Below are 121,997 nucleotides of genomic sequence, written 5' to 3'. Positions count from 1 at the left end.
ACATCATCATCATCGTCATCATCATCATCATCGTCATCATCATCATCAACATCATCATCATCTTCATCATCTTCTTCATCATCATCTTCATCATCATCATCTTCATCATCATCATCCATCATCATCATCTTCTTCATCATCATCTTCATCATCATCATCATCATTATCTTCTTCATCATCTTCTTCATCATCATCTTTTCTTCTTTTCTTCTTCTTCCTTCTTGTCTCTCCTCCCCTTCCCTTCTTTCTCTTTTCCTTCCCTTTTTTTTTTTTAATTTATTTTTTTTTTCTTGTTCCTTGGCTTTCTCTCCAAGGAGAAATCCTTCCCTCTCTTTCACTCCTTCTGCCTTATGCTTCCCATCCCTCCCCTTTGTTCTTCTTTCTTCTGATTTAGAAGAAAATCAGGAATTTATCCCACAGAACTGTGAAATCAATAGTATTCATTTTGGAGAAGAAATTCAGTAAAAATTAAAAAGGGCAGGAAATTCAGAATTTTACTGAGTATTATATTTCTGAATATTGTGTACTGAATTATCTGTTTTGATAAAATGACCTAATTCAGATATTCTGTGCTAATCAAATACAAATTTTTTTTTGAATATGATACATGTTGTCACTGGCAGAAAAAAGAGTCATCTTTTGTCCAGGAAAGTGTAAATGCCAAAATAAAAGTTTAACAATTTTAAGTTGATTTTGGCTAAACAGGTAGGCAGCATTTTCCAGAAGATGGCACTCTCTTTCCACAAATGCAATGTTTGAGTTTCATGGCTTAAAGGGATGCTCTTCCCCAGACTATGTGAATAGTGTTTCTTAAAGCATAAAACTAACTTGAGTCTGCCTGTGCTTACTTTTTGCATTTATATGCCATTGCATTATAAAATTGCTTTATTTGCTCAGCTTTTCATTGCAAATTTGAATAATCATACATTATTTCTTTATTTTAAATTTAAGCAATGCATGTTAATGAGAATTAAAGTACTTAGTGCTTTAGTTTCCACTTACCATAACTTTTAAAAAAATCTCAGGTTCAGAAGCTTTTTTGTCTTTCTGGGGAAGAAAGCAGGGAAAAAAATGCAAGAAAAAAAGATTCAAGGAAAAAAAAATCCCAGGCTGCAATCTGCAATATATTAACAATTATATTTAGAAACTGGATTGTTGATGGTCTTTTAATTGGGTACTCAAACTATTTCTGTACTCTTGATTTATACACTTTTCTTGATACATTTTTCCCCCTAATTGTCACTGGCAGAGTGACTGACAAAATAAGTTATGCTGATGTTTTGAACGACTGAGAATGATGCCATTCCTTTTTTCTCATCCTGCCTTAGCAAAACTGTAAATAGGAAATCTATGTTGAAGCATAAATTATTTTTTTCCTGGCTTTTTCTCATATGAAAGTAAAAACAAGCAGGAAGAATCCCATTTATAAAACTGGCAACACAGCTCTGATTTGCTTTCCCAGTTGCAATCATTCCATTTGCTGAGGATAAATATACTAGGAAAGGCAACAAAAACGCCTTTTTCTTGACAACATATAGTTAAATGGTTGTTTGTGTATTAAAAACTGTTTTATAAAACCAATTAGGAACTATGTTTGTATGCTGACAGCTGAATTGTCTGTGTATAGATGAAAAGTATATGCAGTTTGTTGTGGGTTGGTGTGATGCAAGAGGCAAGCGACAGAAGGTGAATGTATTTCATGTGGAAAGGAACACTATGATTATTGTATTAGGGAGGAGCACCCCCATGAAGATCAATTAGATAAGCACACAGTTCTGGGTTTTTTCAGTAGATTGGAAATATATATGTAAAGTGAGCAGGGGATTAAAACAAAACTGAATGCACATTGCAAATAATTTCAAAATGTTATCTCCAAACTGAAGATAAGAAGCAGTCATCTGCCCATCTGCATTGGCATCCTGTGAGGAGTTGGTACCTTTTGCACCTCTGGGCTTTACACAGAGATCTGGCCTGTCTCTCATACTGTGAGACTGTGTTGTTCTGCACACCCTGTCAGGGACTTCCCTGAGCGTGTCATTCTAGATTCATAATGGGCTCTGACAAAACTCTTCCTAGGGGAAATAGTCAGCAGTTCTTGTGAGCCCTCAGTAGATTGTTTAGGCTGAAATTCTCCCCACAAATCTCCTTGGAGTTTCTTATGTTGGATATACCTGTGCCTTTTGTTTTGATCCTGGATACCTGTCCCTAGCTGTGTGCTGACAGGTGCAGACTGACCGGGCAGAGCAGAGGGGACCTCAGGGCTGACTGACATTTCTGGTTACCTCTGTTTCCACCTCAGCCATGGCCATTCTGGTCCCATTCCAATTCTGGGGAAATGCATTCTGATTTAGGTGATGCTATGGCAGAACCTGTGTTTCTAGACTTTGGGAAATAGAGCAGGGGATTGGTATTAATCACTCCCCATTTCCCTTGCCAGGACTTTGTCACTATAGAACATTATGTATTGCAACATGGGTGGGTTTCAGTCAGTTCATAGTTAGTGTACTGGCATGGAAGTGAACTAGAATAAATTCAATCACAGCCAAATGCAAGCCCATACTGGAACTGAGTAGAAGCATCTGTTTGGTTTGATTTCCTCATTCTAAATCTGCATAATTTCCTACTTTTCAATGTGTGAGTTTGCTCCCCAAACCCCATACTTGGTGAGCAAGATTAAAAAATTTAATGATTGGTCATAAGGCATATTAAATGCCAGAACCTGATGTTCAGACAACTGTATTTCTTTAAAGGTTCTTAGCTTGGTAACCTTTAGGTATTTTGAAATTTTGTATTATTTGAGATAACTTTTATCTTATGCAGTAGATTTTCTAAGCATTTACATTAATTTAATTTGAGAAGTTAATTTGGAAAGCACTATATGTCTTAATATATATTTTGTCATCTGTACAGTGCATACATATGCAAGAAACCCAGTGTTTATCCCACAATGTGTCTTGACAGGTATTATTCAGGTGCTGTTGTAAAAAGAAATAAAAATACAATTTCTTATCTTCTCAAAACAAGTAGAACTTTTTATGTGTTGCTGACAAAATTCTTTAAATTAGTTTTTAAAGGTATTCTCTGATCCTAAGAATACCTTTATTTAGATCACATTACTAGTTAGTGTTAGTACTGAAGTGTCAGCGTTGCCTACGTACAACTTTGCCATCTTAATACTTATATCTCCTATATATATTTTATATGCAAGGAAGGATAATTTTTGCATTGAATTGATAGATGATTACCGGTTAAAATGTGTGACTACGTTGTTGTCATAAAAGTACACTTTTAAAAATCTATCAAAATGTTTTAATTGTTTATGTTGCTTAATTAAATAACCCCGTTGAATAGCTAGTGTAAATTGATGTTGCTCCAACAGAAAGATGGAAGCTGTGCTATTTGATGAATTGACCCTGTTTTGAAATTACTTTCAGAAATAATAGTTCATTTTTTGAAAAATTTCATACAAACCTGCCTACCTACCTTCTTTTTTAGGGGCAGTCCTAATTAAACAATTCAGAAGTTTTTGCTGTGTTTTAACTCTCGCTGGGACTTCCACTCCCCAACCTCATTCAGGATTAAACTGAAAAATATATAACTTAATGTAAGTCCTTTTTATACTGAGTGGAATTAACTCTATGAGGATTCCTGCTGAAACGATCCTGTTAAATAATATAACCTTTGCTATAAGCAGAAGAACTGGGGTTTGAGTCCCAATACATAGCCTTGATAGTGTGCAGTGAATGCAGTGAAAAATAAGAACAAAAATGAAGAACAAAATGCTAGCTCAGTCACAGAGAAATATTCATACAGTACAATAAACAGGACGAGATCTTGTGAGGAACAAACTCTTAAAGGTGACTTTTTTATTTCATTACAATGTATTGTGTTAAGGTTGTGCTTGGTTGCTTTGCTCAAATTCCTTAATGTTTGCTATAGCTTGCTGGGAAGGTATAAATAACAGCATTTTATGTCCTGTAGTTGGATTACCAGCTAAAGAAAGAATTCATGTTTATCCTTACTAGTTTATATGTTACAGAGATTATAAATAAAATTTTACATCTTTAAAGAGATCTTCGATAAATACAGTGGTAAGTATCTTGTAGGGAGTAGTACACAAGAATTATTGTTAGGGATAAACTTTATCTAACTTAAAATGATCTTTCAAATAAATTGTTCAGAATTTCTTTATAAATTAGATATTCTTTGGTAGTATTGGCAAGAAAAAAAATTGTCTGAAGGTGTTTAATACTAGGGTTTTTTTCTCCCTTGAACAAGTGTTTTGAAGAATTGCAAGAGTAGAATTTAATGATGTATTAGATATTACATATATTAAAAGCAGCGAAGGGGAGATTGTGGAACTTATAAGGACAATTTCAACATGTGAAGCTAGAGGTCAAGCTGGCTGGTTGAATTTGAGACGGTTATGTTGAAATCTGTTTGCAAGTTAACAAGTCCTAATCTCTTAATTACTAGGCTAATGTCATTCAGTGTGGATTTCTTCAGTAAATATTAACATTTACTGGATTAACTTTTTATTCTTTGTATTCATCATGAACATAAAAAAATTAATTCAGTCTTTAAAATTATATAATTTTTTAAGTGCTGATGTAATTTGTTGCTACTTTTTCATGTGCACATTTTGATTCATTTGAGATTATTCTTGAATGGTACTAGAACCAGATTAATCATTCTATTATTAGAAAATACGCTCGAAGTTAGATATAAGTTTAAATAAGATGATGTGCAAAATTAAAAGCTCTGGGATTTTTCTGAAATGAATAAATGAAAAAAGGTTTCACTTAGGGAAAATAGGTGAATAGATGAAAAAAACCTTTCCGTCTAACTAAATTGTATTTGTATTTGTTTTTGATTTTCATTGTAGATGGAACTAGACAATTCAAAGTACTTGATGGCCAAAATCATTGTAGAACGTGTTGTGAAATCAGTTCTCAGACATTTGGTGTGATCACTGTGTTCATGTTAAGACATTTTGGGCTTTGTTGAGAGATGTCCTTGCAATGTCGGTATTATAGAGTTGAACTTGAGGCTGAATCTAGACACAAATTTATTTTTTATTCTCAGCAATCTAATCTAGATTAATTCTAAAGCTGAATATTGCCTGTTTTCACATGTAGTTATAGTGTTCTTTTTTCTGTCTAGATCATTGGGGATGCACTTGAGGCTTATCCAAAATCTCCATGTGTTGATAGGATAAGAGAGTGACCTGGACAAATAGTTTTTTGTGTATCCCAAACTTCCTGGACAACGCAAGTACAGATGGCTATTAGAAATAGTCAAGGGTAAAAATATTTTAAATTTAAATTTATGTCGAATTGATACAATGTAGTAGTAAATCAGAGCTTTGAGAATAACTTTTTTGGGTGAATAGTTGTTATATCAGTTGAAAGAAATTCTGCAGTATTGTATTTTCGGATTCTCCGTGTTCATATATAGCTGAGCTATACCACAAACACAAAGTTAAATCTAATCTAATCTTTAATCCATATATGGAGCAATATTTAAGGCTGTGTAACATTTTATGCCTATTCTCAAATTGAAGCAATGACTCCTGTTAATAGTGGTTTTTTTGAACAACTGCATTCTGACATGCAAGGAAAAAAAGCTTCTGAGTGTCTTGGAAGAGGGAATTAAAGGAAGAAGAGGACAATATCTGCCAATACAAGGAGTAAACCTTGCAACATGTCTAAAGATTTGAAAATATTTTCTTTTTCCAGTAATAAAGGAAACCCTCCATTTCCTGGGAAAAGAAATAAGGCTTGTACTTTCTGTACCATTTATCCTCAACTGGTGAAAGACTTTCAGGAAGGGAGACAGAAATTCTAATCTTACAGATTTTAGATTTTTTTAAAAAAATCAAAACCATACTCAGCTTCACAAGCCTGTAGTTAGTGACTAAAAAAGGAATTTAGCAAGGGTTAAATTAATTTGCTTTTGGGAATGTTTGTTAGAGAATTCTGAGTCTAGATAAAAGCTCTTGTGCTGGTCTATATCAAGCCTTTTCTGTACATGAGCAGGCAGGAAAACCTGTCCTTCCTGTAGCTCAGATTCTGTTGTAATGGGAATACTGCTCATCTGGCTTCAGGCCAAGAATCTTCATTCTGCAGTGGAAAGCAGCTTTTATGTAGTGAAGCAGTGGAGAGGTATTTGAATCTCCTGACAATCTGTCACAAATCTGGCAGGGAGAAGAGCTCTGTCTTCCAGCCTTCGATGTTCTTTCTCTTTTCCATTCCTATGTTGTAAATCAAAGACACATGATAGACAGTCAGTGATCATGTCAGAGGCCAAAAGTACTGCATCCTGCCTAAAGAACTTCAGTGTTTTCTGGGATAGGATGCCAGGATCATTTAAACCACTTGTTAATATGTTCACATATACATTCACATGCATACACACACATGCTGCCTTTCAACCATTTCTGAGTTGTTTCCAACAAATAGCTGTTGTACATAAATCAAAGGTGCAAGTTTCATTTCGCTGCTTTTGAATTCTCTGCTTACTACTTTATTCTCATAAATGAAAAGAATTCCCACTAAGCAGATGATTATCCAAATTTAATGTTTGAAAAGTAACTAGTTGAGGTGAGAGATCTCAAAAGCATTTAATAATCTATTAAGAGTTACCAGTGCCACTGTGTTTGGAGAGGAACAGCAGGCTAGCAGGGAGAAAAATCTACAGCAGGTCTAGATAAGTTTTTCTCCATTCAAATGGAAGCTATTTCTCCACAGAAACGTGCTTTGGTGTGAATGTATTAGCAAGGTTCATTCACACTTTTTGATTTCAATTCAGTAGGGTATTTCATCACATTTAAGGACTGTCATGATACAAGTGCTTTCCTTAATTGGGCCTTTCCTGTTTACCAGCAACTTATTATCATGAAAGGAACTATTAATTATTGTGTAAAAGAAATAACTAGGCTAACTGAACACAGACTATAGCCAAAAGTCAATACACTGAGAAATTATAGAAAAATGCATTTTCCTGTTAACTTTTTTGAATTGTAGGTTTGTTATTGTTTCTAACTGTTGTGGGACATAAAGCTGTTTTTCTACTGTGACAGTGACCCTTAACCAGAGAAAATATATTGCACACATATAACTAGACCTTTAAAACACAATGTGATATTTTCCTTTTCTTAATGTGAAATGATGTAAAAAGGTAAGGACTATTTCCTGTGTTGCAGGAATAAAGTAGTATATGTTGCTTTGTTTGCAGTTTTGTGTCATTGATGTTTTACATATGGCTTCGGAAAAGTAGGAAAAAAGCATCCCAAACACAAAACCCTACTGAGCTACCAGTGAATGAAGGACATTGTACTACTATTATACCGAGATGGAACTTTTTAATACAGAGAAATAAAAATAATATAATAAGAAGTATAAGAAAAAATAATCATGCCTTAGATCAGACATTCAACTTCTTAACTTCTAAAAATTTTTGCAGGCACTAGAGGATTTTCTGGAACAGAATAATAGGTTGAGGACATTGCCACCTTGGTGCGAGGAAAGCTGTCTAAGCAGAATCGAATGACTCCAGGAGCACTTGTTGTGCTTGATGTTCATGCTAGGAATGTTCTTGCGTCTCCAGTAAGCAAAAAAGTCAAAGACGAGAGTGACTTTGAATGGTTAAGTCAGCTTAGGTGCTACTGGAAGTTAAGTGATACCTCTCAATCCTATTAGAAGGTAATTTCTGCTCAGTTTTTCAATTTCTGCTTCCTTGCTCATGCAGAGAATGGTTACGCTACTGTGAGAATTTCTGCTGATAAGAGAATACCTGTAACAATCATTTCATGGATTGCTAACTAGAATGGCCGGTAGCCAGACATAAACAGTTTTTAATTAAAATTACTTTTTTTCATCACTGCTGAGTCTCAGTACATTTGCTGAATTTGCAGGGAGTGTTACAGGCAGAATTTTTTCTCTCAAAGACTGTATTTTGGCTTCGTGATTCTGCAGGATTAAGAATGTTATAGGGATGAAATTTTCAGTTAGAGATTTTAATCTGATTTACTGTCAGTAGTATTTTATTTGTGCATTATAGTTATTGGAAAAATAACAATATTTTTACTGGATAGTGGTAGGATACAATATTTTACAGCCATCAGGACAAGATTTCCCATAATACAAAAGACATTGCACATGAAATAAAAAAAATTAATTATGTGTAGGGCTCATACATTACCAGAGTAATCAGATAGACCATAACTACAGCTATTGGTCACTATTGCTTCTGTTTACCTTTTAGAAAGTCCATTAACTTTCTAAATTGCTAGACAAGACAGTTTTACTCAGCAATATGGTTAGTAGGATCTTTTTTAATTAACAGTTTAAAACTGGTCTTTCTGTTTGATACTTTAGTATCTATTAATCTGTATTTTTTTTTTTTTAATTTGGGTTGTATTGAAACAAGTGCCTCAGAGCAATCATGAGTCTGCCATGCAGTTGTTTCTAACAGCATTGGGCCTCTCAGAACTTGGGAAGTGGTATTGAGTTATGGGTGTGGATTTTTTTGGCAAATGGGTCATAGCCATGACCATTAATACATACTCACATAACTAAGTAAATATGTATTAAAAAAAAATTAAAATGCATTTGATTAAAGGGATCAATCTATCAGTGTAATTTTACACCAAAAGAGAGATGAAATTACTTCTTATTAGTGGTGTACTTGCACAAACAAGCAGTAACTAAGATTAATTCATAAAAGATACCTGATGTTAAGGTGTAGAGGCTGATTCTCAGTTCTGAATTTTTCTAAGAAGGCATGGAAGCAAAAATCTGTTCAGTTAGCAAATGAAGTTAATTTCTTTTTGGAGTGGTATACAAAATTGGGACATTATTTAAATGTCTTTGGAAGCTTCTGGTAGTCATATCAAGCCCAAAGGTACTTTTTGTTATGCATTGTGTTTGACAAACTGAAAAAGCGTGGTTACTTTTTATGTTGTTTCCTAATTTGAAACATCTGGAGCTCACATTCAGCAGTAAATCAGCACTGGGCAACTAAGGTCAGTGTGCCATTTGAGAACTGAATCATGGCAGGCAGCTACTCAGCTAAAAAATCAGTGTTTTGTTACTCAGCTAAAAAATTAGTAAATGCATATTTGGTAGACTTCTCAATTTCAGAACAACTATTAACATTACAAGTACCAACTGGTAAAAAATTGTTTAAAATGGTGGACTTTAAAGGAGATCTGCAACTCACATCAAAATGAGAGGGGATTAATGAATGATGAGGCTAATACTTGTCAAATTCTGTTTCAGTTGGGCATAGGGACATTCCAGCTTATTTTCATGCTTGTTTTTGGAAAGATGAACAATATGTTTTCAGTTACATGTGACTTCCAATATTCTCCTCGCACAAATATCTGTATAAAAGCGTGAAATCCTCAGAACTAGAAAATAGATCCTTGGATGTGAAAAGCTGCTAATTTTTCCTTTTATTTTGTGTACATAGTTGGCTGAATGTGTGTGTACAGTCTCTGTAAGTGTTACTTAATATCTATTATTATTTGTGTGTTTCTTATGGCACAAATCCATAATGGATTATAAACTATGATCAACCTAGACACAGTGTGGAAGCATAACCCTTCTTTGCTTTGAATCATTACTTGCTATTACAGTAAAAAATTGTAGAAACTGCATAAATCAGTCAATATCAACACAGAAACAAGTGATAAGGTAAAAACCAATTGTCTTCAGATGACAAGTTATGAAACGGAATATTGCATGAGCTACTGAGTTGCTGAGGTTTCCCTTCATCTTTCTTTGGTGTTTTTTTTTTCTAAAATAATAACCGTGGAGTGAAAGGTCTATCTTTCAGATGTTTAATTTATTCTTTGACTTTATCTAGAGTGACAAAAATGTTGCATCCAAAAAGCTAAAGTTGAATCAAGATGAAGGAAAATTAAAGATTGCTATTGATCTGAGAAAGAAAGAAGCAGACCTCATGGAGGTTCAAGATAAATTGCTGTACTCCAGCAAACACGGGAATCCAAGAAGAAAAGAGAAGGCTGACTTGGCAATCAGGTATATGATACAAAAGGTGAACTATTGTTCTACTGATACCCAGAAAAGTTATTGTAAAATTTATTTCTCTGTCAAATGGTATTTTCCCTTTAAACTGCCAATATGTGGAACAAGTCCTACTTTTAGATAACCATCTTTTTATTTTGGTGTAATGGTCCTAAAGTTGTAAGTGGGCAAAGCGTGAAAAATAAATGCTTTAGAGTAATAGAAAATGTATATGTTATTAATTTACCAACTGATGTCCCTCTCCTACATCCTCACTCATATCTGCTTTCTTGTGAGGAGATAAATTTTCAATGATTTTACTAAATGCTTGGATTCATCTATTAACTTGCAAGTTAGCACATTAAAAGATTTTCAAGTTTATTTACGCCTTCTGTGCTAATGCAATTTTGAGGTTGTTTTTGGTAAGCCCTGTTCCTGACTGGTAATTAGGTGCTTAAGTGTGCAAAAATTGGCAACATTTGGAAGAAGATTTTATTTTATTTTTTTTTTAAGATTTGCAGTACATCATCTTCAGCTTTCTTTAAATAAATAGAATTGGAATTTGAAATGGAGTCTTAAGTCTTGTCTGTAGTTAGTCAGCTCTTTGTGTGTTTCTTCTGCATTCTGATACAGTTTGGAAGTAGAGGGGAGGGATAAACTACACAGGCAGTTTGTTACTGTGGTGTAAATTGGCTGCTATGGTTACCAGAAGAGAGGATTGTAACCGCAGCAAGAGGTGTCATCATTTTCCTCCTATCCTATGTCTGAAATGTGTCTGTACTAGATAGTAAAGAATTCGAACAGAGATGGATTAAATTCCTGTTAAAATACATTTTTTGTTAGATTATAAACCTAACTGGAAAGATGGCTTGTTTAAAAACTGATGGCAAAAATGCCAGTTATGGATTCACAAGGATTTTTTTTGCAGAAAAGAATGTAACTACTTCCATGAGACAATGTTTTTGGGTTTTTTTTCCAAGTGTTTTTGTTTCTCTTAGAACATGTAGATAATTTCCTTGACTGTTAATATTTTCTGTATTGTATACAGAGCTATTTTGAATTGCATGTTTTTATTTCCTTTATTTATTGCACAGTTTTCTTCCTTTATTTGGATGACAATGTAACTGAATAGACTTTGCTGTGCTGGTCCTGATAATAGTTTTTGTTCTTTAAATGTTTCCATGTTTTCTTTTTATTTGATGAAATTACTTAAGAAAAACAAAGGAAAATAATCTTTGAATATTTTTATTATTTGTAAAACGTCTCTAAAGTGATCATATATATAATCAGAGTTTTTTTCCATTCTGAGGTTGACTTATGCAGCAAAAAACTACAATGAACAGAACAATTGATTGGTGGCCTTGGGGATGAGAAAACTCACTGGCATGAGACTGCTTTGGAGCTGGGAAGGCAGTACATCAATTTGACTGGACATACACTTATTTTATCAGGAATGGAACCTTACCTAGGAGCTCTTACATCCAGCTCTTACATCCACACAAGTGATTTTGTCCCCCTTTTTTTTTTTTTAATAATCTAAATTTCATTAATTTTTCTTCTAATATAATTTTTATATTTTTAAATTATGCTTGCACAGAATTCATAAGTGGAACTTTTCTTCCTTAAAGCAACAGTAGTTCAATAACAGCAAAAGCTCTGTTATTGCCCCACCCCTGTAAGTGTTCAAGGCCAGGCTGGATGTGGCTCTGAGCAACCTGGTCTGGTCAAAGGTGTCCCTACCCATGGCAGAGGGATTGGAACCAGATGATCTTTAAGGTCCCTTCTAACCCAAGCCTTTCTATGATTCTATGATTTGTGCCTGTAACTCTTAGTGAAATAAACAGAAATTCAGAATACAAAAAGATTTTTACATGGCAGATGATTTGATATGTAAGAAATTTTGGATGTCAAAATTACCCTGACTTTGAGCATTTTTGAACATCAAAACCTGCCACTGAATTCAGCTGAAGAATTTGATGTCCATTTATTTTGAAAATCGGGTCCAGGGTATCAAAAATTGCTAGAAAATGAGAGAGAAAAAAAATCAATGTCTGTCATTTCAACATAGAATTTAGATATTATCCTTATTTCCCTTTTTCCTTCAATATACTTATTTTGGCCATTTTTCTTTATTTTCTACTGTTCTTTCAAACAATTATTTTCTTAAAAATGTCCATGTTGGGATGTTATTATTTTAAAACTTTACAGACTGAGAGTTTACGGCAAGATTATTTATAGCGTAAGTAGATAGTCTGCAGTTCCAAATAGAATTCCAAAGTACATAATTTTCAGTGTTCTCTTTTATGGTCACAACCTGAATTGTGTACAACATTGTGCCTGGGCAGGCAGGAATACTTGTGGTGAAACATCTTAAAGGGAGCTGAACCGTATTCTGGGCAAGTGTAGCTACAGATGCAAATGATATCCATAGAGGGCAGAGACATCCACATGACTCTTCACAAAAAATGGATGCAGAGTAGTTTCACCTGAAAAGTTTAGTGTACTTTCATTCTCTCTGACTGTGTAGTTTGTTTCTCTGTGCAAGAGTAGGTATGGATTCCTGGTTGCTTTTCCTTACTCTCGTGATTGTGCACGCACGTACTACGTAGATATCTCCACCAGAATTTGTTGGATAGCATAAACACTTTTGTGCAGTTCTTTGTTTCATCTGCTGCTGTATTTCTTTTCCCCTGCAGTTTTCCTAAGAGAAAAAGTTATAATAGCTTTTGGAATATCAACTTGGTTTATGCAAACTGATGAATCCTTCATTAACCCCCTCTGTTGATGTCTCTAGACCACTTCCTTTGATGTTGCATTTTTGTCTCAGTTTTTGGTTTTTTTTGCTGTAAGGCTTTGACAGCTAAATTTTAGTTTAGAATACTACAGCATATTTCTCTGACCTTGTACATAGCTTTCATACAAGATTGTGCCTTTCATATCAATATGCTATTTCCATAAATTTTCCTTCTTTGGAAGCATTCTTCCTAGTGAAATATGCTTCTTGATTTACATATTTCAAGGTGTGTGTCTTCATTATTATTACATATCATACAAAACCTATAGTCTACACAACTGTAGTGAGTTAGATGATAAAGAGAATTACGAAAAGCTATTGAAATGTTTGTTGTTAAATTTGGTCAAGTCCTGACAAATGCAAATTATGTGTGTCCTGAGGGTTAAATAATGAAGCTATTTTTTTCCAATAGAACATATGCATTTGTCCTACACTGATTTCATAGCATAGAAGACTCCTGCTGAAAGGGTAAATAAAATCATGCCAAGGCTCTGAATAAATAAACTTATATTTCAAATATAGAAATTTATTTATATTTCAAATATAGAAATTTACTTATATTTCAAATATTGAAATATATTTCAAATATACAAAGGCATGTTTAGAGATTTAATACAGAAGAATGAGTTTCTTTTCATTTGGAGATTGTGATTTTCCCAACTGTTATGGGAAATGGGTTGAAAAATACATTTTAATTAGTTTGAAAGTTTTGTGAATAGACAGAACTTCATTTAATATTTGTTTTCTTCTTATTTAGATGCAAACTAGAGAATGAGTATTGCTGTGTAAAACAAAAGACATTCTTTGTTCTGACGATTTTTCCTGAACAAATAACCTGGGAGAATCAGTGGAGATCAGAGCTTGGAATACTGCTGGACTACCTTCTGACATGTTTCTATTGATAATGGCATCATTGTCTCATAAGTAAAAACAAACAAGAAAACAAACCCCCAATAAGTAATTTTTTTTATAGACAGTTTTCTACTGTATATCCAGTTTAATGACCAACATTATTAAATTACTGTAATGTTTAAATCTATAAGGAATACTAATAATACTTTTAAATTTTTAATGTAAAGTTTTTTTATCTGTGAATTCACTCCCTCCTTTCTAACTCCTACCAATTGCTATAATGATACTTTCCCCTGGCCCCTGCACTCCCCCACTCCCACTTTTTTTTTGTGTTTTTTTTGTGTTTGTTTTGTTTTGCTTTAACAAACATGCTGCATCCTGGATTCAGGTTAAGACAACTTAAAATGCTTCAGGAATAGAATTCTTAACACTATTCTTGATGTGTAATCAGTAGATATGGAAATAATTCTCCTTTCAAAATCTAAAGGCTTTTAAAGAAATATGCTGATGTCAGCTGCTACCATGAAGTATCTACAGATAATGTCCTGATTACTTCTCTTTAAATAGTTTTCCAGTTTATGTTGCCACCTGGTATGAGATTTAAACATTCTGGCTTGTAACATATTAAGTGTGCAAAGCCCTGACATTTTGGAAGTGTTGGTTTGTACACCGATGAGCTGAATCGTCATTTACTAGGGCATAGTAACAAAACAACAACAAAATACCCATGTGTATTAGTAAGGCATAAGGGAGGTGCTGAAAGCTAGAATGGAGAGAATTTCTAGTCTCTTTTCTTACAGAGGATGATCCCAACCATATGCTCTTGCCAGTTTTTTTCTCTTTTTCTTGTATTTTATTCTGTGTACTTGTAAACTGCATTAACAGGAAAAAGTGAGGTAGGCCTTTCCTGCAATAACCTCTGATTTCAGAAATGCATTGGTTTATCCATGTCACAATCAGTGCAAACATCAGTGATTTTTCTGACAATGTACAGCTTGGGAACTGACCATCTTAATGTTCTATCATCTAGAAATACCCACAGCTCAGCTGCAATTAGCCTTACATTAATACACCTACCGATGACTGAGATACAGACGGCACCGATAGCTTTGCTGGATACCAACCTAAAGGCTTGAGGAAGATTCTATCTCACATTTCAAAATTAAGTCCTGTCATTATTTAGTGTTAAAATGCTAAGCTTTGTGATCACACAGAAGCATTTGGACTTGTGTTTGTTATGACCATGAACAAAGAACCCCTCAGTTCTGTCCAGTGTGCTTGCCAATGTACTGCTACTGACTTCTAGCTTTTGTTCTTAGCACAGCTGAGGCAGAACTGACCATGGAACAGTGTTGCTTTAGCTGCTTTCCCTCTTGTGGTGGCTACCCATGTCCTTTACATCTATTCATTCTATTTCTTGCATAATGTATTCTTATAATTGTTTTCCATAACTAGGTTAATGGTCATCAAGTCTATGATAAGATGTACCTACCATTTATGAATCGTTTTACAGTATGCTACTGCATATGCTACAGAATACTACTGCACAAACTTACCAATAGAAATCTTCAATTTTCGCTACTGTTTACATGAAAATTCTCCTCACAGTTTGAGGAGCCTGTGACTGAATACCTCTTTTACTCTAGAGTGAATGGTAGGTTTCACATATAACCAAAATCGTATATTACAGTTTAACATTTGGAAGTAGAGATGTGTGAATAACACTTCAGCTCTGGCAACCGGATAGGTGACAAAGTGCAAAATTAAACAGGTAAGACAAAAATAAGGCCCTAGCTAAAAAGCCTCAATGTATGTTCATTTGACATTCAAAATTAGCATTGACTGTGCTTCTGGAAGCAAAATGGCTTATTGAAGTTAGAGGATATATGCTGGGATTATGACTGTATATGTAACTTTTTTCAAGTAATTACTGTATTAACAATTCAATCACTCTGGCTGAACAGTCAACAAGTGTTAATGAATTCAACACTTGTACAGTACATCCTACCATTTAACTTTTATAAAGCTTTGATCAAAATTCTTTTTGAACTAATGGAAGGATGATTAGCATTTTAAAACTAAATAATGAAAGCTCTTAATTTTGAAAGGTGAGATAGAATCTACCTCAAATTGATGTTGCATATTATGCCTGTAGTTACGAGTTTAAGGCTAGATATTAGGACCATAGGAATCATACAGAATGCAACTCAAGCTTTTTGTAACAACAAATTTTCTAAAAAGCACAATTAGTGAGCAATCCAAGGATAATTTGCAAACATACACAGGGACTGCTTATGCAATGCCATCAATGAAGAAGAATTTTATAGAGATGAAAGCTGTGTGCGTTTGGCTGTTATTAGAGAACTATAATTATTCAATTTTAAGTATTTCATGTCTCTTACACAGTATGTCTCAAGTGGGATATGCTGAAAATAACATGTGACTGACACTTTGAAGTAATTGGAGAAAGAAATACTGCAGGTTTTAGCTGAGGTCTTTTCAAATGTTAAATTCCTGTTTTAAAATAAGAGCAAGCAAAATTATTATGAAAAACTACATAAATATAGTCTGGTTTAGACTCTGCTTAACACATAAGTTTAATATGTTCAGTTTACAGTTTGCAATTGCTGCATTGCCTTGTATCATCCTATGCTTAAAAACACCTGGCCATATATCCCTTGGGTCTCCCTTTGGATCCTCATAAGTGACTGAACCACCTAGAAATCCAGCAATTCTTTCAGTACACTTTTGATCCATTGATGAACACTTACCTACTGTGAGATTTTCTTTCTAGTACTGCTGATGCTACTGCCTCATCTGACAGACACTCAGGTTTTGGATGCTCCGTTTGCTTCTCTAGAACTACTGCGTTACCATATTTTCCCTTATCTGTGTGTATCAAATTATTCAAAATATTTTTAACTTTACAAAGCCCACACTTTTAACTTTCTTCATATCTGCTTTGGCATCATGCTGTCCTGGTAGATTACAAATGTATTTCCTGAGTCTCTCCATGCATTTTACCCATGAAAGCTTTCTTCCATAGTGGGTAAGATGGACAGGACCCCTTTCAGACGACCTGTTTTCCTAAATCATTCTACAATGGGGAAGAAAGCCATCCTTCTTCAGGTGGTGAATGGTCATTCCCATGTACAGGTTCTGATCCATAACGGAGAAGGAACTAGTATCCTGTGTATAATCTCAGGCTACTGCCACTCATGGTGCATTTCTCTTCCAAAACTTCTTCTGCTAAATTTGTGCTGTTTTTCTTCCACAATATCCATTTTCATTAGTGGAAAATTCCATTTGTTTTCACTTGAAAATGCTCACTTATGCATATGACTGTATTAAAGCTGTTCAAAGTTTCAAAACTTATTATTATTTTGAAAGTTATAAAATTAAATGTGATTAAACTCTCTAGGAAGTAAGTCTTATTCTAGGTACAGTCTTTGAAAGAGGAAGATTGGTTTTGGTAAACAAAGAACTTAAGGATTCATCTACCTCCTCTTAAATTCATCAAGGATTATAGTGAATATGTGCCTGCTATGATTTCACACTGACACGCTTTTGTTGTAATGACAAAAAGGAATAAATTGCCTTAAGAAGTACTTTGAGGTAAACATTTGAAAAGCTTATATTTCAATTTTGAAAGTCTGTATTTTTCCCTTCAGCAATGCAAGAAATGCCCTCTGATGATAGATCCTTAGAATAAATGAATAAAGGATATGGAAAAAGCTAATAGTTTGCATATAATCAAACTCAGTGACCCTCAGTTTATTACAACACTGGAAAACTGATTCAGTTTGGCAACCCTGGAGGGTTAATGACTCAAAGTGTAAATTACAGAAGGACCTGGAGGGGGCACAATTAGCTAAAAAATGAAACTGTTGAATATCAAATGTTATAGTTAAGGAAAACAGAATTTTTTTCCCCCTTCTTTTGAATGAAATGAGTACTATAGCAATTGAAGCCCTCACCCCAGGTTATAAGATACTTCTTAGCACAACATAATACCCAGTTTAATTTATTTCTTTTAATTGCTTTATGAGAATTGCCATTTCTTTGTTTTCAGGTTGGAATAATATTATTTCTAGAAAGTAATGTTATTTTTTCTTTTCAAGAGTATAAATACCAGATTGCTAGGCTGTGACCATTAATGATTTTCATGTTCTCTGTAGCATCTTTATTGCAAGTACTCTTATTACCTCAAAGAGAAATAAAGTAATGAAACACATAGTTACAATTCAACCTATTTTTCAAAGGCTAACTGGACTTCAAGTAGAGATGGATTGTTTATTTTCCATTATTTCCTTCTTGATTTTGACATTCTCATATGCTTATGGTGAAAACTGAAGCAGACTTAATCACCCAAAATGATTTCTTTGGCATTTAGTTTGGTGTTATTTTGCTTTTTAGAAATGGTAGCCCTAAACTACTGTTCTAAGCCATTGGCAGCAGTAACAGTGATAGCATTTTAGTTGCTTTCTTGCAAATTTATACCATATTACAGAAAGAAATTAAAAGTAAATTTCTTTGATTAATTTTTCAATCACCTGAATACTCTCCTTATCTCTAGATATTGCTCAGTTAATATTTTTATTGTTTGCACACCGTAAATAAACATTGTTCATATGTTTTGTAAAGAACAATCAATCAGTAATATAAAAGCCAAGAAAGTCCTACTAATTCTTATGTTATTTTGAAGTGCTACTGGAAAATATTGGAGAAGAACTTGATCCTATCCTAAAGCCACTTTTACTCAGACATTTAAGTAGTCAGGGAGCCTTTGCCTTGGAGAATGCACCTTTGAGTGTGCTCCTGAATTCCACTTTATATTACAACTAAGCTGGGAAATCCACATTCTCTTCCTGAAACATCTGTTAAGGTGCGAATTTTGAAAATAAATGTGCAACTTGTTAAAACAACGTTAACAATGTTAAAACAACATTTTAATTTTAAAATGGTTCCTTGGCTAAAACCAGGGAAGAGTTTCTGGCATTTGTTCTTTCCTCATTCCTTGCCAACGCTTTTTTTTACACTGCTGGATAACTGGTATCATCTTAAAAGTGTTGACGTTTCTTATATCAAAATCCTTCACCTTGCAATACTGTCATTCTTTCATATAGTCAGGAATTTAATTAATTAATTAATTTTATCATCTTTCCCAGTCTGGATCTCCTGATGCTATTTAGTCACCTTTTATTATGACAATATTTACAAGACTTAACATAATAATCACCTTAAATGCAAAATCTACATAAGCTTTTTTATCTGTGGTATAGTTAGGGTCAGAGGCAAGGTCTGGGCAATCCAAGTTTAGCATAACTGTTAAATTAAAGCTACTGCTAGTAATCATTTAAGTCAGATCTTAATATTGTGGTATCATATTTGAACGTACCTTTGAGGTAGCTTTTACCAACAGGGCAATCGGTGTTTTATAAACTTAGCTCTTTGACTTTAAATCTTACTATTTTATATCTCAAAAAACCCCTATATGCCTGTGTGCCTAAATTAAAGTAAGCAATAAATAAAATAATCTCATTTTGATTCAGACCCTTTCTGTCAGCAGAAATATGAAGATACAGGACTTGAATCCCAGCTGACAACACGCATTCCCAGAGAATGATTGGTTTAAGCCCATTTTGATAATTTTGCCCTCACAGAAAATTCTCTGTGAATTAATGATTCACATAAGACTGTTTGTCTTGGGCTATCTTCACTAGTCAGACTTGTTTTACAACAGGCTTTGTGCTGAGATTTTTTCCTTTTAATCATTCTTGTCTCATGGAAACCACGTTACTTCTGTAACTTGAAAAAAGTTTACATTTTGTCCCTCAGTCATCTTTGTGTCCGTATTTTGTGCATAAATAGTATGTATATCCATTTAACTGATGAGGAACCAGTAACTTTGAAAGGACTTAATGCTAATAAAAACCAGGAGTATTTATATATTAAAAATGATCTATTTCTTGTTAGCTGAATGGAAGAAGAAAATAGATTGAACACAAGACTGAGAAGGAGACACAGATCAAACAACATAGTGTGCTCTTGTTCTTGATCTTCTGAGAAAAACTTTCCCCTTTTTAGCTATTATAAATCATATTTAGGTTTCAGAATTATCACCATGCCTGAAATACAGGAATAGTCCTCCAAGTAGCTCTCTGCCAAGGGACTGGTGACCTTGGTAACTGGGAAAAAGCCATAGCGCTTCTTCACACCTTTGTTCCTACCTTGAAAAAAGTATTTGAAGTAGTTGTGCAAATTCTTACTGAGGTATTCAAGGTATTGAAACTTAAACCTTTATAAAAAAATAGATGGCCTCTTGCTTTGAATATTTTTGTATTATAGTGGATTAAGAAAAATACTCTGTAGAGTGGGAAACATATTTCAGGTAACCTTTGGAGATGGACTCTTGATTTTGGCCCTGGTATTCATAATGAATTTTAAAATTGCTGCTCTTTTCTGTCCCTCTCAAGAGGGAAGCCTCACTTCCTCTGAAAATCATGTACTACCAAGATGTAACTGCACTTAAATGGCTTTTTTTACATTATTTTGCTCACAAAATGGTACGTGCATTTAATGATTGCTTTGGGGTAACTGACCAGAGAGTTTATTAGAAAAAAGGAGATCTAAATGAGTCTTAATAGGTCTTCAGAGTGCACACTCTTTAAAGTGATATTAATGGAAGGTTGTTTTTTTTTGACACCTGTAGGCTGAAGATTCTCAAGGATCATTTTATCTACTTGCTTTATGTCAATGTCTGTTGTTCTCTCTTTGAGAAGGACAGGCTGCTCTTCTCTTTTCGTCTAACAGTGAATCTCCTGAAATATGTAAGATTAGTCAATAATTAAAAATAATATCAAATGAAATATACAAACTGTCAATAATAGGAACATGCAGGATAAGAATAGAAAAATTAGTTTATATATAACTATAGTACTTATGCCTAATTTTTTCTGTTTTATTTTAATTTTAATAAGCAATTATAAGCATAGAAAAAGATTCTGTAGAATAAAATAAATACATAACTAACACGTATGGCAAAACTGAGCTAGATGATAACAATTTTTCTAAACATTTTTTTCCTAAACATCATTTAAACCAAAACAGTACTTACAGTTGCTTGGAGTTGTTCCTTTTGGTGTAATATGGAAAGATTTAAAATTTTAGAAACTTTGGAAATTTTTATATTGGAGAACACATTTCTTTCAAGAATTGACAGTAATAATTGTGGGACACCGTTCTCCCGTTCCCAGGGACCTGATTAAAAAATTCAAGCCACTAAAGAAACTTAGAGAGAAGAAAGAGACATTTAATAGGCTGATATTTCTTTTTCATATTTAGATATGCATTATAGGAACAGGTTGAAAAATGCATGGTTCACTGAAATACATCCAGGTTTTTTCCTTCAACATTTTTAGATTTCAAGAATTGGTCTAAAAATCTCATTGGTTAAAACTGTTCATTTCCCAAGTCAGGAATGCAGTCTTTAAATTGACTCGTATATTATTTTTTTTGATTCCTTAAATTCGTGTTTAACTGAAAAACAGACACTGAATACTTTAGAAATAAGCTTTTAGTAGTTGTCTAGAAGCTCTCTGAACTAATGCAAGAATTCAGATAAATGTATTGATTTACTATATATTGTACTAAACCCGTTAGATTTTATTTATTTAGTCCTGAGAGCAGTATTTTCAACTTTGCTTTAATGAGAATTACTGGAAATTTCTGTTGACTTGAGGCATAGGTTTGGACAATCTTTTTCCTAATCCATGTACCCGGCTTCCTCCAAAATCACGGGATGAAATTCGTGACCCAGGACTTCTTAGATCCTTTAAAAAAATATCGTGTGTTTTATTCATTGCATTGTAAATATCAAGGCTTTAGAAATCCTTTCTGTTTAAAAAAATGGGCTTAAAGTATGCAGAGAGAATAGAATGGATTTTTGGTTGGAAATACTCATAAGTCTACGAGACACATTAAAGGAACTAAGCAGTTGTAGCTCCTTACTTGTCCAGATTGCAGGAAATGGGCAAATAGCCAAGATAAAGCTTTCTTTGGGCATTTACAAAAAAGATACAGCAAGCTGAGGGCTTTAGTTCTTCTTTGGGAAACAGTCACTTGGAAAATGGACACACGAATGATGGCATTTGAAAGAGCTTGAGGGAGGGAACTACTTCATTATGCATCCTGGGATTATAGCTTTTTTTAAGCAATACCTAAAATAATTGAAAAGTGCTGACTTTCAGAAGTAAGGAATGGAGGTGCGTGCAATAGCTATGTGTGCATTGAAACAGACAAAATGAAGTTAATAGAAAGTCCTTCATTTAAGTGCCATTCAATAAGATCTATAGAATCATGTAATCAGTTAACTGATAAAGACTCAAACAGTAACACTGAAGCTAAGAACAGTTACTAGACCTTCCTGATGTAGAAGATTTGCTATGCCTTTTGCTATGTGAAAGCATTTTCATTATATATCTAGCTTTAATACTACCACTTACACATGGATACAACTAGAATTTTCAGAAATGCTAGTTAACAGGTCTTGGGGAAGATGCCTTTTTCACAGTTGAATTATTTCTTTTTTATACTTGTATAGTTTCTCTCCAGTAATATGCAACCAGCTCTTTTTCCTGTCTTGTGAGTGATGCAAAAATTTAAATAAAGGGCAGTTTCATGGATGTTTACATGTCTGAGAGAGGGCACAAAATCAGAGTTACTTGAGCCACTTTATCATCATCAGCCATATAATGAATATGAATGTTTTTCAAAGAAACACATATCCTTCTCTTCTTGTAAGACAGCTGCTTCAAAAAGGAGGGGAGTCCTGACTTCAACTCCCTGCTTCGAGGATTCTGTGTATTTTATTTAAAGTTGCATTGCATATCTTGGAGCAGGGACTGCAAACTCAGTTCTCCTCAGCCTGGCTGACTTAATCCCAAAGCTACTGATCCATCTCTCCTCATGGAGAAGTGCACAGTTTTTGGCACAGTGGCACAACTCAAGGGAGTCTTCAGTGCAAACTTCACTCCTCAGGGTTTCCTGATTCACTCCTCAGTGCTTCCTAATTCACCCTATTTTCTATAAAGCTTGCAAATTTTTAGCTAAACTCTTCAACAGCTGTTCCAGATGTAAGTCTGAGGTACCTATTTTCCCCCATATCTTAATATAAAAAGAATGCAGCATTTTGGATTTGAATCTGAAACTAAGTGCCTAGAAACAGGGGAAGGAGGATCCTAGGCAGAAAATGAGCTCCTTCATAACTTGTTAAATCAAAATTACTCAGAATGAAGCCTGTGCAAGTCTGTCTGCATAGCTCTGTGCCCAACCCTCTACAGGCAAGCTCAAGAAGCTCACCAGCAGAGCTGCAGTACCAGTTTCTAGAAAGGCATACTTAGCTGGGACTGTACTTAAGGCAAATAATGCCACACAACAACTGCTGTTCCCAATCTGATAATTGCAATAACAATGTAACAGCTGGATTGTTCACAGGCCATTTACAAACCAAGTTCTCCGGTGCATTGTTGAACTTTAATTTTCTGATTCTTAATTTCCTGCCATCATTTTCTGCATTCAGCTGCAACTCAACACGTAGTTACCATGTAATACTGTGATGTGTTTGTCATTGATTATGTGGTTATCATCATGATATTAAAGACTGACACTAGAATACAGTTCTAACAGAAAGAGGGAAGTAAATGCATGTTCAGATTTCCCCCACAACATTTCTTCACTTTCTGGATCAGAACTTTGAGTTATTATTGTTTGAAGACTTAAAAATTATTCTAACTTCTCTAAGAGAAGTTTCTTAGATAAACCTATAATTAAAGTTGTTTTTTTTTTTTAAAAAAGATTTAAGCATGCAAGCCTCATTGCTGTAACTGAAAACACTTCATGGAATGATGCGTCAAGTTAAAAGATAATTTACTCTCACTACAGGTAATTCACAAATGCTTTAAAGAACATTGAAATACATGTTTTTAAGATCCCCAGCATTTAGGATTTTCCTACAGAGTGGCAAGACAAGTCGGGGGAGTTCCAAAGGATGCTTATTGTTCACCACCTAAGACCTGACAAACCATGTACAAAACTTTCACCTTATTGAGAAAGGTCTGTCCATCTTAAAAACCAAAAGTATTTGCAAGTATGTATTTCAACTCTGTTGTCTACAACCATTCTACAATAGCCTCTCATAAAGGAAAATAGGAATTAATAAGATTTAAAAAAAAACCAGTGAGTTTGAAATTATAACAAGAAAAACTTTTCAAAACAGAATAGTAGGCCTTTAGCTTTTGTTAAGTTTCAGTGTACACACCAAAATCCCAAGAGCTCTTCCTTATGACTGTCTAACAAACCTTGCATCTTCCCTTATTCAGTACACCTGCTATTTTTGCGGGATGTCACTATCTGTGACAATTTTGTCTGATCTCGAAAGTAATGGTAAGCAGGAGCAGATAGTAGATAAAGTAGGTACTTAAAGAAGATAAAGTAGTTACTTAAAGCAGAGGGATCCATTTTGTTCTGTGGGCAGTGTTTTGAAGCAGAACTGTTCTGATTTGAGTATGTCTTGGTATAAGCCTTTAACAGATATCACAAAAGGTACTCAGAGTTCTGAATCTTTATTCCAAAAAAAAAAAAAAAAATCAGTCTGCTAAAAACCACAATAATATAAGTATTTGCTTAGACATTTTTCACATATTCACAGGTTAGTGGGACTACTATTAGTCCACACTTAAGCATAACAACAAAGCATATTATGTAAGACAGGAGTTAGTATAAACAGCTTTGACCTCTGTTCCAGAGACCCTATGAAAGGAATTCTCTACATACACTTCCTCACACAACTGTTTAGCTTTATATTCATACTCAGATAAAGATATGACTGTACCACATAAAGAAGAGAAACTTTTAGAACCGGACTTGACACTTCACTTCTCCTGGTCTTATTTTGACTGGCAGTGTGAGCCTTCTGAGCTCTGAGTGGATGGATCATCACTGAGAGGCAGTGGCAGTGGTGGTGTGTACTGATGCTTGGAGACAAAGTAATCCACAAGATGCTTCCTAGTTGTGGCGACTTCTTCTTCAAAAGAGTTTATTATGCGTCTGCCAAATTTGCACTTAAAGCAAAGCAAAAATTGAGACTTTCAATTGAGCAATTTAACTGTCCAGTTCAACTAGATTCAAACCTTAGATCCTCAAAACCTCACTGATCTGCCACAAATTCTAGCTTAGAAGTCTGCTTTTGTCTGTGGCTGTTGGAATGGTGCAGAGCAGTTTGGCAGATGTGGCATATGCATTCCCTCATTTGATTCAGAAACTCCTCCACCAGCCTCGTCAGTAGGGCTCAGTTCAGTGACCACTTCTGGCTATGTACAGTATACCTTTTTCTTTTAAAGTAAAAGGTGACCCTACTGTTTAGCTGTATTTTACACCACATCAGGGAGGGAGACTTAACTTTGATCTTCTGTGTGAAGAGGCATGATCTCACTCCTCAGGACACATTAGGATATCAGTGCTTCAAGAGGGCAAACAGGCCTAGTGGATTGCCCTCCAAGCTATTGGTGACAGGATTCTTGGGCACAAATTGTTCCCTCTTGAAGCTGCTGCTTCAAGTTTTCTATATACTCTACTTAGAAATAAAGTAATATTATGACCAAGACCCTTTTTGTACCTTGAAACACTGCTCTAAAACATTCACAGTTCAGGTTGGATAACGTCAGTGTTTCACTCTTAATACACCTTTTAAGCTATCAGACTGCTCCCACTGCACCATGTGATCCTATTCTTATGTATTTTAATCTGTTGCTTAGGGACCTTAAATACTTAACCTTGATGTTCACCAGGTATGTATTTAATACAGAATATTATTAGCAAAGCAAAGACCTTATTCGTGCAAACCCACCAAGAAGTACGATGCAGAACCTTTACTGCACCTTATCAGGGAGCTTGAGTCATTTGATTCTTAGTATCCATGGGAGTAGGGCTCATATATCAAAGATCAGCTGATCTTGATTAACAGAGCAGCTCAGTTTTATGTCCTTTTTTACATGCCACCAGTGTGGCACAAAACCCTGGGATCAAGAAGGAGTAAAACTGGTGAACTGTAAAACATTTGAGATGGGCTTTAAAGTTTAAAAGATTAATTAGGCTGATTTATATGTCAAACTGGACATGTGAAGCAATGATCTGGCCAAATTTTGTCTTTTCACATGTGTTGTTCATCCCTCCTGAAGAGCTGCTCATTGTTGAGCTTCCTGGATTGATTATTGTACCCAATATATTTTTTTTTGCTGTAATAAGTTGCTGGTTTTCTCTAAAGGAAACAGGTTTGCATTCAAAAGCCAGACAACAGACTACAGTGAGAAGTGTCTGGGTGCAGATTTCTTAGCCAACAATGCATGTAAATCATTACTTCAGTATAAGTCATGTTCTAACCTTATACCATCACTCCTGGCTGATGCTTGGAAATCTTAAGAGATAGAGGTTCTTGTTTACGTTCTTGCTTTGAATCTTATACGAAGATTATTTGGTTAACACTTACAATGAATGTTCTCAGCCGTGTCATCTCCAGCATGTAGTACTCCTCCATTGTAAGGTCTTCAAAGTTCTTAGGAAGAGATAAAAAGTCACAGGTGTGACGTTTGGTGTGTTCCTCCCTGCAAAATAAACCCAGAATAAGAACATATATTAAACCCATAAAAGTTACATTTCAAGAGATGAAGATCTGAAGCGACGGGTCTCTTCAGTACTTCTACTGTCTATCAGCAGAAGAAGTATCATACAGAAAACACAAGAAATAGATCTAGTGGATCTCAGACAAAAGCTACTTGAACTATTTCAAGGTTATTAGGTAAGATAAACTTCAGTTTTGTGAACCGTCATGGAGGAAATTGGTAACTTTATATTGACTAAGAGAATGTTGTCAAAGAAGTTTGGAGAAATACTTCCAGAATTTTGTTGCATCTGTGCTTACCATGGATCATCATTTTGCTCCCAGCCTTCCAGTTCTAACAAGCAAAAGAAACATTTTGCCACATCAGGTTCATTTACATTTGGACAGTGGATGAATCCTGCCTTTGCCATCTGCAAGGGACAATTTAGAAGTTTAAAGCCTTATCCCACACATTTGCTCATGTTTACGTGAGCAGACTTAATTCTGAAGAGCTTGCAAACAACACCTTTCCTCACAATGTCTATCAGCACAGACCAGGCTGAAAAAGAAATTTTAAGTGTGAGGACTGCAAGCAGGTAAATAAGCAATTAGTAAAGGAACAAGGAATAGGCTACAAGTAGTGAAAAGGTTTCTGCATAGCTGTGGTATCTGCAGGCAACTGGAATAGCTTTGTTGTACCAGGTAACAACCAGTAAATGCCACAATACACAGGTATTTCTGTAGCAGTGCATGAGATCTGCCATAATCAGGACTTTAAAGAATATTTTCAGAAAAAAAAAAGTCTTGGACATAGAGAACATTTATATATAAATTATGTGAGTAAAATGCTACATCTTGGACTTCTATGTTTTCCTGTCACTTTAGAATCATGTCTGATCAGAACACTAAAAATTAAGTTTATTTCAGTTATCCAAACCTTCTCAGATAACTATCTGAGATCCAGCTTGAAGGTTTCACATGTGTGCCTATTTAGAAGTCAGGTAGATTTTTTTTTTTTTAATGCTCAAGTCAAAGCCTGCAGGGACAGAAACATTAAGTTTTCTAAAGTTTATATATTTCCATTTTTGAATTTTAAGTAGCCATCATTCTGCTACCTCATCCTTCCTGCTGGATGTGTACTTCTCTAGTCTAATGTAGGTTGCTTGGCCATAAATAGAAATTTGCAATCAGAAAAACTACATAATACTAGAAATCAACTTTTCAGTGACAAGAACAAAAAAAAGTAACTATATTAAGTTCTGCAGCTAGACTAGTGGACTGAACATGGAAAAGCCAGTCATCCTACTACAGTATTTCTGAGGAGCAAACAGAGCAAAGTTGGAGTATTTAACTTTTCATCTTCATCAAGTTTAATGGGCTCTTCTTGAGCATGAATATACTTAACAGTGACTTCACATTTAGGCACAGTATATAAAAAATAAGGCATAGGACAAATAACCATTTTTCAGACTTACATTCTCCGGAGTGCACTTGCAGTTCTCTTGGAAAGGCCACTTTGTGAAGGTTTTTAAACGGTTCTCATACTCATACATCTCCTTAAAATCAGTCAAGAGCTTGGAAGCTGAACTAAGCTCTTTCAAGAGTGTCTCCATCTATAAAGCCCACAGTTAACAGAGCCCAGAACCTCTCTCCTGCTCTTAAATTTAAGGCATTATACTAATTGGTGACACATTGCACCTGTAAAGCAGGGTAAGTTTTTAAAGAAAGCAAAAACACAGGTGAGTTTATGAGCAGGATAGTCAAGAGAATGAAGCTACTGGAACTTTTTCCCCCTCTGGTCACAACAAGGATAATATTTTTAAGGATATTTTAAGAATATTTTAAGGATAAAATTTTATATTTGAAGTTGCTGTATTTGTAACTAGAATTTTTAACATGAAGTTTTTAACATTTCAATTATAAAATCTGCAATTAGCACAGGTGCTTTCAGGGAAAAAATACATAGTGTGACCAAGTATACAGAATGTGACAGAGGGGTTGAATTAACATTGCTATTTGACTCCTTTAGTGTTTCTTAGACTTCACTTTCAGATATTAAATCTTAGGATTCTCTTTGCAAATACTATTGCATTTCTTTAAAGAGGAGGTGGTTATTTTATAATATTCTAAATATTCTATTAGATTTTAAAATATTTTAGAGTATGTCCAGAGATAGAATCAATTATAATATTTTGAAGAATTACATCTGTAAGGGTTTACAGGATGAAAGTATTAATCTGTTGCTTTATAAATTGTCTTTTATTTTGGTACAGAGCCCAGTTAACTTCAGCAGGAATTTTAAACACCAGTGTGTTCAAGTCTGCTGTATGCAGCAGCTTTCTAAGCCAAGATCTTAACACCTTTGAAAGGTGTTGCATTATGAGACTGGAAAAATTTAAATCCTCTCCATAATACAGATGGAGTAAGTGCAGAAAAAACCCAGCATGTCAGTCTGTCCAGATGTGGTGACAGAAATGAGATTAGGGAACATTTGCATAGGATTTTTAATTTCAGCTCTATTAGAGCATCTTTTTTTGCCTAGATTTACACATGCTAAATCATTGATTCCTCTGGGACTGTACTTGTATCTAATTTTATATGCAGGGATACTGTCCTTGAAATTGATATTCAGATGTTTAGAGTAGTATGTGTTACCCAAAATAGGGCAATTTAATTCTATTTTTCCTTTTTCTTTTAGATGATACAAATGGTACAAGAATTCAAAGCCTGAGCTGTGCAACCACTGATATTTATACTTTCTCCTGGTGCTGACTCCATGACAGCCCTTCTGTAGTTTGCTGATGATCAAGTATTTTAATATCTCCAGACTTTTTGAACATAGTTGATATCTGTGTGTGTATATGTGTACACAGGTGTATATTTGTGTGAAGCAAGGAACTTTATTTAAGTAAAAGTTGAAATGCCAAAGTTTTTAACTGCCCAAATCGATCTTCTGATTCTCTTTAACAAAAGGCACTAAATAATGCAGAGGACTTTTTTCAGGAATGAATAATTTGCCTACTGTTTAAAGAAAATGGTAGGTAAAATATTTTTGGCATATTTTATCATCTTGTGAAGTCATGATCTATTTAACTAATTTGTTTGTGTAATGTCAAATATAAAATGCAAAAAAGAAAAAAACTGTAATGGTTTAAATGTTTATTGTAAGCAATCTTGTCTGAAAATGCTAATTTTTTTCTAATATGCGTTAATTGTAATATAATACTTAATTAAAAAATCATAGTAATATAGGACCTTAGAATCTTGGGTGACATTTACACATTAGAATTGCAGAACTGAAGTATGGATTTTTTTCACTTTGACTGTCGTTATTATGGCATTTAAAACAACAACAACAAAAAATTCCCCAACAGCCCAAATCAGTTTTTATGTAACAGAGTACTGTTAGAATAATAGAAAGTTTCTGGTTTTGGGTAAGATGTATTTCTTGCATTTCCTGACTATTATTCTGTCAGAATTCCATGCTGTTGAGAATGACAAACATACTTTAAGTCTCCAGCCACCAAACTGCAAAGGTATCTTGCATTTTATAGTAGATTGTCTACATCCTTCAAGAGCAAGATCATATTGTTTTCAGGAGTATTTTTAAACTGTCAGAATCTTATAGTTCCAGATGAAATGGATGTGTAGTTGGAGCATTTCAATGGGAGATAGATAAGAGGTTTTAGTGAAGTGGAATGGCACGAAAAAAAGATTTAAACTGTATTTTAAACTATACCATACATTAAATATCATATATTCAATATCTGATCCTGACTTTTCCAACAGCTGCAGAAAGCCTGTTAGTAATGTTACAACTCTGTGATTCAGTTAAAGCAGACCCTGATGACTGTGTATATACGATCTGGGGGGAAAAAACCCTCACAAATTAAATAGGTGCTTTCCACTGAAAGGAAACTAGTTTTGATAACTGGCAATAACGCAGTAAATTTAATTTTTATTTTATTGCTCATCTCCTACTTCTTCAATTGAAATTAGTGGTATGGTATCAATAAGACAGCTCTCTAGTTAAAAAAAACCCTAAGACTGGGAAAATCTTCACCACTCTTTTTATAACTAGATGTCTGTTTGCAAGCATACTTTACATGATTTTACATTATTTTTCTATAATTAATGTAGATCATCTAACTGAGATCTATATTTTGCTAAACTGTCTCAATTGAAAACCAAACCAAAAGTTCCTACACAATGTTTTTGTGTAAAGGCCATAAATCTACCTTGATAAGGAGAAAAAAGAAAGCATAAATATTGTTTGAGCAATGTTTTATAATACAGTGGTGTAAAAAAATTGCATAGCTGCATGTCATGTATAATAATTAGATATAATGAATGTATAACTTCAAAAATAAAATCACTTTGAGGGTTTAAGAGAATATTTTGAAGTGGAGCTCATGACAGTTTAATGACCCTGCTGAAGGCCTTTGTGTGTCAAGAAGTTACCCCTGACTCACAAACAGTCAGTCAGTGACCAGAGCAGGAGGCACTGGGCTTTGAGTGACTCAAAGACAGCACCACTGTGGAGGACACAAGAAAAAAAAATGGTTTAACCAGTCATGAATTATTAGCAGTATTTCACTTGGTTTTAAGGTTGCGTTCAAGACATTGCTGCGAGGCCTCTGCTTTTTCCACGCTCTGGTGCAAGAAAGGTGGAATTTTGGGCCGTTGGGTTGAACATTCCATAGAGCTCCAATGTGACTGACCTGCACAGCAGCTGCACACCTTCCTTGACCAGTACAAGGTACAGGAACTGCTCACAAGGGTCACCAGCCCTTGCTTGCATTTTGTAGGACTATGTGTGAATGTACCAATGCAGGCTGGGTTGCTGCCACAGCTTAGCAGGGACAGTGAACTGGAAGCCAAGGTCTACTTGCACTAGTGCTCACCACATTCATTTCGTGGTTAGAGTACCATGATTGGTACATAACAGATCTGAGAAACTTTCAAATTACAATTCAGAAGTTCTGCCATGCAAAACAGAGCACCATTTGTTTCCCACAGTTGCCTTATTCATTGGAATTGTAACCTGTCTCCAGGCAGAAACTGTGGATTCCGTTCCTGGCGATGTTACTGCGAAGTGTAAAACATCATGCTAAGACAATTAATGGCCCTCTGTGATTTATTCAATGACAGGGAGAATACCAGATCCTCAACTGTTTCAGATGAAAGAGAACCTCGACCTATTTGTGTAAGTTTGGCAGAAGGCATTTCCTTCCCTGTTTGCAGAGTTAGGCGTATTTCATAGAAGCCCCTCTGGAATCTGCTAGCAATACATGGCACTTCTTCATGCTCCAGCTTCCTAAGCAGACAAAATCTGTTAAAGTTAGGGATGGGGCAGGAAGGGGGCGGGTGTGTGTGTGTTACTTTCAAACAACTGTCAGCCTGGAGTTATTTTGGTTATCAGTGTGGTCAATGGGCAAATTCAAGCAATAATGTGGCTAATGGGCAAGTGATTCAAGCAGCTTCATGGAATTGTGTGTTTCCTTTCTGAAGGAGAGGGTGGGAAGGGGGAGGGTTCTTAGGGAAGTGTCCTACGACCAGAGCTTAGGAGCAAACATACTTCCTACCAGTGAGGAAGGCTTTTTTTTTCCTTCTCTTGAAGATAACTTGTATGTAGTAAATATTTCTTGGTACCTTTTTCGACCGGTTTTCCTCATCCCAGTTCTCAGTGTATCACCCACTCTTGCCTTGACTTTCTGTAAATAATTTATCTGTTATCAGTCATAATTTGTTCCTTTTATGCACCTAAGAGGAGTCCAGTTTCTCTTAACCTCAAGACTTTAAGCATGTTTGACTTTATTTTCTAAAAAAAAAAACAAAACTATGAGCATAGCTATGGCCCTGTGACAGCATACACTTATTTTAGGAATATGCCAAACAAGTAGAGAAAATTTTGGAAGATTTTTCCATAAACTTGTACTCAGGGGAGTTCTAGCTGCATTACTATGGAAACTTTTGGTGCTATCGTTCTTCAAAAGCAGCAATGCTGGATGACTTGATGGATGATTATTTGAAGATCTGCAGATCAAATGGTTCAAGCATGAATTAACAGTTTTTAAACTTTCCAGTGAGAATTCTGGTTGACTTCCAAGTAAATTACAGTGGTAAGGATATGCTGCCCAGAGAATTGCTCAGCTGCTGCTCAGATCATTTGCTTTCTTTTAAGAGGTGCTAGCTGATGTTCTTCACTGTAGGACTGGAGAATGCAATTATGGTGGCAGCATCACTGATGACTGGGATTGGCTCTGTAAGTGGCTAAACATGTTGAAATAGAAATTAGTGTCTGAGAATCCTCTGCTAATAATAATAACAATGGGAAGTTTGGTGTCGTGTATCTTGGGAGCGGAAGCAATCTGCTAAGAAAGAGGAAACAAGAAAGAAGTTTTCAGAGCTATCTGTTAAAAAGCAAACAAAAAACCCTGCAAACAATGTAAAAATACTTTGGCCAATCCAAGGCTGTCTCAGATGAAAAGGACTACCTTGTTCTTTGCTGCAGACACGGCTGAAGCCATGTAAGAGAGTAGACATTCCACAGTGACCAAGTTACCCGGCCTCAGTGTACAAGACCAGTGAGAGAAGAGGGATCCTGTCAACTACAGGCCATTCCACCAACTTTGTGGTTGTCACGACTCCCCCTTCAGACAAACCACAAGAACACCGGGTCAGAAAGGGTGTGGTGTTATTATATCAGCTTAACTCATAAAACTATTGCAGTTTTGGGAGGTAGGGGCATTTTCCAGATCACTTAGAAGGAGTGCATATCAGTCCCGAAATGCCATGTAAAAAGAGAAATCAAAATGAGTTTTTTTGCAATGTTGCATTTGTGCCTTTCACGAGATTTGAAACAGAATACTAAAATACAGAAGTACACAACAAAACCTTACAAAAGCCAACAAAAATATCTGCTCCTTGAATAGGTTTTATTTTCTGAAGGCTCCTTACGTATAAGGAACATACATAAAATGAACACAACACTGTTGACAATGAACAAAACAGCATTTGATCACTTCCAGCTTTATAAAATCTTAAAAAATGATCTAGTTATAACAAAAAGACCAATAGCTCAGCAAGTTATCTTATTGGACCATAATCACATTTTAAACCATAGACTCAGTTGTTAATGGGGAAAGGAAAGAAAAATAAAAAAAATAAAAAAAAAATCACACTGCATCTAGCAACTACAACATTTTCTAAGCATAATCACAGAGGATTGAGTGCAATGTGATTTACATCAAAATTCTTATGGGATGTCACACAGTGACAGCATTGTAATATACAAGTAACATTTATGCCCTCCAACAAATACAAGTTAAATGAGACTCTGGATTCAAGCAAAATGGAATGTTGAAGCCAAGTAGAAATGTAGTGGAATTCAGATTGTCTGTAACAGAAGTGTACATCGGAATCTTTTGGAATTCAATACTGGCGGAAACACATAGAAGAAGTCACAGCTGTTACACTGCTCTGTTACATTTGCAATAAATATTAGAAAATAAAAGTAAACAACCTATATTCCATGAAAAATACAGTACCTACCTTCAATGACCACGTTTTTCCCTTGTCTGAAGATGGTCTTGGAAGGAAGTTAACTATTTTCCTACAGAGGCAGTGTATTAAGCTATAACCATATTCCAACTAATAAAGAAGTAAATATACTACCTGAAATACAGAAATCTTCATTTGAAAAGAATTAAGAGAAATAAGCCTTAAAAAATGATTTGACAAAACATCAGTTCAGCTGCATAATGACCCCCTTATACTTGACAGAATTAACAGAAAAGAAAAACTAAGTCAGTTTAATACATAAGAAACACAGATTTTTTAAACTTAGATCCTCAGAAGGTATCCAGTGAGTTAAGTCTCTTTGAAAACGGTACTCAGTGACCAAACATGAACACTATGCTAAAATGTCACCCAGGAGCTTTACACTGCAGAAATTCAGGAATCTGAAGCTAACAACAGTGTGTTTGCTAATTAGGGTCCAACAGTAAACATGTTTAAAGAGCAAAAAATAAAACCTGAGTTCAGAACATGAAATGGCTGCCTGCCTGAACTCTGGGCTTTTGGCTTCTTCACTGAAGAAACTGCACCCTTCTTTGAAATGGACCCTTAATACTGTTTCCTGATACTGAATTAGGAAGAAATACTGGCGACCGACCGATTACTTTAAAATACATGAGCTGCTCTCAGTAAAAGCTGACCTGACCAATGAAGTTTCAAAAGCAAAGGGCCACAGGAAACACATTAATTTGAAATGGAATGAAGATACCAACTGGCTCTCATTAAAGGCGTTAGGATCAGTGTTCTTAGCAGCTACACTGGCACCAAGCAGACCGAAACAAAACTTACGGCACATAGTCAAAATACAGCTTTTACCTGGCATACACATAAAATAGACAAACTGCATGTTTTAAAAAAAGCTACTTCCATGCTTAGGACTGATACTACAGAATCAACTTGCACTCCTCACAAACTCACAATTTTTTTTTAAGGAGATGGGTACAAGAAGAACTAACTCATGTCTGGCAATATACGCGTATCAGCACAATCTGATCTAGGACAGCTGGTCCCAGCAAGTTAAGGCCCAAAGTTTCAGTCTATTCTTCCGAATGACACATACCATTGTTCTACCACATCTGCTTTTTAATAATCTAATTTAAATACCAAAATTGTAAAAAAATATCTTAGAAATGAACTCCTTTATACTGGAAGTAGAAATCTTCTTACATACTCTCTACTGCCAGAAATGGCTGGTGTTGCAATGTCTGATAACAAGGCATTGTAGAAACACATTTGATCCGCTATTACAGTATTGTAAATAACCTACCATTACAACATACACAGAGCATAATTTAACCTTTGTGCCCAGGTTCAGTAACTAGCATCTTGAACTTTGGATTGTTTTAACATGAAGAGAAGAAAACAGTTCAAAATAATTGTTTTTTAAAAATGGAGAAATTCCCACACGGATTCTTTGTTAAAAGAGTTTGCACAAATTCACAGCCACAATTCTTCAGTAGTTTATGCTGCAAGTGGCACACAATACATGTTTAGCGTCTGTAAGAAAAAACCAGAAATAGCTCAATAACTCCAACGTCAGGGATTTCCCCAAGCTAACACTAATTCTACTGCATTTTGCATTTTCCTACTAATATCAAGGAACAAACATCAAATAAATCTTAGTTGGGAAAAACATCATCAAACTGACCCTCAACAGAAGTCACACTTTGCAGAGTACATGGCAACAGCCTGCCTTCTTACACAGGAGGATTGAAATGACGGAGTGAGCTTAACATGTCTTGTAAGAATTTAAACAGTGTTTAGGCTTTGGGTTTCTTTTTAAAAATTTAAACTGGCATAGCGGTTTCCAGTCATGTCCTGCTGTAAGATTTAATATTTCAAGTCACCACTATGCAGAAAAATCAGCACAGAATTAATATATATATACATACACGCACACACACATATATATGTATGCATATCTGTATATATCTACACAGATCTATACATATATAGATACATATATGCACTACTCAGGAGTTATATGGCACTAAAAGCTTGCTCGGGTTCCTTGCAGAGGTTTGAGTTTTAACTGTAACATTTTCTTGGTTCTGTCCAAGTGTACCAATGAAATGGTATTTTCCCAAATAAGAAGATCATTCACTGTACTTTTTCTTTCTAAGCAAGCAGTGCTCCCTATATAGTACACTGAACTTGGCCTTTATTTCTCATATTTTGTGTTTCCTAAGTGTTGATCACTTGAGTGTAGAAGTTGCATTGGGTGACCTGATCTGATCTGAATTAGAAAAAAGCATCAGTTAATCTAGGCAGAAATGAATGTCCTGTACTTGTGTAAGTAGTGCAAGCCACCGCGTTTCCTCCGAGCAATGTGCATACAGCGAAACAGTGCAGACTCAAAGCCATACAGCAACGTTATTGTAACCACAGTGATTACCAGAATTAGGTCAAAACTGGATGTCAAGCACAATTTTGTCTTCGTAGAGGGCAATCACCAGCATGATGGCAAATCCAAGAAGCAGGCCTAGATTCTGAAGAACGAACTGCCCCACAGGACAGTAGCCATGTTCTTCATTATCTCCATCTCCATGAAGCATTTCTGGAAGCTAAAAGGAAAAAACCAATTTAGAAAGTTTTTTCACCTCCATTCCATTTATACATGGACAAATTTACAAGATGATATTGTCAAGACTAAATACTCCAGGGTTCAGTTACAAAACAACACACTAAGACATAGCTTAAACTCTACCTAACCACTACAGTCAATAAAAACATGATCATATCATAAAACACTTTTCCTTTGGACTTTTTTTTTCTTAAGCTTTTACTGGATCACACATCTAATTGAACATTAAGTTCCTCAAGATAAGGACCAGCCCAGCAGTTCTGCTCTCTTGAGTACTTCTACTCAATTAAAATTGTCATGCTCAAGTAAACATAATAAAAAGCTTTGCCTATTTCTACAGTAATTACATTGCTATAAATATACCCTTTATAATGACTTTTCTGATTAACTTAGCCATTCATTTGTCATGTTAGATGCTTACACATATTCACATACACATCCCTTTAAAATATGGGAATAATAGCTCCAGGCAATTAAAGAGAAATTCTATGTGAAACTATAAGAAATTACGAAAGTTCTGGCTAGTCCTTTTGTTCCTCATCTATGAAGAAAAGTCAAAGAGTACTGACAAAAGCAACAAATAATAGTGGACTTGGAAGATGTAAAAATAAATCTTACAAAGTGTTTTACAACACATACAGAAGAGAAATAGCATGTTTACGAAGAAATTAATTCATGAAATCAGGAGGTAAAAACAAAGGAATTCCTTCAAGACACACTTAGTATGAAAAAAGATACTACAGAAGAAAATGTAAACTTCAGGTAGTACACAGCACAAGTCTATTTATTGCTCTTCATTAGATAGGCTAGAGTAGTTTTTGTTATTCTGAGTACCTGAATTCTGCAGAGACAATTATATCAAAGCTGCTAAAAACCCAAATATGTTACACCCTTCTGGTCTTGTATTACTGTATTTCTAAAAGACACATAACCTGACAATTAATTTGACTCATTGAGTATTTAAACATATACAAAAGAACCCAAACTGATGTGAAAAATGACACATTACATATACATATCAATTGACAATTACATGACAATAAATATACAATAGGCCAGGCAGTTTAACAGCAAGCACTATACCAAATTACAAAGTACTGTTAAGTCACCAAAATAAATGCAGTAATGATTGAGTTACACTACTGAAGACTACTACACAGTTGTCATGCTGGCAGGCAAGATTTGTTGCAGAATTATTTTATTTCTAATAAACCAGAGTTGTTTTCAGCAAGTAACACAAAATCTAATCAGAGAATTGTGCTGGAATTGCTGCTGCCAATTCTCACCTTCATGTTTTTTGAATGGAAGACCTGTTTTTGTAGAAGTTGTAACTTCTACAGAGACAGAATACTGCTGCTCTGAATCTAAGGATGCTCTTAAGAATAATGAAAGAATACTCTGGTAACTCTCAAAACCTAGGAAGGGCACAGTGCTCTGTCTCCATTTCCAGTCATGGGCATGAAAAGGGAGAAAAGGATGAGTAGAAGTCTTAGCTACAGGTAGAGGCAGCGCTCATGTATTCCCCAAACTGTGGCACTGAACAGCAAGTAGAAGACCCCTGCCCTTCACGATAAAAAGCAAAAGCTTATTTAACAGTAACCAGTACTATGGGCAAACTCCCCATCATTGCTGTCTTCAAAATACTTATTTATTTTCACAGTAGAAAAGGTCCTGGAAAGACTCTGAGAGGGAGGGAGGAAGGAGGCGGTGCACTGTAAGAACTTCTTACTGGTAATAAAACCCTCCTTCCATCTTTGAGATGTAGCCCACACATACATTAGCACTGTAGGAACCTCTTGCATATTCACATTTACCTGGTGAAGAGGCAGTGCCCAACTGCTGGACACAGTGCTGCTTCAGCTCTGCTGTCCCTGCAATGCTGCACTAGCTATGGGAGGTATGAACAGAACTTCTGAGAGCAGCCTGGCAGGCATCAAAAAGAAATTGTTCAGAGAAGTCACAGATATTTTTTTGAAATCTAGTGGAACACGCTCTGGATAAAAAAAAAAGGCTTCACCTTAGCATTACTACAAGGGGGTTTAAAACTGCTGGGTATTTACTTTGACAGCATTGGAGAAATCAAAATCTATTCTTCTTGTGTGTCAGGTAACAAGGTCTTTGAGAGGAAGCAGATTATGGAAACACCAAGACAAGAATCTGGAGCAGTTTCAAGCGTGTCTTGCAGAAGTTTTGCTGCTCTCGTTTAGTCAGACCATTGGGCTTTGACTATTTGGTTGCTACTATGATGACTAAGGAAAAGAAAAAGGAATAAAAGAATGAAAATACTGCCTTCCTTTATACATGATATCTTCACTCAAAGGAAGCACAGGAAATAAATATCAGCCACAGGACTTATATGCAAGTGATATTCTGATATATATAGGCTACTGTAGTTGCAAGAAGGATCCCTCTACGCAGACATTTTATTTAACAGTTTAGCAAGCCCTGAAAAGAGTTTATTCATCTATTAACAGAGTAACTGAGTTACTCTAGTAACTAGAGTATATGTACAAATCAAAGTCTCAATAATGAACTGAAGAGCATTAGAAAATACCCCAAAAGTGGAAAATGATTTCATTATCATTAGGCTTAGGAAAGACAAGAAGTGAGGAAATTGGCTTATTTAAATGAAGCTCTGAAGCTGCTCAGGAGAGAAATTAGGTCTAAATATGGATTGATAACGTGCATAACACTATTACGGCCTGAAGGACCTGCACCTATGGTGTACGCACACTAAAGGTAATGTACCTATAAGTTTCTGAAGCAGTAGCATTTTCCCACAAGATAATTTCTTTAAAAGTTAACCACAAGAACTATATATTACCAGCTGCTCATGCTAAAGGTTCATACTGAACTTCCCAGAATATACCAAGATTAAATTTTAGTGAAGAACAACCCTGAACTCCAGGACATAGTGGCCCAGCCACACCAGTCCTAGGTTTTATGCACAGAATGCAAAAATGGCACAGCACCATCCCAACCTTACCATGTCCACCAAGGCCACATAGAGGAACATGCCAGCGGTGACGGCGAAGATCCAGAGGGTGATGTTGTTGGCGTACTGCCCCACGGCCGTGCCGATCAACATCCCGATGTACGCCATCATGGCTGACAGCAGGTTGTACACAATGGCCTGCTTTACTGTCATACCTGCTTTGAGGAGCACAGCAAAGTCACCTGCAACAGGGACAGAACACAGGGGTTTGGCATCAGGAGATGTAAAACTCTTCTCAGGAGAGCAAGTAAATAAATTAGCTTACACTTACTACCTCACCAATCCAAGGAACTGCCAAAGTAAAAATGCTGCTACGGAGGCTCAAAGTCAGACTGAGCAACAGAAAATGACAACTCTTGTAAGAACTGTATTTATGTGCAGCAATCCCTTGATTAAAATATAATTTAAAGGTGGCTACTCATCATGCTGATTGTCAGAAAGGTAATAGTGACTAATCATGAAGGGTGAATTGAGGAGTCTAGATCTGGTCCTCCCACAGAGAATACACAGAATCACAGAATAAGCCAAGTTGGAAGGACCCACAAGGGTCATTGAGTGCAAGTTCTGGTCCTGCACAGGACCATCCCCGAGACTCACATCATGTGCCTGCGAGTATCATTCAAATGCTCCTTGAACTCTGTCAGGCTTGGTGCTGTGATCACTTCCCTGGGGAGCCTGTTCCAGTGCCCAACCACCCTCTGGGGGAAGAACCTTTTTCTAATATCCAACCTAAACCTCCCCTGACACAACTTCAGGCCATTCCCTGGGGTCCTGTCACTGGTCACCACAGAGAAGAGATCAGTGCCTGCCCCTCCTCTTCCCCTCACGAGGAAGTGGTAAACTGTAATGATGTCTCCCCTCAGTCTCCTCTTCTCCAGGCTGAACAGACCAAGTGACCTCAGACACTCCTCATATGGCTTTCCCTCAAGGCCCTTCACCATCTTTGTTGCCCTCCTTTGGACACTCTCTAATAGTTGAATATCTTTTTTGTATTGTGGTGACCAAAACTGCCACAATATTCAAGGTGAGGCTGCCCCAGTGCAAAGCAGACCAGGACAATCCCCTCCCTTGAGTGGCTGGTGATGCTTTGTCTGATGCCTCCCAAGACACGGTTGTCCCTCCAGGGCACTGCTGACTCATATCCAACTTGCCATCAACCAGGACCCCCAGGTCCCTTTCCCAGCACTGCTTTCCAGCATCTCATTCCCCAGTCTGTATGAACATCCAGGGTTGCCCCATCCCAGGTGCTGAATGCAGCACTTTCCCTTGTTGAAATTCCTATGGTTGGTGCTTGCCCAGTCTTCTGGTCTCCCTGCAAGGTCTCCCTGCCTTCAAGGGAGTCAACAGCAGGCCTCCCTGCTGTTGTGTCATCTGCAAACCTGCTTAGTATCCCTTCCAGTACTGTGTCCAAGTAATTTACTTCACAGAAGTTCTTCATGGCACATAAAACCAGAGGCTTAGTTTTTATCAGTACCTGTGAAAATTCCTCTTAGCTATATACACCTCATCCTGCAAATTCAGGAAGAGGATAACAAGGCATTAGTCCCCACAGAAGGTGACAATGAATTTGAATTTGAGCACTAGAGAAAGGAAGAGATGTAGTCATTCAGATGAAGTCATTCAAAAAGAATGACTTTACATCATGCTGAATCACTTTTCTGGTTTAAGATGTGCCAGGTTAACTTGTTTCATTTTGAATTCAGGATAGCTCTGCTAAAACTGGTGACAGAGGTAGATATTCAACAAAAATCTAGATTTCTGTCTTGTAATCAGGTCTAATAATTTTACTCCATTCATACTGAATTCTTGTGAATATCAGAAGTGTAAGATGATATACAGTCATGGGGGTAATTAACAAAATATTCTCATGTCACATATGCTAGAAATAAATTGCTTAGTCTAGAATCAAAACATATAAAAATAAAAAAATAAAAAATATGTACAGTGAACTACTCACCTCTTACACAGGGTTAGTTTAATCACATTATGCTATCAAGTTATAAGCATACTGCTATATATTGCAATCTTTTATATACTGCAGCAGCTTCACTTCACTAATGATTGTACAGCACTGGTATCAGACCATGAACATCTGCTCTATTATTTCCCATCTGTGCCCACTACTTACCTATAGCTCAGTAGCTGCCTATATAAAATGCTTTCACTCATCACCTCTAAGGGTTTTTGAAGTACTTGTTTTACCTCACCTTTGACTATTCAGAGCTAGCAGTTCATCAAGTAAGCAAGATGTGAGTACATGCACAGTTCAATCTAGCACAATTTCCTAATATGTAAGCTGGTGTTTACTTATGTAACTTAACTTTGTGTAAGACAAGGCCACACAGAGTAGTGTGAAATTCTCTATAAAATGCAGAGGTATAACAACAAAATGTCATATGTGTGCTCCTAAGAACATTTTTTAAAACGTGTTCAAAAAGCTTCACAGAGCTGCTGTAAGTAGACACCTGCCAATATAATCCTGTATCATTATGTACTGTGAAGCAACATTGCTCCCTTCCACTCTGAAGTTCTGGTCACCCCTGCGGTGTCTGCATTGCATTATGCTTATCATAGTGAGTATCACAACAGCTTTGAAACAAATATTTTGTACAGATGAAGAGACTGAACACAGAGTCTCTAGACTTAGTTACCTAATTCATGGGGAAGCTCATGACAAAATACTGCTATAGATGTACTAATTCCTCCTGTCAGTCCAGCACTAAAAGCTGCTCCTAGAAAAAAAAAGAAAAAGAAATTAAAATGATATTTCACTATTTTCAAGTCAGAAAATCAACAGACTTTCCACAGATGACGATCTTCTGTTAGGATGCATACTCTAACATTTTTCAGTATGCCTAGGCCCTCTCCATATATAAATGGGAAGTACTGGAAATATCTTGGATGTGCATTACCACTGCATGCTTTATTATTCAGTGTATCTGAAAGACAAATCCTGGGAGAGGAGATCACAACTGACCAAAACGGACACATAAAGGCAAAAAGCTAATAAATAGCACCACTTTTACATTTTTAGGAACTCTCAAGTACATGAGGACAGTTAGGAATGCACATGAGCAAGAGTCTAAACCTCTCCTTTCCAGCTTGGAAATCCCAACTAATATTTAACCCATAACCTCTCTAGTTCCTTTCTGCTTATGTGTAGAGCACATATCAGCAATATTAATAAGCCAAACCTGGAAAACAATAAGGATAAAAACATTGCCATAAATGTCTTTCAGTAACTTTTGCATAAGCTAATTTAATTCAATTAACTTTAAGTTCATACCTTAAATAATTCTGAGATGAGAAAACTGGTACTAAATTTCTGTACTGTAGCAGAGAAAAGCACAAAAAGAGCCTGCAGTGAGCAGTCAAAACAGGCAACATAAAGTAGAAAGAGAAGACACAATCTGAAGACAGAGGGGAAATTTAACTTTCCTCTGGATTACTCATAACTTGATACACTAAAAATATGAACATGCTTTTCTAAAATCCACATTTTACCAAAGAATCAGCTGTTTGGACTTGACACAGGAATATTTAGAAATAGAGTTTCAATACAGTGAAGTTCTCAACAGTAGTCATAGTAATCCTTTTGGCCTTAGAAACCATTGTCTAAATGTCTTACCTGTTTAATATGAAAATGAAGCAAAAAGTTATTTTTAAGGAATTTAGTTTCTTAGAAATTGTTTTGAGAAAGTGAAATAGTAGTAGATTCCACTGTTAACTACAGACCCTAATAAGTAGCTTATCCCCCATCCTTCAAAATGTGTGTGTTCATCCTGCTAGTAATTCAAAACCCTGTGTATTCTTAGCAGCTACTTAAGTAAAAAATTAAAAGTATGCACTTCGGTACTCTCACTGTCATTTTGACTTGTATGACATATATTCAAATTAAATGCATTTTACAGTTCAAATCACATTTAGAGCATTATGTAAATCAAAGTTGATTTCATAAATCTAATAAAATCTGTTTGGTACTTCAATTTGTTCTGCACTCGGCTAGAAATAAATCTATACTGACCATAAGCCAAAACCAAACTTTGCTTAAACAAAAATTATCATTAGTAGTACTTTTAAAAATTATTTCTGTAACCTGTCTCATAGTGTATTTTTAGTTACAAGTACTGTATAATTCTAGGTATTAACAATAATAGAAATAGTATTATTATTATTATAAATAAATATCATTGTAAATAAGACTGAATTTACTTATAATTCAAAGGCAAATACTAAGATCCAAACAACAAATGTGCATTACTGTGCTTCATAAATCACAAAGAGGTTTGTCTGCACCTATCTTTAGTTGGCAGAGATTGTCACTATGCCAGTACAGTAATTTCAGCGGAAATAGCACAAAATATTAACAAAGTAGTAACTATTACAATTGACAGCCTTTTACTTTCTGCCCTGAAGGAGATTAGGCAATGCCAGTAACCATGGGTGCTAATTGGAAGCCTTACCTATGATCACTGATAAGTAAAATATTACCAGAGTTACTAAAGGTAAGGAGAAACTGTTGAGAAACACTCAGTGCTTTTGCTTACCGATTGCTAAGCCATCACTAAAGTTGTGAATGCCATCTCCCATAATTACCATCCAAGCAATATTAGCTATCCCAGTATCTTTCAGGTCTTTTCCAGAATGACAGTGGCCATGGGAATGATGGGAATGTTTGTGATGCCAGTGGTGACTGTGTTTTCTAGCTATCATTTTATCTTCTCCATGGCTGTCATACTCTGAGTCATGAAGATCATGCTCTTGAGCAGCATGTGAGACGTCGTTGTGAGAATGGCGCATGTTGTTGTCCTCTTCCACAGACAAGAAGTTTTTGGGAGGGGATTCCAGCTGGCCATCCAGATCTGTTAGTTCAGTTTCATTCAGTCGATCTTCAGACAAAACCGAGTCGTCTGCTCCTGCATTGAAGCCAGTTGGGAGAGACACTGTGTTAATTTGTATTTAACACGTCACCAGTAACTGCTGCATCACTGAACTAAGAATTAACTCCTCTGTGAAAGCAAAAAAGTATTTTAACACATCCCAGTCTAGTAACTTCGTTGTCAATATTCAGCCAAAAAAAAAAAATCTCTCATTGATACATTTTTTCACCAATTTGCATGTACAGCATATGAAAGTCTCCACTACAAGGCAACATCACTGAGTCCATAGCACTCAAAGCCAGTTTTAGCCCAGCCTAGGCTTGTATCTGCAATTTTGCTACTGACAAAGTTTATGGTTCAGCACTGGCAAAGGAGAGTTGCCAGGATGATAATAATGTCTTATCTGATGTAGATGGAATCTGAATGGCTCAGGAAACCTTAACTGGCTACTGCCTACACATGCCCCTACAGGTCACAGCTCAGCCTTCACTGCAGTATACCATGACCTGCCACCAGCACAGACACTAGTTACAGATCTGCTGTATTGCTGAATCCTTGTGTCACACTTCTGTGCTCACACAGTGAGCTTCTTCAGAGTAACTCATTACCCTGCTAGCAATCAAAGCCATTTTTACAAAGTAATACAAAGTGAAAACAATGCAGAAGGCTTATACAACGAATTTCAAGTTTACTAATATTTCCAAAATATTAATAAATAAACAAAGTGGGCAATCTACGCTCCAGGAAAGAAAAACAGTTGTGAAGGGGAAAAAAAAAAAAAGGCAGTTCTGGACAATTAGCTCACTATAATTAAAAAAAATATTTCAGAGTCAAAAATAAGCAAATCGTAAGTGGAATTAAAAAAACTGGCACAGAGTACCTAAGCAGCAGAGAGTTCTAGATAAACAGGGTCTTAATCATCATGTGGAGGTGGTTTAAAAAGAAATGGAATGGCCATTCAGGTCAGTGGTAGTGGCACTGCAGTTCAAAATTCAAATTCAGCATGGGCTTCCAGTGCCTGCAGTACGAATGATATACTGAGCAGCAGAGCACACTTTCAGAGTAAGCGTGTTACAAAACCAGTACATGCTCCATGTTTTCATAAGCAAAATTCCTCTGATTGCCCATTAAAATGAAATGAGGACATTTCAAATATATTTACCACCACAGTTTAAAGTCTTTCTATGTTCTATGTCAATGTCCCATATCCCATTGACTGGAGAAGGCTGCAGTCCTAATTCTCCCTTCTACAAACCAATCAAATTAACAAAACTGAATTTGTATAAATACAGGCTATGGACTCTTCATAAACAAATTAATGCAGCAGCCATGCAGGCAAACAGAACGGGAAGGTTATGAAGCAAAGCCCTTGCCCTTCCCTCACCCCTAGGGGGATACACAATTCCTTCTGGGTGCACACTGCCTGAGCATTCACAGACTGTCACGAAGGAACAGTATGTGAAAGTTGTTTTGGATACTTGAGGAATATTCAGGATACTCAGTTGTATTTATGAAAAGAAACAGATTTTGTTTAGCTTCCTCAGCCAAACGATAATTGGTTCAGTTGCTGGAATCTTCAAAGTGAAACAGATATCTGCATTCAGACTGTGTGGGTGTTCATTTTTGATCTAATTTTTGCCTGGGTTGAGCTATTCAGGCACAGCTGAACCAAAAAACACCCTGAAAACAAATAAATAAAAAAACTCCCAAAGAACCACAGCCACCCAAAACCTGACTGCTTCAGAAGTCTGAAAACCATCTTTATGGCCTATTAGGAAGTGTTCAGAGTGCTCTCAGCTCTAAGGAAAACAAAATAAAAAAAGATTTAATAGGGAAAGCCTATTAAGTCTTATTAACAATGATTTGCATAATAGCAGCAAAACTGTACAAGACTTTACATGCTAAATACCATACCAAAGTAACATGCCGCTACTTTGAATCTCATAATCAGAGAAAATTCTGAAAATAAATGCCAACCTGCAAGGGGTTTCAGCTGAAGCCAGTCAGCATCTGGTCTATTATTTAATTTGTGATCAGAAAGTTTCCTTCCAATTGGTGATTCTTCAGCCTGGGTTTTTTTGCACCATTTCTGCTTACTCTGCAACAGAAAACAGGTAACATCTGGCTTGTAAAATGACACTGATGGAGATAAGAAGAAGTGAAATGTTGTCAAAAAATCTCCTCTAAAGAGACCAAGTTACTCTCTCTTAACATGTTTAACAGAAGTATGTTACTTCAAAATATTGAATTAAGCACAGGCTTAATAGGCAAGGCTCAGCAACAGTAGCTATCCGAGTGGAAATTATTAGTTACCTACCATAGAATTTCACAAACACACACAGATGATATTTGACTTTAGTAAGAGAGTATACTCTGTCAAGGATTGCTCTCACAGCCTAGAAACACGTGTGCAGCTATTATATATGCTGATTTTGTTCAAGAAAGCAAGCATGCAGCAAGAACAGCTCCTCTAATTTGTTCAACTTTAATTTTTTTATACTTCTGGAACTTGCTTGTATTTTCCTTCAAGAAAATAGCAACCTTTTCTCTATCTGCAGCCCATACAACAGAGCTTATGGATTTGCCAAAGCAGCCTAGGGGATTTAATTATTTAATTAATCTCAAAGAAGATATGTCCAATGGGACACTTTTTATCCCTTTATCAAAAGCTCTAAGAAACGCCTCCTCCAACACAGAAAATCTCTTGCTGCCTGTCCAGCAAGTCTCATGTGACAACAGAGAACTTGAAAATTTTTCACAGTCCTTTTGGGAGAAGCAGTTATAGTTTCAGTTTCACCAAAATAATTTTCTCCTCCAAGTCGACTGATGAAGGCAAAACTTGAAACTGAATTTCCATGCACACTCACATTCCCCAAGGTACCTGCTCTCCTTTTATACCACCATCATGAATGCAGAATGCTTCTAGCACTAAAAGTCCAACAATTTTTAGAAAAACAAGTTAAAATTTGACTGGCAATTTATAGAAAGCAGGAGGTCTGAAAATGTTAGCATTTTCTGATGTAGAAAAATTGAATACTTCTGTTACACCAGCATTGTTAGCTAACAATATACTGCTAAATTTCTTGTAAATTGTCCAACAATTGCTATGTTCTTTCTTACACTCTGCTTATCATATTTTGGGGGGAAAAAAAATAAAATCACAGCATTTTCGAGGGAGAGCTGTAATCTCTTTTATTTAGATCTACCTCCAAATGTATCTGGTCAGAAAGCTGCAACTTTGCCCACCAGATTTCTACACTCTACAGAGTAGAGTTTTCTCACATAACATGGGACAGAATAAAGATTAGCAGCACTTGTTCAGAGAATAACAAATCATCACACAGACAATTCCTCAATTCTCAGAAGATAACCTCAGGTACTGTGTTTTTAAACAGCATGCAATATTAGTACGTACCTTTTGTTTATTGTAATGTTTGTACATTCTTATACAATGTTCAATGATGAACAAAACATAAATGCCTCCAAGTGCCACAAGACCTTTCAGCACTGGATCATTTTCTTCTAGGAAGCCTTCAGTCTGCACTCCATGTCCGTGGGCATGTCGATGGGAACGCTTGTGTTCATGAACATGACCTTGGCCATGGTGGTGACTGTGGTTGTGGCCTCCATGTGACTATTAGGAGAGAAAATAATAACACAGCACAACCTGGTGCAATCAGGAGACTGAAATGGCTCTGAGTTCAGACCAAAAAATATGTCACCTTTCAGAAAAGTAGCATAAAATCCCATCCCTTCCCCCCCCCCCACTAACACACTTTGCCATATAAATTTTTCATTAGACTATTCATTACCCTAATTATTAAAGAAAACAAAAATCCATCTGGGAAATTTTTTGGGGCAGTGGGAGATAATCTAGCTTCAGCTTTTCTCACAATGCTGATGATAAATAAGACTAACTCTCAGAAATATCACACAGAATTACCATTCCTATGCTCCCAATAGTAACCAAACCTTATGAATTTTTTTAACCATTACAGGCCATTAGAGACTTAATTCTGATCTGAAATACAAACTCAAAAAAAAAAAAGACCAAAAATGTGTATTAGAATTTATACAGAGAAAACATGTAAACACTAATCTTTCTGTTAAAAGAATTAAGGTAACAAAAGTTTAGAAAACATTTCCCCGTTTAAGAACTACAGTATACGATCATGAATTAAAAAGTGCTTACTTTCCCTGGAACCTGGGCAATTTCTTGATTCAGTAAGTTAGAGGTTACTTTCTCCCCAAAAGCTAGTAACCATGAAGGTGAATTCCCAGGAAATACTTTTAGGTGGTACTGATACACAATCAACTGTCAGTAGACACAAGACAGCAATACTGCTAACTTTAAAATAATCTTGTTGGGCTCATGAGGTGTTTTAAAATAGTAACAGCAGTTTAAAATAGTGACAGCAGTTCAACTATGAATACACAACTACTTTTTTCTTTTTTTTTTTTTTAAAGAAAAACACATTTTCTTTCTTTTTCTTAACAGAAAGTCTCTAACGGTGTTTCAGGATGTCTCTCATAGCCAAGTCATTTTACATCTGTATCAGTGAACATTTATGTATTGACACTATCAAACAATTCCTTGAAAACTCTAGACTCATTTAGAATTAAGAATAAAAGGTGAGGAAACAATACTTACATGTGGCAATAGATGGAGCAGTGCATCTCCACTCATTGTTCCTACTGCCAGAGCTACCAAGAAAGTTAGAAGAAATTTGAAGCACCATTGGTTAATGATGGGAACCAAGATCACCCCTAGCAAGGAAAGCAGGCTAATGACGGTGATAGAGATGATACCACAAAACCAGGCTGTGGGAAGAAATGAATACAGAAAGGTTATCAGAACACCTGTAAAACTTTCAAGACTGATTAATGACTTTCAAGTATCTCTTAAAGAGGTGACTTTCCTTTAACCTAAGCTGTGTGATTGTTCATTCAAAAGGTGCTGAAAAATATGAAAGCAGTACTGAAGTCCACAGCAAAAAAAATACACAGACTTATTCATAGTATAGTACGATATACTGAAAGACATCAGAAGACAGCTAAAAAGAGCCCAGCAATTCTTCATGATTGTTAGTTCCAGGCTTAGTTTTGTAGCCCTTAATGAAACACAAAAAGCAAAACATTTCATATTGGAACAAAACCACCTCCACTACTTAAGCTCAGATCAAGCTCAGTTTGTCAAGTTAACTTAACAAACACTAATGCGTATTTAACATTTGTTTTTAACATGGTTCTGATGCAAAATTTATCTGAAATCAATATTTCTCCTCTTCTGTTTGTAGTCATATGTTTAGTTCAGCACTATTTATTTTACCTGGTGCTTTGAAACATACATTTTTATTAATAAGAAATAAGACTCAACTTTTGACTCTAAAATCTAACTCTACAATAAGAGCTTGAAGAGCTGAAAGCAACTCGCTACCAATGAAAAGCAGCATTTATTTTATCTGAGAACCTCTACTGTTGTCATTAGAAAAAAAAGTCATAATGCGATGTGGTACACCCAACACAATCCTCTGAATTAGGGAAGATGTGCAAATTTCTAGATGACATGCAAAAGAAGGAATTACTCAAGAAACAGCTCCTATAATCAAAGAGATATGGCTCTTGCACTCAGCATCTCACCCTAATAAAATATTTTCTTTATTTTAAGTTTTAGCCTAAAGGCTTCAGGTTGTTCTAGGGTTTTCCTAGCTTCATTTTTAATCAAAAATGTCTACACAGTTTGCCAACTTTAATCTAAGTCAACAACTCCTAATTCAAAATCACTAGTGTTTCCACATTTCAGAGCACGACTTGACTTCCCTTGCATCTCTGAAGGTCCACTCATTTAAGGAAAACATCCTGGAAAATGGGGGAGCAAAGAGTGGGTATGGATGAGAGGAGAAGAGAGGAGGAATGAATATGTTGAAGCTGCTAATATTAAAATGTCAAGCATCTCAAGAAATCTATCTGTACCAAACTCACTACAGAATTGATTTGACAAGACTTTGCCAATAGATTGTGGCTGTTGCAGGCTTGGTCTAGTTCAACACCACAGTTTACAACATTCGCCATTTTAAAACTTATTTTGGGATATTCATTCTTACAAAGTCTGTAGTTGTCATTCCACAACGCTGCACAAAAGGAAACAATTCAGTTCAAATGCAAAGGGTACAAAACCACATCCACGAGAAGAAACTGATTGGAAAAAGCTTTAGCCAGTGTGCAGTGTGCACTGACATACATGCACATTGAGACAGAGGGAAAAAGAGAGTTGGTGAAAAGGCAAAGACTGCCATCAGATGAGGAACTGAAAAACAGAGGTTGGAAAATGGGAATACAAAAGCAAGTCTAAGGTGGACCTTGATGACCAAAATACTGCCACTACGCAGCCTTGATTCATACCCAGAGCACTACAGTCACGTGCTCTGGATTAATAGGCTCTGCTGAAAAAAACAGCATACATGGACTTGTCATTCAATGCTGAATCATGCATGCATGCACAAGCAGCCCAAATAAAAGTCACACAGCCATTTGGCAGGACACTGGACCTCCAATCTGGACACATTATGATGTTAAGTGCCAGGTTAGATGATCAACAGCCTTACATGGAGAAAAATGGAAAGGAGATTATACAAACTGGCTTAAGTTTCACATATCATAGCATAATTTTGGCAAACCCCCCTCTGAAGGGCTTACATATTCTTATGAATGATACAGTACCTAAACATGGCATCATGATTAAGACGAGGTACATGAGATTTAGAATACGGAATCTGTGCACCTCTTGGGTCCCCTCCAGGGAACACTGGCATCTGCACAGGCAGAATTACAAGCTGTATCTGATCTGAAACACTTTGACTCATCAGCTCTAAGTGATCTCTACCTTTTAAAAAACTGCTCACTGTTTAATTGTATCACTTCTACTAATTTGATTCACAGTAGGATGTGTCTTTGCTTTTAGGTTAAGTTGCTTATGAGCCCTCAGTGATGACAATGTCACCTTTTCCAGCAGGTACACTGTGAAAGCTCAGTTGTATGTATAAGCCCTTGAAATTCCTCTCTTAGAAGATGTTACAGAAACTACCTGTAAATTACAGGAAGAAAATCCAACATAGCTTCATAAGTTTTTGGTCATCAGTTAATTAAATTACTTGCTTTAGAAAATGCACTATCGGAGGTAAGGGAAACCTCATCAGTGAGTAGAAGCAAGACTGGTCTGTTAAGGTTTTTTGAAAGCTCTAATCAAAACTGAAGAAAATCACCAAAAGCTTATGTTTAAAAGTGACTGCATCCTCCTAACTTTGGTAAATACTTCTATCTAAAAATATTTATATTAGCTCATGTGAGCACACATTCTCATTTTAGTAAAATCCTATAACCTGCAGGTTCAGTTACCCTATGACTGAAATTAGTCCTACACATCCCACAGTCCCCACATTCCAGTTAGAATTTGTTATTTTGTGATTCACTTCCTTACTTAAAAAGGAAAAATTATTATTACATCACTGAAATGTTGCTGTAGTTAATACAAGAGTATACAGGAAATTGTTATGAAGAATGATTTATCATTATCTAATCAAGATGACCTGTTTTAGGGGTTACTGTTTATGTTCATAGCTAAATCAATGTTAAAACTCAAATTTTAACAACTAACTGGCAAAGATGTTATTTATAGTCAAAGCATCAGATGACATAAAACGTTCACAATAAGCTTCATTAATTTTGCAAATTAAGTCTCTTAAAATGTTAAAGGTCTTCAAGCTGAGTTATTCATCAACTCCCTTTCTCATTACAGAGAAATAAAATGCGTTCTTTTAAAAAGAAGCACTCAACTGTAGAAACTTTCTAATTAAACCGGTCCAAAGCATGTGCAACATGACAGTTTTGTAAAGGGTTTCAACATTTTAATTGGCAGAAAATGCTTAGGGCAACTCTAGAAGTGCTCTTGGTGATAAGGCAGGGTTCAACTCTTACTACAGTGAGACTACCCCACAAAACAGTGTGCTGCCATATGAAACACACAGTATATTTAGTTTACAGCAATCTTGGAGCAGTTAACAAGATAGCAGACGTGTCACTGTAGGAGATGTATGCATAAGAAGTTAACCATTTTAATGACTCCAGAATTGTTAAGAAAGAACAACACATACTTTTCAACAGTTACCAACATCTGTGAGAATGTAGTTATTTCAAGCTTTATTTCTAGTGATGCTAATAAGCACCTATGTACTAATCAATATTCACCACTACAATACTTTTATTTTCAAAATACAGACACTATACTCAAATTTTTTAGATTTTTAATATTTCACTGCAACTAAACAACAACAATTCCATTATCATTTATAAAATATAGCAGTACTGAATATATATTTTAAAAGTACATTCAGTTATGAAATCACAACAATGACTCTGCCCCTAAAGTAATTGCTTTAACAGCAGTAAAAATATTTTTAGCTTAGAACTATGGCAAAATGCCTAGGCCCAATGGTAAGACATTAGGCCTCAATGATAGAAAACAAAAAAAAAGAAATAAAAATAAGCAAAAATAAAATAGTGAAAAGGATGATGCTGTCTCAAATTTCTTCTAGTATGTTAAATTTCAACCATTCCTTTACAAGCAATGATAAACTGTATGACATGTCAAACTCTGAAGTTTTATATTTAAATTGCAAAATGATTTAGAAAGCTTTAGATGTTACACACCTACCTGATGCACCTGTTTTATCTTTATTATCAATTGACGCATTTTTACTTTTCATAATATCTTCAAACTCATCATAATGTACAATACAAAGCCTTCTCTCAATCTGGTATAGCAAAGCAGGACATATGTACACGAACAATTCAGGAGATATTAGAGAGCTGGTTTCCAGACCATAGTACCGTAGCAGCTGGGTTGCATTTAAGCACTGCAAGCAAATTGTACAAACAAATTAAATATAAAAGCAACTATTTTACTAAAAGCTACAGTTATGGAAAATTTAGCATATTATTTGAGAACACAAAACAGACAGTAGAAACTCTGGCCAAAACATTTCACCAGTGCTAAAACATGTTTTAAGCTGACCTAAGTGGTTTTTGAGGGGGAAGAAACAGTAAAAATATCTGGACTACAAATTCAAGTCTCCCAACACCTATATAATTTTTGATAAATATTAATGAAAATGAGTTTCTGTGTTCTTTACCATTACACAGTTAAGGCAATGAAGAAAGAGCAACAGGTAAGGAGTGGAAGAATGTAAATCCAAAATAGGTTTACTAACACTTCTGTTTATCTACCAACCTTTTGTGTTTAGAGTTGCACTTTTTAATTCAGTTTAAAACCTCAAACTTAACACCCACTCTATTCTTTCCTATTCTGACTTCTAGTTTAAAACTATGGTATCAGAATGTCCTGCCTCTGTAGTAAGGGACTATTTATGGTGCTAGTAGATATAATGGATTTTGAAGGAAGAAACAGAAGATCTTACACTGAGCACAGTCCTAACAAAGCTATATCTACAATTGCTTCATAATCTCTTAGGACAAACACATTAGAAGCATTATGAAAAGATGCAGATATTTATTTTAGGAAAGAGTGTTCGTGCAGCTTTCAAAAATATTAATGATCTCAGATTCAGAAAGAAGTCCAAAACTTCTTTCTGTGTGTCACTGCAGTATTCATCAATACTGGGAAGGGAAAAAAACCTCACACCTGTAAGCCTTTAAGGATCAACTTCATACAGAAAAATAGGCAAGAAGATAGATCTCTGAGAAAAGATGGGTGATGGGCAGACAGAAATGAAAACGCATAAAGTTAACTCAAAACTGTGGCAGTGACCTCTAGGATTTTCATTCTGCAACTTGTATTATACCATGGTCACAAACGTGCTTCTCTGTTATTTGTGGGTCTGCACCTGCAATTATTTCGTAACATATTACTTTACATACAGCAAAATGCAACAACAGTGGAACTCAACTTCCCAGCTCCCCATTTCATACTCACCTCTTCACGATCCTTGTGATTACGCACTGAAAAAAGGGCACGTTTTCTTACACTGATCTGCTTGCGAGGGGCCTCTCGCTTGCTGGTATTTCGGTGTCCATCGTCATTACCTAAACTGGCATCTTGATGCCCATGACTACTAGAACGATCACTACTGTGGTCATGATGGTGCACATGCAAGTGAGATGCATCATGTACATGATCATGTTTATGAACACGATTGTGCTCATACTGATCACCGGGATCATGATCTGGGGCATAATCCCAGGTAGCATCTCCCGAAGTCTCGCTGATCTTCTTTTGCTTCTTCTTCTGTTTCCGTTGTTTTCTTTCTGGCTGATCCTGAGTTGTGTTTGTCTCTGTTGAAGGTTCATGGTTCTGCTCCCCATGCTCACGATGACTGACTGAATCATTACGAGAGTGATGGGTGCCATTATGGTCATGGCGATGGGGACGAGAGTGGTGGTGGTGGTGACGGCGACTTTGGTCATGAATGTGTTTGCCATCATCTTTTACTGATGGCACTACTGTGTCTCTTTCTGGGTCACATTTATGATTTCTCTTTGCAGACATACCAATCATGGTTTGGTTTTCTGAATCTGAGTGGCTGTGAGGATGGTTATGAGCGTGAAAATGCTTTCCTTCCTGCACTTCTAAAGCATATAAGTGAGAAACATGATCATGGCCAATATCATCATGATTTATCATCACTACTTTTACCTCTCCTAAACCAAGGCTTATTAACAGTTTTTCCAGGCCAAAAAAAGATAATCTTCCATTTTCACCATAACGATCAAAAATCTTTTCAATGTAGTATTTTTGTTCATTTTCAGCTTCCAACGTTGAAAATTTACTCGGCACAGATTCTGTTCCTCCACTCTGGAAGTACGATTCATTTGAGATCTGATAGTCATTATGGTAGTGTCCACGATCCTTTTTAGGACCATTGTTATGTCCATCTCCATGGCAATGATTGCACTGATGAAAGATAAATGTCAGCAAACAAATGATGCAAAATTTTGTGTGCATGTGTACCTTCATCTCTGTTTCCTATAAGAAACACAAGGGGAAGCACTTAGGTGTAAAAGCAATCTCAACACTTGTACTACATATCAGTCTGGCACTTATTTATGCCAACTGAATGGCTCACAAAACTTTTTTATATATATTGGCATTAAACGAATAACAATTGCAGTACTTTTATCAGTGTACTTTTCTTATCCAACAGTCAGATAGACTGTGTATTCTAGAGATGCTGTTTAACATACAATACTTGCAGAAGGTGATTACAAGATTTACAGCATTTACAGTAAATCATAACACTTTTGTGTATATTTTCAGAGGCATCTATGCTTATGATAACCTAAAATATCGAAAATCTTCTTAAAACCCAAGTTATAAAAGAAAAAAAATTGTTTTAGAATAACAATACTGTATTTTCTTGTTCATACGGGTGAGAGGTAGACAAGACAGTTGAAATCCCATGCATCATTTGTTCTCTTTTGTGCTGCTAAAGTACCTCCACTAAACACACACACTGCACAATTCCCTACTTTGAAATCAGCCATTACCAATTCAGAAATAAGATGTCATTAACCAACTTCACTGTATTGCTTAAATGTTCATATTTTTAGCACTTTTACTTACATGGGCTCACTGACTTGAAAGATCTACATGGACATTCATTTAAAAGTAAGGTTATATGGAAAACATCTCCTTATGCAACTTAAAAAATACTGTCTTGTTTACATCTGCTAGCAAATATATATAGATAACATTGGAATAATTATTATAACGAAACTTAAGAAAAAATCCAAGTGTATGTAAAAATGTTATCAAACTAGAAAACTAAATATAAGCCAAGAACTGTACTTTATGACTTCTATTTTCTAGAGACTTATTTTGGGTAGAGAATAACCTTTAAAATGCATGTTTTCTTTTTAAATGCATAATCATATAAACACCACCAGGGTTTTTTAGAAACACCTAATTTGTTCTGCTTGTTACCCAGCCAAATAAAATGTGTAACATTCACAACAGTTCTGCTAGATAACTGCAGTAGATAACCCAGCCCTTCTATCAGCAAAGGAGCAGACAACAAAAAGAAAGTAGCATGGAGCTTCCAAACTAATCTGAACAGCCATGGGATGATTAAGAACAGTTTAATGGAATTGACTAAAATAGACAAAGGAAACAAATACAGAAGTAGGGCTTTTAAATTAGAATATGGCTGATAAGGAAATCAGAGCTGAGAGAAAGGACATGGACAGAAGGTCCATCCACTCTGTTTTCTGTATACTCTGATGCTACCAAGACACTGCAGCAAATGCGAGGATGTAAGAAAACAGCAAACAGGGCAAGCATGCTTTAGTCTTTTAACACTGACAGCAGTTTTAGTTTCTTATGTGCATCTTGACTAGAGCTGTCACTGACCCTCCATTCACAAAGACAAAAGTAACCTCGTGAACACACCCTAAAATGACACTGACTTTCAGACAAGACACAGTAAATTCAGTTGTCCTTCCCAAGCCCCCCGTTAACTAAAATGTGCTTCATGAAATTGTTCAGGAAAGTAATTTGCACCAAACCACAAATATTTAAAGACCATCTTAATTTCTTAAAATACCAGCTTATTGTTTTGTGCATAATGACTGGCAACCATGTTATTACACATAGAGACACAGAAAACCTGCTGGAAGCTCCTATACTTGCAACAGGTAGCAAAAGAAAAGCAATCAAGAAAAACAGGAAAGGGATATGTTCTAATGACTTTATATAGCAAATAAATGAATCAACACAGAAGACTGTGGGGAAAAAAATCTTTCTCCTGTAAACTTCTACAAATACAAAACATGAAAATTCAATTTTCACTGGAGTTTCAAATGCTTACAAAATTAAGAAAAGGTAGAACTGTCTTTTGCAATACTGTCTCACTTAAAAATGTAAGACCAGAAGAATATCTGTCAAATGGAGGCATCTGCATCAAAACTGGTTCTAGGGACCTCAGATAGGTCAATGGCTAATCATTGTACATTACTGTTTTATTTTTATAAACAACTGTTCAATCATCAGTCTGGAATAACTGTAGTTTGTCTCCAGCTCAATTACATACATTCCGGTTACTGATTTAAAGGCTGTGACAAACTTTCTCAAGTAGTTTATCATGATGAGTTCAACCCCCAAAATTTACTGGGATATTATTTTCATAAAGTTGTTTTCACTCACAGGCTCTGTTGAAGGCATCCCTAATGTTATAAATACATCACTGGGATTAGTAAAAAAACATCAGAAGTCTCTCAAACATCTTCCAGAAGCTTTTTCCATTTTCCTCTGAGGAAACAGGTAAATGCTTGTACTGGTGGAGTAGAATGAAACAGGTTGCAAATCTTTATGCAAGAGTCACTGGACTGGGTCAGCCCTCAGACTGTATGATTGCCTGGAAACACCTTTAAATAAAGGACATATGCTTTTTCTTATGCAGGCTGAGAATCTGGACCCTGACTTACAGCATGCCAGGAAGCAGAAACATTCTGGCAGTAATCAGGAATATGACTGTTGACAGATCAAGACAGCTCCACATTTCTTTAGGAATATGCTGATTTTCATCAACTGAGGATTTACAATGTTGAATGTTACTTAATGTGAAGAGTAGGTTCGGGATCTGGAATAAGCAGTTAAGGCACACGCAAGACCAATGAAAGCCCTGGGAGAAAGGTGAACTTCCATGTGCTTGCACAGGAGATGGCAGCAACAGGTAAGTACGTGCTGTTCACTGTAATGCTCCAGCAAACCGTTCAAGAAGCTTTTTTATTTCAGTTTCTCAGTACTGAAAACAGGTCAGGTAAAATTCAGTTACTCAAAGGATACTATTTTTTGTAGGTAAGACAGCTTTTTTCCCCCTTCGCTATATACTGGTAATATAACCAGAACAAGCAAAGTCAAATTACTCTCATTTAAACAAGCACGATCCAGACTAAAATATCTCTATCAGGAAATTCATGACTAAAGCATGATCGTAATCCTTTTCACAACCTCATGATCTTTTTCATGTGACTGTCTCATACAATACTACTAATACATTACTTGGAAACTTTAGTCATGCATCCCTAATTGTGGTGTTTAGCTTTGAATGGTACCTTTTCTCCAGGCCCTAATGGCTAAAATAGTTTGTGACCTATGATCATGATTTATTGCTGAAATACAAGAGCTGAGCATTACCAGACCAATTTCAAATTCAAATACTTGTCTCACTATTTTCAACTAAAATAGTAATAACCCAAGCACAATATTTTTGATCTTCTATTATATGTTGTATCTTCTATTGCAATTCTTGTTAGAGAACAAAGATGCTCACAAAATACATGTACCCACAATAAAAAGTCTCAAAAAGAACAACCATAAAGAGTTGATTATTTATTTGTTTCTTTTAAAATAAGCTTCATTATTCTCTAGGTAATTATAAATAGCTGACATGTTTAACCTCTCAGGCAGTGTTTGTATGTGTAAAATACTGGAAAGCTGAAGTCCAAATTCTGTACATTTCAGTGGCACAAAATTCTATATAGCTGATCTCCACATAGGAACATTAAGACTCTCAAATCCCTTCAAGAGAATATGGAAGGGCAGCCTGAGGACAAGGCTACACCAAAGTTGAAAAGGGTTCTGCCTATTACTGCTGTTTAGCCTATTAGCCTTTGCCTAATTCTGTTCACTCGTTTGATTCCCTGCTGCCTCCCCTTCTTCCCTCCACAGCTCCTTGGTGGGTGGGCACCCAACACAGGGGAGATACGAGGGAAAATAGCTCCTGGATGTTGGTAAGAAACTACAGCACTGTAAAGGGCAGGGCTGGAAACAACAGCACCTGCCACATTCCGCTGAGCTGCGCATGAGAACAACACGAGTCCTTCATGACACCTCAGGCAGCAGGACAACCCCACCCTAACACAAGCTCCAAAGTTAGAACAATGTGTACATGTGGAAAAGATGAACAGTGTGCCCCACCAGCAGGCATTTCAGAAATGGCTCACAGTGCTGCCCAGTGCACCCCCTCCCCATTCATCAGGGCAAGCAGATCACACACTAAATGCAGCATGACTGCACATCCATACACAAGACTTTTATATTAGAGGTCACAGTACCTGAGCAGTACATAAGCAAAGAGTTACCTTCTCTGCATGGAAAACTCACCATATCTCTATGCTAAACCACTGTCTGCCTACGGTATTTAATCTATTAAATTAAAGGTACCTCTGACAAAAGTCAGGTTTAGTTTTGGGTTTTTTAAAAGCCTTTTTCATTCAATTTCCCTTGGATTCCTGAAACTTACCCACAGTGCCTACTATTTCAACTCTTCTTCTTTATATAGTATTTTATTTATGACTTAGAGCATGGACTACAAACATGATTTTGGGTGAAATTTTTGTTTATTTATCAGCAACTGCTTCACTGAAACTAGAAAACTAGTTCAAGAGTTAGGCTTTACTTAAAACAACAAACTTGGATTCAAATTATGTGGTCCTACAAAATGCAAACTCAATTGAAAGCCACATCTATCATTTTAGTGCTTGCAACCCACGTACTACAGCATTTAGTACAATGCTGACTAGAATATTTGAAGCGCCCAACTTTCTTCCCCCAACCTGTTTTCTTGTCTGCTCCCAACAATTTTAATAACCTGAAATATTTGTAACAGAAATGCACTGATTTCTCCCCTTCCCATGCTCCTTCCCAAATTATTTCAGTTTCTCTCCCTTGTTGTTCAACTTTCTTTTCTTGTTTTCTCTGAAGGGCGTACTGCCATGGGCAACTATAAGTTCCACACCAAACACATGCTTCAGCTAAGGTAAGAGAGAACCCAGAAGGACAAAACGTGGTAAAAATAAAGACAAAGCAATATTCTTACCAAACTAAGACATTCTCTCTGTTCAGCACTGAGAAGTTAAGCACTTGTGTAATTAATTTCTACTAAGAACTGCTCAGAGTAACAGCTCTACCAGAAATGCCATTTTTTTAAAAAGAGAAATATTTCTTGAAATAAAGTTTCTGACAGAATAAGGATAGTTTTTCTTACAATTCTTGAAAATTTTAATGCCTTTCTATATTGCAGGTATTCACTCCAGTGTACATGCAGGAGAAATGTCTGCAGCAGCCCTTCCCTCCGCTCCATCTCAAACTTGTATTTGGTGCAAAAAAAAAGCCTGGAGTCTGAAAATCCAAAAGAACCTACTCTTTATTTCCTAAATTTCACATTTTTAACAAATACTAAAATACAAAGTCCTATTAATCTAGCACACATTTTTAAGATAAATTATTTAAAAAAAATATTAATATGAAATTAATACATTGTTGTTATTGAAAGACATTTTAAGAAAGCCATAACAACATTTTAATTAATAACAATCTCTTTTTGTTTTATCAGTCTTAAACTGCCATTAGCTTCTGCATATACAAATGGGAAAACATGCTACAGATCTAAAAAGTTAAAATTAACCATTTCTAACTTTAGTTCTCACCCATCTCCTGTATTTTCTTCCCTCTTCAATTTCAGTGAAACAGGTTTGTGGATTTAAGTAAAACATTCATTTGAAAACCTACAGCCCAGTAGGAGGGGCACTTTGTAAGAACAGACCTTTAACTAACTGATCCAAGCCCTATTTGCTAAGTTAATACCAGATAAGACTTAAATAGTACAGAAAGCATTTATGCATAACTGAACACACCATGAAAACTTTTTAAAAATCTCAGCTGGGAAGTATTTGAAATGCAAAGTCCCAAGCAAACTAGAAAACGATCCTAAACCAATACAGTAGCAATCTACTTGCTCAATTATCCAGATAGGGGCATTTATTTTATTTGGAATGGATAAAAAAAATGGACAGCCTTCTTCAAAGGGACAGTTAGCTATTTGTAAGAAATTGCTGAGAACAGGTTCTTTCTCAGAGCTCACAAGAATATAAAAACTTCACAATAGTTGGAAGCTCTATAAGTATTAGTTCTTCTAACCAAGAATTAATTTTCAGTCTTTCATATAGAAACTGTATGTAGTCCATAAAACAGCTATTAATGTACAAAACCTATAACAGAGCTAGCTTGCTTTTGTGCCAATATTCTACTGTTCAATTAGGTCCTATTAAGATACCAACCAGAGCTTGTAAGGATGAAATACTTGAAAGACAATCCAGTTACACCTGCATTTTCATAATGTAATTTTTCTACTGAAAGTAAGCAAATGTTTTGGTTAGAACTAAGGCTGATGTTCAAAGAATATTTTAAGACAGTGCTGCACTTAAATCAGCAGTTCTGCCCTCCCCCACTGCTTCACTCTTTCATTCCCACAAAACTCATTTTTGTATACCAGCACATTTGTTTGCTGATCTGTTCACTGTGCAGCTGTACAACTAGACTCTGCTGAAAAATAGCCTAGAAAAAGAAAAGAAGATTATTTTCAAGACAGATTACTTTTCCTATCTGGTTCACTGTGCAGCTGCACAAACACCACAGTCCACACAAAAAAGAGCCACCTTGCTTTAGGTGGGAACACCAGTTACTGATCATCAGCCTAAGAGAATATTTTGATCTGGCACAAATAAAACAACTGGCCAACTCAAAATGTACTCAAATAACAATGAAAAAGCAACACTGGACGTATTTCCTACTGAAAGCTTTCCTTTCAAAACAGAATATAACAATGTTTCCAATAAAGTGTTAAAACCAGTTGCAGTAATTTTATTCTTACTATAACTTAAACCACCATAACTATTTCATCCTTGCATTATGATACAATACTTGTGGTATGTTAAAAGGCATGTCTTTGATGTGTGTTTAATACCTATACTATTATAATAAGAACCCTTCTATCACAGCTACAATCCAAAAAGGAACGATGCATGTCTACTATTAAGCCGATGACTTCTCTCACTTTAAAAATACATAAAAATAAATTTACAAAATCTATCAATTATGGAAGTCCACTGAAATATGGAACTAATGCTTCTCTTATATGTGCTATGCCAAATTAGTGCCTGGTTGACTATAAAGGCCATTTCTAGAATTAAAGGGTTTCAAATTCTTTACTTGACAACATATACCATTGACTCATATCTGCATTTTTAATAGTCTTAATTAATGAACCACCATCACAGACTTTTATAAGGCCTTCTGTCAACATGCCATTCAAATTCTTATTAACAAATTTATTCAGCCAAGAGTACAAACCAGGAGAACTACTACTAAGACAATAGGCAGCTACTGGAACCATTCACATCTTGAATTAGTGGGCTCCCAAATGTGTCTTTGTTCACTAACTGTGGGAGACAAAAGTGTTCATGAAGATGTCTTGGCAAATTCAGAAGTAACATTTACCCTGTCTGACACATGACATAAAATAGTTTTACATATTTCAACAGGCAAATCCGCCAAGAAAATGCCCAGCTGAACCAATATGTGTCATGTTCATCACAATCCTAGTGAGACCTCAACAGAAGTCATGACATTTTCTAGCTCTCATTTATTTTAGCCAAGATTATTCTGAAAGATCTACATGGCTACTCATTACAGGTCTGTGTGATGACTGAAGCAACCATTCAAACTGATACAAATACTGACTGGCTTCAAAAATCACTTACTATGCACTACTAACCTTTCTTAACAAGGTAATAAGAGAACTTTGATGGGACAACTTTAAGGTGAAATAGTGAACATATATTAATACCCAAGATTACTCCTAGTGCAAGATTAGAGACAGAAGAGGGGAAAGGAAGCACAATCCTTAGAGCCTCAATCTAAAATGCAAGCAGAGATGGCTTCTTAGTCAACCAAATTAGAAATACTGATAGGCTAAAATTGCAATCTTAAAAATGTCATTATATAGATGTACTTCCCCGTGTCCATCATCTTGTAATTGCAGGTACATTCTAATAGCAATGCAGACAGGTAAGGACAGATTCTATGGGAAGCGGGGCTGCGTTCGCAGCGTTTCTAAAACTACACTGCAATGAGATCTATCCAACCTACACTGCAGTGTGTACCATCATAATTTGATCCAATATGACTTCCTGGCTTTTGCAGTAACTGTAATTTGGTACATACTTCTTCTAGTACCTCTCCTGAAATATAATTTTTCTTGAGTGTAATTTTCTTCCTTTCATTATAATTTTAATTACAATGATTTTCTGGACTAACTGTTGATTTGGTTTAATATTAGTGTGGTCACCACCTTTCTCAGTGGGATCACTGGGCCATGAACGTTTCCTATGTCGCTCCTTGGATCATCGACATCTTTCATCTTCATTGATTATTGATGTTAATGGGGCTTTCTTCGTTTTACATGATCCTATTAGTTCTCCAGACTCTGTAATTTCCATAACCCATTTCTGTAAAGAAAGAATACTTTTTATCAGGAACCTACTACTTCAATAGATCCTCCTAATTATGTGAAACCTGTCTATTTTAGTTAATATGCAAATGAACCAACTTCTGATTTTTCCAGAATTAAAATTTGAAATTGGTTCTACTGCCATACTATGGTACAAGAAACAGCTTAAAAAAAATTAAAAAAGCTACTTGCTGTCTCTAACATTTAATACTAATGATCAGTAAGTGTATCTCAAAACAAATCCAGTTACTTGAAAGAACAAGACTATTCTGACTATGCAAGAGGCACATTCTACAACGGTAAAATATTTGTAGCTGTCCTCTTTTTGATGAACAGAAATGGTTTGGCAGCTGACCACTGAAATTATGGGTTATCAAATTTCTCAGAGAAAGGTGTTTTATGCTCTTTGCCACTCATAGCTGAAACAAAATGAAAACGGGCATCTGCCTCTAAAATCAAAGAGTCAATAGTTAGTTGTGACCTTTATGGGTTCAACTTCAAAAATATTTAAGAATCACAGAATGTAAACATGAGATTCTGTAACAAATGCTTTAACACTCCACAGAGAGTCAACATTTTCTGTTAAAAATATCCTCCCTCCTTCCCTCTCCTTTTGCTACTGTAATTACGAGTACCTCAGCCCCTTCCAGTCTGCTGAGCATATCACAGCCAGATTACAAAATACTTACTGAGATCATATTACAACTATCCAAAGGAAATGCATTATGTGAACAGGGCTGCACATCTTTTCTACAAAATCAAGCCAATTAAAACTAGTGTATTTCAAATTACGTGTTTAACTAATTAACAGACTACAAAACAGACCTGTGGTAGAAGATGGTTTAAACTATCAGGATAAACTGACAGAAACTAAAGTGATACACATCAGCAAAATTAAAAACTATTGGAAGCACCAGTTAAGAATCAAGACAAATACAGTCCATCTACACCTCTAAACTTATTTTAACATAAAAAATAGCTCAGTTTAAAATATCATTAAAAAGTGTGAGAGTTTAATCCTGAGAACAGACAAAGTTTTGGTTCTAGTTAATCACAGCTGAAGAAACCTAAACATTTGTGTGCTGCTAAAAAAAGTCAGAGGCCTCACTTTTGTTATTTCTAGATCACTAGAATAACATGCTGTCATTTAGCAGGACACCTCACTGCCAGGTTAAGGAGTTGAAATACTTCAATAAATACTGACAATACTTCAATGGCTATTTGTCATCCACATCTAGGGATATTATACACACACCCCTGATCAGAGATGTTCTCAATATAGGAGGAAACCTCATAACCTGATCCCAGAATAATAAAGGTTGAAATGCCTTTTTTTCCCCAGAAATTTGGCAAGGCTAACAATATAGCCAATCTTTGACCAGTATAACTGTGTCCTCAAAGGAAAGTACAGCAAATAAGTGAAAATACAAAAAAAATTTCCAACTTGATACACTAGGTTTATACATTTCTGATTACACTACATGTACTTTTATAATGTAAATGTAATGTTTAAAAACTATATTACTGGTAATATGTGAGGCAGAAATGTTAAGGATCTTGCTCTGCTTATTGTCAAGAAAAGTAAAACTGAAGCAAACCATAACTGCACATACAGAATAAAAAACTGCAGAGCACACGAGGTATCATTTTGGTATTTCACTGTTTTTCAATCACTGCTTGGAACTACTGCATGACATATTTGACAAGATATGGGGAAACATTCAGCAAAAAATGTGGTTTTTTTCATTGTTAAAATACATTCCTTTTATGTGAAGAACAATGTACTCCTCTCGATGTTTCACTTTGAGAATACTTTATTTATAAAATTCAATTAATCCGTTGCCTTTTATGTCCACATTCTAAATTTATTGTTAACCATTAAGCTACAACAGGAAAGAAAATTCCAGTAAATTAATTTATTTGCAGAAACTCTCAGAATTTTCCACAAATAAGTGACAATTTGCCCTTTTCAATTTTATTACTACTTTAAGAACACAACAGCAGTATGTTGCCGTATTCCAAAACACTATTTTGATTTGTCCATAGTCCAATTAACAAAACAAAAAACATTGCAAAAGCCCCCCAAAATTAAAATATTAAATCTATACATTTTAAGGGGTTGTTGGTTTAAACTATATGACAAACTGAGAGGTGTTCCTATGTGCCAAAGCCTAAATGTACCATAATACAGTTTTCATTAGACAAATGCAGACACTTACCACTGACAAAACAGCACTTTCTTTAGGGAATACAAGACCAAGTATGGTCTTCAAAGACAGTGAAAGTATTTTACATCACCTAGCATAACTGTTTACTGCAATTCATTTGAACCACAAAGTTTGATACAGAGGAAACAGAATAATAATTTGCTCTAGTTGCTGCATTCTTATTAAAGCTTCTCATCTCAATCTGTTCTTTTAAGAGTCATATAAACCCCTCACATACCTCTCCCTACTACTGAACATATACTGTTAGCAAAAGCCAGCATAAGAATTTTTGCCTAGAGCCACTACAAATGAACTTCTCTGACTCTGTACCTCACACTCTGCAAGAGCAGATACCCTGAGACTGGTTGAGTTGGTCAGAGATTAGCTCAGCTGGTCAGAGCACGGTGCTGAGAACAGCAAGTTCTGTGTTCGAGCTCCACATGGACTTAAGAGTTGGACTCCATGATCCTAACAAGTACCTTCCAACTCAGAATATTCTGTGAAATCAAGATGCACAAATTTAGACCATACACTTTACAAAACTCTTATCTGGAGTACAAAGACTGTAACTCTGTGAAAAAATAATTAGCTCTCGGCATACTACAATGAAAAGATAAATTTTGTATATACATCCTGCTGCAACTACTGTGTGTTTACTGAATATATGGTCTGAGAGCAAGTGGACACTGCTAATGTAACACAATGCCTCTGCTAGACAATTGCCTCAAAACACATTTCAGAACAGGAATGACAAACAGTCCTGTTTACATATCATATCAGACATCAAATAAATAGAAATATTTTATTTTTAGCATCAAAATGCACTAATGCAAGGTTACCGCATCTGGACTGCAGCAAAGTAGCATTTCTTGTTTTAATGTAAGCTAGTATGATTTAAAATTGTACCTTCAGGCTGAGATACTGTCTCCTATAGAGTGATGTTCAGGTCAGCACAAAAAAATGCTTCTATCATCTGCAAAAAGAACTAGTCAATATAGATGGCCTAAATGATACTGTTTGCATTTCATGGAATGAGAGTACTTATCAGGGCAGTGAAGCCCTGACGAAGAGAGGTCTTCCTTGGCAGGAATGGATTACAGAAATTGCACAGAGTCTTGAGAAGTAATGTAACCATCAGGTGAAATATAGAGTACAATATTCCACTTGACAGTAAAGAAGTTCTTCTGGACTGCTCTGTATGAATGAATATGAATGAAGCACTGCCTACAGTAGCAAAGACTTAAGATACATCCCTACTCACTACTCTCCCTTACAGAAACACTCAGTTGTGGCATTATCAGTTATTTTGCAAGGTGAATTGAACTCAGCTTTCAGTTGAACAAATGACATATGGCTACTATAATGAAAAGCCCTAAAACCAGTCATCCTAGGATACAGTGCTACTCAGTCCTATTCAAAATGCAAATCAATATTAATAAAGAGATAAGTATTACTAAAAAAAAAAAATCCACATCAAGAATCACATTGAACAATGTCTACTCAAAGAGACTACCTTGAAGATTATATATATTTTTCCTTTGTTACACCAATCTCAGTATGGCTGCATGTTATTATCAGCAGTTAGCTTGGTTAAAAGAGGAACTATTTATAGTTATCAAATCACCAGCTGTAAATAATTTATCATTTACAGTTATCTTTCAGAATTCAAGGTTATTATTTTTGTCCATTAATAATCATCACACTAAAGATCAATCTATGAATGAGGTGCAAGTCAGGTAATCTTGAGATATCTATCTTTATATATAAGCTGTATGACAGTACCTGTCTGGAATTCGTGTTTTATTATAGTGGTCTTTACTAGGAACTGTGATTGGAAACTATTTCTAAAGCATTTAAAGCCTACATGCAGAAACACTGCACAAAGTCTCTGTTGAGTATATATACCATTCTATGCAAATTCTCCAATCTTGAATAAAACTTCTTTCATACATTCTTAATCTGAAGAGCATTATATCTCACATATGAATTTTATCTTACCTAACTAACCACAGGACTTGGATTGATTAATGGCTTTCAGACATGATCATAGTTTTACATCAACTTCCAGTATTACACGGACTTTATCTCAATTCTAGATTGTTTTATCTACCTAATATCAGTGACTTCAAAACCATGTCTCTTTATCACCTAAGCACTAATGCTTACAGAATACAATTTTCCATACCTCTTAAGAGTCCAGAAACTATAGAGCTCTAACTCCTCTCTAGTTAATATTCCACATTTTGTATATATATGATACATTGATTAATACTGAAATGTGACTGTCAACACAGAAGAAAAGGAGGGGCAGGTTTCTATAGCAAACTTCATGAGGCTACAGCCAAGGTGATAGTCAGAGAATGAAGCTTCTAGGTCATCAACAGCTGAGAGAAAAAACACAACTGCTGAGTCATTCCTCCTCTGCAGCAATGGACAAAGCCAGGAAATGGAGAGAAGATGAGGCAGCACAATGTGATATTGAGAAGATGAGGACATTTCCAGTGAAATGAACTGTGTGCCCCAGTATGGGTGTAACACACTACGCATAATTCCAACATCCCTTCTTCCTGAAAGCTTTCGAAACTGACATGAGGAAAATCATCTTCCAAGTCTTTCATTCCGTCTTCCAGCTTTCTGGGTATTAAAACCTGTACAGGCTTTGGATTATCACAAGAGGTAACAAAACAAAAGTGACTTCAAAAAACTTTACTCCTCAGATTTTTATTACATCAAAAAATCCAGGAGAAATGGTACTGATTCAATAGCACATAAAAGACTATGAATAGGTGGACTGATGCAGGGCATACCTTTCCTTCCTTTAGGAGGTTACAAGGTAGGCAGGACATGGTTTCCAGCATTTCAATCAATTTTTGAAACTTTGAAAAAAATTCTTTTTATCAGCTTAGCCTAACTGGTACACATTTCCTTACCAGACTTTATTAGGTGTATTTCAAATAATATCTCAGTTGCAATTTAGGAATGACCTAAGAACAATCTAAATTCTTTCTGCATCAAATGCTGTTACTTCAGGCCTTTATCAGCAAGACAAAATTACTAGTTCTCATTTAAGATAACTTCAGTAGCCCACCTGCAAAGATGAACTTTTCCTATGATGAAATTGTTTTAAATAATTGCTCTCAAAATTAAGTTGGACTCCCACAGTAAAAATAGGAAGTTATACTGATTTTCTTCTCATTAGGAAAACAGAAATTGCTTCCCAAAAGGCATAAATTCTCAGTATTCACAGAACTTGCCCTGCACCTAAAGCTCAATCCTGTGAAAAGCATACCTGCCAAGCTTTCCTTCTCTGAAACTTCTACTGACATTTTTAAATGTGTTACAAAAAGTCAAGATGCATTCATTTCACAATTCTGAAACCATGCCATAAAATAACACACTATGAAACAGCAAACGTTTCGACAGTTCATAGTCACTGTGAAGAAAATGTAATGAGGTTTTCTCGTTCTGGTATCACCTTCACTGGTGACACATGCAGTTACATCTGTCCGTCCTGATACTGTGCAACAGTTTGTACAGATGCCACGATCTTTTCATTGATTTTTGCCACAGTGAAGGACTGAATTGTAACTTAACAGAAAAACTTTCATGGAGTTTATCTTTTAATTAGCTTATGTAATTTTAACTCAGTAACTCCACCTGATGAGAAAACATAAATGGTTCAAAACCCAGACTGATTTACCTTATCACCTATTAAGTGCCCATTAAATTCCACTTCTGTAAGAACTGTGAGAAACAGGAACAGCAGTCTTTATAACAGGCACAATCATGATCAAACGACATTAAAACTGGACAGCCAAGGCAAACAAGTCCAAACATACTTCCTTTGGGACTATGTACACCCAGGCTTGAAGTTCATGTGAACTGGGCACTAGTTAAAAGGTCTCTTCATACTTGAATGAGCCATTGGTTTGCAAAATGTATTATGAATAGAAATAGCTAAATTACAGTTGCTTAACTTACTTAGTGAAGACCACAAAGGACATCTATGCCAAGTTGGATATACTAATTTTTTCACGTGCATACATTTATGTTGCTTGTGCAAGTCAAACTACATGAAAAGTATCTTACCAAGGCGTGCTCCTGAACATTCAAAAGGAATGGTTTATTAACATATGAGGCCCAAGTACCACAGGTACTCAGTATTCTCCTGCTGACTTTTCACATGTAACTCTAGAAGATGGATATTGTCACATCACATAAATCTTAGTTTGAGATCACCAATTATAAAGTATTTCTAAGCACTGTAGTAGATAATGGTCAGCATCACAATCTGTGCTTTTTCACATAAACTTTCTGGAACGTGCCTGAATCACCCTGATGATCCAATTTCATTACATTATTTCTTGCAATGGGAAAAACAAGTTGTAAGACAAAGCCTGTGAGCATATTTGCACTGCTTTAAACCTCAACTTTGCTGTAATTGCACATTTTATGATTGACTGGATACACGTTGCAAACTTAATACCTGGGTTTTATTTAAGCCAATCTGGAAAGCACAAAGACCTACACAAGTATTAACTAAAACAAACCTTGTTGTTTCAGAGAATTTTTCTTATGAAGCCAGAACCTCTTCTCATGTTGCCTATTCCATATAGACAATTGTGTATGATCCTCTACGTCCACCCTCTGTGGACACTTAAGACACATCCCCATATGGAACTGCCACTATTAATCTCATCAAACATACATGATTAATTCACAGTCTACAGATATACAGAAACATATACAGGCTCTAATCTCCTTTAGAAATAGAATGCATGGCTGCATACTTTTTTTCTCAAAAGTTTAAGTTGAAAGCAGTTTAAAACAGAAGTGCTGCAGAAGAGTATCACCAATTCTATTCTAACCATTATTATAGAAGAGAAATTTAGCTAGTGAAGTCTATGGAGACACTGGTCAATGTTCTTGGAAACCACAGAGCTTTTTCACGTTATTTTCTTACATTACCAGACCAGAGTATTAGCCTAAATAGTAACCATTAATAAGTCCAGTTCTTGGAGTTGAGTAGCGTTAGTCCACACCAAATACCTATTTCCCCCATGCAGTTAAAGAAGGCATCTTCTAAAGTAAAGGAAATAATTCTGTTAAAATCAAATTTTAAAAACCAAATGTGACACTTGTTTTGCAAAAAAATAGTTTTCTTTTTTTATGTCATTGTATCAGTTACTACTACCCAAAGGGATACAAGAACATACCAGTTGGAACACACCAGGTACTACTTTCGTTAACTAGCTGACAATTGCTTCTGCTTGTCTGAAAACTAACCAGGCCTTCCGGTGTGCATTTCTCAGGCTTGAGGTTATCACAGGTTCCCTCAGTGTTTCAAGATCCTATCTTAATAAAAAAACCCTCATTACGATTGCTACTTACAGACATACACTGTTTAGAGCGTTAGAAACCAGAGTTATTTCTAACTCTGGCAATTTTTGCTCAGAGGCAAGAGTTTAAGAGCTAGCAGGCACGAGCGCTTTCTACAGAGGGCCCCAAAAACGACAAAGATAAGTGAAGATTTTGAAGAGTGATTTTTATTCCAAAGTTACAACGTTAGGTGTACGTTTCCAAAGGATGCAGCGCAAGCAGCAGTAATGGTTGAGAACAGGAAATCAATTATTTTCGCCCATCATTTTTGTGCCCGTTACAGCCAGCGACAAAGGCCTCCTGACCCTACATCTCTCACCCTTAAGGTATGTGCAGGTTACAGCCCGAGTGCTTTCCCCCCAGTTGTTAACGCGAACTGAGAACTCCGAGCCCAGCAAGGTTTACTCCCGTGGCTCGTTCATCACCCACAACCACTCCACTGCCCCCAAATATTGCCAAGTACTACGAGTGTCCTCCGCAGGTCCCGCAGAGCGGCTCCCTCCCCGCACATCCCGCGATTCCCCGCGGCCCCTGAGCCAGGCGGGAAGGAAGAGCCGGCATCTTCCACCCTCCCGGGGCCTCCACGTGGCCGCGCCGGGAGCGCTCGGCGGGGCCGGGACGCTCCCGAGCCGCACTCCCGGCAGGAAGGGAGCTGGCGCGAAGTGGGAGAGCGGGCTCTAAGGAGCTCCGTGCGGCGGGGCCGGGCCTCCCGCGGCGCCCCCGACCCCTGCCGACCCCCTTTCTCTCTCCGCCCGAAAAGCGAGGGCAGCCGCAGCCCCGCCGCCGCGACCCGGGCCCCCCGGTTCCGGGCGCGGGGGCGGGGAGGATTTACCTGCCGCATGGTCGCCGCACGAGCAGGAGCAAGAAAGGGGGCGGGGGGGACGCGCCAAGGGCCGCGGCGGCGCCTCGTGCTCCGCCGCCTCGGGGGGAGAGCCCGGGCGCGGCCCCCCTGCCCGCCGCCCCCCTCACCCCGCCGGCCCCCCGCGCCCACCCGGGCCCCGCCGCCACGTGACGAGGCGGCCGCGCCGCCGTGTCGCCCCTCACGCCGCTCCGCATCGCGGGGAAGGTGGTGTCCGCTACTGCCGATCGATCCCCCGTGCTGGCTCCTCGCCCGCGGCCCCCCCCAGCCCCGGCCGGCCCGGGCCGGCCGCCACCCGCTCCGCGGAGCCGGGCGGCTGTGGGGGAGGGCATGTAAACAAATGGGGTTTTATAGCTACCTCACTCGAGTGCCGTGTGCATCTCCCTCTCCGCTCGGTACCAAACCGCCGCGGCGCCTCCTCCTCCTCCTCCTCCCGCCGCTCCGCCGCCGCTATTCACAGACCCGCGTACGCTCGCCCTGCCCGCGCGGCCCCGCGGCCCGAGGCGGAGCCATTTCCTACCCCTGCTCCAGCGCTACGAAAGTGGCGTAGCGCCCATGCCCTGCCCGCCCCTCGCTGCGGCGGCGGGCGGCGAACGCCGAGCGATGGCCGCGGGCCGGGACGGCCACGGGCACAGCCCTACGGGCCCCGGGGAGCGGGGCCGCCGCCGGGCCCCGCCGGAGGGAGGGCGGGCCGGGCCTCGGGGGGAGCCGGGCCTGCGGGCCGGGCCTGGGCCGCCGCCTCTGCAGCCGCCTGGGGAGAGGGTCCGTCAGCAAGAGCGGGGCATTCCGTACCGAGGTACCTTCGGAGGGCGAGAATCGCATTACCCCCCGTTTATTTAACTCCAGAAAATCCTGCCAGGCTTTCTCATGAAATGAAAACCTGATAAGGCGATAAACGTGTCCACGTTCCGAGGTGGAGCCCCTCGTCACGACACACTTAATTCCTATAGAACAGCTACAGAGCTAAAAAAAACCAACCCCCCAAACACCCCTCTCCCCCCCAGCCTTATACAAATCAACGCCCCGCACTAGATCCAACACCTCACTAGATCAGGGGACATTTTGGTTTATAACGTAAGACCTACAATATAGTGGGAGTCTTTCACAACAAATCATATTTTAAAATAGAGCAGCGTGTTTTGCAATGGTTATTTATAAGAAGCATGTCAGAAGGCTGAGGCGCGGTTCTAGGAACGTTTCAAGTAAGTTTTAAGCGGTTTCATTTTTCTCTCTTGAGAAATTTGCATACGATTTTTGCCACATTTTCTTCCAAAAATAACTGGTGTTTCCATAGCAGACTTCAACCTAGAGGCAAACCAACCTCTCTCCTATTTGTTAAGAAGGCACGCATTTTTTCTCTTATATTCCTGAATTGAACTAACCTAATTATTTCCAAAACTGTTCCCTTGTTAAACTGGATGATTCACACCAGTACTACCTTAAGTCGGGCCTGGCAGATCTAGAATCCAATCCTATCCAATCATATCCTAGTCCTGTCTTAAATCCAAGCCATACCCCATGATTGTCCATTTCTAATTTCAAATTTCTAATGACTTTTTCTCTCTTTAGTATCTATTTTGAGGGAAAAACCACTTATATTCCCTCCTTCATTTTTTTCCATATGTCCTATTGAATCCATGACTAGAATTCAAACACTACCAATCCAAAGTCAGTAGCTTACATCAAGTTTTAGGGACTAATAAAGTGATTATGATTACCAGACTGTTGCACTAGATCATTTGTATGTTGATTTGAATGATTTCTTCGTCCAAGCAGGTCCTTCATCTCTCAGAATGTCTTTTGGTACAGCAAATAAAATACAGATTTGATTCTGACATTGGTCATTAGACATCTACCACAGTATCCACTGTTGATCACTAGACGTGACTGATTTGTATTGCTGTTAAGACTCGAAATAAATCCATTGAGTGCAAAATAGAATTAAAATACAAAGTTTTGTATCTTTCCCCTTCTGAGTATATTGAGTGAATTGTACTCAGTAATAAAATAGAGCATATGGGGTTTGCTAGCTTTTCTGAGTAAAATTCAAATAATGTAAAACCTCATTAAAAGAAAAAGAAATTAAGAGCTCTAGTAAAAGCACTGCAATGGATGAATAGAAATTACTATGTTTAATACAGAAAGGTCATTTAAAATTTAAGGTTTGCTTGATTTTGTACTAGTTTTACTTTGTTTAGAAAACTTGGTGGGTAAGGAAGCTGCTCTGAAGGCGGCTTTGCCTTGTTGTGGACATACTGATGCTACACAGATACTTTCCAGAGACTCACCCAACCAAAGTGTACCAATAAACAAATCTCTGTGTTAGTGGGTTCCAGCTGTTACACACTCTAACTTGTATCTGTTAATTTTTAAGCCAGAAGGGACCATTAAGAGTCCTTCCAGCACTCTTATACTGGTCATTAGACATCTCAGTATCCTTCCCTGCTAACAAGTGAAAGTCTAATTTGTAGTTTGAGTTAGGTTATAACCTTCCCAGTTAGTCAGCTCGTGGCTTTCTGCTGATATGTTGAAAAGCATGTTTGTATCTAGAATATTTTCCCAGTAGTTGTACATTGTATCTTTCATTTATGTTTCTCCTCAGTAGTTTTAGCCAGACATTTTGGTACAAGAGCTGCCTGCACATCAATATTTGAAGAAAAGAAGGTATGATTTTCTATAACACGGGTTCAAAAACCCAACCCAAAAACTATTAGATCAGGCATTACTATGAAAAGCGTGCAGCTGAGAAGTGTGCTTCCCTGTAAAGCCCGTGGAGCAACTTTCTGTGCTGCAGGGAAGCCAGCACTGCAAGAGTGCTGAGAGCTTGAGAAAATACAAATGTATGCAACAAATCCAGACTGACTTTTCAAGCTTCAAAAAGAATGATGTATTACCATACTTTTAGAACAGAATTGTCTTTTTTCCCCCCTCTCCTCTCACAGAGCACTTCCTTGCTGAGTAACACTGCACGGTGCATGCTCATACGTTGGGCTGCAGGAAGGGAATTATTTTATATGTATATGTAATACAGAAGGACTTTGGATATAATGCTGCAAAAGCAGATTTTATCTTCTAGCAGGGCTTGTCTCACGATGGGGTACTGTCTAGCAGCACACCTCCAGCTCCAGCACAATGCTGTGACCTCTTTCCAGTGCCCTGAGGTCCTGATGCATTTGGACAGCAGGCCTAGCTGAAGTCAGCTGGCTGTGTCAGCACAGCAGATGAGAAAGTAAGAGACAGGATATGGTGACAAGCTTTAGCTGTGAGATGCAGGCTTAAAGAGGGTGAGATTAGAGAGAATTTGTGAGATCTCACACACTGACTTCCTGTCCTCCCTTGTAACAACCCAATTGCATGTGAGGGATAAAAGGTTAACATATATATGTATACAAAAAAGTGCTTTGTTTAGACAAACTATTAACCCCCCATTAAAAAAACAAAAACAAAACAAACCACCAACCAACCAACCAGAACCCAAAGCTATAGAATTAGTAATTTTGCACACAGGTTTAGTTCTTATGTCCTGATACTGCCTCTGACTGTAAACAGAAGTGAAAGTCTTGTGAGTATTCCTTGGAGGTCAGGAGCAATAATACTGAAAAATGTTTTAATTGGGAGAAATTAATTTAGAAAGCTAGTGGTTGAAGTTGTATGCAAACCTTCTGTTATTTAAGTAGAAGAAAAATGTCACTACTTGTTGACAAAATAAAGTTTTTACCCCTCTGCCAAATTCAACTTTTTTGGTTGAAGAACCCAACCTAATTTTCTTACTTTTGAAATATTGATATCTTATGAAAAAGCCAAGATAATGGCTTGAAACATTAACCTCCTTCTTTATTTTAAACCATCTGTCCAAGATTTAATAAGAATTTAAGGCAGTGTGAACGCCAACATAGCTGGGCTTGTGGCACGTTACATTGTATATTTTCTTTCCTGTTCTTTAAAACATTTTTTCTAGCTTCTGTGCCTGCCTTTCAGGAATTCTGAGAGCCTGAAACAAAGTCAGAAACGCCATTTCTTGTGTGACAATGACCAACAAGTATTAATCAGTTTGCTAAAGAATTAACCTTGAGGTAGAGAACAGCTAACAGGACACAGCTAGTGTCAATGCAGACTTGCCAAACCAGAAGGATTTTACAAAATTCCTTAGGAGTGAAAGAGCTTAACTGCAGAAAGCTTTGCTCGGAAATGCACTAACAAGAGCTGCTGAAGTGAAATATCAAGGAATCCCATAGAAGGCATTTCTTTCCTTATTACATAATTTCCTAATCTGTATCTCAAATATAACCTGTTGACCTGAAGCTATCTCTTCTGCTCTGAATTTACTGATGTACTTACTCTGTAACCATCTGTGTGGTCAGCTGTGTTTTGCAGATTTACTTCTATTTTCGCTGTTTGGCACTCTGAAACATGCTCATTCCCAGGCTGTATAAGAGGGCTGAGATTGGGTGCTGAAGCAGCAGAGACTTTGCTTATGGCAAGGACATAAGTGAAGGTGTTTAAGCATCAGGGTGCACTTAAACAAGCAGGTAGTGATTCTGTGATTAAAGCTTGTGCTTGGAAATAGGCAATGATGTTCTCCGAGGGATTTCACTGCCTCAGGACTGCCTGGATTGTTTGCAATGAATTTAATGCCCAAGTTTATATAACTCCAAGGCTGTATATAAATATGGTACTTTTAGTAGAGACTATATATGATTTTTTCCTGCCAAACTGGGTGCTCTCGTTTAAGCCTTTGCTTGGCAGATTTCTTTATTTAGCTCTAATTGGTTTCAACTGTGCGAATTCCAATGATGATTCAAAGTAGATCTGGTCAGTTTTGCATGAACTAGTAAGTACAATTTGAAAGTTACTTTACTCATAAGATGGGACAAAAAGGAAAATAAATCCATCTAACTTTTTTCTTAAAAAACCCCAATTGTTATCCTTCTCATTACAGCAACATGTAGATACCTCTCTGTCTGGATAGTATATAAACATGTATGAGCATATGTGCAGGTTTTGAACCAAAAATGTCAATGTCAATGATATTGTCTGCATACTTTTAACTATGGTACTTGTGTAAATACAGGAAGTTAGTTTAGACAGAAACCCATGATTTTTTTTTTAACATGACAAAACAAGATACAGGTTTTAAAGATCTTTGTTTCAGAAATTTTTGAGTTGGCCTCTTTGAAGGGAAGGGCTAGGCTTTTTGTTTTGTTTTTAAACATGGGCTGATATTTTTGATGAAGAAATATAAAACCTTTGTCATTGGCTCAAGACTTAAGGTTACATAAACATCAAAGGACATAAACAAAAGGGCGTGATGCTGCAGCAGCCACTGAAGTCTTTGGTAAGCACAGAGGTGTTCCTGCAATATGGAAAAAAGCCAATATGACTCATAGACCTTTGGTTGATTTTGCAAAGCTGGCAAACACTAGTACAGCTTATCCACAGGAAAACTCTTGCTGGCAAACTTTGCTTTGTTAAGTGAATATCCCTTTGATTTGTTGTTATTTGTTTTAAACATAACTTTCTAGTCCTACTCTCTAAAGCAGTCACAAGCCCTTTCATTGGATCTGAGACAGACAGGATTTGCTGGTCACAGGACTGGGATAAAATTCCAAGTGGAAGATATTAGAAAGCAAGGACACTGTGCCACAGCCTCCTTCCTCTCTTGCAGTCTCAGGTGTGTTTATTTTTCTCCCTTCCTTCCTGCCTGTTGAAATCACCTGTTTGCATCTTTTCTGTACACACTTATTGTAGAAAGATATCATCTTCATACTAAAGGATGTGATGGGAGGTAAAGGCCAGTCAGCTGCTTCCTTCGGCACATGACTGGGCTGAGGTTGCTGAGCACAAAGAGCTTATGGTCATAGCCACACCAGAGCTCTGTATCAATAAATATGGATATTATCTGCTGGAGCCAGGCAAGGTTCAAAACATCAAACAAAGCTGTGCTAGCTGGCTGGGTGGGGTAGAAATTCCTCTAAAGGTTTTCACTTATAAAAGTAAACTGGATTGATTCCAAAACTGACCCACCTGACCAAAGAGGAAATATTGACTTTAATGTAATCTCTTAACATGCTGAGGAATTTGTTTTACACCCTCTTCTCAAACAGAATGGAAAAATTTAATGAGACTTGTCCCTGACATTATTTGAAAGAATCAATGAGCAGCTCAAAATAAGAAAACAAAGGTCAGTATCTTTTTTGTTTGCCGGTCCCTGTCAATTTTTAACCACTAGGTTGGTGAATTGGCATTTTTTATATATGACCTAAACTTAGCTGAGTAATAGAAGGATAGCACTTCTAAAGCTGGATTTTAGCAGGCAGCTGGAGTGAATTTCCCCATTTCACCTCTGTTACACACAGAAGTGGATATGACAAATTTTAAACTCCTGCAATTCCTCTATTATCAGCAGGAAGAATCAGGAAGCCAAAACATCCTTAAGCTACTGGCTATCTTGGGAGGAATTACTCATCTATGAAATTTCAGCAGTGAAAGGGAATCCAATATGAGCTTGAATGAATGGACAAGGATGTTGTAGGGCCTCATCCCTTCTTCATCAAAGATCCAAAACCTCAAAGAGATTCCTACGGAGTAGACATGTGACAAGAACATGCACTGGCAGGGAAGACAAAGGTAGTGTTTGCAGTCATAAAGCAAATTATGAAATGGGTGTTTTGTTTGCTTTTCTGAAAATCAGCTGTACAAGTAGCAAAATCTAAAATCAACAGACAGGCTCTCAAAATCAAAATTGTCAATGACTGGCCCACAGTTTGGGAAAGAGTTAACTTATGCTCAGCTGTGTTTATCCATCCATACCTGATAATTCATAAATGGGAATTGGAGGGAGTAGTAGGATACTGGCCTTCAGACACCATTAAAGTACATGACCTCAGCTTTAAAATGCTGGCATGCACTGAAGTTGGGTAATTTCCCCCCATAATTTACATGTTTTTAATTTTTACACCTGTATTTAGTGATTTGTTCAGAAAATAAATAAGGACACACCAGCAGTGTGAATGATGCTAGGAAACACCCCAATTTCCAAATCTTTACCTACACTTATTTACAGTACTACAAGGTACTGCAGTTTATTTTCCATGTTGCTGTCCCAAAATGCTTTGCACAGTTGGATGGTAATTAAGTTTTAATGACACAAGTAGGAATGCAAATTTAAATAGAAAGAGCTATGAAGAATAAACTTTAACTGATATACAAAAAAGGTGAATCACAGGGACACCTAAATGGGGTCTAAATGACAAGAAATGTAAAAATCAGGGGTGAATATCAGTGAAATTATATGGAGAGATAGGCCACATGGATGTTACACAGCTAGAAACTGGGAAGGGAGCAGACAAATGGGGAGGCCTGTTTCATGGCTGTTTTTCATCTGCATGACTTAGCAACCTCATTTGATACCTTTTGCTGTAAAACAGTGATAACTCCTCTGAGAGCAACCTATAGCAGCAGAAAAATAGACTAATACAGTGATGAATAAATCCCATTATATTTAGAAAAGGAAGAGAAATTTTGAAGCATTTTCTCAAGCGTGGGACGAAAGACGCTATTTGTGACAGAGGGGATGTGGTCACACATCTTGGCTGACACATCAGGTGATGTTATTTGTGATGTATTAGAGCACTGAGAGGGCTCTGAGAGAACTCAAGGGTAGTAATGCCAATAAACAAGCAAATGGAAAATAAAGCCATTTCTGCTGTGGTTGGGTTGGACTAACTTTGCTGAAATGTTGTACTGACATCCAATCTGTCCATCCATGGATATGCCATCCAAGAAAATTGACTGATAAACTCAGGGAAAGAAAACCAGTCTGAGACAAACTTAATGCCAGTTTTGTCAATACTGAAATTGAAAAAAAAAAAAAAGTTAAATTTGAAAATGTTTGATTTCACTCGTGGTGTTTATGTCTTTCCACTCCTTTCAGAAAGCCTTCCCTTCTTGTATCTCTTATCTCTCCATAAAGTGGTAGTGCTAATGAAATTATTATGGACTTCTCCCAGAAAAACATATGAGTTTGAGTTCATACCTTTTCTTGGTAAAGCAAAGCACCCCAAGAATATTTAAAATAAACTGTTGAACAATAAATGCTGTTCATTCTTTATAACAGGCTTGCATTATTGAATGTATACCAAATGCAGCACAGGCATGCAGTGATCTAATTCAAGGCTGAAAATTAATTGAAAAAACCCAAATACTACTGCCTTGTGGACAGATGGGGGCAAAATTAAAGGTCTTGGGAGTGAACTGATATTTATTTTTCCATTTAATCGTGGTGCCATCTCTCAACAAATATGTCTGCTCATGTAACTGCTTCCAGCATGTAGCTTACTCTAAACATGTGGAGGGTGCAACTTCTGAAGAGTTTTTCTCTCCTGCTGAGGTTTCTTAGTTATTTCTCAGAAGAACAAAAATTACCCATAAGGTGCTTCACCCTGTACACATATTAAAGTGAGTGGGTAGTTATTCTCACTGAAAGCAGTCTCCCAGTAGCATTTGGCTGTCAGACCACTTACATAGTTACCTAAACCCAGTACCTTAAAACAGTTCATAAAATCATAGTCTCACTTTGAACAGTATATACTTCAGAGAATAACTTTCTCTGGTTTTTGCAGGTAGTTTAGTAGAAGTCATTATAGCTGGGTAGACACTAATTTAATTTACATTTTCAGAATTACTTTTCTATTAATTATTAAATATATGAGAGAAATCGATTGGATTAATTGCAAGTGCAATCTGAAGTTTGAAAGCCTATAATTGTCAAATTTCCAGTTTACTAAAATTCTGAGAATAAGTCTCTGAAGCACAACATAATATCCTTTGGTAAATCAATATACAAAATGAAAAGAAGGAAATAATACACAGAAGCTTCAAGACATTGCTTCTTACAGATAAACAGAAGCTAAAACTAAAGTCACTACTTACTAATGATTTGCAAGGAAGTTTGAAATAAGAATATTTTAGGTAAGCCAGTTACTTTAAAAGAGACTGCTTGGGGCTCTCCAGCTCACATATACCTTGGTTGGGCTGGCTCATTGCCAAATTCCCACATGAAGCAGAGGCCAGATTCTAAGAAATTCTCAATCCCAAACCAGCTCACAGAGTTTTACTGAAGTTATCTCAAATAACCAGGAAGTACTTAGTTTGGACAGCGTGATTCTGGGATAATATTATTTATATTACAGGATGTGTCAAATTCATAACATAAGAATGACAATAATTCATTGCTGTTATTCCAAGGGGGCTTTGCTTTTAAGGTAATCTACTCTTCTTACCCTGAAAGAAGTATACAAATTTTAGCCCCATTATCTCAGAAGATATTAAGAGTATCACAGTTATCACTAATTAGACAAAAGTAGACTTGGTTATGCAGCTTCTAAAAACAGTGAATCAGAAAATGAATTGCCAGCCCTAATGCACCTGAAAGTGCTGCAGGGACCCACTTCTTGAGAGCAGCATGCACACATTACAGATCAGATCAGGCCACTTACAGGATGTTGAGTGCCAACTTCATCATTCAGGACAGCAGTGACTGATTCTTGTCATTTCTCTCTTTCTCCTCTTCCTCATTTACAAAAGGGAGAGACTGCATGGCCTTTAGTCACTTCCCTAAACAGGAAGACTTGCTATCTATGCAGTTTCTTTTTTAAACTACTGTATTTTTAAGGAACTGTTTGAACGGGGTTTTTTATTTATTATTGTATTGAAACTGAACCTTGAGCTGGTAAAAACAATATTGTGGTAGTGCTCTAGTTCTAAAACCAGAGCCGCTGTTTTCACAGGAGGACACTTCAAATTGCTGCACAGAACTTTTGACTGTTGAGCACTGAGAGGTATGCAGTGTACAAGTCTCAGTTACAGCGAACAGCCTAGCAGCAGTAGACAATTTTTCAGAGGTTATTGCTGATGGTTTTAATTGTAATCCAAAACAGAACCCAGAGGAAAGTAATTTTTGCAGGGTAGAGTGAGGTGGATCAATATTACTGCAACTCTTTCCATTTTTTTTAATGCCACTTCTGTTGTACTGCGAAACAGCACAGAAACTGCATTCATTTGAAAAGTCAATGGTCTCCTGACAGCAAAAGACAGAGTTAGTCTTCATTCTTATATAACCTGATCAGCAATTGTACAGAAAGCTGAGTGAGGAGGAAATAATAAGACATCAAGAATTTGAGGCGATGGAATTTACCCCGAACATCTCTGCCTGTTCATTGCACCCATAACAGTTCTATCTTCCTTACATATCCCAGAGCTCTCTGTCTTGTTATGGCTCATATTCAGCCCTTTGGCTCTTTTTAGAGCTGATTCAGTCTTCATAAGGCAATAGTTTACATTTTCACGAATCTGCAAAAGCAACCCACCTTCTTTTTCCAAACATGACTTAAATTTACAGTGTCACCTGGGCAGAGGCCCCAGAGAGACAGGTGTTCTGGTTTCCAGATGTAGAAAACCAGGCCAGCAATTCTGTTTCTTCTGGGGACAGCATTTCCATGTGCTTTTCTGACAGTGCTCAACAGAGCATAATCTACAGGCCAGTCAGTCTTGCCTCGGTGCCTAGCAAGATCATGGAGCAGATTCTCCTGAAAACTATGCTAAAGCATATGGAAAATAAGGAGGTGAGTGATGACAGTCAACATGACTTCACTAAGGGCAAATCATGCCTAAAAAGTCTGGGGGTCTTCTACAGTGAGGTTACAGTGCTGGTGGATAAGGAAAGAGCAACAGACATTATCTGCTTGGAGGTGTGCAAAGCATTTGACACTGTCCCTCATAACATCCTTGTCTCTAAACTGGAGAGACATGGATTTGACGCATGGATCACTTGGTGGATAATGAACAGGTAGATTGTTTCACTCAGAGTCAACAGCTCCATGTTGAAGTGGAGACCAGTGACAGATTGTGTTCCTCAGGGGTGGGTATTGGGATGGGCTCTGTTTAACATCCTGGTGACAGGCACAGTGGGATTGAGTGCACCCACAACAAATTTGCTGACGACATCGAGCTGTGCGGTGCAAGTGACACATTGGTGGGGAGGGATGGAATCCAGAGAGACCTGGATGGGCTTGAGAGGTGGGTCCATGTGAAGTTCCTGAGGTTCAACAGGGATAAGTGCAAAGCTGGTTGAAGGCTTCTCTGAAGGACAGGAAACATAGTACTTAACTAGTACTTAAGCTGACAGTTCCTCTGTGGCAGCACTTGCCAAGGTGGGATTGTAGCTGAATGACAAGTACAGAGGAATGAATAAGAAAAATCTGTTGCTGATAAGGGCTCAAATGTAAAACTTAAGGTGACTATTTCTCTTCACTGCCCAGTCACTCTTCTCACTGCAGGGCCTTGAAGTCTCCAGCCACTGACTGCCATTACATAGCGTCTCTCTCAGCCAGCCACACCCTGGTGATACAGAGGCTGTACGATACTTATGCATTCTGTTCCTGAGGAATAATTTTGCCAGCATTAGGTTTTAAACTAGTTATCCTTCAATATTAGGCGGGAGGAGATAGCTTGAGAGCACCTTCCTATTTGACATTTGCATAGTGAACTTACACTGAAGCTGTCTTTCACAGCATCACTGAGGTTAATGCCTTAATGAAAACAGCTTCTCCTCAATGGACTTTTTTTGCTTTAGCCTGACCTTATTTTCAGGGGATTAAAATTTAGCAATAATGTTTTTATGGTCCTGAACTCTCTTCTGTTTTCAGAAAAAAAAAAGCGCATTGTTAATATGAGTTCAGGAAGGAGGCAGAAAATGTTTTCCTTTAGTTTCACTTTGTCGTGTTCTGGGAGGAGCAAAACCAGACACCAGAAATCTCCCACAAAGAAAAAAAAAGAAAAAAAGGTGACAGCTAGAGCTTTTTAAGAGAACATATTTTAATACTTATCCTTAAAAAAATATATAAAAAGTGATGTACAGCATTTTGAAATATCTATAGCTAAACTACTTTGTTGAGATGTTTGAAGCTAAGTTTTAATACAATTTAGTTTTAAGTACAGCAAAGCATTCACAAACCACAAGGAAAGAATGGTTACCAAAATGCTTAAAAAACAAGCAAGCCATATATGAGGGACACAATTTTCATTGTTACCTATACACAAAACCTATACATTATCTTTGGCAGAAGGACGCTCACCCTCTGACAAATCTGTAAGCCATCGGAAAAATTGACACTGGTGTTCAGGAGGGAACAGGGAGTCCTGTGGAGACAAAGGGATGTAAGACTTTTCTCCCTCCGCCCCCCATTGTGCTTGTGGCTGGTAGAGTTCCAAGAGAAGATGGAAAAAACTTTTCTAAAGGTTTCTATTACCCTGAAACAGTAATTTCCACTAGTCACCTTGTGAACCCAAAAGAAGTCCACTTGGTTTAATTTCTTTCCTGAAAATGATGATAAAACAAGTTTACAAAGGAACAGAGTACTTACCCTTTATCAGGCTCTAATTCAAGAGTTTAAAGCATTTTCCTGGCTTTACACAGGCAAGTATTTACCTCACTCAGTTGCTTAGTAGCTCCTTTCAAATCAATAGGAATGTAAATGTGCTACCAGTGAGGCACATGCTTTAGGGTCCTGCTGAATCATGTCCTTTGCATGTCAAAGTCATTACTGAAAAATGTGGTTGTGACCATACACCAAATTAGGACAAGAACATTTATAATGGAAGGTAGAACATGGCATGACATCAATCTGGTGTGTGTGTGAATGGCGGGATAGGGGTGGGGGAGAATAATGAATGTTTTCAGCTGTGAGACTACCAAGCATTTAGATCTTTTCCAGATTCTGACTTTTCTAGAGAAGTTCTAGACACTAGAAGCCAGACATTTTGAAAGACACTTTATTTCTTTAGGTATACTGTGTATATGTTAAAAAAAACCTCCAAAACAAACAAACAAAAAACCCAAACAATAAAACCCCACCTTAATTTCTGCCAGGCATGTGACACCATAACAACATAACAAATCTGCTTTTTTAAAGAAATACTTAATACACACTGAGTTCAGTATGAATCAAGATGACAGTCTTTCTCTATTTGATAGTAACATATAGGGCCCTCTAGTATGCAGAGAAATATATTCCCAAATATTACATGTTTGTATAAGAAATGTAGTATACCAAACAATTGATACAAAATCCACTAAAATCAATATACTCACTTCAATAAACTCTGGAATAAACTTCAAAGTTAGTTTTGTTTCTCAAGGTTCAGTTTCACTAGGGATTTTTTGATAACAAGGAAGGAGAAAAATGTAAAAGATAAACCCAATATCTATAATGAAGCAGGAATGCTCAACTATCATTAAGAGCCATGACTTGCTTTCTTTCCCATAGAGATCTTTGCATTTGAACAAAGTCTCCCTTCCCTCTTACTCCCTTCAAGAAAATTGTTTTAGCTTTTAGTTTCTTTGAGCCATCACAGAAAATTTCTGAATTTATTTTATTGCAAGCAGTGAGGCATTTGATTGCTTTCAACTGCCAGAAGTTGCTGCAAAAAAGTATGCAGCACAGCTATTCAAGAAATTATGTACTGTCTGCTTCTTTGCTTTGCCTTCTTTTGCTCATGTTCATATAATATATTCATAGGTATGTCATATGGCCACACATAAATATATTTTTTTTCACAGATATGGCCAAATCTAAAAACAGGTAATGCAGAGATGGAATCAGGGTAAGTGGTCTTGCAGAAGAATGAAGCAAGCATCCTGTAATTAAGGAAATAAAATATTTATTAGGTCAGAGGTGGAAGTTTGCTAGATTAAGGTAGCACAGTGGGAATAAAAACCTAGCTGTGCCCTGAGGATGGTTTTCTAGCTGAAGCCTGGAAAGACATGTTTAGAGAGCAGTTAGTTCATCCAAACCTAATTAGGTACACAGCACTCAGCTTGTTAACAGACTTTGTCTCTGATGATTGACACTTCTCATATGATCAGGGGTTTTTTATTAGAAGTTTAGGGTTTTACCAGATAGATTATTGATCAATAAACTGAAAATAAATGATAGCCTCATAATTTATCTGGCATAAATCTGGGAAATACATGCATTACACTTTGTATTGTCAAGCATAAATTACCAGGTTCTTTCCAGAGTGTGAGATCTGTTGTGTAAGTAACTTCCTCACATTAACTAAAATTAATGATGGTATTTTCTTCTATTTCCTTATTCAGAACATTTATTCATACAATCAGCTCTAAGCTTAGAGGTTTTTCAGTGATTTTTTAAACACAGAATGAAACACAGGAACAGGAAAAACCCTATCAGGCAGTAAAGCTGTGTTTTTAATCCCAGCAGTGATCTGTCTTTCTCTGTTGAAGAGAAGATGATGCTGGATGTATTTTTAGACAGCTTAATTACACTATCTGCATGAGGTTTCTCCTTGCAGTATCAGGAGTAAGTAGTAGTGCTTCACTGTAGAGAGCTGACACCTCATCTATGCAGAGGCAAGGTGCTTTCTTTTGTATGGGAAAGGACGGTTTAAGGTTAAGCCAATAATAATGCCAGAGCTGTATGCATCGAGTAGCATTAGGTGCACAGTAAGAGGAGATGGACTTAGAACATCATTGCAGGGAATACCTGCAATGTCCTTCATCTGAGGACTCAGTCAGAGATTTTCCCCTCTCGAGCTATAATTTTCATCTTATATTATTCCTTCTTACTACAAAGACTTTTACTCAGGTGCAGATTTATTGGAGGTGGTGTGTGAAAGTGGGCTAATTTAACTCTTCCATTAGTCCCGCCTCTTGCTGTTTTCATCCAGAGCTAGCAACCAGTGATAAGAACTTGGAGAAGGATATGGGAATGCATACCAATAGAGATAACAGTGAACAAATTGTTGAGGAGGTGGTAAGCATCCTTTATGCAGATGGAATTATAATGATTCTTCTTGGCCAAGACAAGACAGATACAGTCTTAAAAAGCCACGAGTTTTTGAAATTCTGCTAATCTAATTGCTCTTTTGAGCCTCGTTTGTTTATGCTAAGGGTAAACATTTGAAAGTTGTAATAAAAGAAAGGCACAAAGTGAACAACTAATGTTCTTAACCAGATGCACTGCCTTGCCCTCAGTTCTCTCCTGAGAAGATTGAAGGGTAACAGTCTACCAGCTGCTCCACATCTGAACTGGATCTATGTTCTTTCTGATTGGAGATACTGCTCTATAGAAAGACTTGGTGGGGGCAGGAGGTGTGAGTGGGTGTATGTTAACTACAAATCTCTATCTCAGGATGCATTTCAGATATATTTGAAGACTGGACAGTAGGAATCCTTAATTTGAAAAATATGGTTAAGATGTACATAATGGATCTGCTTCATAAAGGGTTTGAAAATGTAGTTCAAGATTGTCTCCGAGTAATTAAAATCAAAGGGTCAGAATCAGTTTCAGACAAAATTAAAGAGGTAGAAAACGCACATAATTATATGTTCACTGCTTTAATAGAAGGAAAAAAAAAAGGTTTGACCTGAAATGGAAAATGAAAACTAATCTAGAACATACAAGTGCCACTTGAGTCAGGTGCCTAAAGGAATTGGCAGTGTCAAAAAGATTTCTGCTCCCACCTTCCCCTTTGCAAAGGTAGATGGGCAATGTGTTTAAATAGTATTTCAGGGAAAATTCGAAAGGCATTACTGAGCTGGAAGAATGCCTGAAAGGAAGTGTCTGAGAACATTAAAATAGCTCATTTGACATGTTTAACCAATTTTTGAAGTGACACAGGTTATGAGAGATCCTTTTTCAGCTTCAGCAATTTTCTTACTGTATAGTAATGTCCCCGAAGCTCTTGGAAAGCAGTTCTATTTGTCATTCATAAGTCCCTCTTCCCACCATTCAGGCTTTGAGTAGATTAAGATTCCAGATCCTAATTTCTCCCACTGTTATATCTCTGGAAAAAAGTGCGAGAATTGCTTCAGCAAGCTCTCTAGCAGTCCTACTATTCAAGTATGACATACATCGACATCCCTGGAAATATCTACTGGCGTGGGATGATCCAGTCAATGATACCTTTATGCTTTCCAGGAGTCTGCAGATCCTAGATAGAATCTTGTTTGAGAGAATGAACAGCTTTGGTCCCATTCTCAGTGAAAGGCTTCAGAGCTCCTTCTCATGTGTGTTTATTGCAGATACATGCAATAGCACGAGGGTTTGCACCCATGACTGGCTTTTGTCTGGAAATCTGTGGCATCCATTGAGCAGGCATCCTACTGCAGCTTACATGCAGGAAGTCTGATGTTCCCTATATGTGTCACAGTTACTGAGTGACATTGCAAAGGGTGCCCTTGCATTACCATCCTCACAGACATCCTGTACTGACAGACAGTAACCCTGAAGTGTGACAGTTTCTGTTTAGGCCACTTCTCCCCAGGCAAAAAGAGGAAGATACAGTGATTCCAGTCTTCCTCTTAGAGCAGCTTTGAGCAGACAGGCCCTTCAAACTGCATAAAATCTTAGGGATATTTTTCTAGAGCTCTTTTTCAGTGGTGTCTAGAGGATCTTGTTCTGGACAATGAACAGTCACTTGACATTTCAATTTAACATTAACTGTGTTATAAATTATGACATGAAAAAAATAAAAAGAAACAGCACACTGTCATTTCTGGTGCTACTGCAACAGGAAAAGTTGACTTAAAACCAGTGATGAGGAAGGAGGGGTAAAACCTAGAAGCCATTTAATATATCTAGTATTCAGAAAATTTACTATATTTGACTTTTAGTAGTTTTCCTCTGTGGACCTAAAAGCACACTTAGTGTTTCAGTTAGACACACTTAATTAGCAGGATCATTTCCACTGGTTTGAGGAGCAAAACTTGTAAATGAATACAAATAATTAAAATACATTAGCAGGAATTAAGACAAGCATTGCAATGCCTAGGCTTGGAGGTTGAAATGAGAAGCACAAGAAATTCGCAGTAAGTTACACACCAGGAGAGATGCACAACTGGAAACACAATACAGGATTTCTAACAGTCAGTTTCACCCTGTTTCTTTGACAGTAAATGCTAACTTGCTTTAGAAGGAAGGCGTACAACCCATGCCTTTACTTTAAAATAATTTAGTGGCCAGCATTACTTTAACACAGCTGCACCTGGAATGAGATATTAGTGTTTAAATGGAAGCTTAATAGAATGAGTTAGAGAGTATAATAATGGGAATACACAAAATGATGGGGGAGAAGATGATAATCAGAACTATTAAAAAAAACCCAACCCAACCAACCAATCAAAAATGCCCCAAACAACAACAACACCACGACCCACCAAACAAACCAAAAAGCCCACCAAAAATACCAAAACCAAAATATGTCTCTTGGACCAAGTAAAAATTCATAAAAGCAATGGATATTCTGGAATAAAGATGAGGGTGCAAATTCGATGAATAGGAATAGATTTTAAAAATGCAAATATGAGGTGAAATGGAAAAGGGAACTGACAGACAGCAAAAGTGATTAGGGAAAAAGTCGTGGGGAAGTTTTGTTGCCTGAACAAGTGCAATGACCTTTAAAGAACAAGTTTGATAGAGTGAAAGGTTAAGCAGTACTTCAAACCTTAAGAAGAAATTTGAACTGGCAAGACACTTTCCAATTTATCAGGGTTGATTTTGAGCTAGTACAGCTCCAGTTCAAGAAAAGAAAAAAACCCTAAAACCTTCTTTGATTATGCTTTTGCTTCTGAATTCCCTGAAGGTTACCAAAACACATAACTTCCAAAGAGGGTATTGTTGATTAATTGGCACCTTTAGTATTGTAGGTAGTATTGCTTCAACATTAGTTACTAGTTTTGGTTAGGAGCCTGAATATTCATCATGTAGAGGTAAATACATAAAAACACTTACACGGGTACAGTTTATGCAAGGTGATTACAATTTTGAAAGCCTCTATATTACCTAGGACTAGACTCTCAAGAGGAACATATGTGGTGAATGTTTCAATGCTTAAGTCAATGTACCCTGTCTGTAATACACATCATGTTCCTATACCTTGTGGTATATGTACCACTCATAGCAGCTGACACACAGAGCAGAAGCTGCCAAAGCTCAGTAATATTACTGCTTGCACAGGCCCCACTATCTTAATGTGTGCCAAGGAGCTTTTTGGCTGTCACTGCCACTCCTAATCTAATCCATTCACCTTAATGGAGGTACACATGGTTATTCTTTGGATATCTTAGAATGATATTGGAGTGAAATGGGAGGGCACACTATGAAAATAGTCCAGCACCCCAGTTTATAGTTTACCAGGCCTGTAAAGGGTGGCATACCTTGATATTAGTTACATGTCTTTAAGTAATTAAAATCCAGGTTATTTAAGAACAAGTAGCAATATTGTTCATGCAAAATAGATCACTGAATTGCATACAAACCATTTACAGACAGAAGACAGAATTGAGAGGGAAAATCTACTTATTGCAAAAACAAGACTTTCTTCTATTTCCCCTTTATCCAGCCAATACGCTGTTATGCAGATGTTCAGAGATTTGCTCCTTCTGCACAGCTTGTATCCTGAAGGATCCAGAGAGCCTGGTTTTGGGAATCCTTATTTTAAGGTTAAGATTCAGAGCTTTCTCCTCACTCCACCCAGCTAAGAAGGATTTCATAGTATTTGTTCAGTCTCAAATAACTTCAGAATTCCTCCCTCCTTGCCACTGAGCACTCCTTTATACTTTCAAAGTGTTCATTTCCTTTAGGCCTATCCAGGAGCAATCATCACCTGCCTAGGCAGTAAACAGATTATGCTAATAGTGCTCCAGAACTCTAAATAAAGTTTTAACCTGCTGTGATGTAAAACACCTTTTCTTTTCAAGCAATTCAAGACCGAGGCTGATGCTTTTTTCCCACAGCTTGTCATGCAACCTGATGTTTCATGTGCATATGCAACCTGCCAGTCTGATTTAATTGCATAACTCAGTTTATCTGGAGTTTATGCAAGATCAGACCTTACCTGAAATCAAATCCTGCCCCATTTTGTAAAAATGGGTTTGGGAAGACTCTCCCTTCTGCTCCCTCAAGTCTTTCCCTCCAAAAATTGTTTTTGGGTGATTCTAAGATCTTGCCACCCCTAGAGGTGGCAGCTTTAACTCTTGCTTCTCTTTAGCTACTGATGAGCCATCACTGGCAAATTAAATTTTTAATTATATAACACATTTCTTAGTCTAAAAGAAGTAAACACTTTTATGCACACTATATAACATTCCTTGCGTGATCAAAATGTAACAAATTTAGAAAAATCATTTTTGTTTGGTGAATCCATTTTGGACAACTATGTTATATTCTGCTCTACCACTTTCATAAACTATTCATCTGTTTAATGTCTAAACTCTAAAGAACAGTTCAAAAGGAAAGTGATGTAATTTAGTTGTTCCTTTTTGAGCTGTTTCTGAGCATATGCCATTAACATCTATACATGAATGATGGGAAAATATTTATGCTGTGTCATTAAAGACTGGTTCTGAACACACTAACAGCACGTTTCTGTCATTCATTGCTGCTCAACACACCTGACACAGCTACATTCTTCTCTTATTCCATACATGTCTATTCTTTTTTTCCTGATCATCCAGCAGGTCTTTACTGATGAAGCTTCCTATTTACAAAGTAAATGACACATACTGCTAGCCAGCCTCATGCCATTTATCAAGCTGCTGAGTGCATTTAGTGTGCAATAGACTTTCCTACCACCTCATAAAGCTCTTTTTAGAGCTTTAACACCCCACCCCCTCCTATGTGAAGAAGTTGCAAAACTTACACTACTTTTGAATTAATACAAGAAATGGTCTGATATATCATTATTACATCTGATAGCATGTTTCCCACTTGTGAACCAATGTAATGGAAGAATATTTTATACCCACAACAAATTTTAATCTGGAAGTATGAGCCTATGTTTCCAGGTTAATTGCTTCTGTTCACAAGCTGAAGAAATACTTCTCTCTTTTCTCTCCCTAATGTTTCACAAGCAGTCCTTGGGACAGGACAAGCTGTAACTCCTGGTTTAATAAAGTAACCAAATTTCATCCTTGCTTTTAAACCTCCATCCTTAGAGTTAAGGAGATTGGAGCAAACTCAAATACTTGTTCTGCATCTGCAACTTTCTTAAGAATTCTGTAGAAGTTTATTATATTTCACCATTTTCTTGTCTGGTAACATACTGTCTGCTCAGCAAGGAGAACAGAAAGAAATTAAATATCCCATTATACTTACTATCCTGGAGATGACTGGACACTGTCTTCACAAGGAGAGAAAAGAGACTAGAGATTTACTCTGATAAGTGTAAAGCATTCCCTAAGCCTGTCACCCACAGCAGTGCCACAGAAGATTACTGGGGCAACATTTTACGGAGAAGGAGGTTTAAAACACATGGAGGATGTTTACATGACACTGCTACCAGGAACTGACCATAAAACACGGCACTTTTGGGAAAAAGCTTGTCATGAAAACTACGTAAAATTCCCACCTCTCTGAGTGCCGGTAGTGGCTTAGTGGATTCCCCTGAGATGATTTGCAAACAAAAGGCACCAAAGTGAGCAGAGGATATGCTTATGTAATTGTGAAATCATTTCTGCGCTACAGAAATAAGATTGTAGCAGTAGTAAATGATTTTCTTCCCCCCCCCCTCACGTTAGACAATAGAAGATCGACTATCAAAAAACAAAGAGAGTTAACTTGTTTCCTGCTGCTTTTACGTCAGTTTAGACAGGAACTAATTACAGGTAGTTTGTTCAGACATGATACTAATATTCTTTGTGTTTCTGCTGGAAAAACCGCACATTTAACTAAATAGAATTAGTATGATGAACTTAAGTTATCAGCTGTACATATCTAAGATATCAAATATCTGTCTGTCTTAATAAGTTGCTACAGCATTGCAAGCTAAGTTTAGACATATGTTTTTCTGTGTTAAATAAGCACATTGTTCAAACCAGGGCAACTGATAGATCAGGTAGATTAGAATTATTTGTATGGGTAACTGAAACAAATTAACCTGTCTCCATTACAAAACCATATTTAAGTGCTAAATATTTGTTAGACTGGGATAGTTACTCACTTACTTGGATAAAATGCTACCAATCTCATGCAACTGTTTGTGAAGGCTTATTACATTTCTACTGGGTAGAGATTACGCATCAGCATCAATGATCAAGACCTAATTTAGATGATCAAGTTTACCTTTCATTTTTGCACTCATGCATTCTCTGTATAATATAACATTTTGCCATGAACATCTTATGTTATTACAAGAAATTATATTATGTATGGTAAGATTTTTAAATTATGTGAAAAAACAATATGAACATACCTTCATAGAGAATATTTTAGTACTCTGAGAAGTGAAAAGTCATTATGAATACATAGCAGTTAGCAGGACTGCTCAAAGATTTTCTGTCAAGTAGACTTCTAGGACAGAAAAGAAAAAGTAACTCACTAGAAATTCATCTTTAAATATGAACTGCCTTCTAGATGCTGGACTCATTACTGAGGAAGGCTGGTAGAGCTCAGGCTTGTAAACCCTTGAGTTTTCTATCCAAATAATTCTCAAAGTTCTTCGAAAAGAGTCATAAACCTTTTATTTCTTTCATGAAAACAAACAAACAAACAAAACCAAAACAAAACCAAAAATCCAAACAAACCATAGGTTTTCTGATTTCTAGGTCCCTCAAGTTTGGAAAGAGAACATTCTGAGTATAAATCTCTGTCAAATTCACAGGACTTCAAACACAATCTAACTGCAAAAATTGATTGGTTAAACTAAGAAATAGTTAAGGGATTATTAAGATAATTCAGGTATCTGCTATAAATGAAAAATAATTTTCTTTTTAGGTGATGCAATTACCAGAAATAATAAAACTCCTAGATGCAGGAGACTCTAATTTATGTACAAATCCTGAGTTAATGAGTGACACACATTTAATGCAGATGGACGTAAAAAAACTAGATAGGACCAATGAATAGATAGTTGCTGATAAGAAAGAAACAGGTGTGAGTGCAGGGGAAGTAAAAATAGACACATCTTTTGTTCAAGATACACCTGAAATGGCCAAAGTGATCTGGGAGAACATCATTATTTAATGAGAGTCGATTATAGCAAAGAAATGTCCAAGTTGCCTCTTACATAGTAAACATCAGCAGAGGCTTGATTTTATCCTTTTTTAGGTGTCCCTTAATACAACCCTTTTTCTGAACTACAACACAAACCAGACTTGAGATATAAATATATTTCAAAATGCTCAGGAAGAAAACCAGGAACTGTGCAAGGAATCCTTTACAGCGAAATCAAAGCTGTTACTTAAGGCCTGAATTTTGAAGACACATAATACTTAACTTTTGCTGTAATCACAGTAATTTCAATGCCTCAACTTGCTTCTGCTGAATCTTCCTCTTCCTTGCTGTCATTCTGTTGCCCTTATAACTCACGTTGCATTTACCAGCTCACAGGAGTCCTGCACAAGCTGTTTAATGAAAACCCACACAAAAGTACAGTCCTGGAGGTAATTTCTTAGCTGTCTGGAGGATTGTCAGAGAATCTCCAGTTTCTACACACACTCACACAATATGAAGTAGCAAGAGAATTAATTTGTTTTCAAGAAGGTAAGATTTGGAACATTTGGGATTTGACACATAACACGTCACTGAAAGAATAAGAACTCCACACCCTGAAACAGAGCTATCCATTAAGGAAGTTAATACTAAAGCAAACTGTCGTAATCATTTCAGATTTGCTTAGGAAACAAGTGGAGTGATGGCTAGGACTGCCACAGGACATCCTTTTTCAGAGAATAGAGTGTTATCTGTTTTGTAGAATGCATTTAAAAACCCTAGGGGTCTTTGGTGATCAATAAAGACCAAATAGCCTCTTAGATTTTGTAGATTAAGTAGGTAGGCATAGGCTAAGCAAAATGGGAGAGCTAGCAGCAGGCAGCATCATTAAACTTAGCCTGTGCCATTATTAAACCTATGCCTGTGCCTGCTTTAGAGATTTCAACTAATGGCTTAAGGTGTCTTTTCTTGGAATTGAGATCAAAGCTCTGATTATATATGGTCATTAACAATTTAATGTCTTTTGCAGAAGAAAAAAAAAAGAGGGGGCGTGTTACTGTTTGTGATGTTCATCCTGCCAAAATCCCGTTTGGGCTGTTAAACACTCCCTATCCAGTGCAATCTGGTTTTGTTACCGCCTGTTTTATTGGAAAGAACATCATGCTACAGGGTATGCATTTGATAGTTAATATACTTATTATCAAGTGCAGCTTTTGCAATACCGCTGTGTTTCACAACCAGGTAACCTGGTGTTGAAGGATCACAAAATTAGCATTCCCTGCTTTTTCATGTGGATGCCCACCAGCAGAAGAACTGAGGTTCAGTAAGAACCTAAGCTGCTAGAACAGTCTCTCAGCAAGGTGACTTACAATGACCCATATCAATCACCTAAATAAGGAACACTGTGGCCTTAACTTACTCACACAATGTGATTAAAATGTGGACTATTTTCTGAGGGCAAAGGCATCTCCACAGAGCCTGTACCTGGAACTGCTTCACTCAGCAGCATTACATATGAATTTGGCTAATTAGCATTGAAGGAAGGTAACTGAGTAATTCATTGTAGATAGTGGAGTCAAAGCAGAGTTCTTATGCCCAGCAGCAGCACCACACTGAAATGTGGGGCTTGGTAGATTCTCATGGAGAGGAGGATGCCATACTCACCTCTTCTCATCCAGCAGCTCTTTGGTTTGAGCTGATTGACAGTCAGTAGTTGTCTCTGTAATAGTTAATTTTTTGACAAAGAAAGCTGCCAGTGTGAAAGGTTATTGACAGTTTGGAGGAAATGGGTTTTCTGAATTGTGTAGGTGTTACTGCCAATATATTTGCAACCCTTTCCAGACCAGACACGCGTTTCCCCACAGTAATGTAAAGCCTATTTCACTCCTTTCACTCCTATTCGTAAAGCAGCAACGTGAACATCAAAAGTCTGTGCTAACAGTATTTGGAGCTTAGGCTCTTGTGAGCAAGGAAACGGCTCATATAAAATGTGGAAATGTTCATTTTCCTGTTCGGTATTCCCCCCAAGCATTACAGCCATTTACCTATTTTACTAATGAGCAGCTAAAGGGTAATGGCAGGTAACAAACAGCTGGTGAACAAGGATGCATCTTTTTGCTTTACTCAGAACTCTGAGAGCATCCAGTTCCAAGTAAGTCTGGAAGTCAACAGGAACCCAAGAGCTGAGCTTAGCCTCCCTTTTGGCAAGAAAAAATAACCACCTGGTGAACTAGTTTGAAAGGCTGCAAGAAGTAATCTGATTTGCAACCAGGTTGTGAAGCCCTTTGTTCTCACAAAGAATAAGCTACTTTGCTGCAGTAACACCAATCAGAGAGGGCCTAAGGGTGGCATGAAGTACAAGATAAAAGGAGGGGATGGTGTTCATGGTACAATGCTCAGCTCCACATGCTTCCTGTATTGCTCCTAGCCAGGTTCTCAGGTACTGAAAAATGATTTGTCTGAAGGTCATCCATTCTTCTGTGCTTAAATAAAGTTTCTGGTGAAGTGTTAGTCATTCCCAGAAGAATTAAACCATAAGAGATACAGTTTCATGCCAAGAGATCATATTATGGTTACACTGTGCCCAAGCCCAAAGGGAAAGTTGTTTGTGAAGCCTAGTTAAAAAAGCTTGTATAGTTTAAGAATTTTCTAGGCTCTCTCCCATCCTTAAAATGGACACCCATATATACTCACATTTTAAACATTACATATTTGTTTGCATGCTCTTTAAATCAGCTGAATTAAAAGGGGGTCCCTGCAAACTTCATATGTTCATAAGAACTTTATACTACTATATTTAGTGGCACTCTATGTTACCTTATCTTGTCCTTCTGTGCAGAGATGTATTCTTGACAACATTTACAACTTTTGAGTCAGGGAAAAAAGGACCAGTTTGTGAAAGAAACATTCAGGACAAAGCAATCGATGATCCTAAATCAGGAAAAGCCTCCCCTGTAAGATGAGGCAGTGTGATGATTTGATGACTTGTCTATGTTATATACTGGAACGTAATGCAAAGACCCTGAGGCCAATACTAAAACTGAAGGCAGGGTAGATGGGCAAATGTGGCTCCATAAGACTGGCAGTAGTAGCTGCTACTCATTGCATTTGGTTGCGACTGGATATAGGGGACAGAGAGGATGGTGCATGCAATGGATTTTAGTTGTGGATATTCTGGTTAATGACTGGGAGGAGATAGGTAATTCCCCGGTAAGAGTGAAAATATCTTCCAGTGGAAAAAACATTTTCTTCCATTCACTTAGTAACCTTTTATTACCCTCTAAGCTGTTTCCCCAAATTTATGACTGTCATCTTTATGTTATGGAGTATGTCCTTTCTTATGGTAAGCCTGAGTGTCTGTCAATGGAAAGGTCATGCCTATTGTGCTACTAAGACAGCTGGAGCTGAATCAGTGTCCTGGTCACAGAGATGCAGTTTCAGAGGTAGTAGAAAGGCCTTGTCAGAGCACAAAAATTGTTGCTGACAGTTCTACAGAGATGGAGCTTCTTTAGACTCTCAATCTCCTTCTAGCATGTCCAAAATAGAAAGAAGATAGAAACAGAACAAGTACTAGCTCTGCTGCAGACTGGATGAAGCTCTGGCAATCTTGAAGTTTCCAAAGTTATCCTGTACTTTTGGGAAGGAAAGTTTTAGAAAAAGTTTCAAAGACAGAGAATCCATCAGGCTTTTAAAGCTATTGATCAGTTTATATGTTTTACTTTCACCACTACAAACTAGGAAAATTATGATAAATGCAATCTAGTCCAACAGCTGGGCTCCTGATTAGTCTTTGCTGTTTTCTTTAGCTCCTAAGTTGAAAAGAAACAGTCCTTGCTGCATGGGCCTGCAAAGTTCCCTGTACCTTTGGTGCTCATTGGGTCCAAAAGGGTAGGTTTGGAATCATAAGCAAGAAACAAAGAATGAAGGAAAGCCAGGAAGTCATCAATCTAGGAAAAAAGTTTTAACTTTGGCTCCTCCCAACAACTGATTAAAGGCTAACACAGCAGTTTGGCTGGAAAGACTGCTTCCCTCCCAAGCCCCAAGGTAAGCAAATATTGTAAATGCTTTGGGGGAGTGGCAGCAGAAGAAAGGTGGAAAATTTCTGTTAACATGGGCTTTTTTGAGATGGACCCAAACAAAATCTAAGTAACTCTTCACCTATGAGATATGCTAATCTTAGCTATGGATCAGAACTCTGCAGCTCATGACCACTGTTAACGGTGAGTTTTTGTAAAATGTTTAGACATACAAGCTAATGTATTGTAGCATAAAGATGTGTTTGCAAGACAGCAAACAGGCAAGTGATAGCCACACACAAACATGCACATGATTTCTTTTGATACAGGAAACTTTACCATTCAAAATAGTAGCCCCAGATGATGGGTTAAAGACAAGCTCTCTGCTGAAGACGGGGTACCATTTACCACTTGGGAAGTCACCTGTGAGGCGGATCAAGCTGCAGAACTGAAGATGCAGAAGTACTATATTAGCTATCTACATCAATAGTTATTAAACTTTATTACAAATTGTAATGATCCTATCAACAGAGGTGACAGCAGGGCAAATTACTGATGAAGGACTGTGTGAATAATGAAGTTGATTCTCATCCTCTCCCTCCCTCTCTCTCTCCTCATCGTTTTGCAACTGTGTACAGGAAAGGAGTGAAATGTAAATTTATCTCATGCCATCAAAAAGGTAGGAAAATGATTTTTCCCACCACTTCTTGCTATGTTTTCTGAGCCACTGAAGGATCTATTGTGGAACAGAAGCCAACGATGTCCAGGACCACATCCTAATGTTGGTCAATGCAGTCTGGCTGTAACTGCTATTGCTATTCACAAAGAGCTATGTGAAAAAATGATTGCTCTATCACCTTATTTCCAACAGGTATGGGCTACTCTAAGGAATCTCTTAATATACTATTTCTATGAAGAAAAACGTAATAAGAAAAACTTAATTACCAATATTTCTACAGAATGCTGGAGATTAAGCACTACTTCTCCAGAACAAAGACTTCATGGCAAATGCTTTAACAGCTGACTGTAGGAAGGGTGTACAAGGAACTAAAATGGGTCTATATGCTAGTGTAAATGGGAAAGAACAGGAGTTTAGAGTGGTTTTTATCATTATTTGACTATAAATTGTGTTTCAGATTCATGATGGTCTCTATGGCATATGTAACGGAAATGAAAAGTTTCCCCATTGAAATCCCCCTACTATTATGATGGCAGCACACCATATTTCAAACCTGAGCAGGAAAGAGTTCGAAAGGTTTTACATTCTTTTGATCATAAGTGGGAAAACTACAAGCTTTTAGTGATGTTGAACTGAAAGGAAGTAAAGTAAGAACACAGAAATAGCTTCCATAACATTCAGTGGTTGTCACATGTACCAGCATCACCTGGATTTAACAACAGATGAGCAGGATCATTCAAATGAAAACCAACCAAACAAAATTGAAAACCAAGCAAAACTGAGAAACAAACAAAACTAAAACTGGAACTCAAAACCTTCAAACCACAACCTCGAAATTACAAATAATAAAACTATTTCCAGTTAAGAATTTAGCAGAAACTATGAGTGGCTATATTGTCAGCTTTACACAATACATGTTACATATAATTATCAAATGACATTTTTATGAACTCGTTTGGGAGAAACTATTAGGAAAGCTAAGGATAGAATACTTTGAATTATGAGCTAAGAGTCCAAGCTAACTAAGGGTCATATAAAACCACTGAAAATCTACAGCTAATTACAGACCATAAATGAAACTGAGAGCAAGCCAGCAACACTAAGGGAAAAAAAAAAAGAAAACCAACTCCCAAAACCACAATACCATGACACTAGCAACACACAGTAGCTCCAAACCAGAGGCTGGATAAAGAACATAAAGGAAACCTTTGCCCCACACCTCTTTAGTGAGTTAGTGATGTGAATGAGGTGTTCAAATATTGACTGTCTGTGCTTATCCATTCTGTGCAGGACGCACTTCAGTACCAATGTTGACTCACCTCCTGACTGCCAAGCTGAGCCCTTGCTGCAAGTTTCTTGTATGGCAAAAACCCCCTCCCCAAATCAAAAAACCCAAGCCTCAGCAGGCCTAAGTGGAAGTATGGTACAGTATGAGATATTCTGATCCTAAATATGGTACAATTGCTCCCCGTCAAGTTCACTACAGCTTGAGAAGAGCTTAATAACTTCACTTGCATGGGGATGGGCCATAGGCTGGAGGTGCAACTCTCTGTATAGGTCCTCCTGGCTCTTTTCCAGAGGCTGCAGCAGATGGGTAGTGGGGGAGAAGAGGAACATCAAGGTGTCAGGAAGATGCAACCCTGAGAATAACTAGATTGTTGAGTTCTATTTTAGAGGTCAGAGCTTCCTGTCATTGCAGTTACAGCCTCAGTAAAGTCAAATGTGTCTTTAATTGAAACAACTGGGAAAAAACACATTGGGCTGCACCTCTTGTGAAAGTCCATTTGTTTCCACTAGACTTCAGTAGGAGTCAAAAATCTCAGCCTTAAATTTTTTTGCTGTAGCAGTTTGAGGGAGAACTTTTCCATGTTATTGAGAGTAAAGTTAGGTGGATTTAAGAGAGAAACTTTCCAGAAATCAACACTAATTATGTTGCTCTGGTAGTAAGAGATCAAACAAGTCATTACCAGATTAAACACACTTTTCATTCTTTGGAAGCCTTGCAAGATCACATGGCTCAGGTAGTTAATTTAAAAACTAGCCCCTTTGAGTTTCCCACTTTGCTGTACAGATAACAAGCAATTCTAAACACAGCTGGGCATTATACTTCTGTAAGCTATTTGATCTCTTAAGTTTTCTCAATAAAACATTATCTGAAACAGAGAAACAAACCAAATATTATGGAGCATTTTAGTAATTACAAGAACAACAACAAAAAACCTCACACAACCCCCAAACAACCCTTACAATCTAGCACTAATTAAGTTTGAAAATTCAGTTCCTTGAATTAAATTTTTCTGCCTGACATCTAAAATTACTTTTACTTTTCAACCCATATGCATAAAACATCACTACTCAAAAAACAAACAAACCCCCCTATTTATGTATAACAAATACCAGAAGAGAAAAGAGCAAAAAGGGAAAGCAACGTCTGGTTACCAGAGCCATTTCCAGTGGAGAGATGAATTTAAAGAATGAAGGTATGATTAAGTATTTCTATTAAGAGTTGAATTATAACTACAGAGGTTCTAAACAGAACCAGTATGTTTGATTTAATGATTAGCACAGCTGGGAATATGGACAGAAAGGCTGAAGGAATGGTAATGGCTACTGGCACTAGACATGACTAAAAGACAATACAAGATGTGATTGTTATTGTTCCCTTCCTTTAAGTCCTTTGGAATTGAAAAGCTAGAGGGGATTTTGAAATGTATTTATTTCCAAGCTCATACCTTATTCATTCTGACGTCATAAACTAACGCATCACTTGCTAAAATTCTTCAACATCTAGATGATGCTGAATGCTTTGTAAGTTTAGTATAATAATTACCCTTTTATGGTATGGCAACACCAGAGAGATGGGCCTGAAATTAGGTTTAAAACAACCACAATGCCAACACAATCAAGAACCCCAGTTCCAACTGAGGTTAGTTGCATGCTTGTCTCAAGATTAGCAATGAATGCATTTTAAACTGCTGACAGTGGAATTCTGGGGAATTTCTTTTTCTTCATGAAGCATTTGTTAACCTCAGTTTATACTCTAAAGAAGTAACATGATCCAGGTTCATTTATGTATGTAATCTGTTCCAGAAATCTGTTAAAGCGTATGTTTACATTTCAAGTAAGGGCCCAATTACTAAAGTTTATTTACCTTTTTCAGTGCCACTGTAGCAAGAATTACTGCTGATAATAGCTCATGAAACTTCTACAATACACTACAGTTAGGTTTCAAACCAGGGTAAGATCAATCTGCTGTTACTGAACACCCACAATATTTATTGCCACTTGACTGTGAAAATTCCCGTTTATTAAATTTTTTAACCTGTAGATCAGCAGTCTATTTCTCCACATTTCTGTGTGCTTACCATTAGGTCAGCAATAAAGTGTTCTCAGAAATGGGTTAATGCTTTGGAATGCTTACAGGGATGCAACACTGTCACATAACAATGCACATACACAAGAGGATTAAACTCAGTAATACAGGCTTGCAAGCAGCTTTGCTCTACAAGGGAGGCAGACAGTCCCTGCAGGATCAGCAGAAGGCATTTTAGTGGCACACAAAGACTTGCATAGCTTTACATGGGAGGTACTCCAGTGGAATAAACAAGATTATTTTTGTGTGCATAAAATAAACATACACTGAAATCTTCAAAGGCTACGGACTCAAGTTTCTACTCATCTCTTCCCCAACCAGCAGGTCAGATTTTCACTACCCAGAACCTTGAACATTCCATTTGTAACATGAACACCCAAATTTGTAACATATTAAGTTCCTTGTTCACTAGAGAGAAAAGCAGTGACATGAACTTCACCTATTTAAGAGTTTTCAACTTAAAAGATGACTTTCAGTTTTCCCTGTACACATCCTCTTTTCCTAAAATTTATAGTGTATCTCTAGAGGCTTCAGAGCCTGTGCTTGGGGGTGCTGCCCAAGCACCCATTTGTCTTGTATTTCAGTAAAAAGACCACCACAGTTTATTTCCCTAGTGCTCTAAGACTTCCTGCTCTCATTTGAGAGGCAATAAAATAATTTGTTGTCTGTTCAGTTTCCTCGATACTGTCAGTGTTTCTACATGGAAGTAGATTTCTCCCGAAGACATGGTATGTTTTTTTCATGCAAACTCCAACTAAACTGCATTACCTCAATACGGGGACAGATAAAGAGTATCCATGTAGATACTACTGTGACTCATTTGGCAGGCAGCTATTTGTAAAAGGTTGTAATTTTATTGTGTGCTGAAACCACAGTTCAGCCAGTCTGTGAACAAAGACTTGCCATCTCTTATTTCAGATTTTCAACTTGCAGCCTACTCCCCAACAGACTGTTATTTGAGGGCTGATCATCTTTAATCTTCATATTGCTAAGGTTTTACAGACTAGCTTTGTGTAGAGCACAGTATTTAGAAAAACAGTGAACTGATCTCAGCTGGCTTGTCTAGATGCTAGTGATGTAAAAACACATCACTGGAGAGGAGCTGGTTCTACTCAGTTACAATGAGACTAAATCAAAACCAAATTGTACACATCAGTGGTCAGATCAGGGCACCGCCTAGAGCGGAATATTTTAAAAAATCCCCCAAAATCAATTACAAACCCCCCACGTTTGCTATTCCACCGTGTTATCACTTCTCAGCTGCAAGATTATAAGAAGATCAGATCATGTTAGAACTGATACTAAGGCAACTTAACTAATCATTTCTGACCACTAAGGAATTTTTCTGGGAAGGAGAGAGAGGGCAAGCAAAACCAGAAGAAAAGGAATCTGATTGACTAGAGTAGAAAATGAGAGAACAATTCAAGATTTCACACATGACAGCCCTTCACTTCTGACTGCTCCATTTTTTGTAGTTGTTTCAGGCCTTGATTAAAGCTTGCTCCTTTAGTAGGGTGCTGATAATATTTCTTTCACTGGTGTGTTTACTCATTTGGATGTCAACCTAGAGCACTGCTTTTACCTCCATCAGGGCACTTTATAAGTGTGCTCTCTGTCATTTATTTGACCATCAGCTGCCACCTCTTAAGAATTAAGGTATCTTTCTGCTACAGAAGTCTGTTTTCTCTCTGAACCATAACTATGTTACTACATCTTCTCTGAGCTTCATGTCACCACTAGCTGAAGTAGTAGCAAGGTTCAAGCCACCTGTAGGTCAAGGAGGTCAAATACTTCTTCCATGGCCATTTCCATTACTTCACTGGAGCAGAAAAAGCCCCAAGAGCTTTAAGGTAATTTCCTGCTCTGCATGAGATTCCTGGAGTGTTGCTTGTGTGCTGAGATTTCTATACTCTCTTTTCTACTGGCCCAATTTTGTCTTCATTCTCCACTATCCTTTTATTCACTTCCCTAAAACTTGTGAACTGGAAGCTTTTTAATTCCAGCCCCTAATTTCCTTAAACCAACTTTAAACTGAACATCTGTGGCTCAGTTGTAGTGTTAATAATTGAATACAACGAAGGAGACAGCATACTGCTAGAGTTAACGTGTCTTCACTCAGTTCTTACAACAAACATCTCTTCCACATCCTCCCTCCCCACTGCATCTGTTATGGTATATAACCACTCAAAGCTTTGCCCTCCTACAGAGAGACTGGAAAGAGAAGGGAGACTAAGTGTTCCATCTATCAAGCTTCCCTCCATCCTGGTGGAGCTGTGTACGGTCCCACAGGGGATCTTTACCGTAAGCACATTTCGTGCTGCAGAACTTGTGCTAGTTTACATCCTGTTTCCGTTTCTGCAGAAAGTTTACTTCCTAGACAGTAATTGTTAGGGTTTTTGCAAGCTCTTGATTAGACAGGCTGTATAAGAAGCCACGTTCTCGGAGCAACACAAAAAACTGGAGGCTTGAAATCTGCACAAGGTGGCATTGACCCCCTAGAGACTTATTGTTACTATGCACGGTGTAGTCATGCAGACCAGTAGGATACCCTTTGGAGATTTTGTTAGGAAAAAATACGTTGACTTACCTACACAGAAAAATATAGCCAAATAAATATTAATTCCAGCTGAGTTCCTGGCTTTGCCTCTATGCTATTACTTCTAAAACGCAAAGACATTATACCTTACTAATGTCTAGCTGCTCATCATCTCCACTACCTTTGCACCATTTGGTGCAGGCATTTCCAACACCACCAATCAATAGCAACACCACATTTCAGAGTATCTAGTACTCCATCTTTCTTTCACCTTTACATTCAGCTCACTCATTTGATAAATTCTGTGTCCTGGTAGATTAATAGCTTCCTTTACTAATGCAAGAGTTTTTGCTACTTTTATCTTGTCATCTCTACAGGTCCAGCCACGAATATGCTGAAGACTTGCTTTTTCCTAGTTCTTCATTTAAAAAGGGAAAAAAAAAAAGAAGAAAAAGGAGGCTTGAAAGATAATTGCTTATTTTCAATCAGGAGCAACTCTATAAAGTTATGCAATTGCCAATGAAAATCTAGTTTGACCTACATCCATTTTATTAATGATGATGAAACAAAATGAAGGAACCTATCTTGGCTTTCATCTCTAAAACTGAGAGCAAGCTTAACACTTAAAAGAAAACCTTATTATTACTATTTTACAAGATTAATAATATTTGATGTGGAGTTACAGAGAAATAGATGCAGTGTTTGATACTGTTTTCCAATAGGTACTAGTCACTTGTCAATAGCATTCTGCGTTTCAGATGTTACAATTTAAACCCTCCAAGAACTAAATCTCGTTTGTCTTTGTCACTCCATTAGTCTCATAACAGGTAAGTGAACACAACAGATAAAGCATAATCTGAAATGGTTAATGGCAAAGCTTATAACATTAATACATATTGATATGCTTGCTCATCACTCTTCTCTCTAGCATATAATTGTTTATCATTTGGGCTTAAATATTCCATGCCCAGTGCATGGCTGAATTTGGATTTTTTTTTTTTAAAGTGTGTGTGTAAAGCTCTGCCAATTGTAGTAATTTACCAAGAATTATGGTAACATTATTTTTTTATGCCTCACACAGCAGACTATATGTACAAAACCAAAATGAGACAATGAGAAGAACACATGTCAGAGGGATCATATGCTTTTTCAGGAGCAAAAAAAAAAAAAAAATCCATCCAAGTTTGGCCAAGTTATGAGCCTTTGATAGAAGCTCTTTGATAAATGCCACTTGGACACCCCTGTCCCAGCATCTTAGTGTCTGACAGAGGTGTAGATTTACACTTGCTGATTGTGCCCAGGTTCCTTAGTGTTCCTAGCACTTATTTGGTCTATTTACAGTTCTTCAAACTAGAAAGTGACAAAGCTGGGCATTCCTACTGGAGCTAACATTGGACCATGGCAAGCACTGAAAGCAGAGTAGCCTGTCAACCTCTCCTAAATTCTTAAAGATTGCTTTTCTGTGATAGTTGGACTTGATGGTTTTAAAGGTCCTTTCCAACTTTAATGATTCTATAATTCTATGATTCTATGACATTCAGGAAGAGGAGGAAAAAGATTTTCAGATTTTAAGATAGAAGGCCAGAAAGTATTTTGAAGAGGAATGAAATGAAATGAAAGTCAAGGAAGGGTCTGCAAGACCCTATCAGCTACTTGTAAATAAGCTAACTCTTCTGCTAGCTGGGTCCCTTGCAAAATTGTGTAAGAAAGGAGTCTGCAAGCTCCCCTTCTCCTATTATTTTTTTGTGGAAAATCTTATTTTTCTAATGTTGATGAGTGACACTACACTCATTAAGATGAATGCAAAACATAAATACCTTCCAACCCCAGCATCGTACTAGCGCTGCAGGCTAACAAAGAGAGAACAACATAATGGGTTGTACAGATTTTTATCTTCTAAATCTTATCCTAATATCAGCAATATGCAAATGAGTGCCTACTTTTAAAGTTAAACATACGTTAGCTATGTTAGCTATCCTATCCCAAGTTGAACTGTAGGCTTCAGAGCTTCTTGTAGCTTGTTGTCCTTACATAGCACCTCTATTACAGTCCATTTTCTGATAGTTGACCTTCTACAACTCACCAAAGTTATTGTAGGGCTATCATTTCCATATTGCTTTAAAATGGCAGCTGTAGAAGTAAAGCTGCCTCTTCATTTACTGTCCTCCTGTCCCCCATCAAATCCCATTAAACAAGGTGAGGCTGTAGGGTTTATTTCATCACAGGATCCCAATTTTAAGTCAAGAATTAAGGCAAAGGAAGAAAATGATGGGATTCCTAGGCATGTGAACATTATGGGCACTATTAGTGGTGAATTTGATGTGGCATGTTGTTCACTCTAGCTGACTCCCTAGTGATCCACAGTGTACACATACAAGTTCATTCTTTGCCTTCCATATGGAAAATAATAGCTGGTTTTCTGCCTTGAAAAAAAAAACCTCTCAGTAGTAGCAGACGATATGGCAAAGGGTAAATTGGGAGATTAGGACTGGATATCAACAGAATGTTCACAAGGAACGTAGTTGTGCAGCACTAGAACAAGTTATCCAAAGAGACTGAAGAATCTTCACCCCATGGAGATTTTAAGGAGTTGTGTAGACAAAGACATGGCTGATTGGTTCCAGTGTTGATGACAAGATGATCTTCAGAGATCCCTGCCAATCTATATCATTGTGACTGCAGTACTCTCAAGGGTTCATATAGTTCTTACCTATACAACCAGCTTCATATAGAAATTGCTATTTTTTGCCTCCCTCGAAGCCTCCTTCCATCCCATGACCCTGTGGTGCCTCCTCATGAGGGTACACAGAGACTCAGAGTTGAAAGGAACGGCCTCATCTTTTGGAAAACATCTGAGTTTCTCCCCACTCCTGAAGCAGCTATCCTTCCTATCTCACCTCTAGCAGATACCCACCATCACTGTGGCCTTCTTCCTTGAGGGACCCCCTGATAATCATGCTTTTTGGGCAGCAAGCAAAAGTCCAGGCTATATCTCAGTTACCTAGGTAGGAGGCAAGGCAAGGCTGCCTGAACAGCATTACTTTGTTTGCTGCATTGGTTTTTTTTCCCTGGCTGTATTGAACCTTTTTTTTGTTTTAGCCATTGTTCAGCTCTTGGCTGTACAGGACTTATGTTCTGCATCTCTATTTTTTCCTGTAATTTGTTGGTCTTATCAGTAAAGGTGGTTCCCTGTGGAACAGCTATATTTAGTTGATTTTGGATTCAGTCTTTAGTCTTATAGTGACAGCTGGGCCCTCAAAAGCAGCTTGTAAACAGTTACATGGAAAAGCAGAAAGCACTCCAGGGGCTCACCAGAACAGGAAATGGGCCTACAAGTGTAGGACAGATAAGATCCCTGAGGGGATAAAGATAAGGTGTAACTATAGAGACCAACCATTTCAAATGAATGAGATTATGATAACAGGTAACATGAAGGTAGGGGAAGGGGTTTTGGGGAACCACATAGCTGAGCTTTGTTTGGGTTACATGTATTAAGGAAGAAAGTGGTGGTGCAGACAGACTGTGAGAAAGCTGGGTCCATTGCTTCATACAGGAGGAGAAAAGAGGGATCTCCACTTTGTTAAATAGTAGTGGAACAGTTAGAAGGAGAGAACAGCTCTTTTTCCAGCAGAGCAAATATATTCCTTGCTTTCTGGAGAAAATACTTGTCTCCAGCTTGCAATTCCTCTTAGGGACAGTCCAGAATCCTCACAAGTTCCAAAATGTTAATTGTGTCACATCACTGGCAGCATACATTAGTGAGCTGTTATGAAAAGCTGGTTTAGAAATTACTTTGTTAGCAGCATAGAACAATCCTGTTAGAAAGACAAGCCACACTCATGCTCAGACCCACACCCTTAGCTACTCCTACTCTACTTCCACATGTTTCTTGTGCTACACTGTGCTTGTTGGGAGAATACCCTGGAGCTTGTCTCAAATCTCAGCAGGATCAGCCTGGGCAACACCTAACATATCCATGGGCAACTTCTCTAGAAACAACTATAAGGAACTCTCTTCCCTGCTTATACCACAGTTCTCATAATACTTCAGTGAACTTCACTATATTTTAAAGCTCTCCTGTCAAATTTGGTTGAAAGTGTCCAACATCTCCAAAGTTGTGAAAAATGAGGCAATATAATCCTAAAAACATTGGTTATTTTAGGTCCTTATCTTTGCATTCTAACGAAGCTTGCAAAGGTTGTAGCAAATTATGTTCCTTTTGGACACACTTTAGAAATACCAAAAGTATTTGGCTAATGGTTCTTTCCTCCCAGCCTCTTTGATTTCCCCATACAAGAACTTAAAAGCATGCCTCATGACAGGAAACACAAATACATTTGCTACCTTCTCTGCAGAAGCCATTTTACCTGGATTCCTTTACGTTTCTGATAACACTGCTAAGATTTTTCTGAACTATCACAATTAAGAAACTTTCCAGTAACAACAGTGTAGTGTTCAAATATTTTTTGTTTGAAGTCCCTCATATTTCTCAAAAGAAAATCCCAGTCCCTCAAAACCAGTAACCCTTCCAACCCATCACGAAGTCAGAATGTGTGCCGAGGCAGATGGGAAGAGGAAATATTAGAGCTCGTTTGTACTTACATTAGAGGCACAGTTATATTTTTAAATCAACCTGTATCATCAAAATCTTTGTTTGCTTCAAGTAATTTGGTGGTTTAAATATCTGGTTTTTTTTCTATGTTGTCACCTACACACACAGAGTTGATCTTGGTTCTCAGCAAAGTATTGACATCAGGCAGAGACAAGTACTTTTCCAGAGCTGTTGTCTGGCTGCCCAGACTTGATTTTTTGCAGTGGTCATTGGCCAGTCTATCTGTGCATTTGGCCATCCTGACCTATTAGAAAAACTCACTTGAGGCTGATGTGATTTGGCTCATGAAGATTTGCAGCACTCACATTTTATCCTTCAGGATGGTCTCAGGCAAATTTCGGGGATTTCACTGAAAGAGAGGAAGCCTAAGAGCCCCCAAAGCGCAGGCTGAAAAGACTGATTTCATCAGCAAACATAAGAGGGATGAGGTTGCTTCCCAAGTGGCTCCTCTTGTCGCTAACTTCTGCTGAAGAAGAACAATTTTCAGCTGAAAGGCAGAGCCTGCAGTGTCTGCTGCTTGTCATGGAGACAGTCTGATGTGCTCCAGCCCAGCTACCTGTGGTCACAGCTGATCTAAGTGACTGCTGCACTGCCAGAGCAGGGCACAGGCAGCTGGCACACCCTGCAGCCACAGGGCAGGGATTCACAGCTGAGGATGGAACTTGGCTGCACATGAATGATCCCCGATCCTTGGTTTATGTGTCTCAGGCAAGAGGTGCTGTGCCCCATGTGCCAGGCATTCATGCACAGCCAGGCTCCAGCCAGGCTGCTCTCTCCAGCCAGTGGTGAGCAGTCCAGAGGCTTGCCAGGAGTATTTTGAAAAGCTTCTCGCTTGTTCCTCACCATGCATGCACACTTGTGAGCTCAGCATCTGAGCTAGCATGGTGCACAGTTTGTTAGTGAACCTGGGATCTACTGAGTCCCACGGTTTAGCCTGATTTTAAACAAGCTACACAAGTCATGCAGCAGTGCTGGAAAGTTCATGCCTGGTCCAGGTATGCAAATAGTTACTGTCCTATGTCATCCAAAACTTTGGACATAGTTCAGTAGCTGGTTTATTCTGGCTTACATAATTAAAAATATACAACATATTTAGATGGTGAAAAGCTAGGGAAAAAAAAATTATTGTGGTCTTTTTCTACTGTTTTCCAGTGAGTTTGTTGCATTTTGTAGCATGAAAAAAACCCAGGCAATACAGTGTTTTATCCATGCACAATTATATGGCTCATCAAATGTTCTCAGCATTGTAGATATTGTGTGGCTGTCTATACCACTGAAGGAACAGTGACTTTCAGTGTGGATAGCCATAGGCTGTACAGCCACTGTTCACTCAACATTTGCTCTGGGCAATTGAATTCATCTCTACAATACCTGGCACCAATTTCAAAGACAACTTTTTTCCTGAGGCACGTCTATCAAACATTCTCCAATGGAGAAAAATATCTTAAAGGAAAAGAAAAAAGCAGTTCTCAGGAAGATGTTATAAAGACATAAATGTGAAGACTGTAGACAACTTGTACAAGATCTTTTGTTTTACTTATCAAATGGTTTACCTGTTCTTGACAATACTCAGAAAACAGGTTAAAGTCTTACAAATGCTAAGTTTAATCTCTACTTACAGAAGCATTTTGTCATATAGTTATTGTTTATAAATATTCTGTTCTTCTTTCTTTCAAATTCCTCATTTCCAATGAAAGTTTTCCTCAAACAAATGTAAGCCACATCTGAGAGGTTGTTTTGTTTTGCTGTGTCTAAGACCTTGAGATTAATTGCTTAATGCTTGGTATGGGCAAAAGTAAACCACAGAAACCTGGCAACAATATTTGAATCACTAATGCTCTTTTTCAAGCTATGTATTATTGCCAACTAGCCCCCAAATTAGCACAGATTAAAAAGAAATCATAAATCACAGCTAATATTTAGCTGTACACTGACATTCCTGTTTGCACAATGGATCAAAACTAGAGCAGCTCCAGCTGAACTGTGCTCAAGCTTACTGTGAATAAGCAATGTTCATCAATGAAGTGTCCAAGGAAGACAGCATGGCAGTACCAAAGAGTTTGAGAGATTAAAGTTATAGCATGGTATGGCTCTGATCCTGTAAAACACACAAGCTACTTCACACACATGGACTTTTATGGTTTAGCTGAAAGGGAAAGTGAGTAAAGCAAGTTTGCAGGGTTAGACTTTTATTTTGATAGAGAGAAAGGATTGTAGCAACATTATACAAGAAGTGCCCAAGTAAAGGAGGGAAGGAATCTGCAGAATTCTTTTCAAAATTGAAATATTTATCTTGAGTATGACAGAAGTCTTACAGAGAAAACAGTTTATCTCAGTTTTCCTACGCCTTTCAGTGCAATCAACCAGCTGCATTTGAAGTTAATTATAAGAGTAGAGCAATCCCTGTCCCCTAAATGAGATTGCCAACCTAAGCCGTACTTTATTACTGGCTTAGTGAGAGTTTAATGTGCACAGCCAAAGTTCACTATTTGGATTTGATTCTTTTTAGTCCATGTAGCACCATTTTCTTCTCTCTTGTTACCCAGGAGACAGCTACCTTTTGTTTTCTTTCGAAGAAAACCCAAAGCTATACGATACTCTATGAAGCTATGCCTCCCAGTGCTGTGTATTCCATACCTGACAACATCCATTGTAGGCTTGTTCTTCAAACATGCCATTCCTGTGCAAAATAGGTTTGCCTCCCTTCATACCCCCAAATATTTCCTACCCTCTTTTATCAGGTTTTGAGGCTAGAAACCCTACCATTATAGGAAGCATATAGATCTTATAGAATCACCTAGGTTGGAAAAGGCATTTGAGATTGAGTTCAACCGCAAACCTAACACTACCAAGTCCACCAAAAGAAGTTATGGGATGAGCAAACATCCTTCTCCAGGTGCTCTCTACAGTGCGACTGGAGGTGAGTATAGTGAAAATAAGGGTTCCAAGTTTTGCTGTGCTTCTCTTCTAGTAAAACAGACATTTCATCATGGACCTACCCAAACTCCCAGTGTATTGTTCCCGGCTGCTGTGCCACCAGTACTGACTGGAGTGTGGTTGGACAACAATTTGCCAGTGTCCAAACTGACTGCTAAGCTTCCTGTGTGATTATTACTGAGTAATCTTCCACCATCACAGAAAGTTATACCCTCCCCTGAAGGCCTTGCAGCATAGGTAGCACAAAGCACACAATGCTCAGATTTCCTGAACCTGCTGCCCTACCTGCCTCAAACTGTAGACTGGTTCAAATTGGTGATTTAGAAGTTCATCTTTTGTCAGCATGAATTCTTGGCCTTTCAGGTCATGGCACTACTTTCACTTGCAAGGATCCTGTTTGTGTGAAGATACATTCCTGATGTCTGCTATCAGCAGTCTTTCAGCAGCTACCATGCATGGCTTTGTTCCAGAGGGGGCTTATCTCTGTACTCATCAACACACTGCACTTATCTGAGACAGATATTACCTTCTCATTTAAGTGCAGGCCATTCACATTACAGAATATATGTTCTCTGTAATACATATCCTGGTCTGACATCTCCTACAGTCTTTCTGAGCTTTCTTGCTCAGTTTGGTGAGCTACTAATTCTGTTTGTTCTGGAGAATAGTCACAGCAACAGGATACATACAGTGCCCCCTACACCAAGACAGAGGACATCCAGCAGAAGCTTTTGAAGGAAGAGAAGGAATTTGACAGACTTCCACTGTCCAGTCCTATGAGAAGAACTGTTTCACACAGTAATCTGTCTTTAAGCACAAATAGCCTTTTAAAGAGGCTTTGTTGAAGTGTGAAATCCTCAGAACATTTTGGTAGGGATCAGGAGATAGTGATCTTAGTTATGGTTGACTCCAATCAATTCTCTGAGCAGCACTGAGTCTTAAATGCAGATAGAATAGAAAACAAGCTGAGAAGAAGGGAGATCTCTGTGTTTCTCAGCACCAGGACCTCTACAACTGTCAGGCAAAAATGATGTGAAGAGCAGCAGATTTGCTTGCTTAATGAAGATCTATATAAAGCAAAAAAACCTCTACACAAACTCCTATTATCTGTCAGGTGGCAAAACATGGATAGCATGGGGAAAAAACAGAATTGGATTCCACATTCTTCTCTTTCAGGGAATCATCCTGTAAGGTATTATAAAAATAATCCACCTCAGCTTGCAAAACACTTTTAAATATACAATAAGAATGCTGCCTGGTTCATCTGGTCAGCATTCTGGCCATGTTCACAGTGATGAACAGGATAACCACCTCAGCTTTTATAACTTAACATATTATTTTAGGGACAAAGGATGTCCCTAATATAGCATTGTATTGCTCTATTAGTAATATAGCATTATGCTGCTCTAAGGCACAACTTTCTTTTCCTCCATTCAGACACAGGAAAATATCCATCTCAGAGCTAGTCTTGGGGACCAGAGGAGAGGGAAACTTTGAAACTACCATTGATTCAGAAAGCAAAATGAACATTTGAAATGACAAACAGAAGATAAAAAATATTATCACAGCTAAACAATGAGCAGAAAGGTACAACAAAAATGAGCTGCAGTGGATGGTACAACCTGCATAATCACCCAGACAAACTAGCCCCATATGTTTTTTATACACTCATATAAGGTATGTTTTGAGGATGTTGTTTGTATAAAGTTATTATTCAATCACACTACGAACAATGCTATCAGCATTACATATGATATTTCATATATTGCAAGTTTTTAATCAAAAGTGACTTTAACTGTTCTTGATGCTTAGATCCTACAGGAGAAATCAGACTTTGATCTTTTGTTTATAGAACAAAGCCATTACATTAAATGTGCAAAAAACAACAGTACAGATCCCATGGAAGTCATAGGCCTGAACAAGCCAAACATTTAGTCTTCTACTGGAATTCTGAGAGGAGAATTATGGTACTTGCACACATCTATTAAAAGAATAATTATGCTGAAGAAATTAAACAACCTACACATGATGCCTCTAGCTGTTGTATTGTTTTCTTGAAGTATGCTTTAAAAGGCCATTGGCCGTGTCCACTTTTTTCCCAGATGCAGGGAAATACCTTCCTTTGAGGCTGTGCCAATCTATACTACAGAGTTAGTCACAGACCATAATGGCTTAAAATACAGAAGAACTTAAAGATGAGAGCACCAAGCTCATGTTCAGGCTGGAACTGTGACCCTGCTTGTTTCAAGTCCAAGGACAACCTACAGCCTGACTCAGTTCTTACATAACGTTGTAAAACGTTTCTAAGAGTCTCCCTCTTGATCATTTAGCAAGAAGTGCTTCTTATCCCAGACTTATGGGGCATAACTGGGCAGCACAAGAGAGCTATACCAACTGACAGTGCTTAATGAGGGCAGGGCTCCAGCTTCTCATCAGGAAAAAGCTTTTAAATAACAGGTCCCCTTCTGCTGCAACTGGGAAGCTGAGCCTGAAACTTATCTCTCCACCTCTCTCTCTGCAGCAGCCTGCAATTAACATTACAGAGAAATTAAAAAATAGCGCAACTTCAAAGAGTTTTTTTTTTCTTTTTCAAATTTAGACACCAACTATTGTAGCTGTTTTAATAGCAATCATCAGGAACCAATACCAACAAAGACTTTTAAGGTCATTTTACATTTCATTCTTGCTGGAGATATGCAATAAGGAAGCACAGCACCAGGATTTTCAAGGCGTCCATTTTCCTATAAAGATTAGAGTCGAAATGACGGTTTCAAACAAACAGACAAAAACCCTGCCTCCCCCTGTTCCCCTCCCAACCTCCAACCACAAAAACCTAACCACCTGAGACAGAAACAAAAGCCAGATGTCCCTGGAGCCGGGACAGCTGGACTTTGCCTTAGTTCTGTTTCCAGATAGCTGATATTTTTAGGCTATTCTCACTTCTTGCCTACTATTTACTGAAAAGAACATGTAGCTGCAGTAATAGTCTCTCAAAGCCCCTCTAACCCTGACAGGAAAAATAAATAGATTGAGTTCTGCTCTATACAGAACATTTTGAGTTTGTTACAAACTATCCTTTATGGTTTATATATAACTATATCATTAGTACATAGCAAAAAAAAAAAAAAAATAGAAGAATTCTTTATATGTTCTGCTTACATCTAATAGTTTTCCATTTGACTCAAGGACCAGTTCTTAAATAGCGCCTGCTTGTGCATAGGAATACGACTTCTTTAAAACACAGAGAAAGCAAGGGCCCAAACCCATCATCAGAGCTGACTAGAGTTTGTAATACTGTGGGTAGTTCTATTACACCACTGGTGAGGTTTGGCACAACTGAGCCTTCCAAAACAAAGGCAGACAATGAATCAAACAAAGTAGATCCTCTGTAACAACCTTAAAACTTTTAACAGCAAAAAGCAAATCTTTGGCTTCAAAGTGCAGCTCCTCCAACCCCGCAGCACACAGCCCATGCTCAGTCTCCAGCACACTGCAGAAGAGCTCAGCGTAACCTCTCCCTCAGACGTTGCTCAAAGAAGTAGAGGAGTGCAAACACACTTACCTGAGTATCCGTGGGCTACATAGGTACTAGCACAGGTTGGATCCCCTTTATACAGCAGGCCTTCCACTGCTCCCTGTTCCCAATATTCAAGTAAAGGAGAGCTGTTTATGCTACTGCACTGATAAAAATCACCTCAGAGGGGCCCAGAGCTGCCCTCATAGCTCATAAATTATATAGTTTTACTCTGCTTGGCACAGGCTTGAACCCTGTTATAATTTAGGTTAAAAGACAACACAAAGTTTCTGCCTTTTCAGAGCCCTTCGGCAGTTTTGCTGCAAACCACAGGGTCTGGTCAGGCCTCTACAGGTGTTCTTAATTAGGAGAGAATCCACGTAAGGTACCAGCCTTAAAGATATATGTCTTTTAAGCACAAGCCTTCAAAACTCAGCCATATCATACCGTCATCTTCACTGAGTTATGCTTACAAAGAGCACAGATAAAATAGTGTTTAATCAGAACTGCTGCTTCCCTTTGCAAGGAAAAGATAATGAAATAGCTATCCTGCAGTATGAAAGCATCTGAGTTATCTCATCCTCATTTGAGCACATGGTTGATTCACCTTCCTGCCTTTGACTTGCTTTAACACTTCGACCTAAAAAGTACTTCTGTCCTTAGAGGTAGGAGTAATGTATAAAAAACAGCACAGAGACTTGCAGAATTTGATTATCTTTGGGGACAAATCAGCTGGCCTCTTATTCACATTTTCAAGAGAAGACTGAATGACTTTCAAAGTAAAGACTTCAAAGAGACACTGTGAAATCATGCATGGAAATAAATATACAGCTGTGGCCTGGATGACCATTAATGAGGCATAGCCTGTGAGGATGTATGGAAATAACATCCCTCACTTTGGAAGAGTCAAAGGAAAAAAAGATGCAAGCAATTATGCCACACAGTGCCATGAAATATATTAGACCTTTCTTAATGCTGGATAAAATGAGACAGGCTTACAAAAGCATTGTCATTGTCATACCCCAAAGGGTTCTTGAGAGCGAGTGCCCTGCCTTTCCAAGCACCAAATTTCTGCTGGAGTCTAGCAAGGAGTCTATTACATGAAGCAACTAGCAGGACTGCTACCATAGAGATTTCTCTTCTCAAAGATTATAAAGTGTTGCCAGTGGAGCATTTTCCTGTTCCGACAATAGTGCACAGCAGAACTGTTCTGTGGAGGAGCTGGTTGAACCTTAACTTTTGTTTGTGAAAGGAGTGAGGATCATTTATAGCCTGTGGAAATTCCCTACCAGGTTCTCTACAGTGACACTGTGCTCCTGGGGGTTCCTGCTGTCAGCTGCTCTGAAGATGTTCAGGATTCTTCAGATCACTAACTCCAGGACATAAAATTCAGAAAGATTTCAGGATTGGAGAGGCCAGGTCAGGATTCCACCTGTGCAAAAGCAACATAAGGATAATATAAACGGCTCTGGGCCTGTGCTACTGTATTTTGGGTGCCATTTTAGTACCTGGGGCATCTCTGACAGTTCAGGGATAACATAAGACTGCCTCTGTCCTTCCTCAGTATTGGAGTGTGCCATCTAAACTACAATTTTGGGAGTCATGAAGGAAGAGGGAATATTCATGCTGCTCCTTTTGAACCTAATTTAGCTGTTACTCTGAACCATGTCCTATAATAGCCCCCACCCTCCACCAATGTTTATAGAAAGCCTAAGGACATTACCCTAAGAATATTTGGACTTCTCATCAAGATGCTTAAAGTATGTGAGTAATTTTATAGAATTAACGACTGAGTTGTGAGAAAATCTGGGTCACCTGATAAAGTCCTAAAATAGAGTTATGCAATTTCGGTAGCATATTCAGCAGACCTAAACATGATCTGCAATCATAGGAAAAGTCTTCCCAGAGAGAATCTCTGTGGTAGATTTTGATTGAATTGGTCTTACTCAGATCATTTTAAGAAGGGTGGTTTTAATGTCTCAGTATTCCCACACATACATGGCTATTTTTAGAACTACCCAGAAAACATTTTTGTTGATTACAGTGTCCAAACAGGAGACTGCATGTCCTTGATACTAGATATAGGGCAGATGTTTTTCAGGTCCTTAACTACACATTGCCACAACAGCAGCCCGAACTGCAGACACCCTGCAGCACACGCAGTGAGGGATATTTTCTTTTCCTGATTCTGGCCAGTGGATGTTGTAAGACAGAATATATGAAATATGTCATGAGCAGCATGCCCATCAAACTAAGCTGCAATTGGTGGATTTTTAGCAGCAGGTTGCCTACAGGATGCATTTGACCATGAGCATACAGCCACAATGTGGGTTGAGGGAAGACTTGGGCCTGAAAATGAATCAATGCATATACCTGTTGCTGTCTCATAATATCAATACTATAAGATAATAATATTTTGATCCAGTAGGTGTTGTTTCTGAGGGCTTCTAAACACTTGCAGAATCTTCTTCCCCATCGTTTATTCAAGAAGCCTTCAGTGTTCCCAGACTCCACTTTATACCCAACAGGGTATAAAGATTGCTTTGGTAACTTTGTAAGAAAACACTGTGGGGAAAAGGTTGTTGTGAGACACTGATTTTGAACTTCACATTTGTGCTATTTCCCCCCAGCTCGATAAAAAAAATAATCAAATTCTTTATTCAGTCATATTGTTACAAATGGAATTTTTCTGACTTTTTACTGAGTTCAAGGCATTGCTGTGGAAAATTAAATATTTGCTCACATTAGTTCAGTTGCTTAACTTGCCCTCTGGCACCTCATTCAGAGAAGAACAGATGATACACTGTCATGCTTTAATGCCAGCCAGCATCCAAACACCACAGAGCTGCTCACTCAACTCCATGTGCCCCCTCCCAACCCCTTCCTCCCCTGGTAGGATGAGAGAGGGGGTCAGAATGGTAAAAGTGAGAAAACTTGTGAGTTGAGATAAAGACAGTTTAAAAGGGAAAGCTGCATGCACAAGCAAAGCAAAACAAGGAATTCATACACTACTTCCCATGGGCAGGCAGGTGTCCAGCCATCCCCAGGAAAGCAGGGCTCTATCACGTGTAGTGGTTACTTGGGAAGACAAACACCATCACTCCAAACATTCCCCACTTCTTCCTTCTTCTCCTTGGTTTATATGCTGATCATGATGCCATATGGTGTGGAATATTCCTGTGGTTAGTTGGGGTGAGGTGTCCTGGCTGTGTCCCCTCCCAGCTTCTTGTGCCTCTCAGCCTCCTCGCTGGTGGGGTGGGGTGAGGAGCAGAAAAGGCCTTGACTCAGTGTAAGCCCTGCTCAGCTGTAATTAAACATCCCTGTGTTATCAGCACTGTTTGCAGCACAAATCCAAAACACAGCCTCATACTGGCTACTGTGAAGAAAATTAACTCTATTTCAGCCCAAACCAGCAGATACTTACTAGAATGTTCATGCATATTTCTAGGTGGAGGAGATGTAGGAAAGGACAGGAGAGGAGATGGCTAAATAAGGACAATGAATACAGTGTTCCAGTTCACCTTCAGGACTACTCTGAGCCTGGCATGGCTCTGATAAGGTGGTAGGATTACTTTCCTAACTACAATGTCTTTTCATCATCAGCTTTCTGAATCTGCAGCTACTCTCATCTGTCCCATCCCAACTATAAAAAGATCATTTTTCCACCTTACACAAACTAAATGATAGGTTAAGTCAAACTTCTAAAAAAAGTAATTGGATTCATCACTGAATTCTTACTGTTCACAATATGAAAAAAGACCATATTAAGTGCAACAATTATAAAAATATAAAGTCACTGTTTCTGACCTTATTTGGCCTTAACCTGATCTCTCTTCTGAAAAGCCAGTTCTTAGTGCAAAAGTGTTATGAATGCCATTCTGGAAAAGTCCTGATTTTCTCTCTGCACTGCCTAATTCTAACAATACCGTCCCTTGCCCTTTTACAAGAAATTTAGTTTTTTAAAAGAATAATCATATAGATATAAAAAAAATAAAATTGAGAATCAACCCTAATAAGCGGCAAAAAAGTGTCTCACCAGAGAGAAAGAATGCCTAAACTGCACACCAAGGACAATAGTGAACAAAACCTTGCTATCTCCTCTGAATTCAGAGGAACCCTGAACACACTTGCTGGCTTAGTGTTGGTCAGCATTGCCAGCTGAATTAGGAACCTGCATTTAGTAGTGGAACAGCTTACCACTGTCTCTTCTGAATGTCTAGAAAGTTCTCAGCATCACCTCAAATATTAGTGCCAAGTTGACATTAATTTCTGAAAAGTTCTAATATGAAAAACAATTATGGCAAATAAGAGTCTTGGCTGAGGGGAACTGATGTTATCATTAAAAAAAAAAAGATCTGGCAAAGCCACAGTGGTAATGATATGAAAAGTAAATAAGCACAGGAGATAATATTAAGATGCTGAGTTAGGCAGGAAATTACTTCTAATATGAAGTAGGCATCTCTTTTATAATACTCATTCCACTAAAATGGATATATTTGAATTGCTGTTTAAGTATCCTTATTCATTGCTAATTGAATATTAGTTTAAATGCAGAGTTCATTTAATTCTGACTAGGTCAGTAATTGTGGTAATGAACAAGTTGTAGCCTCACCCATTTGCTTAAAGATGAATAAATGCTCATTTACAAACAAAATATCTCTTTCTTTTTGATTTCAAAGAGGCATAAAAAAAATCCTGACCCTGTGCAGTGAAAATTTTGATTTTACAAAAGTTTAAATTATAGTCATGACAGTTTCTCATGCACTATAAAATCTATGACTGCCATGAAACAAGACCCTGCTTAACACTTGTGCACTTCAATTCTCAGCAATAACAGTTGAAGAAGAACCAAATTAATTATTATTTGATTAACTAGTTAATTTTGTTGTTATAAATAATTCAGAGTGTTTCCTTTTTCCCACTGGTAAATTCTTGATAGAGAAAAATTACCTTAGTACCAATTGTTTATAAATAGTTTTGATTAGAGCCTTCATATTTTCAGTCAGTGTTTCTATTTTAATTGATGTACAATGAATAAATATGAATTTAATCCTGTAGTGATAATGTCACGTGTATAAACAATTGTTTAATTCACTACAAAGCAGATGATGAAGTTGGCTAGGGGCATCATAGTTCAGCTTTGTAAAGTGGTTGATTTGCTCCTCTTGTCTTCACAAATAGGGGAATGGCTGTTTGATTTTTTTTTAATAAATACCTCCAGCATGTTTTGTAATACAACCCAAAGTTAAAGAATTCTTTAAATCTGCTATGATACCATACGATCTATTTACATCCATTCTCAAAGGGCTTGACACAAAGCGTTGTAACTAATTTCAATCAGTTTTTTCATTACTTCTTAATAAATCACAGCATGATCAGTGAGTTCTGTGAGACACTTCTCTGATTTCTGCATCCTCTATAGAGAGTGCATTGGAAGCCAAGGTCAATGTCTAATTTGGGGCATGGCGTGACTAGTTAGTGTAGATGACAAAACCACAGAAATTAAACTTAACTGTTGTATGAAAAAGGAGGGAGCAGATTTAGAATTGGTGTAGTTTTGTAAAAGAACTTCCATTTAATGGCAGTGGTGCCAATGTGTTCACTAGAACACTGGCAGAGGATCTGACATCCTACCTGTCGAAAGCAGAGATGGGGAATGAGAGAAGGGCCTTCCAAAACTGTTCTTCAAGATTTCTCACTGATGAAATGGTATGTTTATCTCTGACAGTGTGTGTTATATTTATAATTGCAATAAGGGTTCTTTCAGTTTTGTAGAATAAAAGAAAAACATTATTTAAGTGAGGGCTTTGTCCAGTAAGGCAGAAGATCTCTTTCCTGCTTCTAGCAGTGACACGCATGTTAAAGGTGCACTAGTAAAACAGCAAATTATCACCTGTGCCAGTCTCCCAGTTGTAAAATACGTTTAGTAATACAGGCAGAGCATCAAATTGTCACATTATCAGTATCTATTTTGTGATGAAGATGACAAAGAGAAACAGGAAGCAAAAAGAATTGCCATATGCAAGTAAAAACTGAAAGTAAGTAGGTAGCAGGGGACATTAAAATGGAAAAGGACAAGCAATTGGAGACAAGAATATGAAGGAGGAGAAACATGAAGCAAAAAACCCAAGAAGCAGATGGGAGA

At 37.4% G+C, this 121,997-nt stretch overlaps 2 protein-coding genes and 2 long non-coding RNA genes across 9 annotated transcripts; 2 read left to right on the top strand and 2 right to left on the bottom strand.

Annotated features, from left to right (window-relative positions):
- The first annotated feature begins 5,162 nt into the window (after positions 1-5,162).
- Positions 5,163-10,535, top strand: LOC113965164. The gene is made up of 3 exons (XR_003533461.1): positions 5,163-5,303; positions 7,465-7,703; positions 9,871-10,535. It is a non-coding gene; the product is annotated as an uncharacterized LOC113965164 (long non-coding RNA).
- Positions 10,536-11,829: 1,294 nt separating this feature from the next.
- Positions 11,830-18,930, top strand: LOC113965165. Its single transcript, XR_003533462.1, has 3 exons — positions 11,830-12,031; positions 15,368-15,448; positions 18,383-18,930. It is a non-coding gene; the product is annotated as an uncharacterized LOC113965165 (long non-coding RNA).
- Positions 18,931-24,283: 5,353 nt separating this feature from the next.
- On the bottom strand, positions 24,284-28,149 carry LOC113965163 (baculoviral IAP repeat-containing protein 5.1-like). The gene is made up of 3 exons (XM_027678148.1): positions 26,654-28,149; positions 26,222-26,336; positions 24,284-24,797 (listed from the first exon to the last, which is right to left on the bottom strand). The coding sequence occupies exons 1-3, from the start codon at positions 26,761-26,763 to the stop codon at positions 24,624-24,626; spliced, it is 399 nt and encodes a 132-aa protein (XP_027533949.1). The 5' UTR covers positions 26,764-28,149; the 3' UTR covers positions 24,284-24,623.
- A 2,505-nt stretch (positions 28,150-30,654) lies between these two features.
- SLC39A10 (solute carrier family 39 member 10) lies at positions 30,655-81,762 on the bottom strand. 6 transcript variants are annotated; one of them, XM_027678144.1, is made up of 11 exons: positions 72,149-72,167; positions 54,358-55,407; positions 53,080-53,281; positions 49,021-49,190; positions 47,785-48,003; positions 46,347-46,467; positions 44,037-44,405; positions 42,141-42,221; positions 39,481-39,671; positions 36,306-36,474; positions 30,655-33,117 (listed from the first exon to the last, which is right to left on the bottom strand). In XM_027678144.1, exons 1-10 carry the CDS (start codon positions 72,155-72,157, stop codon positions 36,316-36,318), a joined length of 2,571 nt encoding a protein of 856 aa, XP_027533945.1. In that variant the 5' UTR covers positions 72,158-72,167; the 3' UTR covers positions 30,655-33,117; positions 36,306-36,315. The 6 variants fall into 6 exon arrangements, with proteins under 6 accessions (XP_027533945.1, XP_027533944.1, XP_027533947.1 ...); XM_027678143.1 differs by lacking the exon at positions 30,655-33,117 and adding an exon at positions 33,252-35,407; XM_027678146.1 differs by lacking the exons at positions 30,655-33,117; positions 72,149-72,167 and adding an exon at positions 81,673-81,762 and having other exon boundaries at positions 33,252-36,474.
- Between the last annotated feature and the right edge of the window lie 40,235 nt (positions 81,763-121,997).

This window comes from Neopelma chrysocephalum, unplaced genomic scaffold, assembly GCF_003984885.1.
Source record: "Neopelma chrysocephalum unplaced genomic scaffold, ASM398488v2 Primary Assembly neopelma1_44, whole genome shotgun sequence".
NCBI lineage: Eukaryota > Metazoa > Chordata > Aves > Passeriformes > Pipridae > Neopelma > Neopelma chrysocephalum.
The sequence above is the reverse complement of the archived record's forward strand: the minus strand, read 5'-3'. Positions and strand labels throughout refer to the sequence as shown.

Coding starts and splice junctions, on each gene's coding strand:
- SLC39A10 (XM_027678144.1), bottom strand. Junction 48,004..49,020: donor TGCTCCATCTATTGCCACAT/GTAAGTATTGTT, acceptor CTCTCCTAATAG/TCACATGGAGGCCACAACCA. Junction 36,475..39,480: donor ATGTGGCCTTGGTGGACATG/GTAAGGTTGGGA, acceptor TTTTCCTTTTAG/CTTCCAGAAATGCTTCATGG.
- LOC113965163 (XM_027678148.1), bottom strand. CDS start 26,763: ATGGCAAAGGCAGGATTCATCCACTGTCCAAATGTAAATGAACCTGAT. Junction 26,337..26,653: donor GAGCAAAATGATGATCCATG/GTAAGCACAGAT, acceptor TTTATTTTGCAG/GGAGGAACACACCAAACGTC. Junction 24,798..26,221: donor CACGGCTGAGAACATTCATT/GTAAGTGTTAAC, acceptor CTTTGCTTTAAG/TGCAAATTTGGCAGACGCAT.